This window comes from Poeciliopsis prolifica, unplaced genomic scaffold, assembly GCF_027474105.1.
Source record: "Poeciliopsis prolifica strain line A6 unplaced genomic scaffold, Auburn_PproV2 SCAFFOLD079, whole genome shotgun sequence".
In the NCBI taxonomy this organism is placed as follows: Eukaryota; Metazoa; Chordata; class Actinopteri; order Cyprinodontiformes; family Poeciliidae; genus Poeciliopsis; species Poeciliopsis prolifica.
In genome coordinates this window covers 1,362,501-1,470,000 of record NW_026562454.1, presented here as the reverse complement: position 1 = coordinate 1,470,000, position 107,500 = coordinate 1,362,501, and the positions used below count along the sequence as shown (strand labels likewise).

The following is a 107,500-nucleotide window of genomic DNA, read 5'->3' as shown; positions in this document are numbered from 1 at the left end:
TTTTATTTCCCATCATGCACTGCAGCAGCCTGGAGAAAACTCTCACTGAACGTCTCTGTTTCGCATGTTTACTGGAAGCCGACCCTGTTTGGACCTGCTGCAGGTGGTTGCTGAGCGGAGCCGGAACCGCCATCATGAAAACGGGTCAGAGCCCAGGAACGGTCCGGCCAGACCGATGGGCCACGAGGCCTGCTAGCCGACACGCAGACCTGCATGTTCAGGCAACTGCTGCATTTCCTGACATCACAACCTTCACAGGTCAGTCTGTGAAGGTCCAATCACAAGAACCTGCTTCAGTCCAAATACACTGAAGACTACACAGCGTTAGCATGCTAACACAATCCTAACATCAGTGGAACATGCTAACATTAACACGTCTAGTTCACTAAAAGAATAACAACAAACCAGAACCAGAACCAGAACCAGTCCTGAATTAGCCAAAGAAAATAGCCAACAACACAGTTAGCATATTGACAAAGTATGGAAACGTTAGCACACACAAAAGAAAGTAGCATGCTAACATTGGCGTACTAATTTTAAGATGAAACGATCCTTGATGACAGTTAGCTGCAGCTAACTGCAGCTAACTGTAGCTAACTGTAGCTAACTGTAGCTAACTGCAGCTAACTGCAGCTAGCCATCCATGGATTCAACATCCGTTATAGACTGACGTGTGCTGAGTTTGTGACCATGCGCTCAATGGCCAGTGATGAAACACAACTATAATGATTGATGTTTTTTTTTACATTTTCAGAATGTCAACACAGTCTGCAGACTCCCACCTTGTTATGGAAACTCATATGGATCCAACACATTTAAGAGCCTCCTGATTACAGCCTGCAGTTTCCCTCAGGAAACACAAACATCGTTTCATGACTCATTCTAGGAGTTTAGGTCATCCAGAGCGACCTCTGTAGTTATGCTGCTACAGGCTCCGACAGCTGCAGGACAAACTGACCACTTTTTCATAGAAACGCCATGAACAGTCAACTGTTCAGCAGAGAAGTCAGTAAGGCCCAAACAATCCCAGAATGCAATGCAGTGTGCCATTTTCCTGGTGAAAGTATGAAAACAATGTTAATGTTAGTTGGAAAGGATAACACATGTAGCGTGTAACTAATATAGACAAGAAAGAAAGTCCACACAGTCGGCTAATGTTAGCATGAAGAGCTAGCATGCTATCACTAGCATGAAAAGCTCTGGAAATACTAGAATGTTGAACGAATCCACCAGGAATCCAGAGAGCTGCAGCTGTCCACTACAGAAAACCAGCAGAAAGTCTGGAAAACCAGTATGGAGGACCAGTCTGGAGGACCAGTAAAGAGGACCAGTCTGGAGGACCAGTATGGAGGACCAGTATGGAGGACCAGTCTGGAGGACCAGTAAAGAGGACCAGTCTGGAGGACCAGTATGGAGGACCAGTCTGGAGGACCAGTAAGGAGGACCAGTCAGTTTTTAGTCCTACAGCAGGAACTGAAAACTGTCCAACTTCCTGTCCAATTAAAAGTCTCCAGCTGCTCCGCGGGAGCCATCTTGGGCTCCTTCCTGTTTAGTGACGAAACATTTCTGAGCAGCTGCTCCACAGAGCTTCGTGCCTCCACAGACAGAGCTAACAGAAGCTGTAATCTGGGTTCTTTCTGCCGGAACCGGACCGATCCGGACCTGCAGTGAGAGACGCTCGGATCGTTTCGAGGTTGCAGAGACACGTGAAACCTCCGACCGCTCTTCTCACATGGCGGCGTATCAGAGCAAATCAGACTCCCAAACCCGCCACGAACCAACGTTCCTCCTGAAGGAACATCATCCTCAGACTGAAACATCCTGGATCCGGGGTCAGAGGTCAACCAGAGGAGGAGTGGAAGCTGGAGTTTTGTGAAGCTCTTCAGCGTCTGATCTGTCTGAACTCGATGATTTCTGCTGTTTGCAGCCTGCAGAGCGTGACGGGCGAACAATGAGCTGATTTAAAGGGACGGTGCGTTCTGGCAGGTAAACAGCAGTGAGGTGCAGACAAGCAGCTGCAGGAACACCTTCTGCCAACCTAAACGACAACGTCCCACACTAACTGGGACGTGTGTCCAACCTGAAAGAGGTGAAGCTGTATGAAGGTCAAAGGTCAGGATGGAACCAGTAGTTCCTGTGTGGCAGAGGGGGTCTGGTACGTCCCCCAGTGGCGCACTGGTCTCTGTGGAGGGAGTTACTGGGGGGATCCAGGTGGGCTCAGTCCGCTGGGCTGTGGTTGGTCCATCTGCACAGGTGGTGGACCGTCCACCGTCAAACCAGGTCTTCCGTCTGTCATCGATCAAATCCGTCAGACGCCGTGTTTAACTTTGACCTTGTCCACCAAAATCTGTTCACAGTGTGGAAAAATGAACGATCCAAGAGGAAACGCCGATGAGAAACAAACTCCAGAGACGGTAACGTCTGTTTCCAATCTGGAAACATCCAATAATGAAGAGAAAGTTGTTGAGTTTTTTTCCTGTTTTATGTGAATTTAAAACTTTTTGAACAATTAATGATGGTTTTGTTGTAGCTATTATTGATTCTGTCAGATTTCTAGAATAGAATAGAAATTTATTCACAAAGGTGAAATTTTGGTTCCCTACAGCAAAGTGACAGGAAGTCAAAGCAAGTAGAGTCACACAAAGACAGAAGTCTCCATGTGGAGACATGGAGAGACATGGAGAGACATGTGGAGACATGGAGAGACATGTGGAGACATGGAGAGACATGTGGAGACATGGAGAGACTTGTGGACATGGAGAGACATGGAGAGACATGTGGAGACATGGAGAGACATGTGGAGACATGGAGAGACATGTGGAGACATGGAGAGACATGGAGAGACATGTGGAGACATGGAGAGACATGTGGAGACATGGAGAGACTTGTGGAGACATGGAGATACATGTGGAGACATGGAGAGACATGTGGAGACATGGAGAGACTTGTGGAGACATGGAGAGACATGTGGAGACATGGAGAGACATGGGGAGACATGGAGAGACATGTGGAGACATGGAGAGACATGTGGAGACATGGAGATACATGTGGAGACATGGAGAGACATGGAGAGACATGGAGAGACATGTGGAGACATGGAGAGACATGTGGAGACATGGAGATACATGTGGAGACATGGAGACGTGGAGAGACATGTGGAGACATGTGGAGACATGGAGAGACTTGTGGAGACATGGAGAGACATGTGGAGACATGGGGAGACATGGAGAGACATGTGGAGACATGGAGAGACATGTGGAGACATGGAGAGACATGTGGAGACATGGAGAGACGTGGAGAGACATGTGGAGACATGGAGAGACATGGAGAGACATGGGGAGACATGGAGAGACATGTGGAGACATGGAGAGACATGTGGAGACATGGAGATACATGTGGAGACATGGAGAGACGTGGAGAGACATGTGGAGACATGGAGAGACATGTGGAGACATGGAGAGACATGTGGAGACATGGAGAGACGTGGAGAGACATGTGGAGACATGGAGATACATGTGGAGACATGGAGATACATGTGGAGACATGGAGATACATGTGGAGACATGGAGAGACGTGGAGAGACATGTGGAGACATGGAGAGACGTTTCGGGTGTCAGCTGCTGGATCTCCTCCAGCGCTGCTTTGTGCACACAGGATGCAGAAGTTATTGAAAAGCAGTTTACAATAAAATGATTTCCAGGCAGATAAAATCACCACAGTATCATCTGCATACTGCGAGACATTCAACAGAAAATGTCATTCAGAAGAAATGATCTGCTATTTTCTGCCTTCAGAGGGAATCATGCAGAACATGGACAGATTGTGAAGGTCCAAACCTCTGCGGCCCGGTTTGGTTCTACGAGCCGAGGATGTTTGTTGGGTTCAACAAGGTAAACAGGAAGAGAGGAGAACCAATCAGCAGAGCTGATGTTTCACAAACAGCTAAACACGAAGCAGCTTCATTCTCCTACCGGACTCTGGTTCCGACTCGTCTCTCAGAACCCGGCTGATCCGGCGGGACAGCGTCGTGATGAAGCTGCTGATGGACGGCGCTCTGCGCTCGGCGTCTGATCCGGCTTTCCTGAGCGGCGTTCTGTCCGAGCCGCCGGCGGCACCAGGTTCTGACATGGACCGGAAGAAGGGAATGATCCGGCGCAGGGATCCATGCTTGTCCGGATCCTGGTTCTGGTTCCGACGCCGGGGCAAAGTGCTGGTTTTGAGCAGGCCGAACAGCTGAGGGCGCTCCTGGTTCTGGTCTTCAGATGTTCTCCACTGGTATCGGTCCAATGGCTGCTCAGAACCGAGCTCAGGCTCAAACGCCCTCCAGGGTTTCCTGTAGAGGTGCCGGCGGTTCGGACCGGGCTGAACCGGGCCCTCGAGGCCCTCAGGGGGACTTCCACTCCCACTCATGGTCCAGACCTGACGGGCTCGGTTCACGGCGCAGCGACTCCGCCGGTTCTACAGCCGGGTTCTGGATGGGTCATAATTCCAACCCGACAGCAGGGTTCTGGTTCTGGTCGACGCCGCTGGGCCCTCAGGTCGTCGTCATGCTGCCGTTTCTCAACAGGCAGCGAACGTCTTCCTGGGAGGAAGTCAGTCAGAGGAAGAGCCAGCCTCAGCCAATCAGATGGCAGCAGGCTGTAAACCAGCAGGCTGCGGTTTCCTGTCTGAAGAACATCGTGTTTATGGCTCCGCACCCGGATCAGAACCGCTCAGGCTCTAAACCCAGTTCACTCCAGGGTCCAGAGTCTCCCTGGTTCTGGTCCACAAAGTCCGGAACCAATGAAGAGCAGGACTTCCACAGGAAACCACAACCCAGCGTGCTTCTACCTCAGCAGCGATGGTTTCGTCACACCACAACGTCTCCACTGATCTGCTGTGTGTGTGTGTGTGTGTATGTGTGTGTGTGTGTGTGTGTGTGTATGTGTGTGTGTGTGAGATTATTAATAAAACAGGAACCGAGAGCCGACACACATCTGATAACTTTCCTTATTTACACATGTATCCTCTCAGTCCCTCTGCTTCTCCAGAAGCTTTTCTTGAAATGAAAGTGGATTTAGAAACCGACTCCAGATCAGCTCAGCAGACCTCCTGACACCGAGGAGTTGACCGGAGAGATAAACCCCGGCTGGCCCAGAGGCGTTCCCAGGGTCTCCGTCCAAGAAGGTCTTCGTCCAACAGGGTCTCCGTCCAACAGGGTCTTCGTCCAACAGGGTCTTCGTCCAACAGGGTCTCCGTCCAACAGGGTCTTCGTCCAACAGGGTCTCCGTCCAACAGGGTCTTCGTCCAACAGGGTCTTCGTCCAACAGGGTCTCCGTCCAACAGGGTCTTCGTCCAACAGGGTCTCCGTCCAACAGGGTCTCCGTCCAACATGGTCTCTGTCCAGCAGGGTCTCTGTCCAGCAGGGTCTCTGTCCAACAGGGTCTCCGTCCAGCAGGGTCTCCGTCCAACAGGGTCTCCGTCCAACAGGGTCTCCGTCCAACAGGGTCTCTGTCCAACAGGGTCTCCGTCCAACAGGGTCTCTGTCCAACAGGGTCCTCCTGACCAGATCAACGTCCTGCTTCACTGTGGATCCAAAGGTCAACTGGACTAACTGGACCATCATTCCCTCTGGATGCCGACTCTCAACTCTTTGGTAGTTATTATGATGCGTAACCGAGGTAACAAGGTATTGCTTTTACAACTGGGTCCAGTTTCTATCAGCATCTCAGAAGCTTAAATAATTACTGACCTTTGACCCCAAGTTCCAGAGGAATTCAAAAGGACGCAGAGAGAGAAGGAGGAAGATGAACTCCTCAGAGCGAATCCCCAACTCCAGCATCTCTGTGCCTGAACTCTCTGCTTTCTAACAGCAGCGCAGAGTCTGAGCTGTTAGTCATGCAACAGTCTTCAGTCAGAGGCCTCTTCAAATTCACTACGATACTGACTGCTACGTGAGCCTTCCTGCCCACAGCATCACCATCCACAGCAACTCTTTGAACTCTTTCTGATTGGGATAAATAAATTCTTCACATCAACATCATGATGGTTTTTAAAGGTTGAACAGATGTTCTGAAATATTTGAGGAGAAGAAGGAGCTCTCCAGAGAACCAGACCTGGGTGTCCCAGTGTCCCTCCAGGTGACCCTCCAGGTGACCCAGGTGACCCTCCAGTTGTCCCAGTGTCCCTCCAGGTGTCCCAGTTGTCCCTCCAGTTGTCCCTCCAGGTGTCCCAGTTGTCCCTCCAGGTGTCCCAGTTGTCCCTCCAGGTGACCCAGTTGACCCTCCAGTTGTCCCAGTGTCCCTCCAGGTGACCCTCCAGGTGTCCCAGTTGTCCCTCCAGGTGACCCTCCAGTTGTCCCAGTGTCCCTCCAGGTGACCCTCCAGGTGACCCAGTTGACCCTCCAGGTGTCCCAGTTGTCCCTCCAGGTGTCCCAGTTGTCCCTCCAGGTGTCCCAGTTGTCCCTCCAGGTGACCCTCCAGTTGTCCCAGTGTCCCTCCAGGTGTCCCAGTTGTCCCTCCAGGTGACCCTCCAGGTGTCCCAGTTGTCCCTCCAGGTGACCCTCCAGGTGTCCCAGTTGTCCCTCCAGGTGTCTGTGGGGCTGGAACAGGTGGAGCTGTGAAACGCTCTCTGCTCAGACCCACATTCGGAGCTGATGGGATCAGGAAGCGGCGGGTGTCCTGGCCGGCGCCGCTGCATCTGGGTCAGCGCTAAGACCCGGTGAGGATAATCCCAAGAATCCGAACCAGAGCCAAGTCATCCAGGCGCCGCTGCCCAGGAGGAGCTCAGGGAGTCGGGAGGATCAGGATGTTTATCCGCTTCGTCCAACACCTGGAAAATCAGCTGATAAATGATTCATCGGAACGCCGGGAAGCAGAAGAAGTCGCCGTCACGTCCAACATCTTTTATTAATGCTCCACCCTAAAGACGGAGGCAGAACCTCCTCCAACCAGCAGCTCCAACTGGTTTCATCTGACGGGAACTGGAGCCACTGGGAACAGAAATCAGGCCCAGAGGAGGAGATTCACACCTGCAGCCTCACCTGGGAACGAACTGGGAACGAACTGGGAACAAACTGGGAACACTGCCCCTCCCCCACTCGCTGCTGCACACTGCCAGCCAGGTGGCTGAAAGGAGACTCAAACATCTTTGTCAGACTTCAGAAAAGTTCAGTTCAGCTTTTTGGAAACATTTTCCCACCTCCACAAACTAAGAGCGCCCCCTATGGCTCCAGTCAGACTAAATATTTCTACTAAAACTCTAAAGCTGTTTTATTTTTACTGCAGATCACGGATCAGAACCAGAAGACCCGGTTTTCTGGTTCTGATCCATTCAGCTGTTTTCCCCTGGAGTGTGAAAACGTCAGAAATATTCCCATGAACTTCATGATTTCTGCTGGTTTAAAGCCTGTGAATGTGAGCTGGCAGCAGGAAGAGCTGGACAGAAATGATGTCACTTCCTGGAAACGGAGTACAAACACCAGTGAGTCAGACTGGACCAGTAACTCCGTCTGAACTTCTGTCTTACTGGAAATATAAACCTCATGGGAACAGCAGCGAGTTCACCTGCTGGTTCAACTATAACTCCTGTTTATTCTGCAGGTTCTGGTTCCTGTTCTGACCCGACCCGACTCGACCCGCGCTCTGATTACATCAGCACCCAGACACCCCCAGGCCTGACCTACGACTGGAATCCCATCCCTTTCCTGGCCGGAAGCCAAACATTCCAGCCCGTAAAAATCACCGGGTCCCAGAACCGGGCCAAGAACCGGGTCGGAGAGGAAGGCAGGGGAGGGAAACCTGGCCGAGAGGAGGAAACATACCAAACATTCCAGACACAAAACCTGGACGACAGCAACTCAGAGGGAGGATCAACGTCCCGTTTCATCCAGACACAACAGGAAAACCCGACCCGGACCGCCGGGCCGGACCGACCCGGACCCGGACCGACCCAGACCCAGACCGACCCAGACCCAGACCGACCCGGACCGACCTGGACCGCCGGGCCGGACCGACCCGGACCGCCAACCCGGACCCGGACCGACCTGGACCGCCGGGCCGGACCGACCTGGACCGCCGGGCCGGACCGACCCGGACCGCCAACCCGGACCCGGACCGACCAGGACCCAGACCGACCTGGACCCAGACCGACCCAGACCGACCAGGACCCAGACCGACCCGGACCGACCCGGACCCGGACAGTGCTTAGCAAACACATTTCAGTCTAGAAAATGTGACAAACTGAAGCTGGGAAATGTTTTTGTTCAAACATAAAAACCGATGAATAAATCCTGACATTCAGGAACTCTTTAAATTCCTTCAAATATCTCTGATTTCACTTCTATTGGGTTTCCAGAACTTTCAGGTAAGAAAGAGTCAGAGCTGATTGTCAGCGCTAAGCCCCGCCTCCTGGCTCTGACGGGCGGTTTCTCCAGCTCAGACGATGCATCATAAACTGTAACGTCGTGGAAACGGATTGAACTGATGCACAAAAACAAGGTTAGTAAAAATTTGCTCTGCAGTTTTAACGCAGCCGGGTCCGGGACGGTTCTGATCCGGTCTCTGCAGCTCGATGAGGTAATGTTCCCGGTCCAGCAGCTGCCTCACCTCACAGTCACTTCCTGTTTTAGTCACTGTCTGATGATGTCATGGATTAGGTCATCAGGCTGGTGGAAACCCGGTTCTGGTTCTGGTTCTGATCTGAGGCCAGCAGGGAGGAAACTTCAGTAGGAAACTGGTTCGACTTTTAGGAACTTTTAGGATTTGAAGCTGGACCTGTTTCGGATCTGTTCGGGTCAAAGGTCAGAGGTCAGATCCAGAAGGAGGAAGCTGTCAGAGCAGAACGTAAAGAGGAACAAACCTGCTTCAGTTCCTCTGCAGAACACAGAGCAGGACCCTACAGTAATCACATTACTTCCTGTCCGGCCACCCTACAGTAATCACATTACTTCCTGTCCGGCCACCCTACAGTAATCACATTACTTCCTGTCCGGCCACCCTACAGTAATCACATTACTTCCTGTCCGCTCAGGAATGTAAACAAAAACTTGGATTCCTTCAATCAGCTGCATGGAGGAAACAGGAAAACTGCTGCTGGTTCTTCCACCCAGCAGAACCGACCCGGTTCTTCCACCCAGCAGAACCGACCCGGTTCTTCCACCCAGCAGAACCGACCCGGTTCTGTTCAGGGGACAAACAGGAAGTTGTCCTTCCTGACATGGTTTACAGATTCCTGAGGAAGCCGCTGCTCCTCTCGGCTGAAGAGATCTGGAACAAAACTTCCAGATCTCCAATATATAGGAATAATTCAACTGGAGCAAATGAAACTGCAGGTCAGTGAAAATAAATGACGACTCGGATGTTTCAAAGTCATTAAAGCAGAACTTTCAGCTCTTCAAAGCTGATTTGAAGTTGCATCGTTTTCAGAGAATAAATGATCTCCAAATGTGATTTTGACTTGTCATAATAATCACATCATGTTTGTGCAGCAGCAGGAAGTTCTGACCTAAATAAATGTCATCATTGCTGCTCAGTTTCTGTCTCTAAACTGGTTTTTATTATCACATGAAGATGATTTGATGCTCAAACTGCCTGCCGTAGCCTGCTGGTTTAAAAACAGGACGTTGATCCGATACCAGAACCGGGACCAGACCTGATCCCAGGAACCAGAACCAGAAGTCCAGCAGTGTTCTGGACGGTTCTGTTCTGCAGAGGCGGTCCGGTTGGGTTTTTCCACTCCGGGTCCAGAAATAGAACCGGACTTATTTTGGGCCGGCGCTGTTTGTCCAGAGAGGAAATCCTGGCCTCCCCCCGCCGGGCCGAGCCTGGCCGGGCCGGGCCGGGCCGGGAGGAAATGGAAAGTTCCTCCCGGCCCGGATCCATTGTCCTGCAGAACCTGCAGACTGACAGGACAGATAGGTCGTCTGGGTCCAAACCCAAACAGCATGGTTCTGGTTCTGGTCCCTACCAGTCAGGACCCAAAGGAACCAGAGTCAGAACCAGACTGGACCATTCTACTAGGATCAGAACTGGTGGTGGAGATCCCAAACCGGGTCGAAACCGGGTCACTGCATGTTAAATGGTCCGGTTCTGGTTCTGGACCAGGCTGAGGCTGAAGGGTTAACTGACACCTGACCAATAAAACTGAGGAGAACCGGGCAGAACCGGGCCTGGAACCATGAAGAAGGTTTTATCTTGACCCAAACAGAAACGATCCGAGACAAACCCAGAACCAGAACGTCCTACAGAGAGGCTGACCCTGAAGGCAGCACGGCACGGTCCAGCAGGGAGGATCCGGTACCAGCGCCAGAGTCCAGCCGGGTGAGATCAGCTGACAGAACCGGCTGCTGACATCACAACCCGAGATGGTTCTGGTGATGCGTTCAGGAACTGTGGGATAAAACCCTGCTGCTGGTCAACATGCTGTCTGAGGCTGGAAGCTCCTGTTTCCTGTGGGCAGTGAATGCATCACTGTCAGCAGAACCAGCAGTGAGGCGTTCAGGTGACTCACAATGCCGTCAGACTTCTGGGTCACGTTGCTGAGCTTTGGTCAGAACCAGACCCGGTTCTGAAACTTGGTTCCAGGTCACTGGTGACATCACAGGTCACAGGTCACATGATCTGCGTGTCAGCCGCCTCCAGGTTCTGTCCAGGTCCGGTTTGGGCTTCCTGTCAGAACCGACCTCCAGCGCCTGCGGCTGATTTACTTTTGAACACCATGGATGACCTCTGACCTCCACCTGGAGTCGGTTGTCATGACAACATCAGATTTTTCACCTCAATCTGAAGAACCGGGTCGAGTTCAACCCACAAGGTTCTGAAAGCTTCTGGGCCGAACAGAAAGGTTCTGGAGGTCAACGCCTGACCCGGTTCTCAGTCTGACCCAAACTGCTCCAACAGAACCTGAACACTGGTTCTGACCCGAAAACTCCTTCGTCTTTACAGGGAAAACCCAACAGGTTCTGGTTCTGTTCTGGCTGAGAAACCTTCAGGACGGTTCGGAGAAGTTCGGCCTCAGAAACTGGACCCTGGCTCGGGACCAACTGGGTCTATTTTTAGAGAACCGGTTCAGGGTCAAACCTCCATGGAGTCCAGCTGCTGCGGGTTCTGCCCTCCTGGACCGGACCGGTTCTGCTTACCGTAAACCCGGAGCCATCCCTGCTGCTGGGACACGGAGTCGCCCAGGATCCGGTCCACCAGCGGATCCAGGAGACCCAGTCTGCCCTGGAGGGGGTCCCGGTCCGCCGGTACCGAGTCAGGCTCCATGTCCGCCGAGGAACCTCGCTGGCCGGGGGGAGAGGCTCCGGAGGGGCGCGTCAAGCCGGGAGGAGAGTGTGAAAGTGGGCTAAAGTGAGAGGGAGATCCCGCATGGAGGCTGCGGGGCTCTGGCCGCCCCGCTGCGCCCCGCTGCGCCCCGCAGGCCGCTAGCTGCTCCCGCTGCCGCCGGCGGCGCTCCGGCTGCCCCCCCGGTCCTGCCTCATGGCTCCGGTTCTGGGAAAAACGGTCCAAACTTCAACCAAAGCTCCAGAAACAGGAAGCCGGGAACCTCCTCTGTCCTTCCCGCTGAATTTCTCCCCTCAGTCCGGCAGGCGGAGCGCAGAAAGCGGCTGGAAGTCCCGGATCCGGGCGGAGGACGGAGAGTCTCCGGCGGGCTGGAGGTCTGCGCTGCTGCCCCTGCTGCGCGGGGCCGCGCGGGGCTGTGCGGGGCCGCGCTGCGCTGCGCGGTGCCAGACCCGCGGGAGCGCGCAGGAAGATCCGGGCCAGGCTCCGAGTCCGACCAGAACCAGAGGAGTCAGATGGTTCTGATGGTTCTGAGTGGAACCGGGTTCTGCTTCACCCGGGACTCTGCGTTGTGTAGATGTTTTTAATGAAGACCAGGAGGTTTATTTATTTCCTGAATGAGAACAAATCGGGTTGGAATCAGAGCAACGGCTCAGCTTCCCTCACAGCGTCATGTTAGCTTTAGCTTAGCACGGAAAGTGTTTTACAATATTAACAAAATTGGTGCCAGGCGCACAAATCGTAAATAGTCGTCACACACTATTGGTGTAAGTTATTAAAAATGATATTTTATGTGTTTCTAACACTTTTCCGTGCTGAGGAATGAAACTCAGTGCAGCTTCCATAGACTGATTACAGCAACATATAACCGCCACACAGAGAGGGGGCGCTGTTTCCCATTACACTGATAATATAAAGCAAGTGGGAGTCTACAACATAAACTCTTACATGAGGTTCTGTTGGTTCTGCTTGTTCTGCTTGGTTCTGTTTGGTTCTGTTTGGTTCTGTTTGGTTCTGCTTGGTTCTGTTTGGTTCTGCTTGGTTCTGTTTGGTTCAGTTTGGTTCTGCTTGGTTCTGTTTGGTTCTACATGTTCTGCTTGGTTCTGTTTGGTTCTGCTTGGTTCTGTTTGGTTCTGTTTGGTTCTGCTTGGTTCTGTTTGGTTCTGTTTGGTTCTGTTTGGTTCTGCTTGGTTCTGTTTGGTTCAGTTTGGTTCTGCTTGGTTCTGTTTGGTTCTGCTTGGTTCTGTTTGGTTCTGCTTGGTTCTACATGTTCTGCTTGGTTCTGTTTGGTTCTGTTTGGTTCTGTTTGGTTCTGCATGGTTCTGTTTGGTTCTGCTTGGTTCTGTTTGGTTCTGCATGTTCTGCTTGGTTCTGTTTGGTTCTGTTTGGTTCTGCTTGGTTCTGTTTGGTTCTGTTTGGTTCTGCTTGGTTCTGTTTGGTTCTGCTTGGTTCTGTTTGGTTCTGCTTGGTTCTGCGTGGTTCTGTTTGGTTCTGCTTGGTTCTACATGTTCTGCTTGGTTCTGTTTGGTTCTGTTTGGTTCTGTTTGGTTCTGCTTGGTTCTGTTTGGTTCTGCTTGGTTCTGTTTGGTTCTGCTTGGTTCTGCTTGGTTCTGTTTGGTTCTGTTTGGTTCTGCTTGGTTCTGCGTGGTTCTGTTTGGTTCTGCTTGGTTCTGTTTGGTTCTACATGTTCTGCTTGGTTCTGTTTGGTTCTGTTTGGTTCTGCTTGGTTCTGCGTGGTTCTGTTTGGTTCTGCTTGGTTCTGTTTGGTTCTACATGTTCTGCTTGGTTCTGTTTGGTTCTGCGTGGTTCTGTTTGGTTCTGCTTGGTTCTGTTTGGTTCTGCGTGGTTCTGTTTGGTTTTGCGTGGTTCTGCGTGGTTCTGTTTGGTTCTGCGTGGTTCTGTTTGGTTCTGCTTGGTTCTGTTTGGTTCTGCTTGGTTCTGTTTGGTTCTGTTTGGTTCTGCGTGGTTCTGTTTGGTTCTGTTTGGTTCTGCGTGGTTCTGTTTGGTTCTGCTTGGTTCTGTTTGGTTCTGCTTGGTTCTGTTTGGTTCTGTTTGGTTATGTTTGGTTCTGTTTGGTTCTGTTTGGTTCTGCGTGGTTCTGTTTGGTTCTGCTTGGTTCTGTTTGGTTCTGCTTGGTTCTGTTTGGTTCTGCTTGGTTCTGTTTGTTCTGTTTGGTTCTGTTTGGTTCTGTTTGGTTCTGCGTGGTTCTGTTTGGTTCTGTTTGGTTCTGCGTGGTTCTGTTTGGTTCTGCTTGGTTCTGTTTCTGTTTTCTGCTTGGTTCTGTTTGGTTCTGTTTGGTTCTGCGTGGTTCTGTTTGGTTCTGCTTGGTTCTGCTTGGTTCTGCTTGGTTCTGTTTGGTTCTGCGTGGTTCTGTTTGGTTCTGCTTGGTTCTGATTGGTTCTGTTTGGTTCTGTTTGGTTCTGATTGGTTCTGTTTGGTTCTGCTTGGTTCTGTTTGGTTCTGCTTGGTTCTGTTTGGTTCTGTTTGGTTCTGTTTGGTTCTGCTTGGTTCTGATTGGTTCTGTTTGGTTCTGTTTGGTTCTGCGTGGTTCTGTTTGGTTCTGCTTGGTTCTGCTTGGTTCTGATTGGTTCTGTTTGGTTCTGTTTGGTTCTGATTGGTTCTGTTTTTCTGCTTGGTTTGTTTGGTTCTGCTTGCTGTTTTTGTTTGGTTCTGCGTGGTTCTGTTTGGTTCTGTTTGGTTCTGCTTGGTTCTGATTGGTTCTGTTTGGTTCTGTTTGGTTCTGCGTGGTTCTGTTTGGTTCTGCTTGGTTCTGCTTGGTTCTGATTGGTTCTGTTTGGTTCTGCTTGGTTCTGATTGGTTCTGTTTGGTTCTGTTTGGTTCTGCGTGGTTCTGTTTGGTTCTGCTTGGTTCTGCTTGGTTCTGATTGGTTCTGTTTGGTTCTGCTTGGTTCTGCTTGGTTCTGTTTGGTTCTGTTTGGTTCTGTTTGGTTCTGCATGGTTCTGTTTGGTTCTGCTTGGTTCTGTTTGGTTCTGCGTGGTTCTGTTTGGTTCTGCGTGGTTCTGTTTGGTTCTGCTTGGTTCTGTTTGGTTCTGTTTGGTTCTGTTTGGTTCTGATTGGTTCTGTTTGGTTCTGTTTGGTTCTGATTGGTTCTGTTTGGTTGCTTTGGTTCTGTTTGGTTCTGCTTGGTTCTGTTTGGTTCTGTTTGGTTCTGCGTGGTTCTGTTTGGTTCTGTTTGGTTCTGCTTGGTTCTGTTTGGTTCTGTTTGGTTCTGTTTGGTTCTGCGTGGTTCTGTTTGGTTCTGCTTGGTTCTGCTTGGTTCTGATTGGTTCTGTTTGGTTCTGCTTGGTTCTGATTGGTTCTGTTTGGTTCTGTTTGGTTCTGCGTGGTTCTGTTTGGTTCTGCTTGGTTCTGCTTGGTTCTGATTGGTTCTGTTTGGTTCTGATTGGTTCTGTTTGGTTCTGTTTGGTTCTGTTTGGTTCTGCATGGTTCTGTTTGGTTCTGCTTGGTTCTGTTTGGTTCTGCGTGGTTCTGTTTGGTTCTGCGTGGTTCTGTTTGGTTCTGCTTGGTTCTGTTTGGTTCTGCTTGGTTCTGTTTGGTTCTGCGTGGTTCTGTTTGGTTCTGTTTGGTTCTGCTTGGTTCTGTTTGGTTCTGCTTGGTTCTGTTTGGTTCTGCGTGGTTCTGTTTGGTTCTGCTTGGTTCTGTTTGGTTCTGTTTGGTTCTGTTTGGTTCTGCTTGGTTCTGTTTGGTTCTGTTTGGTTCTGTTTGGTTCTGCTTGGTTCCCCAGGGTCATCAGTTCACCTGTCGTCTCTCACCGGGTCTTTCACGACTCAGGAAGAGTCGGATCATGGTTCTGTTTCTGGTCCACTTTGTGCCTCTTTCAGAACAGTTCGTCCAGATTTAGGTATTTTTTATTCATCTTGTCTTTTTGTCTTGATCAGCAGATTTGTCTCATTTTGGACCTTTTCATGTGTGAGGAGTTGATGTCCACGTTGACCCAGTCTCTGGTTCTGACTCAGCCTGTGGTTCTGACCCGGTTTCGGGTTGAGCAGGTCCAGCTCCATCGGAACCTGACTGGTGTAGTGCAGGCAGCGCTCTGCCTCCCCCTGCTGGTCCCTGTTGGTACTGCAGTATTCTTTAAATTTCATAAAAGTTTCCAGTTCTTCTGAACTCTGAGGAAGAACCAGATGAAATTCGGTTCAGTCAATGTGAACTGAAATCTGAACCTGTTCTATTGAGGAATCAGTTCTCTTGTTCATAGTTTGCCCAACAGGGGGCGGCAAAGCCCCAGCAAACTGGAGGCTCCAACATGCAGGACAAGGAAGAAAATCTAAAGGCTGCAGTTTGAGAACATTATTACCTCAAGAGATGATTGGTTTGGTGACGTCATGGAGGACAATCTGTCCGTCCAAGTCAACTTTATTATCCCCAGAGGGCGATTTGTTGTGCAGACAGTCTGTCTGATCTCATCTGGTCTGCAGAGTCTAGACTGCTTTCAGTTCAGATCTGGCTTTGAAGTGTCCAATTGATCAGGATGAAGCCACTGAGCTGACAGCAGTGAAACCTGAAAGAAAGTCGACTCAAAAAGTCCTGTAGTAGTTGGTTTTTATTACTGAAATGTTAGGTTTGGGTTTACAGGCAGGTGAGAACAGAGATGGAACATAGAAATCCTGCAGGCTGAGCAGCTGCAACACGGCCACCAACACAAAGAACAACAGCAGATCACAAACAGCCCATATAACTTAAAATACTGATTACAGAGCCGGCGCTGCACAGGCTGCAGGACCACAGGCTGCAGGACCACAGGCTGCAGGACCACAGGCTGCAGGACCACAGGCTGCAGGACCACAGGCTGCAGGACCACAAGCTGCAGGACCACAGGCTGCAGGACCACAAGCTGCAGGACCACAAGCTGCAGGACCACAGGCTGCAGGACCACAAGCTGCAGGACCACAGGCTGCAGGACCACAGGCTGCAGGACCACAGGCTGCAGGACCACAAGCTGCAGGACCACAGGCTGCAGGACCACAGGCTGCAGGACCACAAGCTGCAGGACCACAGGCTGCAGGACCACAGGCTGCAGGACCACAGGCTGCAGGACCACAAGCTGCAGGACCACAAGCTGCAGGACCACAGGCGAGTCGCCGAAACAGGAGGACATTCTGGGGTCCGCAGGCCCAGGATCGGTCTGTGTGACGTACCAATAACTGTCCTGTAAGGCGCAAACGGTCTGACTGATGATGGGCTCCAAACCTCCTGAAAACCCACAAAGAATCAACACAAACAGTAACGGCGGAAGGCAACAGCTGTCAGCCCTGTATACAAGCAGAGATAATAATAATAATAATAATTATAACAATTAGAATAACATACCACAGATGTTATGATATATTTTCACCTGGAGGTTTCAGTTGATTGATTGTGATCAGACATATTGGGGCTGCTCAGGATAAAATCAGCCAATCACTTATTTACACGCATAATAATAAACTCCTCGCTATAAGTCATAATAAAAAACATTCACTCAAAAATAAAACATTTGTAATAATTATTAGCACCAGTGTATCAGATAAAACTCTCGCTACGCAGAATGTACAAAGTTGCATAGTGTTTGGATGTGGAGACAAAGGTGAGGTGTTGCATTGTGGGAAAGAAGCTGCCAAAGTCCAGAAGGGGTCATTAAGGTCATGCAGGGGTCAGAATGGGATTTTATCCGGGGGAACCAGGAAGCTTCAGTTCATTCTCCTGTAGGTTTCCACCACAGACAGAACTGCTGATTCAGCTTCTTCTCTTCCTGGAACATGCTAGCAGCTAGCAGGAAGCTAGCAGGAAGCTAACAGGAAGCTAGCAGCTAACAGGAAGCTAACAGGAAGCTAGCTGCATTAGCATCATGGCTGCATCCATGATGCTAATGGATACAAGAACCAAACAGGCTCTTGCTCTTCAACCTGAACCAACACAGGTTTCCTAAGATAGCATGCTAAGGCTAACAAAGCTAACCAGCAAGCTGTTAAAAAGCAAAGATGTCTCTTTGCTATAGATAGGAGGTTAGCATGTTCATTTGGATTTATTGTGGAAAAACTAGGCTACAAAGTGACGCTAATCGCCTCGTCCTCCGACAGCACCGAAGAAATGACTTCAATTTAAACTTAACCTGAGAATCGTCAAAACTTAAGAGTTCACCAACATATCGAATTGTTTGTAACATGAAAACTACTGACCTCTCCAAGCTAATGCCAATGTTGCTAATTATTGTGAGAAATAAAAGTCATATTTAAATATTAATCTATTTATTTCAATCGGGTGTTGGAGTCAGTAAAATGTTACGACACTTAAATGAGAAACTCAGTCAGACCTTCAGAAAAGCTGCTGCTGAGGACTTTGGCTAAAAGGTCTGGTGGATGAAATGAATCAGAGCAGAACTTTAACTCCAGGCTTTGCTCTTTATCTGGAGCCAAACTTTAAAATGTTTCTGTAAGGAAACAAACATTAACTTTTATCTTCTGTGGTCAATGAACAGATTTGGGGCCTGAACCATTGAAGCTGCTTGGAAGCTCTTAATCCTGTGGGACGTTTTGTTTCTGTCTGTGATGGAAAACTTTTCACAGCTTCTATCAAGGCTGAAATGTGGACGACTGTAAATGAGGAAGAGTTTGGATCTGCTTTTATCTGTCTGGGACTTTGGCAGCTTCCCTCGCAGCTGTTTATGTGACTTTATAAAACACCGCCACCTGCTGGAGGTGTGAATACTGCAGAGGAGAGGACTTGAAATATTTTCCCTGCTGTCCGTATCGAGAGCGTAGCTTCAGGAAGAGGATCTGAGAATTCCTTCACGTGTTCTGAAATGTTGAAGACAGAAATATGGCGAGGCGCCAGTGGGCTGCAGTCGCGTTGGGTTTATGGTTCTGGTTGTCTCTGAGGTTCGTCCACCTCGCTGTCCAGCGTCTCTGCACCGCGGAGTTCCCTGTAACGACACCGCCGTCACCAGCAACTGCCTCTCTACTGGGCGCGGCTGAAATGTTGGCAAAGAAAGAACAGTTTTGGTAAAAGTCGGCACGCTTGTCGGAGTGTTAGATGTGAGCGTGGGAGGAAACAGGGCGGCTGGACGATGCGGGCGGGTTAAGGCTGTTCCAGCGACGGCGTGTTGAAGCAGCCTTCGGGTAATGTTGCCTTGATGTCGTTCAGGTTGTTGATGTCGCTGCGGATCTCTCGGATCTGCCGGTCGTAGTCGTCGATCATCTGCTTCTGTGAGCTCGCCACATCGTTCAGCTCCCTCAGCTTCTTGTCCAGCTCGCTGCCGGACATCTTGTCCTTGGCACGCTTCAGAGACTCTTCAATCTGGTTCAGTTTGCTAAGATCCACTTTATCAATGTTTCCTGCAGGAACATGTGACAGTGAGTCAGGAGTCGCAGCCAATGTTGCCGCCGAGAGACGAGTTGTGGACCTACCCAGCTGATCCATTAGGTCTGTGATGATCTTCAGGACCGTCTTCACCGTACTCTTGGCCTTGCGAGCGTTGTCCTCAGCCTGTTTGGCGGTTTCTGATGCCTGCAGGACAAACCAGTCGCACCGACTATCAGCAACAGTTCAACACTTCCTCATAGGTGGGAGGATTAGTTCGTACCATGGAAGCCATCATCATGTCGCTGTCGGCCTCGGCCTTCTTCTTCTTCAGCTCCTCCTCCGCGGCGCTCAGCTGATCCATCATGTCATCAACGTCTTTGTCCAGCTTGTTTGTGTCCTGCAGCGCCTTCTCTGCGTCTTCTTTAGTCTTAGCTGAGCCCTGCCAGGACACCATGTGAGGAGACAGTGAGCGGATCAGTTCACTGTCAACCAGCAGGGGGCGCCTCCTTACCTTCTGAACGTTGCCTGCGATCTTCTCAGCCTCTTCAGCCTTCCTCTTGGCCTCCCCAGCATCACCAGCAGCATTACCAAGCGCCTCCTTCGCCTGCCGCGTCTTCTCGTTGGCGGCCATGATGGTGGCATTGATGATGGGGATCTTCTTCATGGCTTCCTCTGCTGCTGTCTTGTTATCGTTGACCCTCCGGTCAAAGTCTGGAAGAAGTTTGGAAATAACCATCAGATTAAAATTATTCAGAAGGAAAACATTTACAATAAAAGGAAAATTAAAGCAACTTTTAATCTCAATTTTCTCTTAGAGAAACTTGTAGTAAGAGTTCTGCATTGATGAAAGTTTTTTTAATGCTCAGATAGAGAAAACAAAAAGCCGAGAATCCCCAAAATGTTCTCATGAAAAGTAGTGATGGTTTTGTCCAGTAACAGGAAGATTGCAACAGTTTGCATGAAGCAGTGCTGCAGCCTGTGTGATGCTTCCTGCATTGTCATCTCTCATCTCCATGTTTGCTGAAGAGCAGTCTGAGGGGAACTGCCGGTTTGGATCTTGGGCGGTTCCGTACCTCGCAGGTCCTCCAGGATGCTCTCTGCTTCTTTGAAAGTTGACTGGCCTTTCTTCGCCGCCTCCTCGGCCAGAGCTTTAGCGGCATCGGCTCGGGCCAACAGCTGATCTGCAGTCTGGGACAGAAGGAGGTTTAGTGTCTGGTGTTAAGTGGCTCAGCTGCAGGAGACGCGGGTCAGAACCTGAACCCACCTGCTGCTCACTCTTCCCTTTCTCCAGCAGCTTCCGGACCTCCAGCTCTTTGGGCTTCAGGTCGTCTCGCAGCTCGTTGTACTCCCGTTCTGTCTTGTCAATCAGGTTGTCCAAATCGGACGCCTCCTTCTTAATCTTTTTGGCATCATCCTGGAAACAGGCGCATCATTAATAAGTTTGACTCTGCGAGCAACGCATGTCTTTTTCACCTTGCTAACATTCACCTCTAAAGTCTTGGTGTCAAACGGGGGGAGGCTGGTCAGGTTGGCGAACAGCTTCAGAGCTTTGTTCCCGGCGTCCTCTGCCTCCGCCTGCACCTTGTGGGCCTGTTTCTCCAGATCCTTGGCCCGCTCCTTCGCCTCGTTGTACCTGAACGGGAGGAGGAGTCAGAAACTCAAGAACTTCAAAATTTGTTGGGAACTCATTGCCTCAAAGTCCAAAACTTCAAACAGACTTTACACACAACGACAGCAAACTGCAACAAATGGAAAACCTTTTACAAGCAAAGATGAAGCAACTAGAGACAAAACAGATTCAAAAGTACCAAATCAAATGAGCGAAAAGCTGAAACACTGCCAGCAGGACGCGGCCCGTCTCCTTTAAAACCGTTTTCATCCAGACAAACTGACATGTGACCTACATCTTGTTGAGCTTGTCAATCTCGTCGGCCATCTTGCTCTCGCCGTCGATGGTCTTCAGCAGCAGGTTGTATGCTTTGGTTGACGTGTCGTTGGCATCTTTAGCGATCTTTTCAATCTGATCGGCGTCCATCTTGTGCCTGTAGAACAACATTTCATGGATGGATTCAGTTCATCTGATGAGTTCTTGGTGAGTCTTTCGCCGGTCGGAGCGACAGGCGGTGAATCAGTCTTACTTGTCGGCGAGGCGTCGCGCCTCCTCCGCCAGCAGCGTCATGTTGTTGGGTTCTCCAGTGCCATCGGTAGGTTTGATGTCCTGTGAATAACGTCGGCTCAGTTACCTGCCACTGATCGATCCTTTGGATATCAGGACGATATTGATGTTATTTACCACTTTGCTGACGGCGTCCTTGGCCTTGGCCAGTTCCTGCCGAGCTCGATCTATCAGGCTCTCGGCATCTCGGACTCTGTCACGCGCGCGGTCAGCCTGAGCGCTGGTGTCGTCCACCGTGTTGCGGATGCTCTGCAGTCGGTTCCACTGGGTGGTCAGGGTGATGTTCAGGGTGTTCAGACGGTCCAGCAGACCTCGGTCTGCGTCTGCAAGGACCCGGTCAGGTTAGCAAACCGTGATGACCGTTGGTTTAATAACACCATCTTCTGGCTTCACATTGTTCTACATGTTTCAGTCTGCAGAGCAGCTTTACCTTTGCTATTCTGAGCCTCTTCCAGCAGCTCCATGATGACCTTTTCTGCCTCCTTCAATCTGTCCTCAAAGGCCTTATCACTGACTGTATCCTGGCCGGAGCCCAGATTATCTATCAGCATCTGGAGTTCTTGGAGCTTCTGTCTCTGCTGGTTCACCTGGACACCATGTTAGAAACCATTTCAGTTTGAAAAGGTCATGTGAAGCAGCGCAGCTCCGACCAACGACTGCTCACCTTGTCTCGGACCAGACCGTAGCAGGACGGACACTGCTGGCAGCCTGGCACTGACCGGTTGTAGAAATAATTCTCCTCACACATGTCGCATCGCGCTCCGACGAAACCGGGTCGACACTCGCACCGGCCATCTTCCTTACACTGACCGGACAGAGAACCTTCAGGGTCACAGTCACACGCTGAGCAGGAAACAGAAAAACAAGAGTTTATTCACATTTCATTTCTGATTTGTAGCTCTAGAATAACTAAATCTATGACAATTATTTATTTGGTCCTTGGATCTCTTGGATCTCAGGGTTTTTGCTTCGTATTTATACTACAGAACTCTAAAGTAAGTAAGTTACAAGTGAAAGTAACTTGTTTGGTTTTCTCCTCACGTTTGCATCCAGATGAGCTGAAGCCGAAAAAGTTGACCTCACAGCGGTCGCAGTGCTGGCCGGCGACGCCAGGTTGGCACTCGCATTGTCCTGAGTCAATGTCACAGTCGCCACTGGTGGAGCCGATCGGGTTGCAGTTACATCTGTGGACAGGTACGGACAGAGGAAGTCATCAGATCAACCCACCGTTACCGTAACCCTGGATTCTAACTTCCAACCCTGATCTGTTTGAACACAATCTAAGAAATGAAAGGACTTTCTGTAACGGCTGGTCAGTGAAGGATGAATAAACTAAAGGTCTGAAATGTGGAGGGAACTCACTCCTCGCAGCCATTGCCGCTCTGCAGGTTGAAGAATCCCAGCTGGCAGGCGCTGCAGTCGCGTTGATCCACATTAGGGAGACACTGACACTGACCGGTGACCGGAGAACAGCTGGTCTGCTGATCCACTGTGCCCAGCGGAGAACAGGAGCAGGCTGACGACAAACACCGACAGGAAACACTAAGAGCTCAATGAAAAGCTCACCGACTCCCAAACTGGTTATCTGAAAACCGAGGCTGCAGCTCATCTGACGCTACATCAGCAGTAAAACATGAGCGCAGCGTCAGTCTATGTGTCAGTCAGTGGCTGTGGATGAAACGTGTTGCTGGTCGTCCACAGATGGATGCGAACGGAGGCTTACCTGCACACTTCTCAGCAGGGTTGGAGGCGTGCGGGTCTCCGAAGAAGCCCGCCTTGCAGCGGTCGCAGAAGAAGCCGTCGGTGTTGTAGATGCACTTGAGGCATTCTCCTGTCTCGCGGTTGCAGTTGCCGACGGCATTGGGGTCGATGTTATTGCTGCACTGGCAGGAGCGGCAGGGTCGGGCCGGCCCGTTCTGACCCAGAGGGTCCCCAAAGAACCCGTCGTCGCAGAGCTCACATCGCTTACCTGCACACAGGTGAGGCATGTTCACATAATGTTGATGTCTACTTTGACTGATCTTAACAAATGTTTCAGTTTATATATTTTTAGGGATCCTCTGCTGGAAGAACCAGGAGGTGGATTGGTGTCCGGTCCTCTGTGGTACCTGTGGTTCCAGCAGGACAGTTGGTACAAACCACTTCTCTGGTTTTGGGGACGACGGCGCAGGTGGCTCCACTGGGGCAGGGACACGGCTGGCAGTCGCCCGCCGAGCCCTGAGTGGCGTCGCCGTAAAACCCGTCCTGGCAGCGCTCGCAGCTCAACCCGGCAGTGTTGTCCTGACAGTCACAGGCTCCTGGACAAGAGGCAGAAACAAGGGATGGATTCACCAGTTCACTACCAGTAACAACCCAGTGTGACACTAAAGCCACTGGAAAACTGGTGAGAGAAGCAAAGCAGAACACCAGTTAGATCCAGTTAGAACCTCGAGAAATCAGTTAGGAACCAATCCAAGGTTCTGTCTAAAACCTGAAAAAGACCAAACAAAATCACTGTGACCATCAAACCGTCCACTCCCAGAGTTCCCAGTGTTCCCAGTGTCAGAGTGGGAGGCAGCACTGCAGTCAATCATCCCAGTGTTCCCAGTCTTACCAGTATCAGGGTGGCAGGCGTCGCTGTGTCCATGGCAGTTGCAGACTTCACAGGAGCTGAAGGGTCCGAGCTCCAGCTGGGCCCGGCGATATCCCAGGGTGCATTGCTCACAGTGCTGACCCTGGTAACCCGGCGGACACGTGCACTGCTCCACCCAGCGGGCCGGCACCCCGGGGGCCCTCCTCGCCGTGACCAAGGAGACATTGTCCAGGTAACCAGCACCTGCAGACACAGACGAAGGTTAAAGGCAGAACGACTCTGGAGGAAGGAAGGTGATGAAGGTGATGAAGGTAGTGAAGGTGATGAAGGTAGTGAAGGTGGTGAAGGTGGTGAAGGTGATGAAGGTAGTGAAGGTGATGAAGGTAGTGAAGGTGATGAAGGTGGTGAAGGTGATGAAGGTGGTGAAGGTGATGAAGGTGATGAAGGTAGTGAAGGTGATGAAGGTGGTGAAGGTGATGAAGGTGATGAAGGTAGTGAAGGTGATGAAGGTGGTGAAGGTGATAAAGGTGGTGAAGGTGATGAAGGTGGTGAAGGTGATGAAGGTGATGAAGGTAGTGAAGGTGATGAAGGTGGTGAAGGTGATGAAGGTGGTGAAGGTGATAAAGGTGGTGAAGGTGATGAAGGTAGTGAAGGTGATGAAGGTGGTGAAGGTGATGAAGGTGGTGAAGGTGATGAAGGTGGTGAAGGTAGTGAAGGTGATGAAGATGATGAAGGTGGTGAAGGTGGTGAAGGTGGTGAAGGTAGTGAAGGTGGTGAAGGTGATGAAGGTGATGAAGGTGGTGAAGGTGATGAAGGTGATGAAGGTGGTGAAGGTGGTGAAGGTAGTGAAGGTAGTGAAGGTGGTGAAGGTAGTGAAGGTATTGAAGGTGATGAAGGTGATGAAGGTGGTGAAGGTGATGAAGGTGGTGAAGGTAGTGAAGGTGGTGAAGGTGATGAAGGTAGTGAAGGTGGTGGAGGTGATGAAGATGATGAAGGTGATGAAGGTAGTGAAGGTGATGAAGGTAGTGAAGGTGATGAAGGTAGTGAAGGTGATGAAGGTAGTGAAGGTGGTGAAGGTGGTGAAGGTAGTGAAGGTGATGAAGGTAGTGAAGGTGGTGAAGGTGGTGAAGGTGGTGAAGGTGGTGAAGGTAGTGAAGGTGGTGAAGGTGATGAAGGTAGTGAAGGTGGTGGAGGTGATGAAGATGATGAAGGTGATGAAGGTAGTGAAGGTGATGAAGGTAGTGAAGGTGATGAAGGTAGTGAAGGTGATGAAGGTAGTGAAGGTGGTGAAGGTGGTGAAGGTAGTGAAGGTGATGAAGGTAGTGAAGGTGGTGAAGGTGGTGAAGGTGGTGAAGGTAGTGAAGGTGATGAAGGTAGTGAAGGTGGTGAAGGTGATGAAGGTGGTGAAGGTGATGAAGGTGGTGAAGGTGATGAAGGTGGTGAAGGTGATGAAGGTGGTGAAGGTGATGAAGGTGATGAAGGTGGTGAAGGTGATAAAGGTGGTGAAGGTGATGAAGGTAGTGAAGGTGATGAAGGTGGTGAAGGTAGTGAAGGTAGTGAAGGTGATGAAGGTGATGAAGGTAGTGAAGGTGATGAAGGTGGTGAAGGTAGTGAAGGTATGAAGGTGGTGAAGGTGATGAAGGTGATGAAGGTGGTGAAGGTAGTGAAGGTAGTGAAGGTGGTGAAGGTGATGAAGGTAGTGAAGGTGATGAAGGTGATGAAGGTAGTGAAGGTGGTGAAGGTGATGAAGGTGGTGAAGGTGATGAAGGTGGTGAAGGTGATGAAGGTGGTGAAGGTGATGAAGGTGATGAAGGTGGTGAAGGTGATAAAGGTGGTGAAGGTGATGAAGGTAGTGAAGGTGATGAAGGTGGTGAAGGTAGTGAAGGTGATGAAGATGATGAAGGTGGTGAAGGTGATGAAGGTGGTGAAGGTAGTGAAGGTGGTGAAGGTGATGAAGGTGGTGAAGGTGATGAAGGTGGTGAAGGTAGTGAAGGTGGTGAAGATGATGAAGATGATGAAGGTGATGAAGATGATGAAGGTGAAGATGATGAAGGTGATGAAGGTGGTGAAGGTGATGAAGGTAGTGAAGGTAGTCAAGATGATGAAGATGATGAAGGTGATGAAGGTAGTGAAGGTAGTCAAGATGATGAAGATGATGAAGGTGATGAAGATGATGAAGGTGGTGAAGGTGATGAAGATGGTGAAGGTGATGAAGGTGATGAAGGTGGTGGAGGTGATGAAGGTGGTGAAGGTGATGAAGGTGGTGAAGGTGATGAAGATGATGAAGGTGATGAAGATGATAAGGTGGTGAGGTGATGAAGGTGGTGAAGGTGATGAAGGTGGTGAAGGTGGTGAAGGTGATGAAGGTGATGAAGGTGATGAAGATGATGAAGGTGGTGGAGGTGATGAAGGTGGTGAAGGTGATGAAGGTGGTGAAGGTGATGAAGATGATGAAGGTGGTGGAGGTGATGAAGGTGGTGAAGGTGATGAAGGTGGTGAAGGTGAAGAAGGTGATGAAGGTGGTGAAGGTGATGAAGATGATGAAGGTGATGAAGATGATGAAGGTGGTGGAGGTGATGAAGGTGGTGAAGGTGATGAAGGTGGTGAAGGTGAAGAAGGTGATGAAGGTGAAGAAGGTGATGAAGGTGGTGAAGGTGATGAAGGTGAAGAAGGTGATGAAGGTGGTGAAGGTGAAGAAGGTGATGAAGGTGAAGAAGGTGATGAAGGTGGTGAAGGTGATGAAGGTGATGAAGGTGAAGAAGGTGATGAAGGTGATGAAGGTGGTGAAGGTGAAGAAGGTGATGAAGGTGGTGAAGGTGATGAAGGTGGTGAAGGTGATGAAGGTAGTGAAGGTAGTGAAGGTGATGAAGGTGATGAAGGTGGTGAAGGTGATGAAGGTAGTGAAGGTAGTGAAGGTGATGAAGGTAGTGAAGGTGATGAAGGTAGTGAAGGTGGTGGAGGTGATGAAGGTGGTGAAGGTAGTGAAGGTGATGAAGGTGATGAAGGTGGTGAAGGTGATGAAGGTGAAGAAGGTGATGAAGGTGATGAAGGTGGTGAAGGTGATGAAGGTGGTGAAGGTGATGAAGGTGATGAAGGTGGTGAAGGTGGTGAAGGTGGTGAAGGTGATGAAGGTAGTGAAGGTGGTGAAGATGATGAAGGTGGTGGAGGTGATGAAGGTGGTGAAGGTGGTGAAGGTGATGAAGGTGGTGGAGGTGGTGAAGGTAGTGAAGATGATGAAGGTGATGAAGGTGGTGAAGGTGGTGAAGGTGATGAAGGTGAAGAAGGTGATGAAGGTGATGAAGGTGGTGAAGGTGATGAAGGTGATGAAGGTGAAGAAGGTGATGAAGGTGATGAAGGTGGTGAAGGTGATGAAGGTGGTGAAGGTGATGAAGGTGATGAAGGTAGTGAAGGTGGTGAAGGTAGTGAAGATGATGAAGATGATGAAGGTGAAGAAGGTGATGAAGGTGATGAAGGTGGTGAAGGTAGTGAAGATGATGAGGTGGTGAAGGTGAAGAAGGTGAAGAAGGTGATGAGGTGATGAAGGTGATGAAGGTGGTGAAGGTGATGAAGGTGATGAAGGTAGTGAAGGTGAAGAAGGTGATGAAGGTGGTGAAGGTGGTGAAGGTGATGAAGGTGGTGAAGGTGATGAAGGTAGTGAAGGTGAAGAAGGTGATGAAGGTAGTGAAGGTGATGAAGGTGATGAAGGTGATGAAGGTGGTGAAGGTGATGAAGGTGATGAAGGTAGTGAAGGTGATGAAGGTGATGAAGGTGATGAAGGTGGTGAAGGTGATGAAGGTGATGAAGGTAGTGAAGGTGAAGAAGGTGATGAAGGTGATGAAGGTGGTGAAGGTGATGAAGGTGATGAAGGTAGTGAAGGTGAAGAAGGTGATGAAGGTGGTGAAGGTGATGAAGGTAGTGAAGGTGGTGAAGGTAGTGAAGATGATGAGGTGGTGAAGGTGAAGAAGGTGAAGAAGGTGATGAAGGTGGTGAAGGTGATGAAGGTGAAGAAGGTGATGAAGGTGATGAAGGTGGTGAAGGTGATGAAGGTGATGAAGGTAGTGAAGGTGATGAAGGTGGTGAAGGTGAAGAAGGTGATGAAGGTGATGAAGGTAGTGAAGGTGAAGAAGGTGATGAAGGTGATGAAGGTGAAGAAGGTGATGAAGGTGATGAAGGTGGTGAAGGTGATGAAGGTGATGAAGGTAGTGAAGGTGGTGAAGGTGATGAAGGTGGTGAAGGTGAAGAAGGTGATGAAGGTGATGAAGGTGGTGAAGGTGAAGAAGGTGATGAAGGTGATGAAGGTGAAGGTGATGAAGGTAGTGAAGGTAGTGAAGGTGGTGAAGGTAGTGAAGATGATGAAGATGATGAAGGTGGTGAAGGTGATGAAGGTGGTGAAGGTGAAGAAGGTGATGAAGGTGGTGAAGGTGGTGAAGGTAGTGAAGATGATGAAGATGATGAAGGTGATGAAGATGATGAAGGTGATGAAGGTGATGAAGATGATGAAGGTGAAGAAGGTGGTGAAGGTGAAGAAGGTGATGAAGGTGATGAAGGTGGTGGAGGTGAAGAAGGTGATGAAGGTGATGAAGGTGGTGAAGGTGATGAAGATGATGAAGGTGGTGAAGGTGGTGAAGGTGATGAAGGTGATGAAGGTGATGAAGGTGGTGAAGGTGATGAAGATGATGAAGGTGGTGGAGGTGATGAAGGTGATGAAGGTGGGAGGTGAAGAAGGTGATGAAGGTGATGAAGGTGATGAAGGTGGTGGAGGTGAAGAAGGTGATGAAGGTGATGAAGGTGAAGGTGATGAATGATGGTGGTGAAGGTGGTGAAGGTGATGAAGGTGATGAAGGTGATGAAGGTGGTGGGGGTGATGAAGATGATGAAGGTGATGAAGGTGATGAAGATGATGAAGGTGAAGAAGGTGGTGAAGGTGAAGAAGGTGGTGAAGGTGGTGAAGGTGATGAAGGTGGTGGAGGTGATGAAGGTGATGAAGGTGGTGAAGGTGATGAAGGTGATGAAGGTGGTGGAGGTGATGAAGGTGATGAAGGTGGTGAAGGTGAAGAAGGTGATGAAGGTGGTGAAGATGATGAAGATGATGAAGGTGGTGAAGGTGGTGGAGGTGATGAAGGTGATGAAGGTGGTGGAGGTGATGAAGATGATGAAGATGATGAAGGTGGTGAAGGTGGTGAAGGTGATGAAGGTGGTGAAGGTGGTGGAGGTGATGAAGGTGATGAAGGTAGTGGAGGTGATGAAGATGATGAAGGTGATGAAGGTAGTGAAGGTGATGAAGGTAGTGAAGGTGATGAAGGTGGTGAAGGTAGTGAAGGTGATGAAGGTGGTGAAGGTGATGAAGGTGGTGAAGGTGATGAAGATGATGAAGGTGGTGAAGGTGGTGAAGGTGATGAAGGTGATGGTGGTGAAGGTGGTGAAGGTAATGAAGGTGATGAAGGTGGTGGAGGTGAAGAAGGTGATGAAGGTGATGAAGGTGATGAAGGTGGTGAAGGTGATGAAGATGATGAAGGTGGTGAAGGTGGTGAAGGTGATGAAGGTGGTGAAGGTGATGAAGGTGATGAAGGTGATGAAGATGATGAAGGTGGTGAAGGTGGTGAAGGTGATGAAGGTGGTGAAGGTGATGAAGGTGATGAAGATGATGAAGGTGGTGAAGGTGGTGAAGGTGATGAAGGTGGTGAAGGTGATGAAGGTGATGAAGGTGGTGAAGGTGATGAAGATGATGAAGGTGGTGAAGGTGGTGAAGGTGATGAAGGTGGTGAAGGTGATGAAGGTGATGAAGGTGGTGGGTGATGAAGATGATGAAGGTGATGAAGGTGATGAAGATGATGAAGGTGGTGAAGGTGAAGAAGGTGATGAAGATGATGAAGATGATGAAGATGATGAAGATGATGAAGGTGGTGAAGGTGAAGAAGGTGATGAAGATGATGAAGATGATGAAGGTGGTGGGGGTGAAGATGATGAAGGTGATGAAGGTGATGAAGATGATGAAGGTGGTGAAGGTGATGAAGGTGATGAAGGTGGTGAAGGTGATGAAGATGATGAAGGTGGTGAAGGTGGTGAAGGTGATGAAGGTGGTGAAGGTGATGAAGGTGATGAAGGTGGTGGGGGTGATGAAGATGATGAAGGTGATGAAGGTGATGATGATGAAGGTGGTGAAGGTGAAGAAGGTGATGAAGGTGGTGAAGGTGATGAAGGTGATGAAGGTGGTGGGGGTGATGAAGATGATGAAGGTGATGAAGGTGATGAAGGTGATGAAGGTGGTGGAGGTGATGAAGGTGATGAAGGTGAAGAAGGTGGTGAAGGTGAAGAAGGTGATGAAGGTGGTGAAGGTGATGAAGGTGATGAAGGTGGTGGAGGTGATGAAGGTGATGAAGGTGGTGGAGGTGAAGAAGGTGATGAAGGTGGTGAAGGTGATGAAGATGATGAAGGTGGTGAAGGTGGTGGAGGTGATGAAGGTGATGAAGGTGGTGGAGGTGATGAAGATGATGAAGATGATGAAGGTGGTGAAGGTGGTGAAGGTGATGAAGGTGGTGAAGGTGGTGGAGGTGATGAAGGTGATGAAGGTAGTGGAGGTGATGAAGATGATGAAGGTGATGAAGGTAGTGAAGGTGATGAAGGTAGTGAAGGTGATGAAGGTGGTGAAGGTAGTGAAGGTGATGAAGGTGGTGAAGGTGATGAAGGTGATGAAGGTGGTGGAGGTGATGAAGATGATGAAGGTGGTGAAGGTGGTGGAGGTGATGAAGATGATGAAGATGATGAAGGTGGTGAAGGTGATGAAGGTGATGAAGGTGATGAAGGTAGTGAAGGTGGTGAAGGTGGTGGAGGTGATGAAGATGATGAAGATGATGAAGATGATGAAGGTGGTGAAGGTGGTGGAGGTGATGAAGGTAGTGAAGGTGGTGAAGGTGATGAAGGTGGTGAAGGTGATGAAGGTGATGAAGGTGGTGGAGGTGATGAAGGTGATGAAGGTGGTGGAGGTGATGAAGGTGATGAAGGTGGTGAAGGTGGTGAAGGTAGTGAAGGTGATGAAGGTGGTGAAGGTGATGAAGGTGGTGAAGGTGATGAAGGTGGTGAAGATGATGAAGGTGGTGAAGGTAGTGAAGGTAGTGAAGGTGGTGAAGGTAGTGAAGGTATTGAAGGTGATGAAGGTGATAAAGGTGATGAAGGTGATGAAGGTAGTGAAGGTGATGAAGGTGGTGAAGGTAGTGAAGGTAGTGAAGGTGATGAAGGTGATGAAGGTAGTGAAGGTGATGAAGGTGGTGAAGATGATGAAGGTGGTGAAGGTAGTGAAGGTAGTGAAGGTGGTGAAGGTAGTGAAGGTATGAAGGTGATGAAGGTGATAAAGGTGATGAAGGTGATGAAGGTAGTGAAGGTAGTGAAGGTGATGAAGGTGATGAAGGTGGTGAAGGTGATGAAGGTAGTGAAGGTGGTGGAGGTGATGAAGGTGATGAAGGTGGTGGAGGTGATGAAGGTGATGAAGGTGATGAAGGTGGTGGAGGTGATGAAGGTGGTGAAGGTGGTGAAGGTAGTGAAGGTGATGAAGGTGGTGAAGGTGATGAAGGTGGTGAAGGTGATGAAGGTGGTGAAGATGATGAAGGTGGTGAAGGTATTGAAGGTGATGAAGGTGATAAAGGTGATGAAGGTGATGAAGGTGATGAAGGTGGTGAAGGTGATGAAGGTGATGAAGGTGGTGAAGGTGATGAAGGTAGTGAAGGTATGAAGGTGATGAAGGTGATAAAGGTGATGAAGGTGATGAAGGTGATGAAGGTAGTGAAGGTAGTGAAGGTGATGAAGGTGATGAAGGTGGTGAAGGTGATGAAGGTAGTGAAGGTAGTGAAGGTGATGAAGGTGATGAAGGTAGTGAAGGTGATGAAGTAGTGAAGGTGATGAAGGTGATGAAGGTGGTGGAGGTGATGAGGTGGTGGAGGTGATGAAGGTGATGAGGTGGTGGAGGTGATGAAGGTGGTGGAGGTGATGAAGATGATGAAGATGATGAAGGTGGTGAAGGTGGTGAAGGTGATGAAGGTGATGAAGGTAGTGAAGGTGGTGAAGGTAGTGAAGGTGGTGAAGGTAGTGAAGATGATGAAGATGATGAAGGTGATGAAGGTGATGAAGGTGGTGAAGGTGATGAAGGTGATGAAGGTAGTGAAGGTGGTGAAGGTAGTGAAGGTGGTGAAGGTAGTGAAGATGATGAAGATGATGATGGTAGTGAAAGTGATGAAGGTGATGAAGGTTCCTACTCCGCTCGCTGTAGGTTCCCCGGATCTTGATGGCCGTCAGGTTGTGGAGAAGTTTCTGGAAGTCTGAGTCGCTGACAGAAGGTCTCCAGGGGTAGCCCGGCTGCTCGTGGAGCCTGAACCAGAACCAGAACCAGAACCAGAACGGTTTCATTATTCAGGACTGACAGAGAGCTGAGGAACCTTCTCTGGACAAGTCGCCTCATCTCACCTGAACACAAAGGTCTGCATGTTCTCGTTGGGGTAGGCGTTGCCCTGAGCGATGAGCGGGACGGCCAGCCTCATGCCGGACCCCTCCAGGATCAGATCCTCGGCCGACAGGCGCGCATCCCGCCGCTCCACCCGGAAGGTCATGCTCAGGTTTTGTCCGTAGCTCAGCATCTGATTCCTCAAGAACTTCTCTGTGGAGCAGAAAACAGCAGCAGTGAGTCTCTGAGGGAACCGGAGGGTCCGGGCGGGTCCGGGTTCGGTACCTGGGGCCACCAGGTACAAGGGCTGGTAGTCTTCAGACACCAGGGACACTTCCTGTCCACTGGGGGACCACTGGACTGAGACGGTGGATCCGTCCCGCGTCTGGCCGCTCCACTCCTCTGTACCTGTAAACAGGAACAGGAAGTCAGGAGCCGACACTAGAGGGCAAGCGTGCCCAGAGTTCGGGCTGCAGGCGGAGTTCACCTCTGTCGAAGGTGGAGCTGATGGTGTGGACGCTGTAGCCCTCGGCGCTGTCGCACACAGACGAGTGCTGGAAGCAGAAACAAGCCGTGCAGCCCTGAGGGTTGTTGGGGTCCAAGTTGAAGTAACCTGGTTTACATCTGGAGGGACAGACGGGTCGGTGTGAAGGCTGTCTCAACGAGGGACAGAACCTGGGTGGGGCCTCACCTGTCGCAGCTGAAGCCCTCCACGTTGTCTTTACAGCGGCACTGACCCGTGTTGACGTCACACTCCTGGGTGCTGCCTGACGGCGAGCAGGTGCAAGGCCTGGCAGACAAGCACAGGGTTAAATTAACCCACAAAGCACTGGGAGACAAAACGACCCCAAACTCAACGATGTGGCCAGCAGATGGCGCTCAGAGGACACAGGTCCTGAGAGGTCGGTTCATTCCTGGCTTTCAGAAACTAACGTTGCAGATTCCCAGCCTGTCATGATCCAGTTTAATGCAGTGGACTGGGATCACTGGATCCATTCCAGTTTAACGCTGTGTGTCCAGGTGATGTTATTCGGTGGCGGCGCGGCAGCGGCGCGGCGGCGTACCTGCAGCCGGCCTCGGTCAGGCTGTGGAACCCTGGCTGACAGCGGTCGCACTTCTCCCCGGTTACTCCGGGTTTGCAGGCGCACACGCCTCTGTTGTTGCACTGAGGAGACTCAGAACCTGCAAACAAACGTCGGCCGTCAGCTCGGTAACCTTTAACCTCCCAAACATAGTTAGCATCAATGAATTAAGCTGGAATAGAGCAGGAAAACCTAATTCCACCAGAAGGAGACAGACAGACAGAGACATTCTCCTGGAAAACATGCACAGAGCTAAAAATGATGCAAACACCAAATAAATCCACAAAACTTTTCCATAAAAACCCATGAAAAAGCAAAAAGTAAAGATGTAAAATATGCCAGAAAGGAGCAGAACATCACCTTATAATCAACAAGGAACATTTTAATCAGAACACAGATTTAAAAACTGAGAATATCCAGATAAATAGGAAACATGCAGAAACAGCAGTAAAATGACCAGCAGGGGGCAGAAAACACCAGCTGCTGTTCAGTTCAAGGTTTTGAAATCCAGTTTATGACGTTTTACCTTTGGTTTTATATTTATCAGCTTATTTTCTGTCTGAGCCGTTTTGACTGAGTTTATAGGTCAGAGTTGATAAAACAGTTTCTGTTTCTCAGACTTTGGATCAGCGCAGAAATGAACGGTTGACCTGTCAGACGTGAGCCGGGCGTGGCAGATTCATGCGTCCATAATCCACGTTTCACGGCCAGGATGAAAGGATGAAGTTGCTGTTTCTGTTGCTGCCGGGACTCACCGATGGAGTTGCAGTTGCAGGGCAGGCAGCGGTTGCCGCTCTGGTCTCTGTGGTAGTTGTCGAGGCAACGCTCACAGTTGGGCCCGTCGGTGTTGTCGGCGCAGTTTCTGCAGTGACCTCCGTGACCCGTGGCCCGGTACAGCTCGGCGTCGAAGTAACAGTCTGAGCTCTTCCTGTTGCAGTCGCAGGCTGAAACAGGAAACAGCAACAATCCCTGAAAACTCAATATAAGCACTAACAGTTTAACCAGAACTAAATACTTTAACCAGAACTAACAGTTCAACCAGAACTAAATACTTTAACCAGAACTAACAGTTCAACCAGAACTAAATACTTTAACCAGAACTAAACACTTTAACCAGAACTAAATACTTTAACCAGAACTAACAGTTTAACCAGAACTAACAGTTTAACCAGAACTAAATACTTTAACCAGAACTAACAGTTTAACCAGAACTAACAGTTTAACCAGAACTAAATACTTTAACCAGAACTAACAGTTTAACCAGAACAAAATACTTTAACCAGAACTAACAGCTTAACCAGAACTAACACTTTAACCAGAACTAACAGTTCAACCAGAACTAAATACTTTAACCAGAACTAAACACTTTAACCAGAACTAAATACTTTAACCAGAACTAACAGTTTAACCAGAACTAACAGTTTAACCAGAACTAAATACTTTAACCAGAACTAACAGTTTAACCAGAACAAAATACTTTAACCAGAACTAACAGCTTAACCAGAACTAACACTTTAACCAGAACTAACAGTTCAACCAGAACTAAATACTTTAACCAGAACTAAAACACTTTAACTAGAACTAAACGCTTTAACCAGAACTAACAGTTTCAACCAGAACTAAATACTTTAACCAGAACTAACAGTTTAACCAGCACTAACAGTTTAACCAGAACTAACAGTTTAACCAGAACTAAATACTTTAACCAGAACTAACAGTTTAACCAGCACTAACAGTTTAACCAGAACTAACTACTTTAACCAGAACTAAATACTTTAACCAGAACTAAATACTTTAACCAGAACTAACAGTTTAACCAGAACAAAACACTTTAACCAGAACTAACACTTTAACCAGAACTAAATACTTTAACCAGAACTAACAGTTTAACCAGAACAAAACACTTTAACCAGAACTAACAGTTTAACCAGAACTAAACACTTTAACCAGAACTAACAGTTCAACCAGAACTAAATACTTTAACCAGAACTAACAGTTTAACCAGCACTAACAGTTTAACCAGAACTAACACTTTAACCAGAACTAACAGCTTAACCAGAACTAACACTTTAACCAGAACTAACAGTTCAACCAGAACTAAACACTTTAACCAGAACTAAATACTTTAACCAGAACTTAAATACTAACAGCTAAAACCACTTTAACCACTTTTTAACAAAACAACTTTAACCAGAACAGAACACAAAACTTTAAGAACAGAATAACTTTAACCAGAACAAAACACTTTAACCAGAACTAACAGTTTAACCAGAACTAAACGCTTTAACCAGAACTAACAGTTCAACCAGAACTAAATACTTTAACCAGAACTAACAGTTTAACCAGCACTAACAGTTTAACCAGAACTAACACTTTAACCAGAACTAACAGCTTAACCAGAACTAACACTTTAACCAGAACTAACAGTTCAACCAGAACTAAATACTTTAACCAGAACTAACAGTTTAACCAGAACTAACAGTTTAACCAGAACAAAACACTTTAACCAGAACTAACAGTTCAACCAGCACTAACAGTTTAACCAGAACTAAATACATTAACCAGAACTAACAGTTCAACCAGAACTAACACTTTAACCAGAACTAAATACTTTAACCAGAACTAACAGTTTAACCAGAACTAAACACTTTAACCAGAACTAAACACTTTAACCAGAACTAACAGTTCAACCAGAACTAAATACTTTAACCAGAACTAACAGTTCAACCAGAACTAAATACTTTAACCAGAACTAACAGTTTAACCAGAACTAACAGTTTAACCAGAACTAAATACTTTAACCAGAACTAACAGTTTAACCAGAACTAACAGTTTAACCAGAACAAAACACTTTAACCAGCACTAACAGTTTAACCAGAACTAACAGTTTAACCAGAACTAAATACTTTAACCAGAACTAACAGTTTAACCAGAACTAACAGTTTAACCAGAACTAAATACTTTAACCAGAACTAACAGTTTAACCAGAACTAACAGTTTAACCAGAACAAAACACTTTAACCAGCACTAACAGTTTAACCAGAACTAACAGTTTAACCAGAACTAAATACTTTAACCAGAACTAACAGTTTAACCAGAACTAACAGTTTAACCAGAACTAAACACTTTAACCAGAACTAACAGTTTAACCAGAACTAAACACTTTAACCAGAACTAAACACTTTAACCAGAACTAACAGTTCAACCAGAACTAAATACTTTAACCAGAACTAACAGTTCAACCAGAACTAAATACTTTAACCAGAACTAACAGTTTAACCAGAACTAACAGTTTAACCAGAACTAAATACTTTAACCAGAACTAACAGTTTAACCAGAACTAACAGTTTAACCAGAACAAAACACTTTAACCAGCACTAACAGTTTAACCAGAACTAACAGTTTAACCAGAACTAAATACTTTAACCAGAACTAACAGTTTAACCAGAACAAAATACTTTAACCAGAACTAACAGTTTAACCAGAACTAACACTTTAACCAGAACTAACAGTTCAACCAGAACTAAATACTTTAACCAGAACTAAACACTTTAACTAGAACTAAACGCTTTAACCAGAACTAACAGTTCAACCAGAACTAAATACTTTAACCAGAACTAACAGTTTAACCAGCACTAACAGTTTAACCAGAACTAACAGTTTAACCAGAACTAAATACTTTAACCAGAACTAACAGTTTAACCAGCACTAACAGTTTAACCAGAACAAAATACTTTAACCAGAACTAAATACTTTAACCAGAACTAAATGCTTTAACCAGAACTAACAGTTCAACCAGAACTAAACACTTTAACCAGAACTAACAGTTTAACCAGAACTAAACGCTTTAACCAGAACTAACAGTTCAACCAGAACTAAATACTTTAACCAGAACTAACAGTTTAACCAGAACAAAACACTTTAACCAGAACTAACAGCTTAACCAGAACTAACACTTTAACCAGAACTAACAGTTCAACCAGAACTAAATACTTTAACCAGAACTAACAGTTTAACCAGCACTAACAGTTTAACCAGAACAAAACACTTTAACCAGAACTAACAGTTCAACCAGAACTAACAGTTTAACCAGAACTAACAGTTTAACCAGAACTAAACACTTTAACCAGAACTAACAGTTTAACCAGAACTAACAGTTTAACCAGAACAAAACACTTTAACCAGAACTAACAGTTTAACCAGAACTAACAGTTCAACCAGAACAAAATACTTTAACCAGAACTAACAGTTCAACCAGAACAAAATACTTTAACCAGAACTAACAGTTTAACCAGAACTAACAGTTTAACCAGAACTAAATACTTTAACCAGAACTAACAGTTCAACCAGAACAAAATACTTTAACCAGAACTAACAGTTTAACCAGAACTAACAGTTTAACCAGAACTAAATACTTTAACCAGAACTAACAGTTTAACCAGAACTAACAGTTTAACCAGAACTAAATACTTTAACCAGAACTAACAGTTTAACCAGAACAAAACACTTTAACCAGAACTAACAGTTTAACCAGAACTAACCGTTTAACCAGAACTAACCGTTTAACCAGAACTAACAGTTTAACCAGAACTAAACGCTTTAACCAGCACTAAACGCTTTAACCAGCATCGGTTAAAAAGTGAGGCAGAAACTGCAGCAGGGCTCCTGAATATGCAGAAAGGCATCGGTCAGCGACATAATGCTGGTCAGAACTGGAGCAGAAATGACACCAGTAAGCGCCACTGGTCATTTCTGACTCTGGTGAAGTGAAGACACAGAGAGCTTTTACATCCCTGGGCAGGGTGCAGGTTTGTTAAGTCTCCAGTCTCTTCCTCATGTCTTCCTCCTCACTGGGAAACTCATCAGGGCTTCACATTAAAGCCAGGTTGTTCCTGAACCACTGCATTCTGCATTCTGCTCTGAGTTTGGTGTTTCAATCAAAACCTCGTCTCTCTTCTGTTTTCCTTCCATATTTTCTTTATGATTCTGGGTTTTAGTCAGTCAACATAATGATATCCGGCCTTTGGAAAACTTTCCCTGACTCTCATGTTTCCTCAGTGTGGGAGACTGAGCACCGCTTAGTCATGGCTCTGCATTAAACTACAACTCCCACAATCCCCCAGAGAGCCGAGCCCAGCGCAGCTGTCCGCTCTGGGCCGGTTCCGGGCGGTAACCGGTGACTCACGCAGACACTCGTTGGCGCTGTCGGCCGTCGCCCTCATCCACGGCCGGTCGTTGAAGAAAGCTTTGCACACGCTGCAGTCCGCGCCCTCCGTGTTGTGCTTGCAGTCGCAGACCAGCCGGCCGCCGCCGTCCTTCACACACTCGCTGGCGTGGCCGTTACACTTACACCTGACACACACACACACACACACACACACACACACACACACACACACACACACACACACACACACACACACCTGTTACACCTGGACGACACCACTCAGCACATCACCTGACAAAGAAGCAGCTTTTCATCATCAGACGTGCGTCTGAATGAGCCTGTTGGTGTGAAATGTGTCATCAGGGACGAGCCGCTTCCGCTCGGTGATTGAAGGTTTGCTTCGCCCTCCTCAGGTGGGGGAACGGCTCCAGCAGGACGGCGCTTGTTCAGCCTCCACCTTATTGTCTCAGCTGTTTCCTGGCACAGAGCCGTGGAAAGTCTGACAGCAGACAAAACTTCACAGCCCATAAACCGAACTGATCAGTTTCTGTCTTCCAGGGAAACGTTTTGCTGCCGAGACGCTCAGAGGAAAAACAGAGGAATAATGAAAACAATCTAGAATATAATCTAGAATATATAGATCACAGAAAACACCACGCAGAAATCAGGAGTGGAAAACCCCTCATCCATTCATCTATTCATCCATTCATCTGTTCATCCATTCATCTGTTCATCCATCTGTTCATCCATTCCTCCCTCCTATTTTTCAAATAAATTTCTTGTTTTTTTGTTGTGACTTTTCTTTGCAGCCGTTAGCATGAAGCTAGTAGCTCTGCTAGCTTTGCTAGCAGTTAGCTCTACTCAACCTCTGACTATTAAAGTATCATTAAAATGTTAGAAATTAGACACAATTTTAACTTAGGCGCCATAAACATTTAGCAGCTAAGCTACAGACTGTTAGCTTAGCTGAAGCTAGCAGGTAAACTTTGAGATTTAACTCGTTTATTAGATTAAATTTACAGTTATTTTTTGAATCCGTTAAAATTTGTCATTAAATGTGCATTTATGTCATTTGTGTTTCTCGAGTCATAAACTAATGATCAGCGATTTGTACCAAATGGAGATCCAAACAGATCTAAAGTGGCTTTAGATCTGTAGTGGTAATTTTGCACATCATCCAGTGAATATTGGTGTTAAACTGAACTGGTTTTCATTAATCATGTGTGTTTTTGTTTGGATGGAGGCAGCAGGTCAGGACAGCAGGATGAGTTCATGGATCTGGTTAAAGTTCAACCAGCAGCATAAAGCCGACCTGCCCGGCCCGGCCCGGCCCGGGCCGGCCCGCCCGGAGGTAAAGTCCGCTCAGAGGCCACGCCTCGTGCCTCCGGGGGCCCTGGCCGCCCCGTCACCGTTTCCCTGTAATCCGGCTCTGCCAGCCAGGAATGTCAGGAATGCTGGATGTGTCATGGAAATGTGCTCCACATTTCTAACAGATTACGGCTGCAGAGCCTCTGTGTTCAACACTCTGGCTGCCCAAACCGCTTTCCCTCCAGCCGGGCGGGAAACGGAGACCCATGTAACCGCGGAGGGAGGGCAGCGGACCACACAGGGCCGGATCGGGACCCATAAATCCGCCTGACCTGCTGCTCCGTTCACCTCTTTTGTCTGAAGCTGGCGAAGCCTGCAGGAAACCATCAGATAATGTTTAACTGCGTGTTTACCTTCCTCCCACGGCGAAGTCAGAGATGGCGTAGTAGTAGGACTTGAGGACCTTGGGGTCGTTGAAGACTTCGTCTCCGAACGTGTTGAGTCTGTTCAGGGTCACTCTGATGTCTGTGGCCGTCACCCAGTCCTGAACCAGACGACAGACAATTACAGCAAACCTTCCGGCTGCAGCTCACAGTTTCTGACGGTTATCTAAAAGCTAAAAGTGAGAATGACCTGAAGGATCCCCAAACGCCCCCAAACGCCCCGTTCTGTTCAAGCATGCAGGAAAATATCAAAGGTCAGGAATCACCATGAAGAGTTTCTGGAAAACAGCTTCAGACTCTCATCGTCTTATTGAGACTAGAAGCTGCAGAAACCTTGAGATTTATCTCAAAACCTCAGAGGGAATCAGGTCAACGGGTTCAGATAGCAAACCAGCTTTAAACTGGTTTACTGACATTAAACTGGTTTACTGACATTAAACTGGTTTACTGACATTAAACTGGTTTACTAACATTAATCTGGTTTACTAACATTAAACTGGTTTACTGACATTAAACTGGTTTACTGACATTAAACTGGTTTACTGACATTAATCTGGTTTACTGACATTAAACTGGTTTACTGACATTAATCTGGTTTACTAACATTAAACTGGTTTACTAACATTAATCTGGTTTACTAACATTAAACTGGTTCACTAACATTAAACTGGTTTACTGACATTAAACTGGTTTACTGACATTAAACTGGTTTACTGACATTAATCTGGTTTACTGACATTAAACTGGTTCACTAACATTAAACTGGTTTACTGACATTAAACTGGTTTACTGACATTAAACTGGTTTACTGACATTAATCTGGTTTACTAACATTAAACTGGTTTACTGACATTAAACTGGTTTACTGACATTAATCTGGTTTACTGACATTAAACTGGTTCACTAACATTAAACTGGTTTACTGACATTAAACTGGTTTACTGACATTAAACTGGTTTACTGACATTAATCTGGTTTACTAACATTAAACTGGTTTACTGACATTAAACTGGTTTACTGACATTAAACTGGTTTACTGACATTAATCTGGTTTACTAACATTAAACTGGTTTACTGACATTAAACTGGTTTACTGACATTAATCTGGTTTACTAACATTAAACTGGTTCACTAACATTAAACTGGTTTACTGACATTAAACTGGTTTACTGACATTAATCTGGTTACTAACATTAAACTGGTTTACTGACATTAAACTGGTTTACTGACATTAAACTGGTTTACTGACATTAATCTGGTTTACTGACATTAAACTGGTTCACTAACATTAAACTGGTTTACTGACATTAAACTGGTTTACTGACATTAAACTGGTTTACTGACATTAATCTGGTTTACTAACATTAAACTGGTTTACTGACATTAAACTGGTTTACTGACATTAATCTGGTTTACTAACATTAAACTGGTTTACTGACATTAAACTGGTTTACTGACATTAAACTGGTTTACTGACATTAATCTGGTTTACTAACATTAAACTGGTTTACTGACATTAAACTGGTTTACTGACATTAATCTGGTTTACTAACATTAAACTGGTTCACTAACATTAAACTGGTTTACTGACATTAAACTGGTTTACTGACATTAAACTGGTTTACTGACATTAATCTGGTTTACTGACATTAAACTGGTTCACTAACATTAAACTGGTTTACTGACATTAAACTGGTTTACTGACATTAATCTGGTTTACTAACATTAAACTGGTTCACTAACATTAAACTGGTTTACTGACATTAAACTGGTTCACTAACATTAAACTGGTTTACTAACATTAAACTGGTTTACTGACATTAAACTGGTTTACTGACATTAAACTGGTTCACTAACATTAAACTGGTTTACTGACATTAAACTGGTTTACTAACATTAAACTGGTTTACTAACATTAAACTGGTTTACTGACATTAAACTGGTTTACTGACATTAATCTGGTTTACTGACATTAAACTGGTTTACTGACATTAATCTGGTTTACTGACATTAATCTGGTTTACTGACATTAAACTGGTTTACTAACATTAATCTGGTTTACTGACATTAATCTGGTTTACTAACATTAAACTGGTTCACTAACATTAAACTGGTTTACTGACATTAATCTGGTTCACTGACATTAAACTGGTTTACTGACATTAAACTGGTTCACTAACATTAATCTGGTTTACTAACATTAAACTGGTTCACTAACATTAAACTGGTTTACTGACATTAATCTGGTTCACTAACATTAAACTGGTTTACTGACATTAAACTGGTTCACTAACATTAAACTGGTTTACTAACATTAAACTGGTTTACTGACATTGAACTGGTTCACTAACATTAATCTGGTTTACTAACATTAAACTGGTTCACTAACATTAAACTGGTTTACTAACATTAAACTGGTTTACTAACATTAATCTGGTTTACTGACATTAATCTGGTTTACTAACATTAAACTGGTTCACTAACATTAAACTGGTTTACTAACATTAAACTGGTTCACTAACATTAAACTGGTTTACTGACATTAAACTGGTTTACTGACATTAAACTGGTTTACTGACATTAAACTGGTTCACTAACATTAAACTGGTTTACTGACATTAAACTGGTTCACTAACATTAAACTGGTTTACTAACATTAAACTGGTTTACTGACATTAAACTGGTTTACTGACATTAAACTGGTTTACTGACATTAATCTGGTTTACTAACATTAAACTGGTTCACTAACATTAAACTGGTTTATTGACATTAAACTGGTTTACTGACATTAAACTGGTTTACTGACATTAAACTGGTTCACTAACATTAAACTGGTTTACTAACATTAAACTGGTTTACTGACATTAATCTGGTTTACTGACATTAAACTGGTTTACTGACATTAAACTGGTTTACTAACATTAAACTGGTTTACTGACATTAAACTGGTTCACTAACATTAAACTGGTTTACTAACATTAAACTGGTTTACTGACATTAAACTGGTTTACTAACATTAAACTGGTTCACTAACATTAAATGGTTTACTAACATTAAACTGGTTTACTGACATTAATCTGGTTTACTGACATTAAACTGGTTTACTGACATTAAACTGGTTTACTAACATTAAACTGGTTTACTGACATTAAACTGGTTCACTAACATTAAACTGGTTTACTAACATTAAACTGGTTTACTGACATTAAACTGGTTTACTAACATTAAACTGGTTTACTGACATTAAACTGGTTCACTAACATTAAACTGGTTTACTAACATTAAACTGGTTTACTAACATTAAACTGGTTCACTAACATTAAACTGGTTTACTAACATTAAACTGGTTTACTGACATTAAACTGGTTTACTGACATTAAACTGGTTTACTAACATTAAACTGGTTCACTAACATTAAACTGGTTTACTAACATTAAACTGGTTTACTGACATTAAACTGGTTTACTAACATTAAACTGGTTTACTAACATTAAACTGGTTTACTAACATTAATCTGGTTTACTGACATTAAACTGGTTTACTAACATTAAACTGGTTTACTAACATTAAACTGGTTTACTGACATTAAACTGGTTTACTAACATTAAACTGGTTTACTAACATTAAACTGGTTTACTGACATTAAACTGGTTCACTAACATTAAACTGGTTTACTGACATTAAACTGGTTTACTGACATTAAACTGGTTTACTAACATTAAACTGGTTTATTGCAGCTGCAAATAGAAGAACAAAACTGAGTATTTAAAGTTTTTACAACTTCAGATTTTTTCAGTTTAACAAAAACAAATTAAACTCCAAAAACATAAGAAAAAATATAAAAACTGTTTTTCCATTTTGATTTTGTGGACATGGATCTAAATGAGCCTCTTCAGATAAAATCATTGATCCAACTTTAATTAACTGAAATTATTCCATCAGTTTTTAATTACAGAAAGTTATGAAAAAAATTCCCCAGAGGACAGAAAATTGTTAACTGTTTTTCTACAAGGTTCTGGATCCTCTTTGAGGTTCTGGATCCTCTTTGAGGTTCTGGATCCTCCATAAGGTTCTGGATCCTCTTTGAGGTTCTGGATCCTCTTTGAGGTTCTGGATCCTCTTTGAGGTTCTGACAAAGTTCTGCAGCTCTGGGAAATTGTGATGGAGCCAAAGTCAAATAAATGTTTTCATTTTATGATTTTCATGATTTAAAGGCAGGAGGAAGGGATTCGTCACGAGCAGCTGCTCAGCGTCTGGCTGGAGCCTCGTGGGAAAGCGGGTCGGTACCGGCAGGAGGCGAGCCGGACCCAGAGGTTCAGAGCGAGTGAGAACCCGGGTTCTGGACGGGTTCTGGTTTGCTCCCCAAACTGTAGTAACTGGGTCCAGATGTGACCCGACCTGCTGGTCTCAGTCTGAGGCGGTTCTGGTTTCGACCCGGAAGTTCTAGGAAACATTTTGATCTCCAGTATTTTTGCTCCAGAAACGATCTGATCCGAATAAATGAAGGCGGTTCTGATGCTGAACAGGAAATGCATCACGGAGATTTCTGTACAAATCAAACTTTCCAGGGAGGCCAGAGGTCAGAGGTCAGGGGTCAGAGGTCATGGGACACTCAGACGTCCTCAGGTTCTGGTCACATCCCAGCCTGGTCGGCCCGGTCAGCAGAAACCGGCCGGGATTCCCGACTTCCAGGAAAACTGCCGGGAACGTGGAGCTGGAACCGGAACCAAAAATCTGAGCTTCAGGTCCTGAACCTGGACTAGGAACCGGCGCCGGACCGGACCTGGTCCAAGACCTGGTCCTGGACTAGGACTAGGAACCGGCGCCGGACCCAGGACCTGGTCCAAGACCTGGTCCTGGACTAGGACTAGGAACCGGCGCCGGACCCAGGACCTGGTCCAAGACCCGGACTAGATTCAATCATCTGGACTCATTTCCTCAGCTGGCCTCCAGCTATTGACTCATCTAAGCTAGTGGTGAGCTAGCAGTGAGCTAGCACTTAGCTAGCAATGAGCTAACATGAGCTAGCAGTGAGCCAGCAGTGAGCTAGCGGTAAGCTAGCGGTTAGCCAGAAGTTAGCTAACATGAGCTAGCAGTGAGCTAGCGGTAAGTTAGCCTGGAGATAAAATGAATTAATCGACTAAATGATCACGATCATGAAAACAATCTGGACTCATTTCGGGTCCAAAGTCGTCGTTCTGATCTGGCCTTAATGAGGAACTGCTGACGATGGAGGTGAAGCGAAGAACTGAAGCACGTTTTGTTTCGGCCCAAACTCTGAAGGCGACTCGGTTCTGGCAGCGACTCGGCGAACCGGGCCCAGGCGGACCGGGCCCAGGCGAACCGGGCCCAGGCGGACCGGGCCCAGGCGGACCGGGCCCAGGCGGACCGGGCCCAGGCGGACCGGGCCCAGGCGGACCGGGCCCAGGCGGGTCGCCGTCCTGCAGCTGCAGGACTTCTTGTCTTCGTCTTGTCGGGTTCATGCAGAACAAGCCGGCAGCTGCGGGTCCAGAGCGGTTCTGATCGTCTCACAACATTTGATGATTATGAGCAGAGAGGAAAAACATTCAGCTGGGCCGAACCAGAACTTCTGTCCAGGAACCATCTCTCAGGAATCTGATTGGCTCATAGAGATTCAGAGGATCACCAGGACGTTTCTGTCTCAATAAGCGTTTTATCTGCTCTGTTTCAGATCCGCCGTCGTTTCCCAGCTGGGAGGATTCAGGCTCCTTCCTGTCTGGAAAACCTCCAGCTGCAGCCGGACCGCCTGACCCGCAGCAGGGAGTAGAACCAGCAACCTTTCCTCTGGGATCGCTGTCATAGCAAAGGTCAGGCTGAGCTGGAGGATTTTAACATCAACCAGAAATATGAGTCAGAAGTTGATCTTGGAAAGTTATTTATGAATGAATGAATACAGTTTTAGTGAAGGGATGAAAAGCTGGACATGAAACATGTTTTCTGGTTTGAATTATTGACTTTATGATCCTTTGAACCAGAAACTTTCTTCATAAACTCCTCAGAGAAACAGATTCATGATCAAGACTTTAGATCAAAACTCGTTTCGTCCCAAATGTCAAAATGTTGATTGAACTGATGTAATAATCTGGTTTGGTGACATCAGTGTGTGAATTAATCCAGTTTCCCTCAGATTAGAGTTTCTGGAATAAATGTTTTCTAGAACTTATTGAGATATTTATTAATTTTATATTTATTGATATATAACTAACTGATCAGAACTGCAGGCTAATGTGGCCTGTAGCCGTTAGCAAACAGATGCTAACATTGCTGTTAGCATGCTAACATTAGCACACCAACAGAGATGCTCTCAGCTTATTTTGGTGAATTCATAATTATTCTAAATTATAATTCAGATGCTTCATCATCTTCTGAACTCCAACCAGGAAATGTTGAGATTTTATAAACTAAAGTGACGTTTTCACAATAATCAGTTTTTAGTTTTTCAGGATGTTTTCAGGGTTAAATCAGCTCAGATTTGATCGTCAGAATCATAAAAACATTTATCTGGGCATCATGTGCCAGTTTGGCCAGTTTAAATGGAGACCAGAACAAGGAGGGAACATTTAAAGCACAGCTGTGAAACCCAAAGACGTCCAACAGGAATGAACTGATGAAACAATAAAAAAATGTCCAGAACCCAGAATTTAAATGATGTCAACATTTCAGATGGATTATCGACCCTCTGCTGTAGGAAACCAGTAACTGTGGCAGGCTGTGACCTTTCAGACGACCTCTGTGTGACCTGGAAGTGTTTCATTGAAATTAGAAACCCGTTTAGTTTTCCAGCTCAGCGGCGGGAGGAACCGTCTTTATGTTTCAGAAACTGAACGCATCGTTGCAGCGAGAAGGAACAAATGTGAAGCTGTGAACTTCAGAGCCAGTAAATGCAAACATGACCCGGTTTGACCCGGTTTGACCCGGTTGGACCCGGTTGAACCCGGTTTGACCCGGTTGGACCCGGTTGGACCCGGTTACAGGACTAATGAAGCAGAGCTCTGATCCGTCAGGCCTTTATGACTCGGTTCTGCTGGGAACTGGACCGTGACGGCGGCTCTGCGTCCGCTGCTGCGTTAAAGAGCTGGGAATCCCAGCAGGTGGTCATTTCCCAATCCGGACCCGGAGATGACAGACGGCAGGAATGTCCCAGAGCCGCCGGCCGGCTGACGCCTCCAGAAAGAGTCCCGGCTTCGGTATAAATAGCTTCGTGCCGACGGGTCAAATAAGGAAGTTCACAGCTGAGCGGCTGAGCTAAATCTGTTCTTTTACAGGGAGACGAAGTTCAGGACGGAAAAACAGAGACAGAATCCAACAGAACCGGACCCGGCCCGCGTAGGTCGGGACCGGACCCCCCACCTGGGTGGAACCACCGGTCCTGAACCGTCAGGTCCAGAATGGGAGGATCTCTGGTTGATCTAAACATCAGTTTGATCGTTTCAAACATTTTTCATAAAAACGTTTCCGTCATTTCCTCAGTTCAGTTTCAATCTGACGTCAGATTGATGAATGTGAAGCTGTGACGTCAGGTGCGGAGCGACAGGTGAGTGTTTCTGGGCATCATGTTTGTCCAGATCCACTTTGAACTGCAGTCATCACCATAATTAGATGTTGCCATGGGAACAGCCATCCAGCTGCTACCAACCAACATGTCCGACCAATCAGAACGCAGGATACTGATGATGAAAGATTATTCCAAACAGAAAACATCTGAGGCAGCCGCCGGGCTTCGGAACCCAAACCAGATCCGATCCGGTCCGGATCCAGACCGGATCGGATCCAGATCTGGTCCAAAGCAACCCAGTTCTGGTTCTGGTAACTCCTGGTCACTAACTGGACTGTGAACTCATCTGGACCCAAAGTGTCTAACAGCAGAAGCCCGACCCAAACCGGTCATCAACAGAACCTGGACCCAAAAGAAAAGGATCACGGTGCTGAACTGGTCCAGTAATCTCCAAACCGGGCCTCACCGAGTGAAGCATCCTGGACCTTCAGAACCAACGAGACTAACGGAGAGTTGATCCGTTGGGTTCTGGGAAACCCAACGGATCAGAACCAACGACCAACATGTTCTGTCAAAACGACTGAAACTGAGACGGTTCTGATCCGAGACGGTTCTGATCCAAGACGGTTCTGATCCAAGACGGTTCTGATCCAAGACGCCAATAAGTGGATGGATTCACATCAAACCCTCTTTGTTCCTTCGAATGGCAGCAACTGCAGGAAAACAAACAGCTGGAGGCGTTTTGAGTGAGAAGAGAAAAAATTACACAACATTGTGAAAGAAAGAGAAGAATGTGCAGTGATGATGAGGAGGAGGAGAAGAAGAGGAGGAGGAGGAGGAGGAGGAAGACGAGGAAGAGGAGGAAGAGGAGGAGGAAGACGAGGAAGAAGAGGAGGAGAGCGACAGAAACGTCCCAGTGGGAATCTCCTGGCCCTGACTGGCTTGGAACCAGCAACCTCAAAGCCCTGGGAGCTACAACCTCAGACCCGGTTCGGGTCGTAGAGCTGGAGATAAAACCTCGGATCTGGTGGAACCGAGACGGCACCGAGGGGTCCAACAGAACCCAACAGAACCAGCCTCTACTCAGGACCTGGAGTCAGAACCAGAACCTGAACCAGAACCTGAACCAGAACCAGGTCCAGAACCTGGTCCAGAACCTGGTCCAGAACCAGAACCTGGTCCAGAACCTGGTCCAGAACCTGGTCCAGAACCAGAACCTGGTCCAGAACCAGGGCGGACCTCCAGCTGATCTGCAGCAGGTTAACATCTGGACTCCTGCAGGTTCAGTGAAGCTCTGAGGTTCGGATCCCGGCTGTTTGGGCTGCTTGGTTCCGGTACCAGCGGTATTCTGCCCTACAGAACCGGTCCTGGTTTCCTGTCTGCTCAGAGATTTTCTCATTCATGTGATGAGAGAGCAGATCATCTGGTCCTGCAGCTGCAGATCTGAACCGACAGCAAAGCTAAAACCACGTTTGCACATGAGCTTCAGAACCGGGACCTTCAGGGACGAGCCGACCTCTGACCTGGAGCACCGGGCTGTTGTCGAAGTTGTAGGCGCTGGGTCGGCCCTCCAGCGTGGAGAAGGCCACGTTTCCCCGGTGAGCGGCGAGATGTCGCTGAAGTCGTCGGTGCAGAGCGCCTCCTGCTCGTCGCCGCCGGTGCGGATGAAGCCGCGGCTCGGCTTCCTGTACGTCTTCTCGCAGGAGCCGCTGTAGTACTGGTACGGCACCCAGGGCGCCCTCGCTGCTCCGCTTGTAGATGGCGAAGCTCTCCGGGCGGCTCGTGTGGAACTTCAGCCGAACGTAGGTGATGTCGAAGGCCTTCCCTGCAGGCACAAACAGGAAGTGAACAGGAAGTGAATGATCAACAAACCAAAACTCAGTCACATGATTGTCCAAACAGACGTGTCGGCTGCTTTTATTGCTTTTATCAGACATTTTGTTTCAAAGTTTCCCCAACAGGTTTCAGACGTTTGTTGTGGATCCAGAAACACCGGAAGGTTCAGAACTTTTGGACTAATTTGCAGAAGAACAGAAAAACATTTAAAACCTGAATTTATCTGGGAAATTTTTACTATTTATAAAAATGTTGAAGCTTGGTTCTGGTTCTGGTTCTGTCAGAGAAAATCCTGAACATCTCATCAGTAAATATGTAAATCTCTCATTATCCATTCAGTGTGAAATGAGTTTTTCAGATCAGTTTATTCTGTCAGGAAATGTTTGCAGGGTTCTTTTGGACCTTTCAGACGTTTGCTGGTTCTGAACCGGGATGAATCTTTGACTCGACCCGTTTCACGTTCAGCTCCTGCACTGAAATCCGGAGTTTCAGTTCAAATGTGACAGAAACCCGAGACCCGGATCGCTGCAGCCGGCCCGGTTCTGAGCAGGAATGCAGGAAGCCGTCAGAGCGTGACGAAGCAGCGGACTAGGTCAGGAGGGTCGGGCCCGGCGGGTCTGAGCAGGTCCAGGAGCCGCCGCCGGGTCGCGGGCCACGGCAGGCGGTTCTGCTGTTTGCTCAGCCAAGGAATCCGTTCTGTCAACAGAGAGCTGAGGGGCCCCCAGGGGTCCGGGCCCTCTGGGGCCCAGACCCCTGGGGGCCCAGACCCCCCCTAGGGGGTCCAGACCCCCCGGGGAGGATGCAGGGCCCCTGGGGGGGTCTGGGCCCCCGGGTCCCGGTGTTAACCACAAATAAAGGTGAAGCAGCTGATAGGACGAACAAAGGCAGCAGTTTATGACAGGAAACTATAAAGAGCTGCAAACAGCCGGAGTCCTCCCCCTGAGAGTGTGCACGTGAGAGTGTGCACGTGAGAGTGTGCATGTGAGAGTGTGCACGTGAGAGTGTGCATGTGAGAGTGTGCACGTGAGAGTGTGCACGTGAGAGTGTGCACGTGAGAGTGTGCACGTGAGAGTGTGCATGTGAGAGTGTGCACGTGAGAGTGTGCACGTGAGAGTGTGCACGTGAGAGTGTGCACGTGAGAGTGTGCACGTGAGAGTGTGCATGTGAGAGTGTGCATGTGAGAGTGTGCATGTGAGAGTGTGCATGTGAGAGTGTGCATGTGAGAGTGTGCATGTGAGAGTGTGCATGTGAGAGTGTGCACGTGAGAGTGTGCACGTGAGAGTGTGCACGTGCCAGCAGCCCTCTGCTGAGCAGATGAACTTTATGGGTCAAGGTTAACAAGGATTTAACTGCAGATACCAGTTTGATCTTATCAGAGTGAAGAGACCAGAACCAGAACCAGAACCAGAACCGCTCTGCACTGAACCTGCAGCTTCACTGTTCGCCCAGAACAGCAGAAAACCAAATTCAGACTTGAAATGTCCTTCAGGTCCAGCAGAACGTTTCTCTTCCTTTGGGATCAAACAGCAACAGGAAGCAGAACTCGGGTCGAGCAGAACCTCCGGGATAAAAACAAAGCCAACAGCGAGGGGCTGAAACGTGACCCGACTGGGAGGAACAAGACACCTGAAGGCAGAAGGTCCTATTTAAAGTAAGGGAGGAAAAACCTCTCCAGCCCAGAGGAAGGAGTCGTTTCCAACAAAAACAGTTTCAGTTCCTCAGACGGATCAGATGTCCACTCAGATCAGAACCAGAACCTCTGAGGAGGTCCGAAAGAAACGGCAGCAGGTTGAAAACCAGGAATGAAACGTTTGTTTTTATAATTTGATGAAAAGTTGTGAGTTCAATACTGAACAGTTTCCCTGAATGTTCTAAAGGTTGAATCTGAATATTTTGATATTTATATCAACAGTTTCATGAGGAAAGCTGACGGCTCCTCATCGACCTAAACAAAGTTTTGTTCCCATCATGCACTGCGCCGGTTTATGACGCTGCCAGAGGTTCGGCGCTAAACGGTTAAAAGTTATCAAAAGTAGCTCCACGCATGAAGAGGCGTCTGACAGCAAGCAGCGTCGCTCCGTCACCAAACGCCTCCGTGTCCTCACCGGAGGACAAAAGCTTCTGCCAGCAGGAGGCAAACAGCAGCGAGGACGCAGGCGGCCGGTTGGACGGCCGGTTGGACGGCCGGCAGAAACAACGAGCCTCCGGCGGCAGGAAGACACCAGGTGACCCAGCGGCTGTTCAAACACGGTGTGGAACGGGTCGGTTTGAGTCCAAAGAGACATCAGGGATTCCTCCTCCAGAACAATCTGCATGTTCACCAGAGGACATTTCTCAGCTTGGAAACAAAGAGCGTCTGTCCAGCCTCACTGGCAGGAAACACTGACTCATAAAGCTTTGGTCCCGCCAAAATAAAAGCTGAAGCAGCAACAAGAACATGATGAGAAGCTTTGGCCGTTTTATAAAACTCATAAAGATCAGCAGCAAAACGAGAAGCAATCAATCAACTATCAACAGGATGGACAACGGTAATGTGAGGACATGGAGGACATGGAGGACTAGAGGTCTCGGGGTCTCTGGGTTTCTGGGTCTCTGGTCTCGGGGTCTCGGGGTCTCGGGTCTCGGGTCTCTGGGTCTCTGGGTCTCGGTCTCGGGTCTCTGGGTCTCGGGTCTCTGGGTCTCGGGGTCTCTGGGTCTCTGGGTCTCTGGGTCTCGGGTCTCGGGTCTCTGGGTCTCGGGGTCTCTGGGTCTCTGGGTCTCTGGTCTCGGGGTCCCGGGTCTCTGGGTCTCGGGTCTCTGGGTCTCTGGGTCTCGGGGTCTCTTTCTCTGGGTCTCTGGGTCTCGGGGTCTCTGGTCTCGGGGTCTCGGGTCTCGGGGTCTCTGGGTCTCGGGGTCTCTTTCTCTGGGTCTCTGGGTCTCGGGGTCTCTGGGTCTCTGGGTCTCGGGGTCTCTGGGTCTCTGGGTCTCTGGGTCTCGGGTCTCGGGGTCCCGGGTCTCTGGGTCTCTGGGTCTCGGGGTCTCTGGGTCTCGGGGTCTCGGGGTCTCTGGGTCTCGGGGTCTCGGGGTCTCTGGTCTCGGGGTCTCGGGTCTCGGTCTCTGGGTCTCGGGGTCTCTTTCTCTGGGTCTCGGGTCCCGGGGTCTCTGATCTCGGGTCTCGGGGTCTCGGGGTCTCTGGGTCTCTGGGTCTCTGGGTCTCGGGGTCTCTGGGTTCTCTGGGTCTCGGGTCTCGGGGTCCCGGGTCTCTGGGTCTCTGGGTCTCGGGGTCTCGGGGTCTCTGGTCTCGGGGTCTCGGGGTCCCGGTCTCTGGGTCCCGGGGTCTCGGGGTCTCTGGTCTCGGGTCCCGGGGTTCCTCTGATCTCGGGTCTCGGGGTCTCGGGTCTCTGGGTCTCGGGTCTCGGGGTCCCGGGTCTCTGGGTCTCGGGGTCTCGGGGTCTCGGGGTCTCTGGGTCTCTGGGTCTCTGGGTCTCGAGGTCTCGGGGTCTCTGGTCTCGGGGTCTCTGGGTCTCGGGTCTCTGGTCTCGGGGTTCCCGGGTCTCTGGGTCTCGGGTCTCTGGGTCTCTGGGTCTGGGTCTCGGGGTCTCTGGTCTCGGGGTCTCGGGTCTCGGGGTCTCTGGGTCTCGGGGTCTCTTTCTCTGGGTCTCGGGTCTCGGGGTCTCTGGGTCTCTGGGTCTCGGGGTCTCTGGGTCTCTGGGTCTCTGGGTCTCGGGTCTGGGTCCCGGGTCTCTGGGTCTCTGGGTCTCGGGGTCTCTGGTCTCGGGGTCTCTGGTCTCGGGGTCCCGGGGTCTCTGGGTCTCGGGGTCTCTGGTCTCGGGGTCTCGGGTCTCGGGGTCTCTGGGTCTCGGGGTCTCTTTCTCTGGGTCTCGGGGTCCCGGGGTCTTGATCTCGGTCTCGGGGTCTCGGGGTCTCTGGGTCTCGGGGTCTCTGGGTCTCGGGGTCTCTGGGTCTCTGGGTCTCGGGTCTCGGGGTCCCGGGTCTCTGGGTCTCTGGGTCTCGGGGTCTCTGGGTCTCTGGTCTCGGGGTCTCGGGGTCCCGGGTCTCTGGGTCCCGGGGTCTCTGGTCTCGGGGTCCCGGGGTCTCTGATCTCGGGTCTCGGGGTCTCGGGGTCTCTGGTCTCGGGTCGGGGTCCCGGGTCTCTGGGTCTCGGGGTCTCTGGTCTCGGGGTCTCGGGGTCCCGGGTCTCTGGGTCCCGGGGTCTCGGGGTCTCTGGTCTCGGGGTCCGGGGTCTCTGGTCTCGGGTCCGGATTCCCGTCTGGACATGGAAAGATGCTGCAGGAAGAAGCTTCTCTATCTGAGCCTGAGGGACGGAGGGACACGGAGGACAAGGATGGGTTCTGTGTCTTCAGGCTGCTTGTCAGAAACTTCAGACTGATGAGACCCAGAACCAGGGCAGACCAGGTTCTGGTTCTGGTTGGACCAGGCGGAGCCGAGGGGGCGGGTTACGGTCCAATTAAGTTTCCTCCCATGACCTCATCGCATTCTTCTCTGGGACGGAGAACAATGGCTGCTTTCATTGAAATGAGTGGGCCGGACCGGACCGGGCCGGGCCAGAGCGGGTCTCAGCCTGCAGCGAGGAGAGCTGCTGAGTAATCAGATTATAATCAGATTACTCTGCAGAGTAATCTGATTAGTAATCTGATTACTGACCACTTTTCATAGTCAGACTGCAGTTTAAAAACTGAATCTGTTTTTTGCAAATGTCAGTCTGATAAAAATCTGATTTCCTGAAACCGGATCAGAACCGGATCAGACTGGATCAGAACCGGATCAGAACGGACCAGAACAGATCAGAACCGGACCAGAACTGGATCAGAACCGGATCAGACTGGTTGGCGGAGCGTCCAGAGAGGAGGTCCGGTCCACATGGCAACACCCAGAGAGCAGAACCCTGGACCACTCAGGTCAAAGGTCACATGCAGTCCAGTCACAGAGACGCCTGTGAAGATGAAGATGAAGATGAAGAGGAAGATGAAGTCACCTCTAGATTCTGTTTGATAAACAGAGCAGCGGGCGCTCTGATTGGACGGTGTGTCTCTGTGTGTGTCTCTGTGTGTGTGTGTGTGTCTGTGTGTGTGTGTGTGTGTGTCTCTCTGTGTGTGTATGTGTGTGTGTCTCTGTGTGGTGTGTGTGTGTCTCTGTGTGTGTGTGTGTGTGTGTGTCTCTGTGTGTGTGTGTGTCTCTGTGTGTGTGTGTGTGTCTCTGTGTGTGTGTGTGTGTGTGTCTCTCTGTGTGTGTATGTGTGTGTGTGTCTCTGTGTGTGTGTGTGTCTCTGTGGTGTGTGTGTCTCTGTGTGTGTGTGGTGTGTCTCTGTGTGTGTGTGTGTGTGTGTCTCTCTGTGTGTGTCTCTGTGTGTGTGTGTGTGTGTCTCTGTGTGTGTGTGTGAGTGTGTGTGTCTCTGTGTGTGTGTGTGTGTGTGTGTGTGTGAGTGTCTGTGTGTGTGTGTGTGTGTGTGTGTGAGTGTCTCTGTGTGTGTGTGTGTGTGTGTGTGTGTGTGTGTGTGTGTCTCTGTGTGTGTGTGTGTGTGTGTGTGTGTGTGTGTGTGTGTGTGTGTGTGTGTGTGTGTGTGTGTGTGTGTGTGGTCTCCTATAGATAAGATCTGTCGTGTCTGGAGCTTTTAATCAAACTGAGCTCAAAGAAACTCATAAATATTAAACTGTCAGAAATTATCAAGTAAAATCTGAGATGAAGAAAATAAAACATGTGGCTGATTCGGCGCCTCCAGATGAATTTGGTCTCCCATCCAGCAGCTGTTAGTTTCCGAGTGATGCAATTTTAAAGGCTTCTAACTGTCTGCTTTCTGGTTCTGATTCAGTGAATTTTACATGCAGCAGTCCAAATACTAACAGGTTGTTTCTATTTTTATTATTAGCTTATTGAAACGTTTCTCGCCTCCAGCAACAGTAACGTGCAGAAGCCTGAAAACGTTGCAGAATGTAACTTTAACTCTATATCTGAGGAATCAGTGAGTTTCCTCAGACAAACAAACACAGCCAATCAGAACCAGGATTGTTTTTGTCTGTTTCTCTATTTTATTTCAAACCTGACTTTATCATTCTTCTCAGCAGCGTCAGTAATCGTGAAAGTCGATCTTGTTTTCTGCTGCTGAACATGATGAACCAGGAACTTCAGGGTAAATATGGACGTTTGTCGTTCTGGGAGGGAAACATTTCACTTTTACTGAAACAATTCTAAAAACACTAAATGATTAATTTTCTAATTGACATGCAGCAACGGCTCAGTTGCTCTTCAGGACGTTTTCATGTTTGTGCATCAAGTAAATCAGAGCAGAAGATTCTCTGAGCAGAGGAGGAGCTCTGATCTAATCACAGGACGACCCCCCAACACACACACACACACACACACACACATACACACACACACACACACACACACACCTCCGACTCCAAACATCTCTCTGTTTGTAGTAGATTCACAGCAGAGACCACCAAAGAAGCCGCCGCCCTGCCTGAGGTGTCGCCTCACAGGAGCCAACGGCCCCAGCAACAGTCCACTCAGACCCCAACCTCCATCATCACCAGGACAAACGTCCCCAGCAGGACGCAGCGGCAGGACGCAGCAGCAGCTCCTCTCCCCCAACAACAGCTGCAGACACGGTGAGTAAAGCCTGAATCTGAATCAGGGCGCTGTAGCTCTGTGAGGGGCCTCAGGGCCCAAACCTGCGGCTGGGCCACAAAATTCATTAATAAAAAACGCAAACATTAAATCCATGGAGTCTTTATTACTATATTTTAAGTTATATCTGCTCAATTCAATAATAAATACATTTTAAATAAAAATCTTTGTCCTCCAGATGGGGCTAATGTTAGCCGTGTATTGCTAACAATAAGGTTAGCGTGGCTATTACAGGAATTGCTAATCTGATCCTGAATTTAATCCCAGGGATTTAAACATTGAACCCGGATCTTTTTATCTGTAAATCAGAATAAATGACTGAAATGTGAGGTTTCAGAATTTCTGTTCTGATATCTAAAAACAGCTGAGGGAATGAATGTTTTGTTTTTCTGAGATAATCTTCTTTCAGGTCTAATAATATCCATAAACTGAAGAATGTTATAGATTCATGTTTGGTGCTTGATGACATGAACAGTTGGTTCCCTTAAATTACAGTTTCCTCTGAAGCCGAGACTCCAACAGGTTTATGGTGTTTCTGGACCTTTGAGTTCAGAGATAATAAATGCTCCTGCTGCAGCAGCACCAGCAGCTCCAGTGGCTGCGGCAGCACCAGCAGCTCCAGTGGCTGCAGCACCAGCAGCTCCAGTGGCTGCAGCACCAGCAGCTCCAGTGGCTGCAGCACCAGCAGCTCCAGTGGCTGCAGCACCAGCAGCTCCAGTGGCTGCAGCACCAGCAGCTCCAGTGGCTGCGGCAGCACCAGCAGCTCCAGTGGCTGCGGCAGCACCAGCAGCTCCAGTGGCTGCAGCACCAGCGGCTACAGTGGCTGCAGCACCAGTGGCTACAGTGGCTGCAGCAGCACCAGCGGCTGCAGCGGCACCAGCGGCTCCAGCGGCTGCAGCATCAGCTGCAGCGGTGCCGCTGCAGCCGGTGCTGCTGCAGCTGGTGCCGCTGCAGCCGGTGCTGCTGCAGCTGGTGCCGCTGCAGCCGGTGCTGCTGCAGCTGGTGCCGCTGCAGCCGGTGGTGCTGCTGCAGCAGGTGCCACTGCAGTCTGTCCTCCAGGTGATAAATACCAGCCCACATCAGTCGGTCGTTTGTCTCAGATCTGCGAGACGTAAACAAGCCAACGCTGAAGGAACCTCTTCAGATAAAATCTGTTCATCCGATTATTAAAAAGCTCAGGTCCTGCTGACTGATCCGAGTCTGCAGAGGATCTCTTCCTCTGTTTGACAAATAAACAATAATCTGCCTCAGTTTTTCTCTGAGCTGCTGCTGGACGGTTTGAGCTCCGACTTTAATTTAAACCCTGAACGTTTGAACCCAAGAGCTCAGAGATCTGCAGACAGACGGGCAGAAAGTCTTCAACGTTAAAGGGAAGAAAACTCTGAGTTCTGGTGAAACTATGAAAGCCGAGGAAGTTAAATGACTTTAGTTAGGAGCTAACGTTAGCATCTCACATGCTAAGATTAGTGGAAACAGCTCTAACATGTTAGCGTGCTAATAGCATGAGAAGCTACCAAAGACGACCAGTTAGCATGCTAACAGCAGCGCAGCTAATTTTACTTTCAAGCAACATGGAGCAACTTTGAATATTTGAATGTGAGTTGATGAGGAGGATGAGCTGAAGCTCCACTGATCATTCAATCTCTGCAGGCTGAGATGAATCACAAGATAAACTGCAGAGCTGAAGTTGACCTTTGACCTACAGAGCCTCAGAAGACGGCGGCCCAGTCTGCAGCTGAAGCCTCAGTGCCGCTCATTAATCCGTCCACACGTCATGTGTTTATCCCCTCTGCCCCCCACCACAGCTAAAATTACCCTGCATGCATCTGCTTGTTCCTGTAAAGCACCTCGACTCGCTCAGACTCCTCGCCGTCTATGACCCTCCCCCCCGGAGGCCCCCGGGGCCACGGCTTCACTTCCTGCCTCAATCACAGAGCAGAGCGGCGGCTCCGGCCTCCGCTCTGCTCTCGGGTCAAAGCTGCTGCTTTTTCCGTCCTGCGACGTTCCCACCGCGCTGTTCCCACTGTGACGTTCCCACCGTGACGTTCCCACCGTGACGTTCCCACTGTGACGTTCCCACCGTGACGTTCCCACCGCGCTGTTCCCACCGCGCTGTTCCCACTGTGACGTTCCCACCGCGCTGTTCCCACCGCGCTGTTCCCACCGCGCTGTTCCCACCGTGACGTTCCCACCGCGCTGTTCCCACCGCGCTGTTCCCACCGCGCTGTTCCCACTGTGACGTTCCCACCGCGCTGTTCCCACTGTGACGTTCCCACCGTGACGTTCCCACCGTGACGTTCCCACTGTGACGTTCCCACCGTGACGTTCCCACTGTGATGTTCGGCTCCCGCCAGGGAGCTAATATTCAGTCGGCTTACAGTAGGGTCAGAGGTCAGGCTGGGAGGGAGCTGGTTCCCAACTGAGGCAGCAAAACAGCAGCTGAAGCTTTTCCAACAGGAAACCATCAATTAAGTGGAAGAGGAACAAATGATGGGATCATTGAGAGAACATACTGGGTTCACTGGGTTTACTGGGTTAACTCATCAGATGTTTCTCTATTTCTGGCTCTCCTTGCTGACGGTAAAAACGTTGACCCGGGTTTGACCCGGATCGGTAACTTCCTGTTTCTCTGCTTCCTGATGCGCCGCTGATAAGCGTCGTCTGAACCGCCGCGGCGTCAGCAGATGCTATCTGAGCTCAGGTGTTTAGTCTGAGCCGACACGGTTCTGTTCCCTCATGTGTCTGATCCACGGCCGGCAGGAAGAGGAGGCATCATGCTGTGGGCCCCACCGGAGCCGATCAGAACCGGGACGGTTCTGGTTTGATGGATCCGCCCCAGAGGTCCAGCTGCAGCAGGAAGCCTCCATGATGAAGATGATGATGATGATGCTTTCCTCTCAGGAAGCGTGGAAAGTGTCGGCGCTGTAATTACCACTTCCTGTGTGTTTATGACGGCGTTTTGATCCAGATGCTTAATCACAGCCTGGCGAGGAAGACGAGCTGCGGCACGCCGAAGATCCCTGGGACCATCTTCCTCCTGGCCTCATCATCATCACTCACTTTTAAACATTTTAGCTTTGAGTTTAGCTTAATGCAAAGTTTTAAAGAAAAAGTTCAACCAAAGTTCAGAGGAAGAGAAGAGCTGAGAGGAACGACCCTGCTCAGGGTCCCTGAACGCACCGCCGGCCTTTTCATTAACTCAAGAATGAAACTCTGAGCTTCAAAGCGACGAGAACAAACACGGCGAGCTGCAGCTCTCTGTTGCTGCAGCTCTCTGTAGCTGCAGCAACAGAGACACGACTTCCTGTTTCACACGTCCAGCTGCCAGCGCAGACAAATCCCATCATGCACTGCGGCAGCTCCTGGATCCAAATCAACGGTGGCCGGTTCAGCTGAAACCAACCGGAGTTCAACCAGGAGGACCAGAGGTCAGAGGTCAGATCCACCTCCGTCAGGTTCTTCACAGCTGAACCTGGAGGCAGGCGGACATGTTGGTTCTGATCTGGGCCCGTCCGGTACCGACCGGCAGGTTCTGACCACTGAAACACAAACCGGGCTCATGAACCTGGAAGCTTTCCGTGGCAGAACCCAGTTTGGTTCCGAGGAGGTCGGTGAAAAGTCAGCGAGGGATGAAGATGAAGCTGCTCCTCTTCCTCACTTCGCTACAGGCAGTGAGGAAGAGGCCTGTAGGCCGGCGGTTCTACAGCGTCTGGTCCAAACCCGTCCAGAGTGTGGGGCGGTTCCTCCAGGTCCGAGGAAAAGCCTGAATTCCTGAAATGACTCGAGCCGAAGAGGAGGAAGAGGAGGAGGAGGAAGAGGAGGAGGAAGAAGAGGAAGAAGAGGAAGAGGAGCAGGAGGAGGAGGAAGAAGAGGAAGAGGAGGAAGAAGAGGAGGAGGAGGAGGAGGAAGAGGAGGAGTTTCATTTTCAGACAGAGTGAGAGGTCGCCTCAGGCTGCCTCATTAACCGTCTCTGCCGTCATCAGATCAGATGATTTATTCAGCTGGAAGCAACAAAACCTGCAGCTGATGGTGGACCGAGTCCAGACCCGCTTCCCAGAAGAATCAGAACCAATCAGAACCAATCAGAGAGGCTCAACCTGTTGCAGCTGTAATGAATAATGAACAGAGTGATGCATCCTGTTCAGAGATCCTCAGTTATCAGGAAGGTCCAAACAAAGTGATGGCGACCCGAACAGAACCCGGCCGGAACCGGAGACCCGGATCCACTGGATAAAGATCAGAGTGAGACCTCCTGTCTCTAATCTCTCTGCAGGAAGGAGTCACCTTGACCTCCAGCTGGAGACGGAGCGCCAAGGTCACTGAGATAAACCGGGTTTCTGGGTCAGACTTAGACTTAGACTTCCTTTATTGTCATTGTACAAAAAAAACACAAGGTGAATCTTGACAACGAAATGTCGTTACTTGGCTACCAGTGTAGCAGAGCTAAAACCTTAAACTACACAATAAATAAATAAATACAATACAAGTGCCATAGAATACACAGGTTCAGTGTTGTGAACAAAACTAAACTAAAGTGCATGTATTGACCATGTCCATGGGGGGGGATTTGGTTTGTGTGTGTGTGTGTGTGTGTGGTGTGTGTGTGTGTGTGTGTGTGGTGTGTGTGTGTGTGTGTGTTAGTGTTACGTGGCGTTAAGCAGTCTGATGGCCCGGGGGAAGAAACTGTTCAGTAGTCTGGTTGTTCTGCACAAGATGCTGCGGAACCTTCTTCCAGACGCCAAGGGAGAAACAGTCCATGGTTGGGTCGGGTCGGGTCGGGTCGGAGAGGATCTGGTGAGCGCGGGATAGGCAGCGCCTCTCTGCGATGCAGGGGAGCAACAACCAGATGTACTGCTGGAGTTCTGGTCTGAACCCGGGGGCCGACTCAGAACCAGAACCAAGCAGAACCAGAACCAACCAGAACCAGAACCAGAACCAGAACCAACCAGAACCAGAACCAACCAGAACCAGAACCAAGCAGAACCAGAATCAACCAGAACCAGAACCAACCAGAACCAGAACCAAGCAGAATCAACCAGAACCAGAACCAACCAGAACCAGAACCAGAACCAGAACCAACCAGAACCAGAACCAACCAGAACCAGAACCAGAACCAACCGTTTCCAGATTGCAGAAAGAGGAGATGATAATTGATCCTGATGGAGTTTGTTCAGCTCATCTGACCTGATATTAAAAATGAATTCTTGATCTGGTTCCTGAAGATCCAGCAGCTTATTGGATGAATTTTGTCTGAATTGGATCAAAAACATGTTGAATGTTTTCATTTCTGATGATTCAGTAAATAATTCAAGCTGTTTGGTTTGACTGCAGAGATTTAGGAATGTTTTTCGGTCACGAGGAGATTCCAGATCATCTGAGCTGGAAGTTTATTTTCTGCTTTGAAGTCTGAACTCCTGGCAGACAAACAGAACCTCCTCAGACGGGTCGGAACCACGACACCGGAGCTGGTTTCTAAAGCCTGGCTCATCCTGAATCCTGAGCGTCAGAATCGGCGGCGAAGCTGCAGGAACGTTTGTCGTCAGCTGAGCGACGCGGCGGCTCCAGCTGTGCCGGCCCAGTAATCTCCACACTTCCCAGTTTCCCACGCTGAGCTCATTCCAGAGCCACTAAACAATGCCGAGTCCGGAACAGATGAGTCCCGGCCGGCCGCCCCCTCCCCCGCTGCCCCCTCCCCCGCTGCCACCCTGGGTTCATCCTCAGATTGGTGTGATGTTCAGCAGCTGGCAGGAACACAGGACTGGTTGGGAAACACGGTTTTCCCACACAGATCCGGGGTTCCTGAAGGGGTCGTAGATTCAGAACCACTGGATGAGTTCTGCTCCAGATGTGAGACTTTATTCACTGAAACATGTTAAGGTTCCAAACACAAAGCCGCGTTCTCCTACGCACAGTTCAGACCATAAACGCCTCGTTTGTTTGCAGATTGTCCTAAAGCCGATGACATCACACTGAAACCCGGCTGAATGAAAACCTGCTTTTCTTCCCCTTAAGCCTCGTTTTACCGTTAATATCTTTAATCCACCATCTGCTGCTTCCAGGTACAAACATCAGATTAATCTGAAAGATCTGCTGCATTAATAACTTGATCGTTTCTGATCCACTGGACCTGCAGGAAGTAAAGAAAATCCAATCGAGACGCTTCCTGTCAACGTCTCCAGCTTTTAATCACTGTTGGAGCAGAAAGACTTCAAATAAATGCTTTCGTCTGATCTGTTGGAATCAGGAAGTTATTTTTTGTGCACAAGGAAAACAAGAACATCATGAGCGACTTATTAAAACGTCTCAGTTGCTAAGCAGACGTTACAGCCTGCATTTCAACCCCCTAACCCATAATATCAGACAATAATCAGATCCAACACAACAAACCAGTCAAGTTTGGATTCAGATCATTTAGTTCCTCAGGATTCAGCCTGTAAACCCGAGTTCAGAATTAAAAAAGTGACAATGAAACATCAACTAAAAGGAAACGTTTCCTAAAAACTGGTCCAAGGAAACAAAACACATCAAACTCATCACAATTTAGATTCACATGCTGAACTTATAGCTCTTAGTTTTATAAAACAGAAACATTTAAAATTCTCACATCCTCATTTCTGCTGCTTCAGCGATATTTTCTCTGCAGAAAACTTTCTATTCCACTAGAACCAAATCAAGAGTCGAGTCAAAGACGACAGCATTAAACTAAGTTATGATTCAGACTAAGAACGACTGCAGGCCTCAAACGTTTTGAGGAAAAATATCATAAACGTCCCGCAACACGTCTTCTGTTTTTGCTTCTGCTGAGCAGGAAGCAACTTGATCAATACGAATCAATACGAATCAATAAGAAATCAATACGAATCAATACGAATCAATACAAATCAATAAGAAATCAATACGAATCAATACGAATCAATAAAAAATCAATACGAATCAATACGAATCAATACGAATCAATAAGAAATCAATACGAATCAATACGAATCAATAAAAAATCAATACGAATCAATACGAATCAATACGAATCAATAAAAAATCAATACGAATCAATACGAATCAATACGAATCAATAAGAAATCAATACGAATCAATACGAATCAATAAGAAATCAATACGAATCAATACGAATCAATACGAATCAATAAAAAATCAATACGAATCAATACGAATCAATACGAATCAATAAGAAATCAATACGAATCAATACGAATCAATACGAATCAATACGAATCAATAAGAAATCAATACGAATCAATAGTTGAATAGAAACTGATGTGGACTGACTGAGTTTCTAAACCGGGTCTGTTTGCTGGTCCGGTGCAGAGGTCCGGTACGGTTCTGACCCGTTCAGCTCTTCATCAGTGAGGAATCTGGACAGTTTGTGTCTCCAGAGCGGCTCGGTTCTGACCCGACCCGGTCTGATCCGATCAGTCCGAGTTTAGGTTTTTAGAGCGATTCTGATTTAATTCAGCCTTTCATTAGGGTTAGGGTTACAACAGGAGCATTAAATAAATGCTCCTGTTATTTAAACTTTGGTTTAAATCCAGATTCAGTGGCCGAGTGTTTTCATGTCCATCGTGTCTCAAACCAGATCAGTCCCGGTTAAAACCACTGCAGGTTTTCAGCTGCAGGCTCCAGGCCTCCATTCCTCCTCCACCTGCAGGTTTTCTTCTTTGTGGCGCTTTCATGTGGCCCCGGGGCCCGTCTCCGGTGCACAGTCGAGTCAGAACACGTCGCCTTCCTGCCGCACTTCAAAGAGTCCAAACACACCAAGTTACAGGGAGCCCTGAGCTCACGGAGGGTTTCCTGAGATTACAGAGGACAGGCGTCCCACATCAGGACCCGACCCGATCAGGTTGGTCTCAACCAGAAGAACCAATAAACTGCCAAATTCTGGCTTATGGCGTTTGATGAAAAATAACATAAGAACCAGGTTCCTCCTGGTTCTGGTCGGAAACAGCTGGAGGTTCTGAGAATAAACGGATTCAGGAAGAACATCGTTCTTGACCAACCGAATCAGAACTCAATAAATCTGTTTCAGAGTCACGACTGAGAGACAAGGTCAGGCAAGGTCAGAAGGTCAAGATCCACAGAAGAAACAAAGTAGAGAAACAAATGTTTTCTTAGTTTCAGATCCAAACAGATTCAGCTCCAAAACATCCAACAGAGACTAGACAGAAACAAAGACAGTGATGAAGACAGAGATGAAGACAGAGATGAAGACAGTGATGAAGACAGTGATGAAGACAGAGATGAAGACAGTGATGAAGACAGTGATGAAGACAGCCACCAACGTCCACATCCATCTGACCCATGAATGGACAGAACATCCTGCTCTGGATTCTAGTGACAGTTTCTGGTTCAGTTAAAGTTTTCTCTGTGTGAAAAGAACCAGAACCACCAGATAAAGTTACTCATCAACCGACCACCGGGTCAGAACCATCCAGACCCCCAATGAAGAAACTCCTGAACACAAAGGCCCAGAGATCCATCACTGCCTGCAGATTTAAATAATTTGAGGTCAGAAAGATCCGCAGTAAAGTTCCTGATGTACAGCAACGTTCCTGACCGCCACCCAGAAATCTGCCCCAAAACTCCCTAATCTGCCCCAAAAGACCCTAATCTGCCCCAAAAGTCCTTCCAGACACCAGCTGCACCTCAGTGAAAATTAATTGTCAGATTTTCAGTGACAAAGATCTCCACCGTGGAGCAGTGTGTGTTTAGTTGCAGTGTGTGTTTAGTTGCAGTGTGTGTTTAGTTGCAGTGTGTGTTTAGTTGCAGTGTGTGTTTAGTTACAGTGTGTGTTTAGTTACAGTGTGTGTTTAGTTGCAGTGTGTGTTTAGTTGCAGTGTGTGTTTAGTTGCAGTGTGTGTTTAGTTACAGTGTGTGTTTAGTTACAGTGTGTGTTTAGTTGCAGTGTGTGTTTAGTTGCAGTGTGTGTTTAGTTACAGTGTGTGTTTAGTTACAGTGTGTGTTTAGTTGCAGTGTGTGTTTGAGTGCAGTGTGTGTTTAGTTGCAGTGTGTGTTTGAGTGCAGTGTGTGTTTAGTTGCAGTGTGTGTTTAGTTGCAGTGTGTGTTTAGTTGCAGTGTGTGTTTGAGTGCAGTGTGTGTTTAGTTGCAGTGTGTGTTTGAGTGCAGTGTGTGTTTAGTTACAGTGTGTTTAGTTGCAGTGTGTGTTTAGTTGCAGTGTGTGTTTAGTTGCAGTGTGTGTTTGAGCGCAGTGTGTGTTTAGTTACAGTGTGTGTTTAGTTACAGTGTGTGTTTAGTTACAGTGTGTGTTTAGTTACAGTGTGTGTTTAGTTGCAGTGTGTGTTTGAGCGCAGTGTGTGTTTAGTTGCAGTGTGTGTTTGAGTGCAGTGTGTGTTTAGTTACAGTGTGTGTTTAGTTGCAGTGTGTGTTTAGTTGCAGTGTGTGTTTAGTTGCAGTGTGTTTGAGCGCAGTGTGTGTTTAGTTACAGTGTGTGTTTAGTTACAGTGTGTGTTTAGTTACAGTGTGTGTTTAGTTACAGTGTGTGTTTAGTTGCAGTGTGTGTTTGAGCGCAGTGTGTGTTTAGTTGCAGTGTGTGTTTAGTTGCAGTGTGTGTTTGAGTGCAGTGTGTGTTTAGTTGCAGTGTGTGTTTGAGCGCAGTGTGTGTTTAGTTACAGTGTGTGTTTAGTTACAGTGTGTGTTTGAATGCAGAGTGTGTTTAGTTGCAGTGTGTGTTTGAGTGCAGTGTGTGTTTAGTTGCAGTGTGTGTTTAGTTGCAGTGTGTGTTTAGTTGCAGTGTGTGTTTGAGTGCAGTGTGTTTAGTTGCAGTGTGTGTTTGAGTGCAGTGTGTGTTTAGTTGCAGTGTGTGTTTGAGTGCAGTGTGTGTTTAGTTACAGTGTGTGTTTAGTTGCAGTGTGTGTTTAGTTGCAGTGTGTGTTTGAGCGCAGTGTGTGTTTAGTTACAGTGTGTGTTTAGTTACAGTGTGTGTTTAGTTACAGTGTGTGTTTGAATGCAGTGTGTGTTTAGTTGCAGTGTGTGTTTGAGCGCAGTGTGTGTTTAGTTGCAGTGTGTGTTTAGTTACAGTGTGTGTTTAGTTGCAGTGTGTGTTTAGTTGCAGTGTGTGTTTAGTTACAGTGTGTGTTTAGTTACAGTGTGTGTTTAGTTGCAGTGTGTGTTTAGTTGCAGTGTGTGTTTAGTTACAGTGTGTGTTTAGTTACAGTGTGTGTTTAGTTACAGTGTGTGTTTAGTTGCAGTGTGTGTTTAGTTACAGTGTGTGTTTAGTTACAGTGTGTGTTTAGTTACAGTGTGTGTTTAGTTGCAGTGTGTGTTTAGTTGCAGTGTGTGTTTAGTTGCACTGTGTGTTTAGTTACAGTGTGTGTTTAGTTACAGTGTGTGTTTAGTTGCAGTGTGTGTTTAGTTACAGTGTGTTTAGTTACAGTGTGTGTTTAGTTACAGTGTGTGTTTAGTTACAGTGTGTGTTTAGTTACAGTGTGTGTTTGAGCGCAGTGTGTGTTTAGTTACAGTGTGTGTTTAGTTACAGTGTGTGTTTGAGCGCAGTGTGTGTTTAGTTACAGTGTGTGTTTAGTTACAGTGTGTGTTTAGTTACAGTGTGTGTTTAGTTACAGTGTGTGTTTAGTTGCAGTGTGTGTTTAGTTACAGTGTGTGTTTAGTTACAGTGTGTGTTTAGTTACAGTGTGTGTTTAGTTACAGTGTGTGTTTAGTTACAGTGTGTGTTTGAGCGCAGTGTGTGTTTAGTTACAGTGTGTGTTTAGTTACAGTGTGTGTTTAGTTACAGTGTGTGTTTAGTTACAGTGTGTGTTTAGTTGCAGTGTGTGTTTAGTTGCAGTGTGTGTTTAGTTGCAGTGTGTGTTTAGTTACAGTGTGTGTTTAGTTGCAGTGTGTGTTTAGTTGCAGTGTGTGTTTAGTTGCAGTGTGTGTTTAGTTGCAGTGTGTGTTTAGTTGCAGTGTGTGTTTAGTTGCAGTGTGTGTTTAGTTACAGTGTGTGTTTAGTTGCAGTGTGTGTTTAGTTGCAGTGTGTGTTTAGTTGCAGTGTGTGTTTAGTTGCAGTGTGTGTTTAGTTGCAGTGTGTGTTTAGTTACAGTGTGTGTTTAGTTACAGTGTGTGTTTGAGCGCAGTGTGTGTTTAGTTACAGTGTGTGTTTAGTTGCAGTGTGTGTTTAGTTACAGTGTGTGTTTAGTTGCAGTGTGTGTTTAGTTACAGTGTGTGTTTGAGTGCAGTGTGTGTTTAGTTACAGTGTGTGTTTGAGCGCAGTGTGTGTTTAGTTGCAGTGTGTGTTTAGTTGCAGTGTGTGTTTAGTTACAGTGTGTGTTTAGTTGCAGTGTGTGTTTAGTTGCAGTGTGTGTTTAGTTGCAGTGTGTGTTAGTTGCAGTGTGTGTTTAGTTGCAGTGTGTGTTTAGTTGCAGTGTGTGTTTAGTTACAGTGTGTGTTTAGTTGCAGTGTGTGTTTAGTTGCAGTGTGTGTTTAGTTGCAGTGTGTGTTTAGTTGCAGTGTGTGTTTAGTTGCAGTGTGTGTTTAGTTGCAGTGTGTGTTTAGTTGCAGTGTGTGTTTAGTTGCAGTGTGTGTTTAGTTGCAGTGTGTGTTTAGTTACAGTGTGTGTTTAGTTACAGTGTGTGTTTAGTTACAGTGTGTGTTTAGTTGCAGTGTGTGTTTAGTTACAGTGTGTGTTTAGTTGCAGTGTGTTTAGTTACAGTGTGTGTTTAGTTACAGTGTGTGTTTAGTTACAGTGTGTGTTTAGTTACAGTGTGTGTTTAGTTACAGTGTGTGTTAGTTGCAGTGTGTGTTTAGTTACAGTGTGTGTTTAGTTGCAGTGTGTGTTTAGTTACAGTGTGTGTTTAGTTACAGTGTGTGTTTAGTTGCAGTGTGTGTTTAGTTACAGTGTGTGTTTAGTTACAGTGTGTGTTTAGTTGCAGTGTGTGTTTAGTTGCAGTGTGTTTAGTTACAGTGTGTGTTTGAGTGCAGTGTGTGTTTAGTTACAGTGTGTGTTTGAGCGCAGTGTGTGTTTAGTTGCAGTGTGTGTTTAGTTGCAGTGTGTGTTTAGTTACAGTGTGTGTTTAGTTGCAGTGTGTGTTTAGTTGCAGTGTGTGTTTAGTTGCAGTGTGTGTTTAGTTGCAGTGTGTGTTTAGTTGCAGTGTGTGTTTAGTTACAGTGTGTGTTTAGTTGCAGTGTGTGTTTAGTTGCAGTGTGTGTTTAGTTGCAGTGTGTGTTTAGTTGCAGTGTGTGTTTAGTTGCAGTGTGTGTTTCGGGCTCTTACCGAGGTGCAGGGTGAGGTTGATGGAGTTAGGGTACTGGATCCCCGCCAGCATGGTCTGGCTCTGCCACCAGGTGGCGTCCTGCTGGTTGTTGTAGTCGGTCAGGTACGCGGCGTTGTGGTGGTTCCGCGGGTCCCGCGCGTCGCAGATGTGGCAGGACTTGGTGACCCCGGTGGCGCCGGTCTGGACGCAGTACTCCTCCGGCGGGGAGCCGCAGGTGTTGGTGGCCTCCACCGTCACGTTGAAGGCCGCGTTCACGAACTCCGGCATGCAGCGCTGCGCTCGGCCCTGCTCGTCCGCGCATTCATCCATGGCGCCGCGGACGCACACCGCGGCCACCCAGCTCCACGCCACCAGAGCCCGGATCAGGTTCTGCATCCTGGCCGCCCGCTCCGTCTTCCCGATCGGCCGCAAAACTCCCATCGGAGCGCTCCCGAAACTTCCCAAAACTTTTCCCGACAGTTTCCCGCAGGAGCGATCCTGGACTGGAGGATCCTGGAGAACAAGGAGCGACTGGCGGCTCCGGCTTCCCGACGTTCTGGAGGTCTCTCTGGAGGTCTCTCAGGAGGTCCGAGGTCGCTCTCAGCTCTTTGTGTCCGCCGCCATGCACCTCAACTCCAGCAGGAAAAGACGGGAGTCCAGACTACACCCAGTCCGCGACTGCGCAGCTCCGAGGCGCACAGGCTGCGGAGAAGAGTCCGCCTCTTCCTCCGGAGTCACCGAATCACCGCAGAGCCGCTGCGCACCCGCAATCACTGCGCAAACTTAAACATTCCGCACCTCACTTTTCAAAGTCCGGTCTGCGCCGAATCACGTGTTTAATATTTAGGTCAGAGTTGAAGTTGCTGCTCGTAAAAACTCCCAGATTTAGGAAAAGCAGAGGAGGAAGGAGATAAACTTGTGTTTGATAAACATAAAACTGATCCTGGAGCAGATTTGGTTCCTGCTGGTCGCTGGAATAAACTGACCTCACATGAAGACCTGGAGGACAGAGACCCCTAGTGGACAAACACAGCACTGCACAGGATTCTGTTACTGGTTACACAAGTCAGGATGTGGATCATCCATCCATCCATCCATCCATCCATCATCCATCCATCCATCCATCATCCATCCATCCATCTATCCATCCATCCATCCATCCATCCATCCATCCATCATCCATCCATCCATCCATCCATCCATCCATCCATCATCCATCCATCCATCCATCCATCCATCCATCCATCCATCATCCATCCAACATCCATCCATCCATCCGTCATCCATCCATCCAACAAACATCCAACATCCATCCATCATCCATCCATCCATCCATCCATCCTCCATCCAACATCCATCCATCCATCCATCCATCCATCCTACATCCATCCATCCATCCAACAAACATCCATCTATCCTCCATCCATCCATCCATCCATCCATCCATCCAACATCCATCCATCCAACAAACATCCAACATCCATCCGTCATCCATCCATCCAACAAACATCCATCCATCATCCATCCATCCAACAAACATCCAACATCCATCCATCATCCATCCATCCAACAAACATCCATCCATCCATCCTCCATCCATCCAACATCCATTATCCATCATCCATCCATCCATCATCCATCCATCCCTTTTCCAGCCAGTCCATCAGAGGGTATGGCTCAAATATTCATAAAATCTTTTAGATATAAAATTTTCCTTTTTTGATTTCTTTAACTTTTGGTAACATCTGTGTGTTTGGTTAGTTCATCTGAAACCAAACAAACCTTAAAATCATAATGAAGCCTGATTAGAAGATCAGCTCATCATCTGCATGTCGGTGATTCTGTAAAAACGGATCCGGATAAAAACCAGGCGGGACCAAAGAATGAGCCCTGCGGAACACCTGATCCAAGAAAATCAGTTTATTCCTCGGAAATACTGAAGCAGGAGCTGAGAGGAGGTAACTGTTCACTAACAGGAACATTTCATGATGTCTTTCAAACATTTTCCTCCTGCTGGAAGCAGAATGAAGCAACATTCAGATGTTTTTAGGTTTGAACCAAAATGTCTCTGGATACCAGAGTTAATTAAAACAACAAACTCATCGACATCCAGGACGTTTCCAGATTAGAGGATCAACCATCAACTGATCAATGACCTGCTGATGATCACAGCAGGTCAAAACTCCAGGATCATTAAAGGACTGAATGGAATAAAAATCATTTAAATAAACGTCTCAACAATTTTACTACAAAACTGAACCTAATGAACTTTAAATTCATTAAACTTCACCAAGAGTTCCACATTTATTATTCTCAGATTTTTTTAAAGTTTCTGCAAGAGAAGAATCTGGAGGAAGACCTGATGTCAAACTCTGCCCCCTACTGGTGCTTTTACAGAACTACACAGCCGTCAGTTTCAGGAGCAGGTGATGAAGAGGAGGAGCAGGTGATGAAGAGGAGGAGCAGGTGATGAAGAGGAGCAGCTTCAGGTGGAAACATCAGATTTATTGGAAACATCAATAAAAACAAACATGGAGACAATATTCACTCAGTCCAACATTAAAGATCTGCTGTACAACAGGAGGTCTCACTCTGTTTAATATCCGCCCCTGTACCCCCCTCCTCCCCCCCCATAGCCCTCCCCTCCTCTATAACCTCCTCCTCCATATCCTCCCCTGTAGCCCCGCCCCTATAGCCGCCTCCTCCTCCATAACCCCCACCCCCTCTGTAGCCTCCGCCCCCCGGTACCCGCCATACCCCCCCCTCCTCCGTATCCTCCTCTTCCTCCGTATCTTCCTCCTCCGTATCCTCTTCCTCCTCCATATCCTCCTCCTCCTCCATCAAAGCGCGCCATCTTGGGAGGTCGCGGTCCGTCCCCCATCCTGCAGACAGACAGGAGAGCCTTTAGTTTGCCCTCAGCGGGGTGTGGGAATCGAACCGACAGCCCCTCTGGTACCTTTGGTTGGCGGCCATCAGGTTGATCCCGGCGGCGGAGGGTTTGGACACCTGTCTGATGGCGTTGAGCAGCTTCTCGCTGCCCTGGTCCAGCTGGTTGATGACCTCTGGGTCCTTGGTGACCTCCACCACCAGAGCCTCCAGGCCGGCCCGCAGGGCGGCGACGGCGCCGGCCACATCATGGCGGATCTTCAGCTTGATCCTGGAGGAAGGATCAGGGAAGCTGGATTATTTTCCTCTATGATGACAATATTTGCTGATAATCTGGTGCAGAACCGGCCCCGCGGCAGAACCGGCCCCGCGGCAGAACCGGCCCGCAGCAGAACCGGCCCCGCGGCAGAACCGGCCCCGCGGCAGAACCGGCCCCGCAGCAGAACCGGCCCCGGATCGGCCGCGGTCTCACCAGTCGTCCAGCTCCACAATTTCCCCGTTGGAGCTGATCTTCTTGCAGGCGAACAGCAGCAGCTGCAGAGGACTCACCAGCGTCATCCCCTTAGCCGAGATGGCCCGGGTCCGGATCTGAAACGGAACCAGATCCTCAGCCGGGCGCCTCTGGACCCACAGGAGTCCGACTGCGGCGGCGGCGGCCCACCTTCTCTCCGAAGACGAAGAAGGGTGAGGGGTATTTGATGTCGTGGCTGCTGAAGGGGCAGTTGACGGAGGACTTGTGGATGAGCGCGTTGCGGCCCTCGGTGGTCAGGATCTTCCTCTTCTCCTTGTGGAAACAGACGTTGGGGTAGGAGCCGTAGGTCAGCAGAGACACCACCACGTCCAGGTTGTTGTCGGGTCCCACCGTGTTGAACATCTGGGTCATCAGGCAGCCTGCGGGACGAAACGGACCGTCGTCTCCGAGCCGCGGATCGGCAGAGAGCCGCGGGCGTTCAGGTACCTTCAGGAAACCCGGAGTTCACCAGGATGTCCTTCAGCTGCACCTTGGCCTCCCAGGTCATCCTCAGGGTGGACATGTTGAGACGTTTGTGTTCACAGAAACGGTTCTCAGCCTCTTCGCCGTTAACCCTGAGCAGAACCAGGACGACAGCCGGGTTTTGATTAGGCCATTTCATATGGACAATTAGTAATGTTTGTTTCTGGTTTCTCGACTGGAGACTGAATGATGATTTATGACTTTATTTTAGTGTTTATTTACTTTCTGATAGTTGAGACCAAAACATCAAAATGAAGAACTTTGTCATCCAGGCTTTGGAAGGAAAATCAACAAAATAGAAAAACTAAATCATGCAAATGGAAATGACTGATCTCGTTCTACGTCATACAGCCATTAACAGATTTATTGCCACAGCTTTAGTTGTTATATCCGGCCCGACAGAACCGCGCGGCGGTTCTGCTGGCTCACCTGACGTCGTCCCAGGCCTGGAAGACCGACAGCAGCGCCACGTGGTCCGAGAAGCGGCTGCCGGAGAAGTTCCTGTGGACGAAGCCGAGGCGCTTCCCGTCGTTCACGAACGGCTCCGGGAAACAGGAAGCGGCCGAGATGGTGCACATGGCGTCTCCGACACTGGGGGGCGACAGAGAGCCGTCAGAGAGCCGGAGAGGCTGCAGAAGAAGAGCGGAGCGGCGGACACCCACTGGAAGATGCAGCCCATGATCATCATCTTGCCGAGCCGAGGCTCGATGGGCAGCCGGGCCAGAATCCGACCCAACGGAGTCAGCTCATCGTTAGTCCAGGGCGTCCAGGTCTGGAGAGAAACCAGTTAGACCAGTTAGACCAGCAGAACCAGACAGGGCCAGATAGATCAGTGAGACCAATTAGCCTGGTGTAACCAGTTAGGCCAGTATAACCAGTAAGCTGCTTACCGGGACATAAAACTGATATTTTCGGTAGAGATGATTATGTTTTCTACATTAACTGTTTATATTTAAACATAAAAGAATAAAAATGTGTTTCTTTCATTTTCAGTTTATCTATAACAATAAATAGATTTTATTTGATCATTTTAAATATTTTGTTTTTGTCAGAAAAATAATTTTTCTCTCTGATTGGTTCATGTTGCTTTTACATTGTAATCTGAATATCCATTATGAATTATTTAATCACCTTCCTAAAATATTAAGTCATTTTTGCCAACGATGATTCAGGCAAATTGATCACAAAGCCATTATTTTAAAACCCTGAGAATGTTTCAGAATAAACTTTATTTCCAGCTCTAACATAATTTACCAGATTATGACATTAATACTATATTTAGTCTTAAAGTCCAGCAGAAGTTAGAGCAGCAGATGAAGCACAGCGCCCCCTGGAGGCTGTTAGAACATTCAGGCCTCCCACCTCTGAGTGTGAACTCCGCCTCGATGACGGCGTCCAGCGGCGGCGGTTCGATGGCCTTGGACAGGAAGTTGCCGATGCCTCCGAGCCTCAGCAGCTTGATGCTGAGCGCCACCTCGTGCAGCGGCGTCCTGAAGATCTCGGGGGTCATGTGCGTCTCCAGCCTGCGGGGATCATAAACGCACGATGACGTTGGCGGCTCGCGGCGGTTCCGCGGGCGTCCGGGTCGGCGGGCCTACTTGTCGAAGCGAGCGCGGCTGCACAGGTGGAAGCAGAAGCCGGGTCGCACTCGGCCGGCGCGACCCTTCCTCTGCTCCAGGTTGGTCTTGGAGGCCCAGACGGTGGCGTAGTTGGTCATGTTGTTATGGGAGGTGAAGAGCTTCACCTTCTGCCTGTCAGGACACTCAGGTTAATCAGGAGGGAACCAGGGCCGAGGTCAGGGGTCAAGAGGTCAGGGGGCGGAGCTCTTACTTGCAGGAGTCGATGACGTAGACGACGTCGTTGATGGTGATGCTGGTCTCGGCGATGTTGGTGGACAGGATGACCTGGAACGACGGGCCAAGAGTCACCTTCCTGTCCGCCGGGAGCCGCTGCGCTTCCCGCCGTTTCCCAGAACTCACCTTGGTGACGCTGTCCGGAACCGGCTCAAACACCCGCCTCTGCTCCTCCCGGGGGATCTGGCTGTGCAGCGGCAGGATGCGGTACCGGCTACTTCCTGGAACCAGAACCACAGCGCGTTAGCTCACGTCCGGAGGAGATTCTGGCGCTGGACAGCCGGGTTCCGGTACCAAAGTGTGGGTTGGTCTCCAGGTGGCGCTGCATGGAGTAGATGAGGTTCCATCCGGGCAGGAAGACCAGAACGGCTCCGGCCACCTGCAGCGTCTCGATGTACTTCAGCAGAGCCTCCACCAACTCGAACGACGTCTCCTTCTCGCTGATCTGAGCCATGGAGCGCTTCGTCTCCGGCGTGTAGTCCGACCCGCAGATCAGGTTACAGTTGGTCTGCAGAGAGGAGAGGTGACAACCAGAACCAGGACCAGGACCAGGACCAGGACCAGGACGTCCACCAGACTCGCCGTCCTCACGTCATCGTCGCCGCCGTCCTCGTCTTTTTCCTTCTTCTTCCGGTCCATCGGCGGTGGGACGAAGTTGGTCATCTGGATGCAGTCTTCCAGGAAATACTCTGAGACAAACAGCATCATGCAAAATACTTCAGCCAAACGACTGGGTACCGATCATCCCAGGGACTGCAATGACAGATTAAAGATGGCTGCCGTGGCTGTCACAGAAACTTATTTTGAGCTAAAACTGCCGATATTTATCACACATGAAAACTTTTGGGATCAAATTGTACAAACTGGACCCATAATTTTCACTGACAATGAGAATGTCAGTGAAAATGGAAGATTCACTTCTGCATGAAAATCACTGAATAAGTGAAAGTGGCATCAATTCACATGCTAAATATTATGAACCATAGAAAACATTTTCTTGGTTTTGTTTCCTTTTCTCTGGTGGATATTTTTCAAAAATGGCTGCCATGGTTGTCATGGAGAGTCCTCAGCAGCAAAGTCCTGTTTCTTTTTCTGCTACATTTTATTAATTTAAAGTCGCATGAGGTATTACAATCAGGTGGATGCAATTGGAGCCACCTTCCTATGACTTATGGGTTCAAAAAGTAAGGGAATTGTATAGAATGGAACAAATAACATACTCATTAAGACTTCAAAAAACACTTTTAGTCTGCGCTGGGGCCCAGCAGAAGCTCTGTTGATGTAAATAAACCCAATAGGTTTGTCATATGGTGTTTAACTATCCCACGAAGTGTCTATTTCCATTTTAGGATTGTTTAGTAAGACGTCAACAAATGTGATGCTGAGGTCGTAAGATATTATGCTGAGATGTTTATTTTATAAAAATCATATTGTCAACATTTGTATTATGTACCACTGATGTATGGCTGTATATTTGCTCTGTAAAAAATAATAATAAAAATGTAAGTTCAAAAAAAAAAAAAGAACCAAAAAAAAAAAAAAAAAAAAAAAAAAAAAAAAAAAAGTCGCATGAGCAGGATGACCAAACATGAAAACCAATGAGACATAAAATTCATCCGACTCATAAAAATTAGCAACAACTTGAGGTAATAATGGATTTAAAGGCTCAAAACTGGAAAAATGTCCGTGATGCTGAAATTCCATCCTGAGAAAACATCAGGAGTTAGCATGCTAATGCTAGCATCCACATTGGACAGGACTTTCCGTCCTGCAGAAGAACCAGAACCAGCCGGAGCCGTCTGGGCCGGCGGGGCTCACCTTGAACAGGGAAGGTGCGGCCGAAACCTCGATGACGGGGCAGTTGAAGAAGTATTCCCTGAACATGGTGGTGTCGATGGTGGCCGACATCAGGATGATGCGGACGTCCGGGAAGGTCTGGACCACGTCCCTGAGGACCACCAGCAGGAAGTCCGTCTGCAGGGGCAGAAACGCGGTGAGAAACCCGAGAGCGGGTCGGGTCCGGTCCAGGTCGGGTCCGGTCCGGGTCCAGTCCGGTCCCGGTCCAGTCCAGGTCGGGTCCAGGTTGGGTCCAGGTCGGGTCCAGGTCGGGTCCAGGTCCGGGTCGGGTCCAGGTCGGGTCCAGGTCCGGGTCGGGTCCAGGTCGGGTCCGGTCTGGGTCCGGTCGGGTCAGGTTCGGGTCCAGTCCGGTCCAGTCCAGGTCGGGTCCAGGTTGAGTCCAGGTCGGGCCCAGGTCTGGTCCGGTCCGGTCCAGGTTGGGTCCAGGTCCAGGTCCGGTCGGGTCCGGGTCCAGTCCGGTCCCGGTCCAGTCCAGGTCGGGTCCAGGTCGGGTCCGGTCCAGGTCGGTCCAGGTCCGGTCCGGTCCCAGTCCAGTCCAGCTGAACTCACGTTGATGTCTCTCTCGTGGATCTCGTCCACGATGACGTGGCTGATGCCCCGGATTCCTGCTTCCAGCTTCCGGAGGAGAACACCTGGAGACGGGAAGGTTCACTCGTCACATCCAACCGTTCAGACGACCAACAGCTCAGAAGAAATTTATTAATCACCACAAAGATAAAAACCTTCAGCTTTAGCTTGGATTTATTGACCTTCATGTCAGTAGATTTAATTACTATAAGCTAAAATTTGTCATTTCTTTACTTTTGCCATTTTGGTTCCAGTCCTCCACACATGAAATACTTTAATAAAACTGATGAATTGATTAGATTTGGGAAAGGAAGTCAAACAGTTTTGAGGTTTTTTATCTCAAGAAAGTTTTTCTGCTGGGACTCGTCAGTCTGCGTGTGAACTTTGCCAACACAAACCAGATTCCCTTGGACGTTTAAAAAGTTCTTTTGGGTTCAGCTGAGTAGAGGCTGGATCTAAACTTGGCCCAGTAATATCCCGGTGTCCCACAGTGCGGTGCCGGGGCTCCCCCTGCTGGCGGCGCCGCGTACCGACGGTGCAGAACAGGACGCTGGCGTGCGGCCGCGGCAGGACGGACTCGAAGCGGACGCTGTAGCCGCAGCTCTTCCCCACGTCCTCTCCTCTCTCGTAGGCGACCCGCTCGGCCACAGACACGGCGCTGATCCGCCGGGGCTGCAGAGGGATCGGGTCAGAACCGGGTCTGAGCTCAGAGCATTGGAAACGGGTCGGGTTCTACCTGCGTGACCACGATGTTGCAGTCGGACGCGCGGCCGCTCTTGATGAAGCGGTCCAGGATGTACTGCGGGACCTGCGTGGTTTTGCCGCAGCCCGTCGCTCCTCTGATGATCACCACCGGGTTCTGCTCCACCGTCGCCATGATCTCCTCCTCAAACTGCCGGACAGGAAGCTGCTCTCGCTGCGACAGGATCTGGAGGACGGCAGGAGGCGGGTCAACGGTCGGGTCAACGGTCGGGTCAACGTTCGGGTCAACGGTCGGGTCGCGCCGTGACGGCGGCGGAGGATCGGCGAGGCGGGCGGACCTTCTGCAGGTTCTCATCGTGTTCCAGTTGGTACATCAGCTCGCCGTGGAGATCGCCGCTGATCTGCTCCGGAGTGCACTGGACCGGAAGAACCACACGTCAGAACCGGACCGGAACCAGAGTAGGAACCGACCGGACCCAGCTGGGACCGACCGGAACCGACCGGAACCAACTGGAACCCGGCCGGAACCGACCGGAACCCGACCGGGACCAACTGGACCCGACCGGAACCTGGCCGGAACCGACCGGAACCAACCGGACCCAGCTGGGACCGACTGGAACCGGCCGGAACCAGAGTAGGAACCGACCAGACCCCGGCCGGAACCAGAGTAGGAACCGACCGGAACCCGACCGGGACCAACTGGGACCGACCGGAAACCGACTGGGACCAACTGGACCCGACCGGAACCCGGCCGGAACCGACCGGAATTAACCGGACCCGGCTGGGACCGACCGGAACCAGAGTAGGAACCGACCGGAACCCGACCGGAACCAGCCAGAATCCGTCGCATCAGGAGGTGTGAGGTCTCCTACGTAGGCCAGCGGTCCCTCGTCGATGTTGCTGCTGGTCCAGGGGTTCCAGTTGACCTGCGGAGGCGACCAGGGCACGACGCCGCTGCTGCTCTGCTTCTGAGACGGCTCGAAGGCGGCCATCTTCCCCGGGACCAGAGACACCGGGGCGCTGGGTCTGCGGGCTGAAACGAGCCAAACCGGTTCAGGTGTTTACTGGTTCTGGACAGATCAACCCGTTTCCGTACTGACTCAGATCTGTTTACTGGCCCATTAGAACCGGACCGGCTGGTTCTGAGGCGGACCCGGTTGAGGGACTCACAGGGAGGGGGATGTGGACTCCCAGCTCCTGCACCACGGCGGCCAGATGCTGCTGCAGGTCTGGAGCCACGTTGACCTCGAAGGCCTCCAGCTGGAACAGACAAGCAGAGCGTCAGGTTCTGTTCAGGTTCTGTTCAGGTTCTGATGGCTGGAGCGGTCCGACTGCAGCTGGTACCGTCTCGCCCTCCTTTTTCTTTGTGACCCCGGAGTACGGCTCGATGACCCCCAGGTGGTACAGCTGCCGGACCACGGACAGAGCGCAGGACTGGGCCGCCAGCTTCTTGTTGGACCCGTGCTCCCGGGCCGTGATCTCTGAGGGGAACCAGAGCAGCGGGTTAACCAGAACCACGGACTGGACCGGACTGCTGGTTCTGGTTCTGAGAGGAGCTCTTACTTCTGCCCAACTGCCTGACAAACAGCTGCATCTCCGCGATGAAGCTCCTGCAACACAAACATCCTGCTTCACTTCCTGTGCTCTCCAAAATAAAAGCACACCGGCATCATCATCATCTTCGTCATGGTGGTCCGGTGAGGAGCAGAACTCACCTGTGGCGCCACCGGCAGGAAGTCTGCGTGTGTTTCTGCGGGACTTTCCGGATCATTTACCAGCAGCAGCAGCAGCTCTGCCCTGCAGCGACACCAGACATCACAACCAGACTGCAGCTGGCCCCGCCCCCATCATGGCCCCGCCCCTCTCCCTGGCCCCGCCCCCTTCAGCCCGTCCATGGAACCGCTTTAGCGTGTCTAAATGCTGTCCCATGTCTTCCTTCGGTTTGGTTGTGAGTTCTGGTGTCACCTTGTTCTTAGCAGAGCAGGAAGCTAAAGGACGGGTTCGACCCGATTCACCAGCTAAACATCTGGTACGACCAGGACCTCAGAGGGCTCAACCTGGACCCAGTATGGACAGGTTCGTCCCCTCCGAGTTCGTCACAGTTTGCATCTGTGTTCACCGACCGGACTGATCTCGGGTCGAACACAGATGCCTGCAGCAAGGTACCAAAGGTGAAGCTGGTTCTGGTGTTTGGGTTCTGGTCAGAGGTTCTGAGACCCCTCTGGTGTAGCCGACACACCCTGGAGGTCTCTGGGTTTGAGCCGTCCAGCACAAAAATGCAGAACTTCCTGCCGGTTTCAGGCCGGCCTCCGACCCGGTTTCAGGCCGGCCTCCGACCCGGTTTCAGGCCGGCCTCCGACCCGGTTTCAGGCCGGCCTTCGACCCGCCCCAGGAGGAGGAGAAGTCCAGCTAGGGTTGGACACACAGACCAGAACCTCTGACGGGCCGGTTCTGGTTCATCAAGGATTAGAAAGTGAGAAGCAGTCCGGCCCGGTTCTGAAGCTGCTGCCTTTAGAAAGTAATCGTGGTTCAGTCCGTTTGCTGCGTCAACCGAGCCTGGTTCTGGTTCTTTGTGTTCAGAGTGGGTATTTCTTTCTACTGTCGCCTCGTGCTTGATCAGGAGGAATTGATGTTTCAGAGTAAAGCAAGTGGAAGAAAAGCTGAACTTAAAGTCCGAACAGAACCTCAGACCCAATCCAGACTTCAGCAGAAACGTTTCTTCATCTTCGGAGCTCAGATTTTTGTCCTACTATTTCTGACTCAGGTTCATGTCAGACCAATCAGAATCTACGATATGCTGGAAAAACCCGGCCCGGTTCAGAGCAGGTCTGGGTTCCTGTGTCTAACAGCTCAGTCTGGATCCGGTCTGAAGTTCTGCTGCGGTTCTTGGACCCAGCCGTCCTCTGGTCCAGACCTGTTGGTCCGGTCCCACTTGGCTGTACTTATACTCAGCACTGGTTTTCTCCTTCTGGAAGAACTGGTTCAGACGGGCCTTGGCGTTCTCCAGGGTCCAGTTTCCGTGCAGGTTGGCGTTCAGATCCACCTCCTCCGACTCCAGAGTCTGAGAAGGAGAACAGATCCATCAGACGGAACCGGCTCACCCTCAGAAACCCAGCCCGACCCGAGCCTGGTACCGCCTGGGCCTCCTGCTCGTCCCGGCGGGCGTAGTACTCCTTCAGGTTGGCTCCTCGCTCCCACTCCGCTCCTCCTCCTGAGTAACCCAGTCCAGTTACTCCTGGAACCGGTCCACTGACACCAGTTTCCCCTGAAACATAAACCAGTGAGAACTCCCAGAGGTTCTGTGTTCAGTTCTGACCCAAACAGATCTTTAGGACTTACCTTGTTCCTCTTTAACAACCAGGTGAGGAGGCAGAGGGCCGCTGGGAGGAAGGTTTCCGAAGCCTCCTGCTCCTCCTCCTCCTCCGTCCGGCTGGTCAGCTGCAGGAGGCCCAACCTGCAGGTCCAGAACCGACAATTAGCTCCAACTTTAGGGGTTCTGGCTGAATAACACACTTTATCTGAAGTGAACAAGAAACAGAACAAAAAATAACAATAAAAAGGCACAGATCAATAAAAAGCTAAATTAATGTTATGAAGAAATGACATCAGACAGAATCAGAAAGTTTGAAGAAATGAGTTTTAAGGTTAGGTTGAAATGATGGCAGAAAATTCTGATTGTGTTCAGTTCAGTTTAGGAAGGTTCTGACCAGTCCATGGTTTAATTTCACAGAAACAATCTGAACAGAAGAATGATGGAAGGTGCAGCCGGGTTCATTAGCACAGCAGGAAAAATGAAACGAGACCAAGTAGAAGAACATGCATGATAAACAGCAGTGGACCGAAACCAGAACCCTGAGGTACACCTGGGCTAACGGGGATGACTGGGACTTGAAGTTCTTGAGTTGGACATAGGTGTGTTGCAGTGAGCAACAAATCAATTCATTGCTTAATGAATTGAAACGAGCTCTATAATTTTCCACTGCCATGACTTTCCTCTCTTCCTACCAAACACTGGATGATAAAAGTTTTCATTCTGGCGATTTGGTCTCAACTACACAGTTTTTTGCAGAAACTTCATGATTCATTAACTATTTATTCATTTGTTATATATTTATTTGGGATATTTATCTTGAGAATTTGTTCTTGCATTATTTATTTATTACATTTATTGAAAATGGTCTGAAAACAACAATGTTGTCATTTATCACAATAACTTCTGGGACCATTTATTGTCCTGCAAAATGTGTTATTGTAAGCCGGTCCGGCTTCCTGGACCTGCTAGATGGACAGACTGTTGACGATGTTCAGGTAAAACTTGAACATATTCAAAGAATGAACTTTGTCCTCTTTACATGTATATACAGTCTAACTCAATGGAAATGGCAACAGCCACATGCTTTATTGAAAAAAGTTATTTTTGATCTCATTTCCTTTTCTTCTGTCCCTGTGATGTGACTGCTTGTCTGTCATTATAAAGAAAGTTGTGCTGTTTGTTTTACATGGAGAATATGATGAGAGTCATATAACTGAACGATTTGTTAAAAATCTAAACAAAGTTAATAAATAATTCATGAGCTTTGTAGTGCTGGGTTACCAGAACACTGACCCCTATGGCCGGGACCTCAGCTGCGTTTATCTCGCCGACCCGGACCAGGTAGTTAACGAAGTCCCGGGCAGCGTTGGTCTGAGCGTCCTTCTTGTTGGTGGAGTTGCCCATCCCGATGTAGTTGAAGCCGTCGACTCGGACCTGCAGGAGAGACTCGGGTCAGAACTGATGTGTGGAGCTGCTGCAGAACGGCGACGGAGGACTCACCTCACACATGAACTTCTGCCTGTTCTTGTTTCCTGCAGCTCGGATATCGTAGCTGGGAGTTAGCTTCTTCTTTCCGCACCAGGCGTACAGGAAGTTCTTGATGTCCGCCATGATGGAACGCCAGGAAGGAGACGGTCCTCCTCTGATCCGACCTCAAAGTTACACAAACCATTTTAATCAAAATGGCAGTAAATATTTTCACTCAAGTTCAGGGTTTGTCCACTGAGTTCTGGTCCAAATGTATGGAGGACTGGTCCTGCCAAAATTATCAATAAATAAGTAAATGGACTGATGAAGTAATGTGCCAAAAACTGCACCCAAAAAAAGTATTATGAAATATAAACATTCACAGTAAATAAAAATGTGCTAAATGACTGGCAAACATGAACAAATGAGAAAATAATAATGCAATAACAATGGAAATGTATTAATAAAACAATCAAATTAGAAATGAAATAGAAAATGTTGTGATGAAGTTACATTTATACTCTTGAAAATGATCATTTATGTCACTTTGTCAACTAAGTGGGAAAGGTTTTAATTTTTGGATGCAACATTTGTCAAATAAAATATCAAGCCCCATATTCATTTCTGTATTTATTGTCGATTTATTTTGGTAGGATCAGTCCTTCATACAGATCATTTAATCAGGTAAAAAACAAAACAACATAATTCAGTGAAAATATTTTCTACTGAGGTTCAGCTTTCAGCATCAAACCTGCAGAAACTACAGACTGATGTAGTTTCTGATTAACTGATGTGGCAGAACTAAAATGTACAAAGAAAAATACAGAGAATACTGGAAACATCCAATATAAATTAAGTTTTATTTAGCCAGAACCAGAACTGGTCCAGATCTGGACTGGACAACCCAGCAGAGACTTGAGATGATTCAGTTTGTGGAAAATATGATCAGATTTCTGTCTCAATCTGGCCACATGCAGTCAGGACGATCAGTAAGACCAGCTGTTATATTTCACTGCATTAGAAAACCTGATTCACTTCTCAGATCATTTATAGAAACTGTTTTTATACTTCAACCTGGATCCAAGCAGGTCGGAACCGGGTCCAGCTACTGTTAGCATTTTAGCGCTTTTAGTTGTAACTTTTGCACATTACGCGCTCATTATAAACACTGTCAGGCCAGGTAACTGCTTCCGGGTTCATTTTAATGACAACATTATATAAACATCACAGCTAACTGCTAGCACAAGCAATGAGAGCGCTACATGCTAAGCTAATATTAGCCGTGTGCTAACAGCAATTTAGTCTTCGGAGACGCTTATTTACCCTCACAGAGACACAAAACGGGGTCGATAACAAATAAAGCACCATAAATAATTTCTTTACTCACAATGAAGTCAGAAATGAGGAATTTCTCTCTGGAATTCACACAAACTGACAGAAAAATAAGAAAACCTTGATTTTCCTCGAATCCTGCCGGCTGGTAATAAATCTCTACCGCCACCATCTGGTCCGGAGGTTTATATAGAATTCATTCATCCATCCATTTCCTGTTCACCCTTCTCCCTCACGGCCGAGAGGCGGGTCACCTGGACAGGTCGCCAGCCTGAAACAGACAGGACAAACAACCATGCGCACACACACACACACACACACACACACACCACACACACACACACACACACAGAATTTGGAAAGACCAATTAACCTGACAGTGATGTTTTTGGACTGTGGGATGAAGCCGGAGAACCCGGAGAGAACCCAGCATGCACAGGGAGAACATGGAAACTCCGTGCAGAAAGACCTCGGGCCGGGATTTGAACCCAGGACCTTCTTGCTGCAAGGCAACAGTGCTACCAACTGCGCCACTGTGCAGCTCCATAAAATTTATTGCATTTATTTAGGTCTTTCACAATAACAAACATGAATTCTGTTTGCAGTATTAAAAGTGTAATTTGTGTAAATGAATACCATCAGGAGAGTTTTCCCAGGAACTGATGGTTTGATCTGGAGGGATGAGATTGTTGCAGTGAGCCATCTTATCCCACTACCTGCATATCGGAGCCTGATGGACAGTAAACTACTTGCTGTAAACTTGGAGTTTCAAGGTTTTTTGGATGGCTGCTCCAAAGGCCGGACTGTGATGCAGTTTCTTACCCTTCCCACTTGGTCGATTTGTGTGAGGAAAGTTTTGTTTTGGCTGTAAAATAGTGTTAATAAAAGCAGTGCTAATTGGAAAAAGTCATGTTTGGATCTGGTTCATATGGTTTCTGTGAGAGTGTGGGTCAGTCAGACTGAACCACAATACCCTATCTAATTAAAAACTAAACGCCGTCACCTGACCTGCCATTTGCTTGAGGGTCAGAATGTAACCAGAGGTCACTCTGCGATCTTCCAGACTCGGTGATGGAGGCTAATCGATTTCTCCCAACGTTCCCATGTCAGTTCCCACAACCTCCTGAGCATCTGAAGGCCGTCCTGCCACACACAAAGTCAAATGAGGTCAAAGGTCGACCCGGGTCCCCTTAAGGTTTGGTACCTGAAAGATCTGGAGCAGATCTGTTTGGACCAGAATCCCTGCTGCCCGCCTGATTCAGAACCACAGGAAACATTTCCTGGAGAAAATCATTTCTGCACCAAATATGATCTTCTGTTGTATCACATTCGGATTTCATGCAATAAAATGCAAAGAAATGTGAATTAAAACATAATTTTGTAGATTTTTCGGTCAGATTCTGAAGCGGACCTGAGATGAAACTCAGTTAGAAAGTTAAAAGCAGCTGCAGCTTCAGGATCGAGTTGTTTAAGCAGATGAAACGATTCCAGGTGCAAAACGTCTCCATGTTGAACATTTCCAGTTCTCTGTGAAATGATAGAGCCTAGAAAACCATTCCTCCCTCTTTTTCCTCGTTCGTTGCTTTTAAAGTCAATTATGATAAAAAGTTTTTCAACAACAAACAGTTGAAGACTGATTCACTTTAAGGCTGAATATTAATACAGTTTCTGCTTTTATGTGAAAAAGTTTTCATCAGTTTTTATTTCATTTCTAAAGGTTTTTATAAAATTCTTAGTTGCATTTTGTTTACGATTTATTTGTAATAATAGAGTCTTAACATGAATAGTTTTTTATAGGCAGCTTTAATCCAGGCCTGATTCTACTGATGATTCCCAGTTCAGTCAGATTCCAGTCTGACTGGTCGGCACTGGGACCAGTACAGCTGACTGGTCTGTTTCCAAACCCAGCAGATAAAACCATCATGATCCTCGGCTGAAGGTTCTGATCGGAACGTAACCAAAGTCCAAAGAGCAGAACCAGTAACTCCATTATGACTTAGACTTAGACTTAGAGACTTAGACTTGACTTTATTGATCCCTTGGGAAGACTCCCTCAGGAAATTATAGTTACCAGCAGCTCACAGGCAAAAATGTGGCACACAGTAAGCATACACAAAAGAATACAAAAAAATACAAATTAAATACAAAACAAAGAATATAAATACAACACAAAAGGAAATTATAGCAATTTGGTGGATAGATTGACCAGTGATATGGTATTGCACTGTATGGTTTGGCCTGATAAATATGGAGTTCACATTTGTAGAAAAACTACTCCTTCTTCCCTCTGTCCTGTGTCACCTCCGACCCCCCAGTGAGGAGTTGTACAGTCTGAAGGCGTGGGGGACAAAGGAGTTCTTGAATCTATTGGTCCAGCACTTGGGAAGCAGCAGTCTGTCACTGAACAGGCTCCTCTGGCTGCTGATGACGGCGTGTAGAGGGTGGCTGCTATCGTCCATGATGTCCAGCAGTTTGTTCAGTGTCCTCGCCTCTGCCACCGTCACCAGAGAGTCCAGCTTCATGCCGACCACAGAGCCGGCACGCCTGATCAGTTTGTCCAGTCTGGACGTGTCCTTCTTGGATGTGCTGCCTCCCCAGCACACCACGGTGTAGAAGAGGACACTGGCGATCACTGACTGGTAGAACATCCACAGCAGTTTGCTGCAGATGTTGAAGGACCGCAGTCTCCTCAGGAAGTACATCCTGCTCTGCACCTTCCCGTACAGGTGGCTGGTGTGTCCAGTTTACTGTCCAGCCACAGCCCGAGGTACTTGTAGGAACCCACGACCTCAACCTCCGTTCCCTCTAGTACGACTGGTCTCGGCTTTGGTCTGGACCTCCCAAAGTCTATAACCAGCTCCTTCGTCTTAGAGGTGTTGAGTTCCAGGTGGTTTGTGTGGCACCAGAGAGCAAAGTCCCTCACCAGACAGCGATATTCCTCCTCTCCGTCGTCCCTGATACATCCGACTATGGCTGTGTCATCAGCATACTTCTGTATGTGGCACAGCTCCGAGTTGTAGTGAAAGTCAGAGGAGTACAGGGTGAAGAGAAGAGGGGCCAGCACTGTGCCCTGAGGGGCTCCTGTGCTGCTGACCACAGTGTCAGACACGGTGTCCTTTAGCCTGACATACTGCGGCCTGTTGGTGAGGTAACTATGGATCCAGGTGACCAGGTGCTGGTCCACTCCCATGCTATTTAGTTTGTCCTGGAGCAGAAGGGGCTGGATTGTATTGAAGGCACTGGAGAAGTCCAAGAAAAGGATCCTCACTGTGCCACTGCCCTTACCAGGTGGGAGTGGGCCCGGTGCAGCAGGTAGAGGATGGCATCCTCCACACCAACATCTGCCTGGTAGGCGAATTGCAGGAGGTCCTGAGCATGTTCCACCTGAGGTCTGAGGAGGCCGAGGAAGAGCCGCTCCAACGTCTTCATCAGGTGTGAAGTGAGTGCCACGGGCCGAAAGTCATTCAGCTCGCTGGGCCTGTTCTTCTTGGGCACTGGGACGATGCAGGATGTCTTCCAGAGGGTGGGCACTTCCCTTAGCTGTAGGCTGAGGTTGAAGATCCGCTGTAGTGGCTCTCCCAGTTCAGCAGCGCAGGTCTTCAGCAGCCTTGGACACACCTGGTCCGGCCCTGCTGCTTTCCTGGGCTTGAGCTTCCTCAGCTGTTCTCTGACCTGGTCTGTGGTGATGTGGGGTGGAGGTTGTGCTGAGGTGTGTGGGGGGGTTGTCAGTGTTTTGTTGTCTGTGGGGAGGTGTGTGGTAAGGAGCAGAGGTTGCTGCAGTGAGAGAGGGGGTTGGGGGGCACAGACTGGTTGAACCTGTTGAAGAAGTTGTTCAGGGTCGTTGCCCTCTCCATTGTTCCCTCAAAACTCTGGTCTTTGTGTTGAGGCCAGTGATGGTCCTCACACCTTCCCAGACCTCCCTCATGTTGTTCTCTCTCAGCTTCTGCTCCACCTTTCTCCTGTAGCTGTCTTTTGCTTCCCTCACACACTGCTTCACCTCCTGCTGTGCTGCCTTCATGGCCTCCCTGTCTCCTGAACCAGTATCTCCATTATGACTGAACCAGTCAGAGACTGATAAGGTGTGAGTTGCTCAGGTGTGGCGTTGGCACAGCAACGGGAACAAATTGGGTGTCTGTGTGTGTGTGTGTGTGTGTGTGTGTGTGTGTGTGTGTGTGGTTCAGTGTGTGTGTGTGTGTGTGTGTGTGTGGGTCAGGGTGTGTGTGTGTGTGTGTGAGGTTCAGGGGTGTGTGTGTGTGTGTGTGATTCAGGGTGTGTGTGTGTGTGTGTGTGTGTGGTTCAGTGTGTGTGTGTGTGTGTGTGATTCAGGGTGTGTGTGTGTGTGTGAGGTTCAGGGTGTGTGTGTGTGTGTGTGGTTCAGGGTGTGTGTGTGTGTGTGAGGTTCAGGGTGTGTGTGTGTGTGTGGTTCAGGGTGTGTGTGTGTGTGTGTGGTTCAGGGTGTGTGTGTGTGTGTGTGTGTGTGGTTCAGTGTGTGTGTGTGTGTGTGTGTGTGTGGGTCAGGGTGTGTGTGTGTGTCTGTGTGTGTGAGGTTCAGGGTGTGTGTGTGTGTGTGTGATTCAGGGTGTGTGTGTGTGTGTGAGGTTCAGGTGTGTGTGTGTGTGTGTGTGGTTCAGGGTGTGTGTGTGTGTGTGTGTGTGTGTGTGTGTGTGTGAGGTTCAGGGTGTGTGTGTGTGTGTGTGTGTGTGAGGTTCAGGGTGTGTGTGTGTGTGTGTGTGTGTGTGTGTGTGTGTGTGTGTGTGTGTGTGTGTGTGTGTGTGTGTGTGTGGTTCAGGGTGTGTCTCTGCCTTCGTCGCCTCAGGAAACATTTACAGATGAAAACATTTTGTGCTGCAGGGAGGAAAAATTACAGCTTCGACCAAATCAAACAGGTTTAGATTGTTTTTAATTTCTGTGATGAAAACACAGTCAGATCAGGACCTGAATGGGTCGGAACCGGGTCAGAACCAGGATTTTTTATTGACAATTCTTGATATTTTTCATTTATTTCTCTCATATTTTGTGATTTTATGTCAGTTTGTCCTGATTTCTTGGAGACATTTCTACCTTCAGAGATCCTGCAGAATGTGGATTAACATTATAACAGATTATAACAGATTGGCATAAATGATGAGATTATTTTATTCTGGATTCTGCTGCTAGGATCTGATCTTTCTGCATGTTTACATCTGTCTGTCTGACAGAGACGTTATTGTCCAGCTCTCTGAGACGTCCTCCTGTCTGTCTGTCCCTCAGCCCCCCTGTCCTCCTGTCTGTCTGTCCCTCAGCCCCCCTGTCCTCCTGTCTGTCTGTCCCTCAGCCCCCCTGTCCTCCTGTCTGTCCTCCTGTCTGTCCCTCAGCCCATCATTTCCTCTGACTGTCAGTGAGTCAGTCGGTGACTCAGCGGCGGCAGAATGTGCAGCGTGCTCAGGCCTGCTGCAGGACGGCAGAGCGGTTAAAACCCGGCGCTCGTTCAGGAACCAGAACATTCTGCTCAGCTGATTCTGGATCCGACGACATGGAGAGCTGCTGGGTTTCGCTCTGCGTGGTTCTGGTCGCTGTGGGCTCGGTCCGGACCACCTACACCTCCTACTGTGAGTAACTGGACTTGGTTCTGATGCTTCTTTTTCGCTGAAGCATCAGAAACTTTCTGCATATCATCGTTTCCTCTCAGTGAACCGGAACCAGACTGCAAGGTTCTGTTCAGGTCTGGTTCTGTTCAGTCTGGTTCTGTTCAGTTGGTTCTGTTCAGTCTGGTTCTGTTCGGTCTGGTTCTGTTCGGTCTGGTTCTGTTCAGTATGGTTCTGTTCAGTTTGGTTCTGTTCAGTCTGGTTCTGTCAGTCTGGTTCTGTTCAGTCTGGTTCTGTCGGTCTGGTCTGGTTCAGTTTGGTTCTGTTCAGTCTGGTTTGTTCGGTCTGGTTCTGTTCGGTCTGGTTCTGTTCAGTTTGGTTCTGTTCGGTCTGGTTCTGTTCATTTTGGTTCTGTTCAGTCTGTTCTGTTCAGTCTGGTTCTGTTCAGTTTGGTTCTGTTCAGTCTCTGTTCTGTTCAGTCTGGTTCTGTTCAGTCTGGTTCTGTTTGGTCTGGTTCTGTTCAGTCTGGTTGTTCAGTCTATGGTTCTGTTCAGTTTGGTTGGTCGTCGGTGTCAGTATCAGTGCAGGTTAGAAACAGTGTGGTTCAGTGATCCAGAACCAGAACAGAACCAGAAGGAACCTCCTGCCTGTTGGGTTTTGATTCTGGACCAGAGAACAGTCTGTGGTTCTGGTGCTGAAGTGAAGCACCAGAACCGATCGGGTCGGATGGATTTGTTGATCCAGACGAGTTCTTGATCCTAGAAGATGATTTTATTGGACAGCGCCAGAACCTGGTCTCATGTTTGGACCTTGTTTGGGTTTAGAAACGGTTCCGGTCCCTTTTGGCTCCGTGTCATCATGATGAAGGTTCTGGTTCTGAATGGACTTCAGGCCAACATGGACACACCTGAATCAGGCGTAACATTATGACCAGGTAGTCATAATGCGACCCATAATGTAACGTTTTAAAGAAATGAACTGCTGGACGATGTTTGGTTGGTTCTGAGTCGGATCAGACGGCAGAACCAGAACCCAGAGGTCCGGACGGTCATAATGTTACGCCTGATGTTGAATGTTTCTGTAAAAACATCAGAATAAAACTTCCTGTTCAGATGGAAGCAGGTCCAGAACAGAACCATCTGAACAGAACCAGCTGAACAGAACATTTCTGTTCTACTGAAAATGGGACGAAGGGAAGAAATGAGAAGAGAAGCAGATCCAGCAGATCCAGCAGATCCAGCAGGATCTTGTCCTCGGATGCCGCCGCTCTGCTGCAGGAGGGAGACGCCCAGCGGGGGGCAGAACTGAGCGGGGGGCAAACAGACACGCAGGGTGAGGCCCGTCTGCCCCGCCTTCGCCTCGGGACACAGAGTCTGAAGACGCAGCAGAGAAAAATCCAGAAGGATCTGTCCACACACGACCGGGAAAAACAAACAGAACCTCAGAGGAGAGCTGAGGTTCTGCTCCGACCCAATTCAGGTTCTGAGGTTCTGCTCCGACCCGATCCAACAGCACCGGGTTTAACAACAAGAAGAACCCAGAGAGCTTCAGCTGGTGGAACCAGATGTACCAGCTGGTCTGGTCAGTGAAGCTTTCATTTCCTGGACCAGAACCATTTCGAACAGCCGGGTCCAGAACGATCCATATTTTGGTTTTGATCATCATAATGAGCTGGTTAAACTGACCAGCTTTTCTCATTTAATGACAAAAACTGGTTGGACTGAAAATCTGCTAAAGATCATAAAACAGGATCAGTTTAAAGATTATTGATCGGTTTTATTGACCTTTGAAACAAATTAATAATCATTCATTTTTCCTCAGTGACATTAAAATCTGTTTCTGTGGGATTTGATGATCGAGGCTCTTTACCATCACCCTAATCTTAGCTCCCTCCTAAGATTATCCATCACATCCAGGTCAAGACTTGAACTAGGCCACTTTAGTGGAGATTCTGAGTTTCTCAGCAGAAACATCAGAGAATGATCCGGGATTAAACCTGATGAGGGGAAATATTTAATCTGACATCAGAATGAAACGTTTCAGAGGGAAAAACCGATAAACAATGAAACCAGGATCTGTTTTCAGATTCCTGCTCCGGGTTTCTCACCCGGCGATTTCCTCTGTTGCTCCCGAAATGAAAAGAGAGAAAACTGAAAACTTTCCTTCAACATCAGGAGCAAAAATCGAAATAAAAATCTGGAAAATTAAAGTTTCATCTGCAGAAAAGATGGAGATGAAAAATATTCAGCAGCTGGAAAAATTTTCTCTGAATATAATCAAATTGTGGCTGCAGTAATGGTTGCCATGTTGCTGCGTTGCCACGTTGCTGCGTTGCCATGTTGCTGCGTTGCCGTTGCTGCGTTGCCACGTTGCCACGTTGCTGCGTTGTTCCCTCAGCAGGTGAATCAGAAACAGTCGGTGATAAAATTCAGACCATCTCGTCTGGACTCTGGAAGAGTCTCGACTGAAAGACATTCCTGAGTTCAAGAATCTTGACGTCGCCTGATCAGAACCGTCAGGCGGCGGTTCTGATCCGTTCGGTCAGCTGAGTCACAGACTGACCTCAGACAGACACACCTGAACCTGACGCCTCTGAGTCAGAACCTCATTCATTCCTCAGAGCCTCATTCATTCCTCAGAACCTCATTCCTCAGAACCTCATTCATTCATCAGAACCTCATTCATTCCTCAGAACCTCATTCATTCCTCAGAGCCTCATTCATTCCTCAGAACCTCATTCCTCAGAACCTCATTCATTCATCAGAACCTCATTCATTCCTCAGAACCTCATTCCTCAGAACCTCATTCATTCATCAGAACCTCATTCATTCATCAGAACCTCATCATTCATCAGAACCTCATTCATTCATCAGAACCTCATTCATTCATCAGAACCTCATTCATTCCTCAGAACCTCATTCCTCAGAACCAGCACAATGAATAAAACTTTCTGTTATTCTGTGAATAAAAAGTAAAACATTTTAAAATTTGGACCCAGAAGTGGAGAGTTTGGATAAAAGTTCTCAGGATTCCAGATTAAAGGTCCAGTTCGTCAACCTGCTGGTTCCTATGAATCAATATTAAATGGGTTTATTGATAATAATGCATTTAATGGTTTAGGTTGTAGTCGATTCTGGATGGCGAAATAAAATAAACATTTATCTCTTTAAAGAGAAACATGATGTAAAGGGGTCAGAGGTCAACCTGCTGGTTTTATAATCCTGATTTATCAGAACATTTTCATCAGTTAAATATTTATTTTTCAGATTAGAGCAGATTACAGCTGAAGATCTTCCATCATCTGAAATTGGTCATAATTTGAAATATATATTTTTTATTTCCTGATCATAATTTCCAGTTTTTCTTTCATGCTGAAAACTGTAAATGTTGAATTCATTTCTCTGGTTGTGACATGGTTTTTATTTTAGTTCCTGAAGCTTTTGAAAGTTTTTATTTGTGTTTTTCTGCTGAACTCGTGAAGCTTCATGTCGTCAGTCCGGTTTGCTGCTGAACGCTGTCAATGTGAGGAGATCAGTGAACTCTGAGCGTTTCATCTGAACATCCAGTTCTGTGTTTTCAGATCAGACGATTTTCTCTGTCAGCAACCATGTTGGTGTCACTGGTTTCCAGTTCAGGGAAGAAAAGAGCTGAAGGCAGAGAAGACACTGAAGCTGCAGCGCAAGAAGAAACTAATGTAACATTTTTAACTCAGTTTGATGGAGAAAAGGACAGAAATAAAGGCTAAATACTAAATATATGTTTTACTTGGGTAACAAAATGAACCTCGGGTCGGGTTCAGGTCGGGTTGGGGTTCAGGTCGGGTTAGGGTTGGGGTTCAGGTAGGGTTAGGGTTGGGGTTCAGGTAGGGTTAGGGTCGGGTTGGGGTTCAGGTCGGGTTAGGGTCGGGTTGGGGTTCAGGTCGGGTTGGGGTTCAGGTCGGGTTAGGGTTGGGTTGGGGTTCAGGTCGGGTTGGGGTTCAGGTCGGGTTAGGGTCGGGTTGGGGTTCAGGTCGGGTTGGGGATCAGGTTGGGTTAGGGTTCAGGTCGGGTTAGGGTTGGGTTAGGGTTCAGGTAGGGTTGGGGATCAGGTTGGGTTAGGGTTGGGGTTCAGGTCGGGTTGGGGATCAGGTCGGGTTAGGGTCGGGTTAGGGTTGGGTTGGGGATCAGGTTGGGTTAGGGTTGGGGTTCAGGTCGGGTTGGGTTCATGGGGTTAGGGTCGGGTTGGGGTTCAGGTCGGGTTGGGGTTCAGGTCGGGTTGGGGATCAGGTTGGGTTAGGGTTGGGGTTCAGGTCGGGTTAGGTCGGGTTGGGGATCAGGTTGGGTTAGGGTTGGGGTTCAGGTCGGGTTGGGGTTCAGGTCGGGTTAGGGTCGGGTTCAGGTTAGAGAAGCAGAAATGTTGGTTGTTGTGCAGAAACTGAAACAGATGAAGCAGCAGATGAGTTTTATTGGACAGAATGATGCGTTTAGGAGACCAAACCTCTGTGGGAAAAACAGTAAATTTACTTCCTGTAGAGAGAAAAAGATGAAAAGTTTGTTTGACTGAGGAGCCTCATGATCATCAAAAAGAAGTTTTCATTTCTCTGATAAGGTTTCAGTTCTTTCCTCTGATGAAGCTCCTGATAGTTTTCTAAAGTTTCCTCTCGTCTCCGTCCTGCAGCTGATCTGCGCTGTGAGTGCAGCGGCCGGGCGCGGCTCTGCCTGCGGGACGCTTGGGTCTGCGCTGCCTGGACTGTCAGGGAAACACTGAGGGTCGACACTGCGAGCGCTGCAAGGACGGATTCTACCAGCAGGGGGCGCGGCTGAGCTGCACGCCCTGCGGCTGCAGCCCTGCAGGTGAGGACGCGCCTGTTCGCATGACGTCATGAAGTCAGAAAAGGTCTGAGCGGTTTTTCTCTCTGCAGGTTCTGTTAGCAACACGTGTGACAGCAGGGGGCGCTGCAGCTGTAAGGAAGGCGTCTCTGGAGACAAATGTGACCTTTGCCCCGACGGCCCTGTGGGGGCGGACGGCTGCAGCAGGAGGTGAGGTCATCATCTGATAGCAGCTGTTTATTTGTGACGTTTCAGATTCAGATGCTTTCAGAACGTTAAATTGTTTTAATGCTCAAAAACTCAAAAACATCGAAGCTTAAACTAGTTAATGTTTTTGCTTCTGTGTTGTTGTAAATCTTCTGATGTATAATTAGAAGTTTTTGGATTCTTATAATAAATCAACTTCCTAAAAGTTTGAATAATCAACAGAAAAATAAGCAGCAGGTTAAAGAAAGGAACAGGATCTGCTGCCAGAAATCTCACTAAATGTTTCAGGAAATTTCGTTTCAGACGTTTTTGCCGGTTTGTGTTTTATCGTTTCCTGTCAGTCGCAGTTTTTCTGTTTCACCTCAAACTTCCTGCTGGTTGTTTCCAGGCGCCGGGAAACAGAGGATTCTGGGAGTTTGAGTCTGCCGTGTTTCTGTTACGGACACAGTGAGCGATGTTCCGCTCAGCCTGGTTTCTCCGTCCACAACATCTCCTCCACCTTCAGCTCAGGTAACAGGAACAGAACCCGGTCGCCGGTGGTTCTGTCCGGGTGGTTCTGCCCAGCTAAAGCAACCTGCCGGGTTTCAGGTCCAGACGGCTGGACGGCGGCGACGGCCCAGCGTACGACTGCTCAGAACGTTCTGTTCCGCTGGTCGCCCAGACACCAGGACCTAGAGGTGGTCTCCAAACAGAGCCCGCCCACTTACCTGTACGCGCCAGGTGAGACGAGCTCCGCCTCCCCGTGTCCGTCAGCTTTGCCTCCTCTGACCCGTTTCCCGCCCTGCAGAGGTTTACCTGGGGAACAAGCTGCTGAGTTACGGCCAGAACCTGTCCTTCTCGCTGCGTTTGGACCGCGGCGTTCGCCACCCGTCCACCAGCGACGTGGTCCTGGAGGGCGGCGGCCTGACGGTGGCGGCGGCGCTGGGGGACCTGAGGGCCGTCGTCCCCTGTGGGAAGAAGATCCACTACAGCTTCAGGTCAGGGAAATGACATCACTCTGATCCGTTAACGCCTCGTTAGCTTCCTGACGTCTCCAACATGAACCCCGGATGAACAACGATCCAGAGAAGAAAAACATTCCTGAGTTCAGAATCCTGACGGTGATCGACCTGCAGAAACACGGAAACTAAAGTTTAATAAAGATTTAAACTTTACTCCATGAAGACATGCTTTAGGAACATGAACACATGAACATGAACACATGAAGAACATGAATACATGGACATGAAGACATGAACATGAAGACATGAAGACATAAAGACATGAACACATGAAGACATGAACACATGAATACATGAAGACATGAACACATGAAGACATGAAGACATAAAGACATGAACACATGAAGACATGAACACATGAAGACATGCTTTAGGAAACATGAACACATGAACACATGAACATGAACACATGAAGAACATGAATACATGGACATGAAGACATGAACATGAAGACATGAAGACATGAACACATGAAGACATGAACACATGAAGACATGAACACATGAAGAACATGAATACATGGACATGAAGACATAAAGACATGAACACATGAAGACATGAACACATGAATACATGAAGACATGCTTTAGGAAACATGAACATGAACACATGAACATGAACACATGAAGAACATGAATACATGGACATGAAGACATGAACATGAAGACATAAAGACATGAACACATGAACACATGAATACATGAAGACATGAACACATGAATACATGAAGACATGCTTTAGGAAACATGAACACATGAACATGAACACATGAAGAACATGAATACATGGACATGAAGACATGAACATGAAGACATAAAGACATGAACACATGAAGACATGAACACATGAATACATGAAGACATGAACACATGAAGACATGAACACATGAAGAACATGAATACATGGACATGAAGACATAAAGACATGAACACATGAAGACATGAACACATGAATACATGAAGACATGCTTTAGGAAACATGAACATGAAACACATGAACATGAACACATGAAGAACATGAATACATGGACATGAAGACATGAACATGAAGACATAAAGACATGAACACATGAACACATGAATACATGAAGACATGAACACATGAATACATGAAGACATGCTTTAGGAAACATGAACACATGAAGACATGAAGACATGAACATGAACACATGAAGACATGAACATAAAGACATGAACACATGAAGACATGAACACATGAATACATAAAGACATGCTTTAGGAAACATGAACACATGAAGACATGAAGACATGAACACATGAACATGAAGACATGAAGACATGAACATGAAGACATAAAGACATGAACACATGAAGACATGAACACATGAATACATAAAGACATGCTTTAGGAAACATGAACACATGAAGACATGAAGACATGAACATAAAGACATGAACACATGAAGACATGCTTTAGGAAACATGAACACATGAAGACATGAACACATGAAGACGGCTCTCTGTCTCTTTCTGCAGGTTGACTTCTCACCTGAACGTTTCTGCAGAATTTGTTTCTCAGGTTTTCTGTTTCCTGACAGGTTGGATGAAAAACCCGGCAGCAGCTGGAATCCTCAACTTTCCTCATTGGATTTCCAGAAGCTTCTCCAGAACCTGACGGCCATAAAGATCCGGGCCACGTTTGGACGGACGGTGAGACGGTTCTTGATTAGTGAAGCTCGTTAAACTCAGAAGTTCATCCTGATGAAATTTGAACGGATTAAAACATTTTGATGTCCAACAATAATCTGTTCTGACCTTCATCTCTTGATGTTGATCTGTTTATATGCTGATGACTCTTTAATTAATGTTTCTTTTGTCCAAAGTTACAATTTGACCTGATTTCATTGTGAAACATGACAGACTATCACAGACCATCTGTTCCTGCAATGCCCATCAGAAATGGTCTATTCAAAGTAGCAGGAGAACCACGTGACACCAGGTCTTCTGTCTGCTCCCTGATTGGTCTGTTTCCTTCAGGACGCGGTTACCTTGACAATGTGAACCTGGTTTCGGCTCGGCATGGGCCCGGCGTGGCGGCCGGATGGGTCCAGACCTGCATCTGTCCTCCGGGATACGAGGGCGACTCCTGTGAGCGCTGCTCGGCCGGGTTCCGGCGCCGGACGCCGTCGGCCGGAGCCTTCGGCGCCTGCGAGCCGTGCGGCTGCCGGGGCGGCAGCTGCGACCCCCAGACCGGAGACTGCTACTCCGCCGACGAGACGGCCGGCGAGCGCGGCTGCCCGGACGGGTTCTACAGAGACCCGCGGCAGCAGACCTGTGAGCTGCCCCTGTCCGGAGAGGTCGTCCTGCTCCCTGGAGGCGGAGCGCTGGAGCCTCAGTGCCTGCGCTGTCCGTCCGGAACCTTTGGTGAGTCCAGGAGGAACCCAACAGCGAGGGAACCAGCCGAACCCGCTCAGTAACGTAAAGCTTCGGCGTCTCCTCAGGGTTTTACTGCGACACCTGTCGGGAGGGATTCTATGGCGACCCCGCGGGTCTGCGAGGCGCGCAGCGACCCTGCAGATCCTGCAGCTGCAACGGAAACATCGACGTCAGCAGGGCGGGAAGCTGCGACCGGATCACCGGGGAATGTCTGCGGTGCCAGAACAACACGCCGGTTCTGTGAGAGCTGCCTGCCCGGGTTCTACCGGAACCCGTCCACCGCCCGCCTGCAAACGTGAGGACAGAGTCCAGGTCCATTCAGTCAGAACCAGCCAGTCAGAACCATCCAGTCAGAACCGGCCAGTCAGAACCGGCCAGTCAGAACCATCCAGTCAGAACCATCCAGTCAGAACCGGCCAGTCAGAACCAGCCAGTCAGAACCATCCAGTCAGAACATCCAGTCAGAACCATCCAGTCAGAACCGGCCAGTCAGAACCGGCTCTGATCATGTTTCCCTCTCCAGCCTGCAGCTGTGACCCTCTGGGCTCAGAGGACGGACAGTGCGACCCGACCGGACGGTGCCAGTGCCGACCCGGCTTCGAGGGTCCGAGGTGTGACCGGCCCAACTGCCCCACCTGCTTCACCCCCATCAGGAAGAAGGTACCTGTTCATGCAGCGCATGTTGAAGCTGCAGCGCCCCCTGCTGGGTGGAGCTGCAGTTCGTTTGATTCAGGAAGTTAAAGAAAAGATTTGATCTGCAACACAGATTAATAAACTAATGCAGGTCAATAAACTAATGCAATTTAATAAACTAATGCAGATTAATAAACTAAATGAATTTAATAAACTAATGCAGATTAATAAACTAATGCAGGTTAATAAACTAATGCAATTTAATAAACTAATGCAGATTAATAAACTAAATGAATTTAATAAACTAATGCAGATTAATAAACTAATGCAGGTTAATAAACTAATGCAGGTTAATAAACTAAATCAATTTAATAAACTAATGCAGGTTAATAAACTAATGCAGTTTAATAAACTAAATCAATTTAATAAACTAATGCAGATTAATAAACTAATGCAGGTTAATAAACTAAATCAATTTAATAAACTAATGCAGATTAATAAACTAATGCAGGTTAATAAACTAAATCAATTTAATAAACTAATGCAGGTTAATAAACTAAATCAATTTAATAAACTAATGCAGGTTAATAAACTAATGCAGTTTAATAAACTAATGCAGATTAATAAACTAATGCAGATTAATAAACTAATGCAGATTAATAAACTAATGCAGGTTAATAAACTAAATCAATTTAATAAACTAATGCAGATTAATAAACTAAATCAATTTAATAAACTAATGCAGGTTAATAAACTAATGCAGGTTAATAAACTAAATCAATTTAATAAACTAATGCAGATTAATAAACTAAATCAATTTAATAAACTAATGCAGGTTAATAAACTAAATCAATTTAATAAACTAATGCAGGTTAACAAAACTAAATCAATTTAATAAACTAATGCAGGTTAATAAACTAAATCAATTTAATAAACTATGCAGATTAATAAACTAATGCAGATTAATAAACTAAATCAATTTATTAACTAATGCAGGTAATAAACTAAATCAATTTATAAACTAATGCAGATTAATAAACTAAATCAATTTAATAAACTAATGCAGATTAATAAACTAATGCAGATTAATAAACTAAATCAATTTAATAAACTAATGCAGTAATAAACTAAATCAATTTAATAAACTAATGCAGATTAATAAACTAATCAATTTAATAAACTAATGCAGGTTAACAAAACTAAATCAATTTAATAAACTAATGCAGGTTAATAAACTAAATCAATTTAATAAACTAATGCAGGTTAATAAACTAAATCAATTTAATAAACTAATGCAGATTAATAAACTAAATCAATTTAATAAATAATGCAGATTAATAAACTAATGCAGATAATAAACTAAATCAATTTATTAAACTAATGCAGGTTAATAAAACTAAATCAATTTAATAAACTAATGCAGATTAATAAACTAATGCAGATTAATAAACTAAATCAATTTAATAAACTAATGCAGGTTAATAAACTAAATCAATTTAATAAACTAATGCAGGTTAATAAACTAAATCAATTCAATAAACTAATGCAGGTTAATAAACTAAATCAATTTAATAAACTAATGCAGATTAATAAACTAAATCAATTTAATAAACTAATGCAGGTTAATAAACTAAATCAATTTAATAAACTAATGCAGATTATTAAACTAAATCAATTTAATAAACTAATGCAGGTTAATAAACTAAATCAATTTAATAACTAATGCATAAACTAAATCAATTTTATAAACTAATGCAGATTAATAAACTAAATCAATTTAATAAACTAATGCAGATTAATAAACTAAATCAATTTAATAAACTAATGCAGATTAATAAACTAAATCAATTTAATAAACTAATGCAGGTTAATAAACTAAATCAATTTAATAAACTAATGCAGGTTAATAAACTAAATCAATTTAATAAACTAATGCAGATTAATAAACTAATGCAATTTAATAAACTAATGCAGATTAATAAACTAAATCAATTTAATAAACTAATGCAGATTAATAAACTAAGTCAATTAAAAACTAATGGTTAATAAACTAATCAATTTAATAAACTAATGCAGGTTAATAAACTAAATCAATTTAATAAACTAATGCAGATTAATAAACTAAATCAATTTAATAAACTAATGCAGGTTAATAAACTAAATCAATTTAATAAACTAATGCAGATTAATAAACTAAATCAATTTAATAAACTAATGCAGATTAATAAACTAATCAGATTTAATAAAACTAATCAATTAATAAACTAATGCAGTTAATAAACTAAATCAATTTAATAAACTAATGCAGGTTAATAAACTAAATCAATTTAATAAACTAATGCAGGTAATAAACTAAATCAATTTAATAAACTAAGCAGGGAATAAACTAAACTAATAATGCAGATTAATAAACTAATCAATTTAATAAACTAATGCAGGTTAATAAACTAAATCAATTTAATAAACTAATGCAGATTAATAAACTAAATCAATTTAATAAACTAATGCAGATTAATAAACTAATGCAGATTAATAAACTAAATCAATTTAATAAACTAATGAAGGTTAATAAACTAAATCAATTTAATAAACTAATGCAGGTTAATAAACTAAATCAATTTAATAAACTAAATCAATTTAATAAACTAATGCAGATTAATAAACTAAATCAATTTAATAAACTAATGCAGATTAATAAACTAATGCAGATTAATAAACTAAATCAATTTAATAAACTAATGCAGATTAATAAACTAAATCAATTTAATAAACTAATGAAGGTTAATAAACTAAATCAACTTAAAAAACTAATGCAGGTTAATAAACTAAATCAATTTAATAAACTAAATCAATTTAATAAACTAATGCAGATTAATAAACTAAATCAATTTAATAAACTAATGAAGGTTAATAAACTAAATCAACTTAAAAAACTAATGCAGGTTAATAAACTAAATCAATTTAATAAACTAATGCAGGTTAATAAACTAATGCAGGTTAATAAACTAAATCAATTTAATAAACTAATGCAGGTTAATAAACTAAATCAATTTAATAAACTAATGCAGATAAATAAACTAAATCAATTTAATAAACTAATGCAGGTTAATAAACTAATGCAGATTAATAAACTAAATCAATTTAATAAACTAATGCAGGTTAATAAACTAAATCAATTTAATAAACTAATGCAGATTAATAAACTAAATCAATTTAATAAACTAATGAAGGTTAATAAACTAAATCAATTTAATAACTAATGCAGATTAATAAACTAAATCAATTTAATAAACTAATGCAGATTAATAAACTAATGCAGGTTAATAAACTAAATCAATTTAATAAACTAATGCAGATTAATAAACTAAATCAATTTAATAAACTAATGAAGGTTAATAAACTAAATCATTAAAAAACTAATGCAGGTTAATAACTAAATCAATTTAATAAACTAATGCAGGTTAATAAACTAATGCAGATTAATAAACTAAATCAATTTAATAAACTAATGCAGGTTAATAAACTAAATCAATTAATAAACTAATGCAGGTTAATAACTAAATCAATTAATAAACTAAATCAATTTAATAAACTAATGCAGATTAATAAACTAAATCAATTTAATAAACTAATGCAGGTTAATAAACTAAATCAATTTAATAAACTAATGCAGATTAATAAACTAAATCAATTTAATAAACTAATGAAGGTTAATAACTAAATCAATTTAATAAACTAATGCAGGTTAATAAACTAAATCAATTTAATAAACTAATGCAGGTTAATAAACTAATGCAGATTAATAACTAAATCAATTTAATAAACTAATGCAGGTTAATAAACTAAATCAATTTAATAAACTAATGCAGATTAATAAACTAAATCAATTTAATAAACTAATGCAGGTTAATAAACTAAATCAATTTAATAAACTAATGCAGGTTAATAAACTAAATCAATTTAATAAACTAATGCAGATTAATAAACTAAATCAATTTAATAAACTAATGCAGGTTAATAAACTAATGCAGATTAATAAACTAAATCAATTTAAAACAATGCAGGTTAATAAACTAAATCAATTTAATAAACTAATGCAGATTAATAAACTAAATCAATTTAATAAACTAATGCAGGTTAATAAACTAAATCAATTTAATAAACTAATGCAGGTTAATAAACTAAATCAATTTAATAAACTAATGCAGGTTAATAAACTAAATCAATTTAATAAACTAATGCAGATTAATAAACTAATCAATTTAATAAACTAATGAAGGTTAATAAACTAAATCAATTTAATAAACTAATGAAGGTTAATAAACTAAATCAATTTAATAAACTAATGCAGGTTAATAAACTAAATCAATTTAAAAACTAATGCAGGTTAATAAACTAATGCAGATTAATAAACTAAATCAATTTAATAAACTAATGCAGGTTAATAAACTAAATCAATTTAATAAACTAATGCAGATTAATAAACTAAATCAATTTAATAAACTAATGCAGGTTAATAAACTAAATCAATTTAATAAACTAATGCAGATTAATAAACTAAATCAATTTAATAAACTAATGAAGGTTAATAAACTAAATCAATTTAATAAACTAATGAAGGTTAATAAACTAAATCAATTAATAAACTAATGCAGGTTAATAAACTAAATCAATTTAATAAACTAATGCAGGTTAATAAACTAATGCAGATTAATAAACTAAATCAATTTAATAAACTAATGCAGGTTAATAAACTAAATCAATTTAATAAACTAATGCAGATTAATAAACTAAATCAATTTAATAAACTAATGAAGGTTAATAAACTAAATCAATTTAATAAACTAATGCAGATTAATAAACTAAATCAATTTAATAAACTAATGCAGGTTAATAAACTAAATCAATTTAATAAACTAATGCAGATTAATAAACTAAATCAATTTAATAAACTAATGCAGATTAATAAACTAAATCAATTTAATAAACTAATGCAGGTTAATAAACTAATGCAGATTAATAAACTAAATCAATTTAATAACTAATGCAGGTTAATAAACTAAATCAATTTAATAAACTAATGCAGATTAATAAACTAAATCAATTTAATAACTATGCAGATTAATAAACTAAATCAATTTAATAAACTAATGCAGGTTAATAAACTAATGCAGATTAATAAACTAAATCAATTTAATAAACTAATGCAGGTTAATAAACTAATGCAGATTAATAAACTAAATCAATTTAATAAACTAATGCAGATTAATAAACTAAATCAATTTAATAAACTAATGCAGGTTAATAAACTAATGCAGATTAATAAACTAAATCAATTTAATAAACTAATGCAGATTAATAAACTAAATCAATTTAATAAACTAATGCAGGTTAATAAACTAATGCAGATTAATAAACTAAATCAATTTAATAAACTAATGCAGGTTAATAAACTAAATCAATTTAATAAACTAAATCAATTTAATAAACTAATGCAGGTTAATAAACTAAATCAATTTAATAAACTAATGCAGGTTAATAAACTAAATCAATTTAATAAACTAATGCAGATTAATAAACTAATGCAGATTAATAAACTAAATCAATTTAATAAACTAATGCAGATTAATAAACTAAATCAATTTAATAAACTAATGCAGATTAATAAACTAATGCAGGTTAATAAACTAAATCAAAGCCTGAGGCTGGAATTAAACGCGTCACATTTTATGTTCCAATGATTCTGGAAGAAAATGTTTCTGCAGAAACAATATTTTAGTTAAAATGTTGCATTCATTTCAGTCCAACCCTGAAACATGAAAGGTTTTGAGCTGATCCTGCTCTGATCATAATCAATCATTTATTTGGTGAATATTATAACAGCTGGACAGAAGAACCTGCTGCGACACACAGACAGAAATCTGCAGTTTTTTCTTCTTCCTGATTATATTTTATGGCTTCTTGCCTGAAAACAACAAACTGTTTTAGAGTCTGATGATGCTTTCGTTTCTGTAACCACAGATTTCATTTCAAAATATTTTCCTCTGCATTGAAAGCCAAATTTTCCAAATTTTTGTCTCAATTTTAAATTTCTATCCATATTTTTGCCTAAATGCTTCAGAGGTTTCTGTGTTTCAGCTGCGGATTGAATTTCTTCTGTTTCTCTGCTTCAGATGGAGCTTTACTCCTTCAAACTGAAGGAGCTGGAGATGCTGCTCTCCGATCCGGGTCGGGTTCCGACCAACCGGGCCGAGATTGAGGCGGCTCTGAGAGCTTTGGAGGATCTGATGAAGAACCTGCAGGACAACGCCGAGCAGCTGACGGGTCAGAACCTCCTGCTGAGCGAAAGACCGTCCAGATCCAAACATCAGACATATTGATTATTTTAAAATGATTAATAAACAACCTCAGACTTTGAATTTGATCGATTTGATTAATCAAAGTTTTTATTTTTCTTCCTAAATCTATTTTTAAATTTTTTCTTGAACAAAATTAATATAATGTAAAAGTTTGTTTTTTGTAAGTAACGTCCTAAACGCACCAAATTCATAAAAAAATGTGAATAAAACATGTTAACAGGAAAAAGGTTCGCATTTCCAAGCTGAACCTTATTCAGCTGTTTTGGTTTTACTGGCCTCTAGTGGAGATTCGCGGTACTGCATGTTCATTTAGTTGGTAAAATAAACCGTTTCCTGACGTCTGATTCCAACAGATCAGGAGAAGAAGCTGCAGACTCGCCTGTCGTCCATCAGCAGCCGTCAGCTGACCGACGACCAGGAGATCCAGAACATCTCAAAGACGGTCAAACACATCGACCGGCAGCAGCAGAGCTTCAGGTCAAAGGTGGAGGAGGTCGAGACGCTGATCGCTGCCATGAAAAACCTCCTGAAGGAGGCGAAAACCAAAATCCAGTCTGTGGTACGATCCGCTGACCAGAGCAGGACGACCTGATCAGTTTCTCCTGATCAGATTTTAACGTCGTTGATGTGAAGCTGTTTCCTGTTTCCTGATGCTTTGCTTTGTTTCCTGTTAGGAGCTTCCTGCCCGTGATGACCCGCTGACCTCAGGCTCGCTGTCCTCTCTGGTGCAGCAGGCAACAGGACTGGCTGATGAGTAAGATCTGAATCCGCTTCTCCTTCATCATCATCTTCACCGCTGCTGACCTTCTGACCTTCTGTTGACCTTCTGTTGACCTTCTGTTGACCTTCTGACCTTCTGTTTCGCCTCCCAGACAAAAGGCGACGGCCGACTCTGTGGAGCGGACGGCCAACCAGGCTCTGAACGACTCCAAGCAGAGTCTGGATCTGGTCCGGACTCTGATCACCAAGGAGAACAAAGTCAAGGAGCTGATTGGAGATCTGCAGGATCTGTGAGTAGATCCTAAGATCCTCAGCCTGATCCACAGTGGATCCAACTCTGAACTCATCCTGAACTTCATGATGTTTAGATCCAAAACCAAACAGAACATGTAAAACCTGAACCTTCAGTCCAAAATGTTTCTGCTCTGCTGCAGCCAAGATGTTTATGATCCCAACAGATTCAGATGATCATGTGAGAATGTAGAGAACCGATCTGGAACCGATCTGGAACCGATCTGAAAACGATCTGGAACTGATCTGGAACCGATCTGGAACCGATCTGAAACCGATCTGGAACCGATCTGGAACCGATCTGGAACCGATCTGGAACCGATCTGAAACAGATCTGAAACAGATCTGAAACCGATCTGGAACCGATCTGGAACCGATCTGAAACCGATCTGGAACCGATCTGGAACCGATCTGAAACAGATCTGAAACCGATCTGGAACCGATCTGGAACCGATCTGAAACAGATCTGGAACCGATCTGGAACCGATCTGAAACAGATCTGAAACCGATCTGAAACCGATCTGGAACCGATCTGGAACCGATCTGGAACCGATCTGAAACCGATCTGGAACTGATCTGGAACCGATCTGAAACAGATCTGGAACAGATCTGGAACCGATCTGAAACCGATCTGGAACCGATCTGGAACCGATCTGGAACCGATTGAAACCGATCTGGAACTGATCTGGAACCGATCTGAAACCGATCTGAAACCGATTTGAAACCGATCTGGAACCGATCTGGAACCGATCTGGAACCGATCTGAAACAGATCTGGAACTGATCTGGAACCGATCTGGAACCGATCTGGAACCGATCTGAAACCGATCTGAAACCGATCTGGAACTGATCTGGAACTGATCTGGAACCGATCTGGAACCGATCTGCCTCCATCCTTTCTCCTTTTCTTCTTTGACTCGTTTTTAAGGAATAGAAATTCTAATATAAATTCTATTTTTGTTGGTTTACTGACTATAAATTTTGATTTTGTAGTCAGCTGACTGACTGAACACTAAACATTTGGTGGAATCTGAATTTTCTTCAATGCTGATGTTCTGGTCAGAGAAACTGGACTTTCTGAGGAGAATCTGAGTTTCTGGCTGTTTGGAGCATCTGGGATAAAAACCGTGTCATTTTCTCCTGCTGGCATCCAGATACGATAAAACCTCGGCAGATGTGAAGAGTTTGGAGAAGCGAGCAGGAAGTCTGAGCGACGACGCCAAACAGGAGAGCAAGATGGCTGACGGCATGCTGAAAGACATTTCCACATTGGAGAAGAAGCTCCCAGCGTCGATGAAGGTAGGAGCAGCTGCACTAGCATTAGCATTAGCATTAGCGCCCACTGAAGGTCTCTGTGTGATGACGCTCAGGATGCTGTGGACGCCATGGCAACCAGGCTGGACGCCCTGAAGGACGCGGCGCAGAAGAACATGTCCGCCGTGGACGACCTGCTGGGCGCCGTGGAGGAAGACCGGACCGACGCCGAAGAGCTGCTGGATCGGGGCCGAACCGCACAACAGGTACCGACCAGTCAGAACCAGCAGAGGGAACGATGACTGGAACCAGAAGTTGGTCCGGAACCAGAACCTCTGATCAGCTGGACGTTTGTCTGCAGGAGTTCAACAAGCTGCTGGACCGGGTCAACACCGCCAAAGCCGAAACCGAGAAGGCTCTGCAAGGCGTCGGTACCAACAACGACCTGGATGACACCCTGAACACCCTGAAAGGTACGGACACCCGGCACCAGCAGGTGGCGCCGTGGGTTATGGTGGTGGAACTCACCAGAACCGGGCTTCATCTGGTACCAGGGAGCTGATTGACTCCCTGTTAGAACCAGCCAGTCCTTTCCTCACTCGTCTGTCTGCGCCTCCAGGTTTCGACCAGGAGAGCGGCGCCAGTAAAGCTGAAGCCGATGAGGCCATCAAGCGTCTTCCGAACATCAACAGCACCATCCAGGAAGCTGTGCGTAAGAACGGCGAGGCCCAGTCGGTTCTGGACGCGGCGTCCAACGATCACGACGAGGCGATGGAAAACATCACGCTCTGGACGACTTGACTAAAAACCTCCAGGTGAAAAAGTTAGACTTTCATAAAACTGTTAAAACTGAAATTTCATTTCAAAACCTCAGCAACACCATCAGCAACTGAAGCTGAGCGCCCCCTGCAGCCGAGCTGCAGGCTGCTTCAGGATTCACTGACTGCTTTTCTCTGGATGCTTTTATAGTTTTCATAATTTTCTAAGAGCAAATCAAATGTTGTGATTATTGACCATAAAAATAAGCCTCACATTAGAACAGTTAGCTAAAGTTATGCTAGGCTAAAGCTATGCTGGGCTAAAGCTATGCTGGGCTAAAGCTATGCTAGGCTAAAGCTATGCTGGGCTAAAGCTATGCTAGGCTAAAGCTATGCTGGGCTAAAGCTATGCTAGGCTAAAGCTATGCTGGGCTAAAGCTATGCTAGGCTAAAGCTATGCTAGGTCCATCATAACTTCTGACACTGGAACATTTTACAGATTATCTTTTATACGTTAAACTATAGAAATTCTTTGTTTTGGGAACAAAGAGCTGAAGCTCAGTCTGTTTCAGCAGGTCGGCCCAAACGCTTCAACTCCA

At 46.7% G+C, this 107,500-nt stretch overlaps 5 protein-coding genes across 5 annotated transcripts in view; 2 read left to right on the top strand and 3 right to left on the bottom strand.

Moving 5' to 3' along the window:
* Positions 1–4,728, bottom strand: part of rasal2 (RAS protein activator like 2) — a 50,017-nt gene extending 45,289 nt beyond the window's left edge. Inside the window, 1 exon segment of the mRNA XM_055021794.1 lies at positions 3,972–4,728. Within this exon segment, the coding sequence (XP_054877769.1) occupies positions 3,972–4,410 (439 nt within the window). The 5' untranslated portion in view covers positions 4,411–4,728.
* An 11,076-nt stretch (positions 4,729–15,804) lies between these two features.
* lamc1 (laminin, gamma 1) lies at positions 15,805–68,677 on the bottom strand. The gene is given in 30 exon segments (XM_055021793.1): positions 15,805–18,592; positions 18,665–18,764; positions 18,841–18,999; positions 19,072–19,271; positions 19,634–19,748; positions 19,825–19,974; positions 20,049–20,193; positions 20,465–20,602; positions 20,699–20,778; positions 20,854–21,059; positions 21,167–21,323; positions 21,401–21,579; positions 21,778–21,920; positions 22,099–22,252; positions 22,460–22,705; positions 22,845–23,033; positions 23,330–23,551; positions 31,555–31,667; positions 31,763–31,952; positions 32,025–32,147; positions 32,227–32,363; positions 32,431–32,529; positions 32,804–32,921; positions 33,577–33,765; positions 38,007–38,173; positions 39,710–39,840; positions 48,780–48,847; positions 48,850–48,992; positions 48,994–49,081; positions 67,961–68,677. Coding segments are annotated over 30 exon segments (4,827 nt in total). The 5' UTR covers positions 68,382–68,677; the 3' UTR covers positions 15,805–18,335.
* On the top strand, positions 25,213–26,887 carry LOC129352675 (uncharacterized). The gene is made up of 2 exons (XM_055021796.1): positions 25,213–25,274; positions 25,648–26,887. The coding sequence occupies exons 1-2, from the start codon at positions 25,224–25,226 to the stop codon at positions 26,812–26,814; spliced, it is 1,218 nt and encodes a 405-aa protein (XP_054877771.1). The 5' UTR covers positions 25,213–25,223; the 3' UTR covers positions 26,815–26,887.
* Positions 68,678–70,424: 1,747 nt separating the features above from the next.
* dhx9 (DEAH (Asp-Glu-Ala-His) box helicase 9) lies at positions 70,425–83,074 on the bottom strand. The gene is given in 33 exon segments (XM_055021799.1): positions 70,425–70,625; positions 70,628–70,677; positions 70,679–70,822; positions 70,897–71,097; positions 71,299–71,414; positions 71,488–71,717; positions 71,785–71,912; positions 72,250–72,411; positions 72,483–72,575; positions 72,577–72,592; positions 73,183–73,343; positions 73,419–73,571; positions 73,651–73,724; positions 73,800–73,894; positions 73,968–74,181; positions 74,265–74,362; positions 75,492–75,518; positions 75,521–75,647; positions 76,080–76,162; positions 76,628–76,769; positions 76,834–77,025; positions 77,138–77,215; positions 77,672–77,825; positions 77,928–77,935; positions 77,970–78,059; positions 78,144–78,280; positions 78,363–78,415; positions 79,718–79,860; positions 79,934–80,064; positions 80,139–80,253; positions 81,406–81,546; positions 81,613–81,764; positions 82,967–83,074. Coding segments are annotated over 32 exon segments (3,756 nt in total). The 5' UTR covers positions 81,724–81,764; positions 82,967–83,074; the 3' UTR covers positions 70,425–70,536.
* Positions 83,075–88,063: 4,989 nt separating this feature from the next.
* lamc2 (laminin, gamma 2) overlaps positions 88,064–107,500 on the top strand; it is a 21,056-nt gene continuing 1,619 nt past the window's right edge. The window contains 24 exon segments of the mRNA XM_055021800.1: positions 88,064–88,499; positions 93,132–93,182; positions 93,185–93,307; positions 93,376–93,493; positions 93,879–94,000; positions 94,079–94,210; positions 94,278–94,467; positions 96,050–96,157; positions 96,484–96,789; positions 96,791–96,825; positions 96,828–96,875; positions 96,953–97,118; positions 97,120–97,171; positions 97,173–97,182; positions 97,411–97,547; positions 103,694–103,844; positions 104,233–104,438; positions 104,554–104,633; positions 104,752–104,889; positions 106,044–106,188; positions 106,260–106,409; positions 106,505–106,616; positions 106,763–106,924; positions 106,927–106,958. Coding sequence (XP_054877775.1) covers positions 88,424–88,499; positions 93,132–93,182; positions 93,185–93,307; positions 93,376–93,493; positions 93,879–94,000; positions 94,079–94,210; positions 94,278–94,467; positions 96,050–96,157; positions 96,484–96,789; positions 96,791–96,825; positions 96,828–96,875; positions 96,953–97,118; positions 97,120–97,171; positions 97,173–97,182; positions 97,411–97,547; positions 103,694–103,844; positions 104,233–104,438; positions 104,554–104,633; positions 104,752–104,889; positions 106,044–106,188; positions 106,260–106,409; positions 106,505–106,616; positions 106,763–106,924; positions 106,927–106,958 — 2,850 coding nt within the window. The 5' untranslated portion in view covers positions 88,064–88,423.

Excerpts from the sequence above, each read along its gene's own strand:
- LOC129352675 (XM_055021796.1), top strand. The coding sequence starts at position 25,224 with ATGAAGGTGGTGAAGGTAGTGAAGGTGGTGAAGGTGATGAAGGTGGTG. Across the intron at positions 25,275-25,647 it reads AGGTGATGAAGGTGGTGAAG|GTGGTGAAGGTGGTGAAGGT; the intron begins GTGATGAAGGTG and ends AAGGTGATGAAG.